At 49.1% G+C, this 121,896-nt stretch overlaps 1 protein-coding gene across 1 annotated transcript; it reads right to left on the reverse strand.

Annotated features, from left to right (window-relative positions):
• Nucleotides 1–8,713: 8,713 nt before the first annotated feature.
• On the reverse strand, nucleotides 8,714–121,079 carry CORO2A (coronin 2A). The gene is made up of 12 exons (XM_050948268.1): nucleotides 120,944–121,079; nucleotides 64,701–64,901; nucleotides 61,067–61,183; nucleotides 44,644–44,793; nucleotides 41,111–41,290; nucleotides 26,165–26,281; nucleotides 25,505–25,609; nucleotides 23,600–23,696; nucleotides 15,069–15,181; nucleotides 11,769–11,859; nucleotides 11,204–11,475; nucleotides 8,714–9,567 (listed from the first exon to the last, which is right to left on the reverse strand). Exons 1-12 carry the CDS (start codon nucleotides 120,956–120,958, stop codon nucleotides 9,436–9,438), a joined length of 1,590 nt encoding a protein of 529 aa, XP_050804225.1. The 5' UTR covers nucleotides 120,959–121,079; the 3' UTR covers nucleotides 8,714–9,435.
• Between the last annotated feature and the right edge of the window lie 817 nt (nucleotides 121,080–121,896).

Raw genomic sequence — 121,896 nt, forward strand, 5'->3', positions numbered from 1 at the left:
TATTTTTAAAATCCAGCAGATAACCCAAGATGACCAAGAGCAGCCAAGATTCAGGCACAAGGAGGTGATGTTGACATTGGTGGTTGAACTTTTTCCATTTCTGAAGATATGTAATTTGAGTGACTCCCTTCTATTTTAGTAATACTGGGTGCACTCCTGTTGAGCAGATGGATTCTAATCCCGTGAACCATCTAGGAGCCATGCTTGGAGACAGAGGGCCCCCAGGTTGAAGTGAAGCACTCAACTTGCATCCTGGGAGAGGAGATGAGGGGACAGCAGTAAGATTGAATGCCGGCTGCACACAGGTGAAGAAGATATGGATACCAAGCTTGACTTGGCCAAGCTGGTACTATGAGGACATCCCTGGCCTTGTCCTGTCTGACTTTATTCATCTGCCAGAATTAGAATTAGTGGTGTCAGAGGAATGCGTAAAACAGGCCCTTCAACCAGGGAAAGAGAAAAGCGTGTCCCAAAGAGAGGCAACCTAAGCCTCCTCTTGAGCAGAAAAGGGAACTCTTCTTGCTGCTGAATGTGGCAAATAGGTCCACCTTGGGAAGTCCCCACCTCTGGAGTATCCTGTGAAGAAGTTGAGTCCAACTCCCATTTGTAGCCCTTGGAGAAGCACCTGCTGAATCAGCTGTGACATTCTGGGCTCCAGGAAGGGAGAGGACAGAGGTCTGAATCTGATGGGCTATACACCAGTTCCACAATTTTATAACTTTGGCGCACAGGGAGGGGATCTTGCCATTATCTATCATGATCCTGATGGATTTGCCCTTGATCAGAGATATGAATGGAAGGCAGGCATTCCTGACTGCGCTGAGTTCCAACAAGAGACTGGCTTCCTGAGATGACAATCTGCTCCGAGTTGTGAGGATATTGAGATATGCTCCCCACCCTAACAGGGATGTATCGATTGTCACAGTTATTGTCAGAGTTAGGTGGATGAAAGGGACATCTGCGCAGACAATGTGTTGATTCTTTCACCAGTCCAGGGAGTTATTTACCTGGACAGGACCTGTCTGTCCAAGCTGTCTTGGTTGAGGAATAGTTCCTCCTGAACTGGCCTTGAAAGCAGCAGGGGACATAATCTTGTGTACTCAGTCACAAAGATGCAAGGTGCCATACAACCCAGGAGCTGCAAACAGTTCCTTACTTTAGTACAGGGGCTTCCTTGAATCATACTGAACAGATTCAACAGAATTATGAATCTGTACTTGGGAAGAAAGACTGCCAAAGAATGTAAATGTGCCCCTATGAATTGTGTTCTCTGTATAGGGGCTATCTTGGACTGCTTCACATTTAGCTGGAGACCCAACTCCTGGAAAAGAGGGAGAGCTATCTGGGTGGAAGGTAGTACTGCTTTGTAAGACTGACCCTTGAGGAGCCAGTCGTTCAGATACAGGAAGACTAAAATTGCTTCTTGTCAAAGGTAAACAGCCACTACTGGCTAGAATTTTTGAGAACACCCTTGGGGCCAAAGACAAGCCAAAGGGAAATACACCTGTCCCATGGCGAAAACACAGTGTATCTCTTGTGTGCAGGATGTATTGCTATATGGAAATAGGCATCCTTGTAGTCAAGGGTTGAAAACCAATCTCCTGGTTCTAGAGAGGGAATTATAGCTGTCAGAATCACCATCCTGAACTTTTGAGGCTTTCCAAATTTGTTCGGTTGTTTTAGATCTGAGGTCAGACCCCAACCTCCATCCTTCTTTGGCACAATACTTGAAATAAAACCCTTTTCCTGTGTGAGGGGATAGGATGTGTTCTATTGCTCAGTGTGCCTCTTGGCTCAGTATAGTCTCGTGAGAGAGGTCCCTGAAGATGGACAGGGTGGAAGGAAGTGAAGTGGGTGGTGCTGACCCACCTGTTTGTTGCAATACATCACCAGGCCTGTTTGAAATGGGAATTTGGCCTCCAAAAGAGGAGAGGTGAGTAAAAGTTTGCTAGCTTGCAAACTGGAGCGGAGAAGGTCAAACCTGTCAAAATTGCTGTTTTAATGATGACTGGGCACTCACTAAAGGATGAGAAGCTCATTTCCTTGTCTTTTTCTAGTAGGTTTGGTGGTTCTGTGAAAACTGGAGCATTGAGCTGGGTGTGATCTCTGGGCAGCTTGAGACCTGCTAAATCTCGTTTGTAGGGGTGTATATACCCAGAGACCTCAGCATGGCCCTGGAGTCCTTTGACTGTCAGATGGGAAGTCTTCAACATATTCTGAACCTCTCTCAGAAACCCTGACTGGAGTCATGACACCCTGTACATGACAAACACCTTACAAATGAATCTAGCAGCAACATCCAACACCATCTAAAGACACTTGAAGAGAATTTCTGGCTAATAACTGACCCTATTTAATGATGGCCTGGAAGTGGTCACTGTGCTCCTGTGGAAGATGTTAATAAATAATAATAATAATTAGAGACATACCTATCTCCTAGATCTGGAACGGACCTTGAAAGGTCATTGAGTCCAGCCCCCTGCCTTCACTAGCAGGACCAAGTACTGATTTTTGCCCCAGATCCCTAAGTGGCCCCCTCAAGGATTTAACTCATAACCCTGGGTTTAGCAGGCCAACGCTCAAACCACTGAGCTATCCCTCCCTCTGTTGTTCAATATAGAATGCAAACATGTTGTAATTTGTGTAATCATATTCAGCCACAATTGCCTGATAGTTTGCGGTCCAAAACTGGAGGGTTGCAGATGTGAATGCTTTTCATCCAAAAGGGTCTAACTTTTCCTGGTTCTTATAATAAGGAGTAGACCTGGAGTAATGCTGTTTACCCCTCTCTTTTACAACATCCATCACAAGGGAATTGGGGTGGGAGGGAGTAGGAAAACAAATATTCTGAGTCCCTGGGATAAACATAATTGCCTGTTTACACATTGGCAGGATGGTGGCAGAAGTTTGACACACAGTCTTTGCTGGATCCAGGAATGCTTCATTAATGGGTAGTGCAACCTGGGTGGGTGTACCTGATTGCAGAATATACAAGAGCTTGCATTGAGAGTCTTTAACCTTCTCAGGGGATATCCAGAGGGTGTTCGCCACCTTCTTCACAAGGACCTATCGATGCTGTTGAGAGCATGACTGTCTCATCTGGCAACAAAAACAAAATAGGGTTGAAGAGTAGCCTCCTTCCCCCCACAGCCTCCTGTTTCTCGAAGGTCTTTTCGTGTTGGGGGTTTGGTGTAGGGGACTGTGTGACCCTAATCTCCCAGTGGAATAGAGCTGGAGGTCTGGCAAATTGCTGCCAATATGTTGCCCAAGGATCCCAGTAGGACCAGTGGGTAGGACCATATGTGAGAGGGGACAATACCCATCATCCCTGACATGGACAAGGAATCTTATCCAAGTATGGGTTTCTGGAATGATTTGGAAAGGAACTTCACACTGATAAGGACGAGACCGATTGAATGTCTCTTTCATCCCCCTCAGTGTCCTGCAATGGGGAGTGGGTTTGTGTCCAATAGAAAAGGGTGAAGAATCCTGTGGTACTGGGAAGCAATGGTAAGCCGGAGACTGAGGATCATTCAGCACCCATAAGCATTGGGGACTCTGGCTTGTCTAACACTGACAAGTCCCTGGAGTAGTGGAATTCCTCGGTACTGAGTGGGTCAGTACTGATGCAACAGTTGACGTGGACAGTAGTGTTGGTTTGGAGCGCGTAGGCACCGGTGCTGAAGACTTCGATTTTTGTCAGTACCAACAGAGGCAAGTGGGAAGTTACTGCCGGTAAATATGACGTAGATGGTGCTGTTCTGGAGCACTGTATGTCCCGTACCTCTCTGTCTTTCACAGATGGTACTGGGGCCCTGCTGGAGCTGTTTCTCTGAAGTGCTCCAAGATCTCTCAGCTCCACCAGTACTAGAGGAAGGGTCTTTTGCCTCCACAGTTCTGAGTCAAGAAGATGAGCCCACTGACCCTGTAGATCTAGTGGGAGCTCAGAACTTCTTGGGGGCTTGAGGTGGCAGACTGAGCTCCTCTTCCTGGAGCCTTCCCTGAGTCCTCTGAGGTCTTCCCCTTCCTAGAGATACCTTGGCCAAGACTGAGGGAGCACTGGATCTGCCCAGAGACAGATGTATGGGCTGGGGCATCTCCTGACCTGACTCAGAAGTGGTCGAAGGGAGTGCTCAATCAGCATCAGCTTCAGTTTGGTCTGCCGATTCTTCTGTGCTCTAGACTTGAGAGCCAAGAAAAAATTACACTCTTGGGAGATAAAAGACTCTCCCAAGCAACAGGTACACTTAGAGTGGCCGTTGCTGATCAGGCTAGCTCCTGACAAGGCCAGCAGCATTTGAAACCTGCCAAGCCAGGCCTGCCCAGCCAGGTCAGAGAAATTACACAGGAAAAATGGGGAGAGGAAAAGCTGAAACTCTCACAGTTATCCAACTAATCCTAAAGCAATAAAAACTAATTAAGGCCTAGTCTGTTGTGTTACTTACATCACCTGTTGGCTTTCAGTCCTGCATGGAGCTCACAGCTGGAGCCTCCACCCCGCCCCAGGGCTGACAGCCCAAACTGTGAATCCTGCCCAGGGCTCAATTTCACAGCAGGAAACCTACCAACAGTGAAATTGACATTCTTATCAGTTTCACGGCTGCTATGATTTCACATTTCATCTCTGGCTCCTCCAGCTGTCAGCCCTGGGGTGGCGGGGAGGGGAGGCTCCAGCTGTCAGCCCTAGGGTGGCGGGGCTCCAGCTGTCAGCTCTGCAGAGCTGTCAGTGCCCCACTTCAGTTGGTAAAAGCTCTCCTGGTGAGCATGCACAGCACCGCCAGGAAAGTAGCGTGGACTCCAACAGCCAATTCAATGACTGCGGTGGCTGTAGGCCAACCTGACTTCAGTTGACCTAAACCTGTAGTGTGGACATGCCCTCAGTAACAAGGACTGTAAACACGCTGCGGTGTGCACGAGGCAGAGACGCTGGAGCTCGGTCTCAGCGACGCGGCGGCGAAGGAACTGAGGACCGTTCACCTGCACAGCCCTATAAAACCATGGAGGGTGCCGCAAGGTTGTTTAGATCACATGAGTAGTTGGACAGACACTGCTAATGGAAAATCTCCGATCAAGGGCTCAAGAGGCGCGTATGCACGTGCAGTGGAGCACACACAGGGACACTATTAAAAGGAGAACATAGTTTCCCCCCAGCCAATAGAGGGGACCAGTTTACAGCGAAGCAAGGAAGTGTGTGACTGCTTTTAGCACCTACGTTTATTGGTTCTTATTCAGAGCTACATGGGGCTGCGTGAACTCTCGCTGCAGCACAGCTAAAGGAGAGGCATGTTGCCGTTCTTCTCTGACTCCTACCTACCAGAGTTTAAGTATGTGTCGGCCCAACCCGGCAAACATGTCTCTTCCGGGCATTCTCCTTGGAGTCAAGGCGAGCAGGTTCTGGGCCCATGGGAGTGTTTGCAGGACAGAGTCCTCAATTCTCTCTTGCAGATGAATCCTCGTTGTTGCAGTGACTTTTAGTTACAGCAATTCTTCCTTCTGTCCCTTGGAAAATGGCTGAGTTTAGAGAATGGGCCTGGCATGCAGCCCTGCTCCCACCCATCCCCAACAGACAGACTCCCCTTACCGAAGTGCAGGTGAAAGCTGGCTCCCGCCTACCCCCTTGTTTTCTGTTCACATAGCGTGAGAAGTGGGAGTGGTCAGGGCCAGGCCTGTAACTGACGCACACTGCTCTGCAGTGCACAGTGTTGGGGTAACAAGGCAGGGGCGGTGGCTGGCTGGGAAGCTGTTGCAGACACGGGGGGTGGGACAGTGGGGCAGGCGCTGCAATGGGGCATGACTGAAGGAGGCAGAGGAGTGGGTGGACATGCGCTTTGGATGGTGCAGAGAGGAGCAGATGAGGCAGCAGAGGCTGAGCCAAAAATGCCTGGAAGCAAAGGGGCATCCAGGCAGGTAGGAAAGTCAGGTCAGGGAAATGATGTCGGTGCCCATGTGGTGAGGGGGGTGGGGTGAGATGGGATGGAGGGACAGGATGGAACTAGGGGAGGTCAGGGAAGGGGAAGTTGCAGGCATTAAGGCAGGAGATGACATGGGACAAAGCTGAGATGGTGGCAATTGACTGCATGTACAAGCCTGTTTAATGGGAAGGTTGGAAAGTGTTAAGCTGCTTGGGGCAAGCAATGGGCCCAAGTCTCCAGCTGGGCCCAAGAGATTTATGCCAGAGTTAACATGACTCCAGGATGTCACTCCCTGTGTGCATTGCAGTGCAAGCCAATGATGCCCAGTGCAGTGCAGCCCTACAGTGCCCTGTGCAGTGTAGCCTGGGCCTATAGCATCCAGTATAGTGCAGTGCAGCCCCTATAATGCCCTGTGCAACAGTGCAGCCTTAGAGCACCATGTGCAGTGCAGTGTGGACCTATGGCATCCAGTGTAGTGCAGTGCAGGCCTACAGAGCTCTATGCAAAGCAGTTAGGTGTTAATAATAAGCCAGAGGAAGGGAAACATCAGGGGAGATATTAACCTCAGCTTTAGAGATGTGGAGCTTGAAGTGACACCAAGAACATTGCAGCGTTAGACAGAGCCTGTCCAGGTCTTTGGTACTGGCCTTATGACAGGGCCACTCACTGACCCAGCCCTTGTGCAGGGGCAGAGATGTTCTCACACAGCAGCCACATGGATTTTCAGCACCCACTTGCCTCCAGTGATCTCTCACTCTTCTGGGAAACTAAGGCCTAAAAGAGTGCAGCTGGCCGTCTCGTTGCCTATGCGCCCTGGGAGGCATGTCCTGGGCAGAGCTCCCCTGCATTGCCCTCCTCCAGGAAGCACCAAGAGCATCGTGTGACATAATCCCATCCCTTGTTAATGCAGTGTGCTGTCCTTTGACATCACCCCCTGTGCTCACAGGCCTTTATGTCAGCATGCAGCTTGATCTCCCTGGGGCAGGATCAGGAGCACCAGAAACTCGCTAGAAGTGGAGGGGCCACTGGTGCCTGAACTGCGGCTCCACCCCTACTCCTTCCCCTGAGGCCCCACCTCTTCCCCCAGGGCCCCACCCTCACTCCACCTCTTCCCTCGAAGGCCCTGCCTACCGCTTGCTCTTCTCCACCTCCCTTAAGACAGGAAGGAAGTGGCTATGTCCTCCCACTTTTAAAAGTGATGGGGGCCATGGCCTCTGGCTGGCCCGGGCTGGATTAGTGCCTGAAGGGACAGGGGCTGCTATCCAGCCTGCCCTGGGGGCTTTCTGCTGCACCAGAACAAGGGGAGGCACTGTCCAGCCTCCAGCAGGAGTTCATTGCTCTCATGACCCTCTCCACCAAATACCCTTTTTATGGGGGCCAGGGGAAGAGCAGCAGCAGAGACCAGTTCCAGTCTGGGTGTCGTGATGGTTCCTCTGAGATAGGGGCTACCTCCGAGGGCTCCACTCCATACAGCACCTGTCTGGCACTGGCAGCCTTCCCGCTTCCCCACCTGCCATGGAGGGCAGGGCCACTGCAGCTGCAGTCCAAGCACAGGCTGGCAGCAGGCCCCATGCTTAAAGCCACATACCTGTAGCACACAGAGGAGTCACATGGAAACTGCAGGCCGGAGCCCGGCCAGCCCTGCTCCAGCGCCCTCATAGCACACAATGGAGTCACACAGAGGTTGCAGACCAGAGCCCAGCCGGCCCTGCTCCAGCACCTTTGTGGTGCACTGGGGAGTCACACGGACGTTGCAGACCAGAGCCTGGCCAGCCCTGCTCCAGCGCCCTTGTGGTGCACAAGGGAGTCAGACGGAGGCTGCAGACCAGAGCCGACCAGCCTTGCTCCAGCACCTTTGTGGTGCGCAGGGGAGTCAGACGGAGGCTGCAGACCAGAGCCCGGCCAGCCCTGCTCCAGCGCCCTTGTGGTGCACAAGGGAGTCAGATGGAGGCTGCAGACTAGAGCCGACCAGCCTTGCTCCAGCACCTTTGTGGTGCACAGGGGAGTCACACGGACGCTGCAGACTAGAGCCAACCAGCCCTACTCCAGCGCCCTTGTGGTGCACAAGGGAGTCACACGGACGCTGCAGACCAGAGCCTGGCCAGCCTTGCTCCAGCACCCTTGTGGTGCACAGGGGAGTCACATGGACGCTGCAGACCAGAGCCAACCAGCCCTGCTCCAGCGCCCTTGTGGTGCACAGGGGAGTCAGACAGAGGCTGCAGACCAGAGCCCTGCCAGCCCTGCTCCAGCGCCTTTGTGGTGCACAGGGGAGTCACACGGACGCTGCAGACTAGAGCCAACCAGCCCTGCTCCAGCGCCCTTGTGGTGCACAAGGGAGTCACACGGACGCTGCAGACCAGAGCCTGGCCAGCCTTGCTCCAGCACCCTTGTGGTGCACAGGGGAGTCAGACGGAGGCCGCACACCTGAGCTGACCAGCCCTGCTCCAGCGCCTTGTGGTGCACAGGGGAGTCATATGGAGGCCGCAGACCAGAGTCTGGCCAGCCCTGCTCCAGCGCATTTGTGGTGCACAGGGGAGTCACATGGACCCTGCAGACCAGAGCCGACCAGCCCTGCTCCAGCGCCCTTGTGGTACGCAGGGGAGTCACACGGATGCTACAGACCAGAGCCAACCAGCCCTGCTCCAGTGCCCTTGTGGTGCACAGGGGAGTCACATGGAGGCCGCAGATCAGAGCCCGGCCAGCCCTGCTCCAGCGCCCTTGTGGTGCACAGGGGAGTCAGACAGAGGCTGCAGACCAGAGCCCTGCCAGCCCTGCTCCAGCGCCTTTGTGGTGCGCAGGGGAGTCACACGGACGCTGCAGACCAGAGCCCGGCCAGCCCTGCTCCAGCGCCTTTGTGGTGCACAGGGGAGTGACACGGAGGCCGCAGACCAGAGCCTGGCCAGCCCTGCTCCAGCGCGCTTGTGGTGCACAAGGGAGTCAGACGGAGGCTGCAGACTAGAGCCGACCAGCCCTGCTCCAGCACCTTTGTGGTGCACAGGGAGTCACATGGACGCTGCAGACCAGAGCCGACCAGTCCTGCTCCAGCGCTCTTGTGGTACGCAGGGGAGTCACACGGACGCTACAGTCCAGAGCCGACCAGCCCTGCTCCAGTGCCCTTGTGGTGCACAGGAGAGTCACATGGAGGCCGCAGATCAGAGCCCGGCCAGCCCTGCTCCAGCGCCCTTGTGATGCACTGGGGAGTCACACAGAGGCCGCAGACCAGAGCCTTTCCTGCACTATTCCAGCTTCAGTCTCCTCAGATTTGGTGCAGCTCTGGAAGTTCCTTTAACATGGGATCCCCTGCAGCGAGAGAACTGGCTGGCAGCACATTGTAGAGCAGCCAAGCAGATCCACACGCAGCACCCAGGACAGCAGGCAGATGGCCATCAGGGCCAAGGGAAGTGTGCACTGCATTCACCTCCTTTTTCCCAATTCAAAACATAGAACAAGTCATTCTACTGAGGCACCTGGGTGTCTGCTGCAGGCACAGTGCCATCCATGGCTGCAGAGTGGTCCTGTCACCTTAGTACCTGCCCGAGTCCATGCGGATGTTTTTAATCTCCAGTTCTAGCTGTTTGACTTGAATGTCCCTCTGGTTAACCAGCTCTCGTAGTTTCCGGATTTCTTCCTGCTGTCGATAAAACATCTGCAACAGCTGTAAAACAAACAGCATTCTGTTTTTTTCTGTTGTGTCCCAGCTGGGTCTAGACATAATGCACAAGAACCTCTGTGCTCCACTGCAGCTCTACAGCATCACAGCATAAACCAGGGTGCCCAGACCCTCCCAAAGCAGCTAGGTACTACCTGACAGCTTAAACTAGGCACCTTGCCCATGCCAGGCACCACCTGTTGTCCCGGCAAAGCTCTACATCCTTAACACACAGGAAAGGAAAGAGACAGAAGAATATGCATTTCTTTCCATCCCAGTCTCACCCCCAGGCAAGATGACTCCAATCCACCAATGGGCTGGTTGCTAAAACACTGCCCTGGCACTCAGGAAACCTGAGTCCAATTCCTGGCTCTGCCACTGACTCCCTGTGTTCCCTCAGGGCAAGTCTACACTACAGTATTAAGTCAACCTAAGTTATATCGATGTACAGCCACCAAAGTAATTACATCGCTTTTACACATGCACACTGTGCTCCTGGTGTTGGTGGTGCACATCCTCACCAGGATCGCTTGCACTGATTTAACTGTCAGTGTGGGGCATTGTGGGACGGCTTCTGAAAGGCAGCTGCACACAATGCAAGCAACACAGTGTCTACACTGATGCTGCACTGACCTAACTACATCGACCTCAGCACTACACCTCTCGCGGAGGTGGAGTATTAAACCAGCATAGCAGGGGAGTACACTAAAATGTATCTCCCACCGATGTAAGACTCTGAGGCCATGTCTACACTACAAAATTAGGTCAACTTACATTAGGTCCACCTACAGCCACGGCAGTAATTCAATTGGCTATTGGTGTTCACACACTGCCGGCGGAAGGAGGGTGGTATGTCCTCACCAGAAGAGCTTGCACTGACTGATGTGGGTCACTGTGGGGCACTGACAGTTGTGCAGAGCTCACCTGCTACAGGCCTCCCACCCCGGGGTCTGACAGTCAGAGACCAAACCTGAAATCATAGGAGCCATGAAACTGACAAGAATGTCAATTTCACCTCTAGTAGGCTCCCTGTTGTGAAACTGAGTCCTGGGCCCCGCTGACAGTTTCTGCTGTTGGCCCAGCAGTGGAGGGTGGGTTCCAGCTGTGGGCCCTGCACTTGGCTGACAGCCAACAGGCAATGGAAATAATGCAGTGTCTACACTGACACTGCCAACTACACCAACCTAAGTGCTATGCCTTTCACAGAGGTGGAGTTACTAAGTCAGTGTAGTGGGCGACTTACATCGCTGGGGGCTACATTTTAGTGTGGACGCTTAGAGAGTTAGGTCGATGTAAGCTGCCTTATGTTGACCTAACTCTGCCGTGTAGGGCTCAGTCTCTCTGGGGCTCAGTTCCCATCTGTCCAACGGCGATGGTAACCATTCCTTTGTTGTTTACATCGTGAACTCCCGGGGGACAGGGGCATGGGCAGGTCTGGGCCAGCGCTAGTTGTGTGCCCAGCATGCTGGCACTGAAGTGGAAGGTTTCTTTAGCTCTGCTTATGCACCCAAGTCCCACACTGCAGACCCTTGGCATTGTTTTTCAGTTCAATCTATGCCCACACAAAACATCTGAAGTTTGCACACTTTGCCAGCTGTATGTAATTCTCCTCCCACGCCCACATGCTTTCCCACAGCCAGACCTCATTCTCGGTTTTGGGTGGAGGACACTCGAATAAGTCAAAGCCATTTGAAAGCTGCATTTGTCGGTCTCCCTGTGATCTTTCCTCCACTTTTTTCTGGCCTCTCTTTTCTTGGATCCCACTTTGCTTCTGAATTTCCTTCATTGCCGTTCTTTCTGTGCTGCCCTGGTACCAGTTTGATTCTGTGGACAGCGGTGATGGTTCTTTCTCAGGAAATTGTGGCAGAGAATTCAGGATTTCAGAGCCTGGTCTCAAAGATACAAGGACAGGACCTACAATGTAAGTAGGTGAATGGTTAGCACACATATAGAGCACACAAATCAGCCCTGAACAAAACACAGGAGATCTGTAGGTTCAAATAATCAGGCTCAAGTTTGGAGTTATTTCCAAAGGTATCACACAACAGAGACAGCTCTGAGTCACTCAGTACAGATTTTTTATTGATACAATTTTTCCTCTGCCAAGATTTTCCAGTAGCTAAAGTGTAAAATAGCTAATGACATTCTGTGAATACACCAGACAATCCAATCAATGTTTGACTCTGTCCTCTTTGTGCAAGCCTGACCTTTATTAATTCCATTCAGCCATTCCTGCGCCGTGAGTGCTGGCTGGGCTCCAGCTGTCATCGGGTAGATGTCTTCCTGGTACGACTCTGACTGCAAATACACAGACAGCACAGTCACAGCTGCCGCTGCCAGCTACTGACAGCTTCAACACGTTACCGAGAAGAATTTTCGGCATGAGAGACTAGCCATGGGAGCATTTCACAATGACTGATCCCGGACAGCCCTGTTTTGTTTATGACTTTCACATTTGCCATGAAAATGTACTAGCCCTGACACCAAATCCACTTGGCTCCCCAATAGTAGGAGAATGACAACAAAACTTCCAGAGACATTCCTCTCCTTTGCTCAACACTTACTTGCATTGGAAAAGGGGAATTTTGCAAGACATTTTTTAGTTCATGTCAGTAAGGCTGTTATTTATGCAAGCACCATATGAAGGGGGAATCCAGCCACCACTGGCGTTAGTGACAAAGCTCCCATTAACTTCACTAGGGTCAGGATTTCAGCCAAAGTGAATATTAAAGACAAATCACAAGCAGGAACGAGTTGGATGGTTTGAAAGTGCTGGTGCAGTCTGATAACTGTCCCTCAGAATGGCACCCTGTAACCCCCATATTCATTATTCACATAGGGTTGTGATATTTCATACAACACATGCCATGTAAGGTATCATATGAAAGGGTCACGATCTGCTGAAACCCGTTCTTCTGTCCAAATATGTATATCATTCTTGTGTATAAAGTTATGAGATTTTGCTGTATGGTTGTTACTGAAATATGCTGTAAGTTTGCTAGTGACATACAAAGAAGGCAAACCATGCCCACGAGGGTGCTCAATGACTATTAATCATCAGGTATAATCAAGGGATCTACAATTCAATGACAGCTGCCCAAGCACCACACAATGGGGACTGCTCAACTTTATGGCTCAGTTGCACAAGACCACACCAATAGATTGCTCAACCCCAGTGACTCAGCAAAGCCCACCAAGACACCTCTGGGCAAGTCTCTTCTCGGCACAGGGACTAAGGGTATAAAATAGGAAACAGTTGTAGTATGCCTCTGCCTTTCTCCTCCCCCACCTACGCTGAAAGCAACAGCAATGCCGAGAAGCTGATGGTCATCTGAAGAGATTGGTCCAGGCTTAAGGGAAGCCTGTTCATCCACTGGGATGAGAAAACTGCTGATCTAAATACTGCTTAATGTAATAAGGTTTAAGATTTAGATTGCGTGTTTATCTTTTATTTTCTTTGGTAACTTTCTCTGATCTTTCATGCCTACCACTTGTAATCAATTAACATTTATAATTCTGTACTTAATAAATCTGTTTTATACTTTACCTAAAACAGTGTATTTTGTGCGAAGTGCTTGGGAAACCTAGCTCAGTTTACAAAGCCTGGTGCATGTCCTCTCCACATTGAGGGAAGAGCTGACTGGGTAATAAACTTACACTGGTCAGGCTTCTAACCAGGCAGGGAAAGATGGTACAGCTCTGGGGTGCAAGGCTAAGGAGGTGGGGGGAACTGGTTGGTGCCTTTCTCTGTTCGATTCATGAGTGGCTCAGGGAGCATTCATGCAATCTAGCTGGGTGTGGGGCTCCACATATGGCTGCGCTGAGTGATAACAGCACCTGGAGGGGTTTGCTTCTTGTCACTGGCAAAGCACTGTGAGAGACAGTCCAGGCTGGAGAGTTAAGGAAGCACAGCAGTACCCTATTTCCAGGTTGCACCCCAGGGATCCCGTCACATGTAGCTGTTAGACAGAGCAGCATCTGAGGAACATGCACTTTTGGGTGCTTAGCATGAAAGGTGGACAGGGACTCACTGGCGCTACCACAGTACCACAATGGAGTTTGTGCATTCACCCACGGCAATACCCCTGCACAATGCTGCCATAGGTTTACAAACTGTGCTGCAGCTTCCACTGACAGACTCAGTAGCTCAAGGAGCTATGACACGAGCAGATCAGAGAGTAAGTGACAGGAGGTCCTGGTTCCAGTTTCACCTGCACTGTCATTGCACCAGAGCTGAGGCTGGACACATTTATAAGCTTCTTCTACACCAGAGCATGACTGTGTTGCACATGCAGGGTAGACAGCCTGGTACCCGTGAGTGGCACTTGATCAGGTCATGCCACCACACCCCTCCGAGTCCCCCTTCTTATCAATGGCTCTCCTTGGGGAGGCTGTGTCTGAGGAAGTTCACAGCCAGGCATTTCGCAAGCCATTCACACTTGTTTCAGTGAATCCATCCCACATACAGTGACACAGGTGACCACCAGGCAGGAGAAGAACAGTTCCTGCATTCTGAAGCACTGGCCCATAAGGATGTGGCCTTGGCAGCAATCAAGGGCTGGGGATGTACTTTTTAAAGGCTTTTCCACTAAAACTGAAATAACGTCACTTCGAGCCCCAAACCAGTAACCTGGGAGCCTGTATGTAGATCCAAAGCACTTCGGTGCCTTTGATAGGCAATTTATTCCCCACTTGCAGAGGGTTTTAAACAGGAAAACTTTCCTGAAGAAAGGGAAGCGAAACGACAGGGTGAACTTGTATAAACTTATCACTTACCAGTTTCTCTCACTGCTACCCTAATATGCAGGAGTCTCAGTCCCAAACTAAACCCATCCTCAGAGCGAGCCATCTCCTCCTAATAGCTGCTCTCCATCAGCTCAGCTCTTTGTAATGCTGCTCGTCACACGGTGCCGTTAGCTGGCCAAACTGCTGCACTGCTCCATCCTTTGGGTGTGATCCTTAGCTCTCAGCTGGAACAGCTACTCCGCTCCACCTGTAAACACTAGCTCTCCGCAGGGGACCAGATCCTCACAGCTGCTCTGTTCCCTCCACAGAACACAGCTGCTTTTTTCAGGTCCGCTCTTTTAGAAAAGAAGCAGTGGTAGCAGTGACCCTCCCCAGACTCCCTACCCCCCAGAGAAGTACAGCAGCCCAGAAGCATGCACTCTCCTTCCCTACTCCTAGCTTTTATCTCACCCGACCTTGGCAACCATCACTCTCCATCAGGGTGACCCCGAGCCCAGTCACTGTCCAGGCCTTTTCCAGGGGGTTCCCAACAGGAGCCACAGGTACAAACTGTACCCCAACTATACCTCAATGTCCCCAAATGATGCACAGTTCCTATATAAATGAGGTACTGCCTAGCCCGATCAGCTCCTTTCTCTGGTCAGTTCTACACCACAGAGCTTACAAAGGAAACCCGCTCAGCCCCTGCCTCCCCCTCTCGCTCAGCAGGGCACTATCAGCCACAGTGGCTGTGAGTGAGAGGGCTGCTGACGCACACCTACCCGGCGAGGAACAATCATAGAGACGGGCTCAATCAGGCTTTTGCCTGGGATCAGTTTGTAGAACCGGAAGATTTCACAGGCTGACACGTCAAGGCCCCTCTTCGGCATGATTCCTGAGCGGAGAGCAGAGGAAATGGCAGGTGGGGGTTGTAACAGCGCCCTTCCACCAGCAAACACCCCATGCGGGCGTACTGACCCTCCCGCCAGATGCATGCCTCAGAGGGCAGGTACAGCCCCTTCTCTTTCCAAGTGACATTACAAGAGCCAGGTGGCTTGTACTGGACAAACGGCTGTGGGACTCTGGGGGGAATTCCCATCTCCCTAAGGGATACAGCATGCTTCGTTGAGAGCTGGACTCCTTCTGAAGCAGACAGGCTTCAAGCACCTGATGATGGGCTGCCTTGGCTGCCAGTGACCCCTCTGCATAGACATGGAGAGGGGCAGTGGGGTCTGCTACCCTGACTGCCAGAGACCCCGCTACAGGGACCAATCTTATTGATCATTTTCATTAATGACCTTGGTGTGAGATAATAAAAACTGTTATGGCCTCCACTCCGGGTCTGGTTGGGAAGCCACAACCCTGGACTGCAAAGGGGAGTATGGGGAGGGGAGTCTGGGCCCTTGGGCTACCAATAACCTGACAACCAAGACTACTTAAGGCTGTTTTCCCTGGGCCTCTTCCCACCTGGGGTCACCTCAGTCCAAGGCCTTCACCTGGTGGGAAAATCCAAATCACAAGAAAGCAGGAGGAAGTCGCCACTGTCCACGACCACAGGATACTTCCCTCTCTGCTTGCCTCTGCAGAGGATCCTCCTTCCCTCACAGGACAGCTGTATTTTGTTTTGTTGTGCTCTCCTCTGCTGGAGCTGTGGGCTGCAGGTCTGCTCACCTTCAGCACCACTCCCCAACTGAGCTAATTCGCTGCCTTTTCATTCCTCCAACAGATGGAGCATTTGCTGCAGGTGTGGGGGGTGGGGCTGGCTGAGCCCAAAATGGGCCCGTAAGCCCTTGTTGCTCAGTGGGGTGTTTGTACACCCCATCACAATGACACAAAGTTGGGAGGTACTCCCTGTATGGAGGAGGATCAGAATATCATTAAAGAAGATCTGGAGGACCCTGAAAACTAGAGTAATAGAAAAAGGATGAAATTTAATAGTGCATATTGCAAGGTCATGCACTTAGGGACTAACAACAAGAATTTTTGCTATAAGCTGGGGACATATCAGTTGGAAGTGACAGAGGAGTAGGAAGACCTGCATTTATTGGTTGATCACAGCATGACTATGAGCTGCCAATGTGATGTGGCTGTGAAAGAGGCCAATGCACTCCTAGGTTGCATCAAACAAAGTATTTCCAGTAGAGACAGGAAAGTGTTAGCATCATTATATACTCCTGGGGGATTTCTGTGCTACTGCGCATGCAGAATTTGCACAGAAATTAATGTTGTGCATGCAGAATTTCCTTTTTCTCTCCACAGAAATATGGGTGAATGGAAACATTCCCCTATGAGGAGCGACTGAACAGACTGGGTTCGTTAACTTGGAGAGGGACATGATAGAAATCTATAAAATAGTGACTGCCTAGAGACGTGCGATTGGGAGCGCCTGTTTTTTCTGTCTCAGAACACAAGGACAAGGGGACATTCAGTGGCACTGAAAAGTAGGAAATTCAAACCAATAAAAAGGATACACTTCTTCATACAACTTGTTACTAGCCTGTGGAACTCTGATGGGGCGTTCACCCCACAACAGCCCTGAAAGGCTTACGGAAGCTGAGAAAGACCAATTGTGATAGACCCCACATGAGGGGATTAGCCTAGAGAAGCAACCCCTGACTGCAGCATGAAGCTCAGCTGAGCAGGTGTGTGCTGGGCTAGTATAAAGCCAGGAAGCTGCCAACAGAGATGGCTACAGTGAGGAGGCTACAGCCACCCTCTGTGCATCAGAGAGGGAAGGAGAGAATCCAGGTACGACAAGGTAGACTAGGCCCAGAGGCCCCCATTGGAGGCCTGAGGGTCCTGCTACACCCCATCCCAGAGAGGAGCAGAAGAAAATCTTCCAAGCAGCCAATCAGAGGGGCGGAAGAGACAGGGTCCGTCAGTTGCTGTTTGGATCTGGAAGAGAGAGTACTGGGTTCCTGGCCTGGCTGGAAGAGCAGCAGGACCACAGACAGCTCAGTGCATGCAGGGACCAAGGAGCTAAGAAGGAGCTCCTGGCTGGCTACTGGGGGCGTGGCCCCATACCAGGACCGGGAGAAAGTAAAGACTGCATACCCTGGAAGGGGTTTGTTCTGTTCCTCCAACAGACAGTGTGTGTGACTTGGCTGGAGGGCTGAGTCACTGAAGACCCACTGAACAAACCATTGACTGAGGGATGCAGGCAAGAGGTGAGTGACCCCGTTACAACAGGGAAAGAGTAAGACCCCGGGAGCCTAACCTAGTGGGAAGGGCATTCCCAGAAGAGAGGTGGGTGGAGAAAAAAAAGCCTGTGGGAGGCAAGTAGGAAGCAGCCAGGGAGAGAGCAGCAAGGTTGGGGACTGAGCAGGTCTTGGCTGAGCGCTGTAGGGTCCCTGGCTTGGAACCTGGATTTGTGGGTGGGCCCCGGGTTCTCCTACTAGCCACTGACAGAGTGGCATTGCCTGGACAGCAGGTTCAGTGAGCCTCTGTGCCCCAGGATGGGAAAGCACACAGCGACCTGGCTGGAGTGCCAACTCACGAAGGGGAGACTGCAGCTCCTGGCATGAGAAAGGGGCTGCAGAGTGAAAGAGGGGACAACCGGTCAGGGCCTTGCACCTGGAAGAGAGCTAATCCCCAAAGCAGCCCCAAGCAGTGAGGGCTCCATGACAGGAACTCATTGCCAAAGGAAGTCACTGAGGCCCACCAGAATTTAGCAAGAGGGACTATTTTATATGGCCAATAAGAAACTCCTAAGTTTTAATGGTAACACACATTCTGGCAGGGCTCCTAAACCTCCTGTTCCAGGGTTGAAGCCAGTCTCTGAGCACTAGAGACCATGAGTACTAGAGACTGTGTATGGGCAAGCTATCCCACATGGTCCTGTGGGGTACTTATACACACTCTGGAGGGTGGAGTGAAGGCTTTGACCACTTCCTGCCCCTCTCCATTCACTTGTTCCTGGGGGCACAGCAGCTGCATGAAGTCTGCTTTGATCAAGCAGGGGAGCTCTGTGTATGAGCCGGGGACGGTTATTATACCTCCCTGCATGGGCTAGTCAAAATCTAGCTCTCAGTAAGAAGAGTCTAATCCAGGGGTCAGCAGCCTTTCAGCAGCGCTGTGCCCACTCTTCATGCAGACACTCTAGTTTAAGGCTTCGCGTGCCTGTAATGCATTTGAACGGTTTTTGGAAGGTCTCTCTGTAAGTCTATAATATATAACCAAACTACTGTTATATGTAAAGTAAACAAGGTTTTCAAAATGTTTCAGAAGCTTTATTTAAAATTAAATTAAAATGCAGATGTGATTAGTTTAGTGTGATTTTTGCCCTTGCTTTTCCTTGCTGAGTTTTCCAATGTCTGGTGGCACCTATTTAGACACTTTACGCTGCACATGGGCTTCTGAGTTATAAGTTGTTAACTGGCTGGCAGGAAGTCAGCAGCTGGAACCCCTGATCCGCAGCTGAGGTGAGTGGAGCTGGCGGCTGGTAGGGCTGAGCCCGGCCGGAAGCCTGGACCCTGTCTGGCAGGGGGCCTGCGCTGGAACTCCAACGGGAAGCAAGGTGAGTGGGGCTGTGGGGACCCCGGCTGGCAAGGGGCCAGCAGCCAGAACCCCAGAGTGGTGGCGGGCCGAGCGGCTCAGCCCACCCAGCTCTGAGGTTTCGGCGGTGGGCTGAGCATCTCCGTTCGCCCCTGCTCTGGGATTTCAGCCACTGGCTCCTGCCAGCCGGGGTCTCAGTCCACTGCCAGCCTGGGGTTCCTTCACCCAGGCCAGCAGCTGTTGCTGAGTGGGACCGGCGGCGGGACCGCGGCTGGCAGGAGCAGGAGGTGGAAAGCACAGAGCAGCAGTGGGCTGAGCAGCTTAGCCCGCCACCGCTCTGCGGTTTCGGCTGCTGGCTCCTTGCCAGCTGGGGTCTCAGCCCACTGCCAGCCTGGGGTTCCTTCCCCCAGGCCACCAGCGAGTGCTGAGTGGGACCCCGGCTGGCAAGGGGCCAGCAGCCAGAACCCCAGAGCAGCAGCAGGCTGAGCAGCTCAGCCCGCCGCCACTCTGGGGTTTCCACCACAGGTTCCTGCCAGCTGGGGTCTCAGCCCACTGTCAGCCTAGGATTCCATCCCCCAGGCCAGCAACTGGCACTGAGTGGGACCAGCGGCGGGACCACGGCTGGCAGGAGCCGGCGGTGGAAACCCCAGAGCAGTGGCGGGCTGAGCTGCTCAGCCTGCCTCGCGTGCCATCAAAAATCAGCTTGCATGCCACCTTTGGCACACATGCCATAGGTTGTTGACCCTTGGTCTAATCTCCCAGGCTTCACGTGCTATTACTGAGCATAACGTTGCAGCGATGAATTTGTGGGCATGGTCCTTGCCCCATCTCTGCCTGACTTTGAAAGATGTCTGAGCTACGCACTATATAAACCAGCAACCTTCTGCTGCTGCCACGGATGGCCTGTTCCCCTGCAATGCTGACTAGACACTCCCAGGAGCGGCGCCAGGGTTTTTGGCGCCCTAGGCGGGGGGTCCTTCCACACTCCCGGTCGTTGGCGGCAATTCTGCTGCGGGGGGGGGGGGGTCCTTCTGCACTCCTGGTCTTCAGGGCACTTCAACAGCGGGTCCCGGAGCGAGTGAAGGACCCGCCGCAGAAGACCTGGAGCGTGGAAGGACCCCTCCGCCGCCGAGGGCGGCAAAATGCCGCCCCCCCAAATCCTGGCACCCTAGGCGACCGCCTAAGTTGCCTAAATGGCAGCGCTGGCCCTGGACACTCCAGAAACCAGTGCGTGGGGGAGATGAATGTGCACTCCATGATGAGACACTGGCTTCCTCAAGGGTTGATCCAGTGTAGCATGGAACAGCTGCCCTGGCTGCAGCATCTAACGAGCAATTCAAAGTAGGTGGCAGGAGCAGAAGCCATAAACCTGTCTGTAGAGACCTGAGGTGTTATTTTCCTTGTGGAGATTATCTGCAGACAGCACAAATCTGGAGGTAGTTCTGTAATTTTACTAAGAATAATTGCCTTGAACTGTAACCACAGTGTGCTACGATTTTAGGCATTGCCCTTTCTTGCACAAAGATCAGTTTATGAGCTAAGAGTCCAATGGGAGACAAGTATATTTTAATTGGCGTAACTGGGACTGGCCCAGCTTTCAGCCACTCCAGATTTTCACCAAGTGCCTCGGTGCAAACTTACCCCACTAACTGCTGGGTTGACTCTCCTCTCTCTCTCGTCAGTTTTATACAGGTGTAACTGCACTGATCTTAATGGAGTTACACTCTGATTTGCACCCTGCATGTGAGAGCACAATTAGACCAATGACCTTAACATCCATGCACAGCAGCCAGTGCCTGGCACTGCACATTCCTGCACTGCAGGAGGCTCATCAGTCTGCATCAGAAAGATGAAGGACTGAGCTGGCTGTGCCAGAGATGTGGGGATTGCAGAGCTGACGCTCAGAGCACTGCATCATCTGCTGCAGGGGACAAAGTCTCCAGCAGCAGATCCTGCACCGTGCCCAAGGGAAGCAGAGGGGTTTGGGCAATGCAGCAGGTGAGCAAAGGAAGCCATTGGAACAGCCCTATCAGTCTGCATCCTGCAACAAATACACAGTCCTGACTACCCAGTCTGCAAGGTGCTGCACAGTGCTGGGCTGTACGGAGCACCCACAGCCCCACTCACCTCCATGGCAGTGCAGAAGAAGCAACAGCCCACACAACAAGTCCCCAAATTTGTTTCAGAGCACATCAAAGGGAGAGGTGACTGGGGTGGGCAGAACCCTGCGAGCAGATTCCTGAGTGCAACAGCCAGGCCAGGCAAAAGCAGCTATTAGCCAGTTGCAGTAGTAACTGGAAAAACATACCCAAGCAAACAGCAAGAAGCAGGGTGGGGCAGCTTGCTACCTGCTCAGCAGCATGGCTCTGCCTTTGTCCAGGTGGAGCAACCCATGTGTTTGGCTGGGGCTGGATGTGGCCCTAAGTCCTCCACTGACGAGCCTCCTTTAGTCCTGAACTACTGCTGAATCTTTACAGCAGCTTCATTTACTTTTAATGTTAATAAATCCTCCTGTCTAATGCGCATTTGATCTGATTTCAAAGGTGGCTGCTCCTTGTCTTGACCCCAAAGTCAGCTCAGTGTATATTCCCCCACTGCATTCAGTGGACTAGATTTTGATAACACTGGAAAGAAGGTCTTCTTGACAAATACATTTGACAGCATTTCTTGATGAGGTTACAAGTTAGGCTGATAAAGGTAATTGTGTTGATGTACTGAAAGTTGTGTGAGGTGTCTGACTTAATATCACATGCTATTCTGATTAAAAACTGGCTAACTGATAAATCTCAAAAGCAATTGAAAATTGCCATCCAGTGGGGTGCTTCCAGGAGGGTTCCACAGGGATGAGTTCTCAGCCCAATTCTATTCACTGTTTTAAACAATGATCTGGAAGAAGTTATAAAATCCTTGCAGGTAAAATTTACAGATGACACAATTGGTGGAATGGTAAATAACGATAAGGAGGGCAGTTCTACAAACCAACCTGGCTTGCAGTAAACTGTGTCTTAATATAACCAAAAGCAAGTTCTTACACCTAGGAACAAAGTCAGATGGACGGGGTATCATAAACAGATAGCTAAGGGTTAATGTCTCTTTCACCTATAAAGGGTTAACAAACAGTGACCTGCAAACACCTGACCAGAGGACCAATCAGGAGACAAGATACTTTCAAATCTCATGGAGGGAAGCCTTTGTTTGTGGGTTTTGGGTTTGGCTTTGTTCTCTCTGGGTCCTGGACGGGACTAGAGGTGCAACCAGGTTTCTGCCAATCTCCCTGCCACAGTCTCTTATCTATTCAGAATTGTGAGTAAGAAAAGGCGGTCATAGTCTTTTAAGTTGTTTTTTTTTTTCCATTTACGTATGTGTACTTGCTGGAAGTAGCTTAAATTGTGTTTCTGCTGGAGAAAGTTTCTTTCTATTGTTAAGCTAAAAGACCCTGTAACTTTTTACCATCTAAAGTGCAGAGATAAACCTTTTACTTTTTTCTTTCTTTTTATTAAAAGTTTTGCTTTTAAGACCTGTGTGATTTTTTTCTCCTAGTTAAGGTTCAAGGGAATTGGTGGGGAGAAGGGAAGGATAAATTTTCTCTTTGTGTTAGATTCACGCAGCTTGTATTGCCTCTGGGTGAGGGGGAAGGTAACACTCCTCTCGGTGTGGTGATTCAAAAAGTTGAATCAGGCGATCTCCTAGTGTTCCCAGGGCGGGAAGGAGCTGGGAGGAAGAAGAGAGGGGGAAGGGAATGGTTTATTCCCCTTTGTTGTGAGACTCAGGGAATCTGGGTCTTGGGGTCCCCAGGCATGGTTTTGGGGGGACCAGAGGGTATCAGGCCCTGGAAAATTCCTGATTGGTGGCAGCATATCAGATCTAAGCTGGTAATTAAGCTTAGGGGAATTCATGCTAGTACCCATATTTTGGACGCTAAGGTCCAGATTTGGGAATTATACTTGACACGGGGAAGCAGTGATGCTGAAAAGAATTTAGGAGTCATGCTGGAAACCAACTGAACACGTGCTCCAAGTGCCAGATGTGGCCTAAAAAGTGAATGTAGTCCTGGGACATGGTAACAGGGGAATATCACGGAGCAGTAGACACATCCCTGGGGATACTATTGCCCCAGATTTAAAATTGAGGAAGATTTAGGGAAGAGCCACAGGAATAATCTGAGGACTGGAAACCAAGCTTTCCATTAGAGGCATCAGGAGTTCAATCCAATAAGCCTATCGAAAAGAGGGTTAAAAGCCTATTTAAACACAGTCTGTAAGTCCCTGCTTGAGGAGAAGATGGCTGATACTGGAGAGCTCTTTAGTGTAGCAGGCAAAGGCACAAGGAGATCTCAGATTGGAAGCAAAGTCAGCAGAGTTCAAACTAGGAATAAGATGCACGTTTTAACAGCAGAGTAAATAGCCACTGAAGCAGTTTCGGAACAATGTGGGGGGGTTTCCACGATTTGCAGTCTTGCAGACACCAATATCAAGACTGGGTGTCTCTTTCTAAAAGGTCCACTCTAGCTCAGCTGGGAGCTCTGGGGGAGGGTGGGAGGGGAGGAGAGGGACAGGGAGGACTGCAGGGCTCACTGGGCAAGGTTTTCTGGCTGGGTTCTGGAGGGGGTCAGATTAGATGGTCATAACAATCCCTCTAGTTTAGGAGTCTATGGATCTGTGATTTACAGCAGTGTAACACTGAGTGAGAGCAGAACCGAGCCCCCTGGCTTTTCATCAAAACCAATGGAATTGTGGGCCAGTCCTGTACTCCCACTGGATTCCCTCAAGGTGTGGAACTGGGCCCCTAGTGAGATGAGAAATACATGATACAAACTCACCGATTCCTTTCTGTGGTAGATGGGAGCGGTATTCCATCAGGTAGTTCAGGTACGGCTTCTCAGCGCTTATCTCATAGTATCGTATGTTCCCATCTCCCTACAGATGGCAAGAGAGAACACAGGCATTGCTTAGCCCCTGCTGCAGGAGAGGGGGAGCCCAAGGTGGTCACCTGGTTTACCTTCTCTAGAACTTCCATTGTTCTTTTAAAGCTCTATCATATCACCTTGTATTTGTTTCCTCTCTAAACTACACCGTCCCAATCTTTCCAGTCTCCTTCCATATAAAAGTCTTTTCCTGGCCTCCAATATTTTTCCTCCACTTGTCTCTGAACCTCTTTTATTTCTGTTATGGCCTTTTAGTCAGAGAGTGATCAGAATGGACCCCAGTATTCCAGGTGCAGGTGTATCACTGATTTATAGAACTACACTTAGGAAGGGAAATCAAATGCACAACTGCAAAATGGGGAATAACTGGCTAGACGGTGAAAAGGATCAGGGGGTTTAGTAGATCACAAACTGAATGAGTCAACAATGTGATGCAGTTGTGAAAAAGGCTGATTTTCCAGGGTATCTTAACAGGAGTGTCATATGTAAGACACCAGGAGGTAACGGTCCCCCTCTAGGCGGCACTGGTGAGGCCTCAGCTAGAGTAACATGTGAGTTGCCAGAGTCCAGAGGAGAGAAAAAAAAATGCTCAAAGATTTAGAAAACCTGACCTATAAGGAAAGGTTAAAGAAACTGGACATGTTTGGTCTTGCAAAAGACTGAGGCAGGACCCGATAACAGTCTTCAAACATGTGAAGGGCTGTTATAAAGAAGACTGATCAATTGTTTCCCATGTCCCCTGAAGGTAGGACAAGAAGTAATGGGCTTAATCTGCAGAAAGGGAGATTTTGGTTAGATATTAGGAAAAACTTTCTAACTCTAAGGTTAGTTAAGCTCTGGAATAGGCTTCCAAGGGAGGTTGTGGAATCCCCACCATTGGAGGCTGTAAGAACACATTGGAAAAAACACCTGTCAGGGATGGCCTAGGTATATTTGGTCCTGCCTCAGCACAGGGGCTGGACTCGATGACTTCTTGAGGTGCCTTTCAGCACTATATGTCTGTGATTCTAAGTGTTCAGCGGCGCCTCTGCCCTGGGCTGCCCACTGCATGGGAGTGCAGCTCAGTTTGGGGCTAGACATCTCTCTATTATTGGATTCCCAGTCCCTGCAAAGAGGAGGGGACAGGCACTGACAGACCTTTGCTCACCCGGGCCCTGACCCTGCAAGTACTCCTGTGCGTGCTGAGCTTCACTCCCACAAAGGCAGTGCTTCTAGCTCATGTGTCTAGTGTTAGTGTCAGGCTTGTTTGCACAGGATCAGGGCCATGGGGTAAGGAGTAAAGAGCTAGACACATCAGGACTTTGGGAACTTTCAGATCAACACATGAAAGTACTTTTTTCTGCCTGTCATATAATGAGCCAAACAGGAGGACATGTGGATCCCCAAATGCATACCACATCAGGCAATGCACAGCAATTTGTGATCCGAACTTGGACAAGTGAGCCCCAAAGGCTTTTAAGAGCGGAGTGAAATCCCATCTTTTCAGCCTCACTTCTAGCGAGTGCAAGTGAAGTCTTTTCCTACAACTTTTTTGCTCATCTTTGGCTAAGACTGTGGAATGTCCTGGGAATACATGATTTTGCAGTTAATACTGAAGACCCGATTCAGTTAGTATCTATTAACCAATAAGTGTCTTATTGTTTCATCGGGGACCTTCAGTTAAAGCATAATGGCATGATTCTCATCTCACTCGAGCTAGTGTAAATCAGGAGTAACTCCACTGAAGCCAATGGCATAAAAGCAGCGTAGTTGGGAACAGAATCTGTGGCGTCAATGTTAATTCAAAGAAAAAGCACTTACCTTGCTCACCACATACAGCATGTGAGTGTCAGAGTCATAGAACGGGAACAGCAGCCCCGAGGAGCCATCCAGATCCTCCTCAACTAAAGGCACAGAAAGATCACCCTGGGCATGTCAAAGGAGAGAGAAACAGCCGCTCTCAGAACCTTAGTGCCTTGCTTGAAAATTTCCTAGAGCATCTGATCCTGAGTCCCACTGTTGCTCCCACTGGATTTGTGGGAGGGGGGCAGTTCTGAGAAGGCCCATGGCTATGGAGGGAGGGACACACAGAAGGCTCTTTACACTTCTTATTGCAGGTCTGCAGTATGGACATGCTGCTTCCGTCTGCCTGCAACCAGCCTTTAGCTCCTTTGAAACTGCTCCCTCCCATACCCAGCACCCCTTCCAATGCTAGAAAATTGCTTCCATTTCTGTCTGCATTATTGCCATGCTGTCAGCCTGCCTTGCTTCTTCACCAATTCATTTCTATGTCATAACATATTATAAACAAAAGCCAAGATCCACCTATGAGTTTTTAGCTTGACAGACCACCTTGGAACTTAGCTACAAATGAATTCTTGGGTATTTGGCAGGCACAAGGGTTAAAGTGAAAGTAATGAGGAATCCTAATTGGTGAGGAAAACTGAAGCATCTATGGCTGGATTGCTGGCTCTGACTCACCTGCTCCCATAGTGCAATTTGCCTGTTATTCCAGCGGGATGTTCCAGTAGAGAGCAGCTTTTTCATGTTTCCTAGAAACAAAACTTTATTCACTCTGTGATTCTTGTAGCTGGCTTCCTGTAAGGAGACACATAGAACATTACTATCATGGTCACATGGGAAATCCAGGCACGGGGAGACATTTTTTTTTCATTGCTGTCCAAAGCTTATTTGAGTTTGCTGAGCAGAAAAAGCACTAACTGCACCTTTCTCCTGAAGCCCCACCCAAATGAGGATCTCACTGCACATCCGCCTCTCCTCACATGGCCCTCTGCATGCAGTGGGGCTGGGTTGCTTGCCCTGCTGCAGCAGTGACAGCACTGGTCCTGATGGGGCTGGGCCGCTCGCCCTGCTACAGCAACGGCAGTGCAGGTCGCACGTAGGGTTGCCAGGCATCCAGTTTTCGACCGAAGTCCCAGTCGAAAAGGGATTCTGGCAGCTTCGGTCAGCACAGCTGATTGGGACGCTAAAAGTCCGGTTGGCCGCAATGCCAATAGGGCAGGCAGGCTCTGTACCCAGCTCCCAGAATGCAGCCAGCATGTGTGATACTGTTGCAAAAAAAGCAAACGTGATTCTGGGATGCATTAACAGGTGTGTTGTAAACAAGACATGAAAAGTCATTCTTCCGCTCTACTCTGCACTGGTTAGGCCTCAACTGGAGTATTGTGTCCAGTTCTGGGCACCACACTTCAAGAAAGAGGTGGAGAAATTGGAGCGGGTCCAGAGAAGAGCAACAAGAATGATTAAAGGTCTTGAGAATATGACCTATGAAGGAAGGCTGAAAGAATTGGGTTTATTTAGTTTGGAAAAGAGAAGACTGAGAGGGGACATGATAGCAGTTTTCAGGTATCTAAAAGGGTGTCATCAGGAGGAGGGAGAAAACTTGTTCACCTTAGCCTCTAAGGATAGAACAAGAAGCAATGGGCTTAAACTGCAGCAAGGGAGATTTAGGTTGGACATTAGGAAAAAGTTCCTAACTGTCAGGGTAGTTAAACACTGGAATAAATTGCCTAGGGAGGTTGTGGAATCTCCATCTCTGGAGATATTTAAGAGTAGGTTAGATAAATGTCTATCAGGGATGGTCTAGACAGTATTTGGTCCTGCCATGAGGGCAGGGGACTGGACTCGATGACCTCTCGAGGTCCCTTCCAGTCCTAGAGTCTATGAATCTATGAATCTATGTCTCTCTGGCTCCTAGGCAGAGGTGTTGCCAGGGGGGCTCTGCATGCTGCCCCCACACGCAGGCGCCAACCCGAGTGCTGGCTCCAGAGCTCCCATTGGCCACGATCTGCAGCCAATGGGAGCCGTGTGGGCAGCGCCAGTAGGGGGAAGGGGTGTATGGGACATGGAGCCCTCTGGCCCTCCACGAGCTGGAGGGACATGTTGCCACTTCCCAGGAGCTGTCTGAGGTCAGCACCACCTGGAGCCTGCACTCTGAACACTCTCTTGCGTCCCAACATCCTGCCCCATCCCAGAGTCCCCTCCCACACTCTGAACCCCTCGGCTCTACTCGGGAGCCCCCTGCTGCACCCCAAGCCCTTCATCCCCAGCCCCACCCCAGAGCCTGAACTCCAGCCACAGCCTTCACCCCCTCCCACACCCCAATCCCCTTCCCCAGCCCAGAGCCCCCTCCTACACTCCGAACCCCTCGGCCCCATCCTCCAAACCCCAAACCCCTACCCCAGCCTGGTGAAAATGAGTGAGTGAGCGAGAATGGGGGAGAGCACACAACAGAGGGAGGGGGGATGGAGTGAGCAGGGGCAGGGCCTTGGAGAAGGGGTAGGGAAGGGGCAAGGCCTCGGGGGAGGCTTGGGACAGGGCAAAGGTGTTCGGTTTTCTGCAATTAGAAAGTTGGCAACCCCAGTCGTATGAGGCTGGGCTACCTAGGCTGCGGCTAGTTATGTGTTTAATGTAGAAGCTTTTGTGTACTAGCACAGTGTGGTCCCGCAATCTCTCCCAGCCAGTCAGAGAGGACTATTCAAACAGGCACTGGCAAGGGGACAACACAGACCTGGATCCCTTGCATCTAGTCCCAGAACACCACTCATCACAGTGTCTAGGTGGGAAACCAACACAAACATGGTGAATTTCAGAGAGGAGGCTGAGAATGAGCTGGGCAAGAAGCAGGAGTTTGGGGTTAGTATAAGAAAGGCAGACAGGCAAGAGTGGCATGAGATGTTCTTGGGACTAGTTAGGTGAGGGGACGAGGCGGCACTGCATAGGACAAGGGAACTCTTTGTGTTTTCCTTTCCGAGACGTGGGATGTGTTAGCTCACAGAAGAGTGCAGCATTCCTCCCCAGTCACTCTGGTTACGTTGCGGTTTCCAGGTTTATTCTGCAGGTGGGGAAGGAGTGTAGCTGTAAAGCAGCACAATGCTTCGTAAAGTGCTAACGACTGTCCTAAAGCAGTGGCCAGACTGCCAAGAAGAGCAAGTCACACCAAGCTGTTGAGAGAGGTTGAGAAATGGCTGCTAGAGATTAGAGCAACAGCATCCAATTGATTTCCTCTTCTGAGCAGGCTCCGTTTCATTCAGGGCTGGCTCAGAGGAACCTATGGAGCTAAGTAGTGCCAATTGGGCTGGAGCAGGACCTCAGAGAGGAAGAGGAGGAGGAGACAGGAGGGCAAGATCTCTGTCTCCTTGCCAACAAAGAAGCCTCAAGGGCCAGGAGACCCTGGGGAGGGTCTATGGGGCTCTAACTGTTGGGGGATCTGGGAACTGCACAAGCACTGGAAATAAAGACACCCGGGGTGATCCAACAAAAAGAGGCATGGAAGACTCTTTATAATACCAGCCTAAACACAGGGTGCAGGCCCAAAAGTGGGAGAGCCTGCCCGGGACCCAGGGCTGGTGCAGCCATTTAGGCGATGCAGGCGGTCGCCTAGGGTGCTGGGATTTGGGGGGCGCCATTTTTTCCGGCAGCGACCGCGGTGGCTGGATCTTAGGCCACCCTGGTCACCGCCAGCATTTAGGTGGAGGGAGCTGGGGCAGGGGAGCATGGGGAGGGCCGCCTGCAGCAAGTAAGGCGGACGTGGCAAGCAGGGGAACTCCCCACCCCAGCTCACGCCTGCTGCGCCTCCTCACCGAGCACGCCGTGGCTGCTTCACTTCTCCCGCCTCCCAGGCTTGCGGTGCCTAAGCTGATTGGTGCCACAAGCCTGGGAAGCAGGAGAAGTGAAGCAGTGATGGGGTGCTCGTGCTTGGAGCAGGGGTGAGCTGGGATGGGGGGGGTGCCCAGGGTGGAGGGTGGGGAGCAGCCGCAACGGGGGGCGCCTCAGGGCAGAGAGGGGTAGCTGCCATGGGGGCGAGGGGGACGCAAGGTAGAAGTTTCACCTAAGGCGCGAAACATCCTTGCACTGGCCCTGCCGGGACCCTGTGACAGCGCTCAATATAGACCCCTGCTGACACGCCACCCCTTCAGTTCCTTCTTGCTGGCTACTCCGACAGAGGTGAAGGAGGGTGGGTATTGGAATGAAGAACACATCTCAAAGAACAACAGTTAAGAAGGTGAGTAACCGTTTTTTCTTCTTCGAGTGCTTGTTCACGTCGATTCCAATCAGGTGACTCTCAAGCCCAAGTTCAGGAGGTGGGGTCGGAGCCTTCCACTGACTGAAGCACTGCTCGTCCAAAGGCCGCAGCGTCTCTGGCCCGCTGGGTAATCACATAGTGCGCGGTGGAAGTGTGGACGGAGGACCACGTCGCCGCTCTCCAGATTTCCTGAGTAGGAACTTGAGTCAGGTACGCTGTTAATGAAGCTTGCACCCTGGTGGAGTGCGCAGTGATTGGATGTGCAGGAACACCTGCCAGGTTGTAGCACTCACAAATACAGGACGCTATCCATGACGAGATTTTCTGAACGGCTTCACTCTCTCGATGTAAAAGGCTAGCGCCCTGTAGACATCCAGAGAGTGGAGTGTCTGCTCCCTGCTGCTGGAGTGTGGCTTAGGGTAGAATACCATGAGAAAGACGTCCTGGTTGATGAGAAACTGTGACACAACCTTCGGGAGGAAAGCAGGGTGAGGTCTGAGCTGCACCTTGTCCTTATAGAACATGGTGTAGGGAGGATCTGATGTCAAGGCCCTGAGCTCAGACACCCTCCTGGCTAAGGTTATCGCTCCCAGGAACCTCACCTTGTAAGAAAGGTAGAGCAGGAAGCATGCTGTTAATGGTTCAAAGGGGGGTCCCACGAGCCTGGAAAAGACCAGCTTGAGGTCCCAGGCAGGGACAGGCTGACACATGTTATGGTATAGCCTGCTGAGCCTTTACAAGAGCCAGTTGACCATAGGATTAGGAAACACAGAGCAGCCCTTCGTGCCTGGGTGGAAGGCTGACATGGCAGATAAGTGCACCCTTACTGATGACAACATAAGACTCTGCTGCTTCAGATGGAGGAGGTAGTCCAGAATGAGTGGCACTAAGGCTAGCGTCGGGGACGAATGGCACTGACCAGGGTGAAATTCTCTTCCACTTGGCAAGGTATGTGGCTCTCGTAGAGGGTTTTCTGCTGCCAAGGAGGACCTGTCTGACCTGGTCTGAACAGGAAAGCTCCATTGGATTCAACCATGGAGCTTCCATGCGTGAGGTGAAGCGACTCGAGGTTCAGATGTTGAAGACGACCATGATCTTGTGTCAGAAGGTCCAGGAAGAGCAACAGGGTGATCGGGGCTCCCATGGACATGGCTAGGGGAGATGTGTACCAGTGCTGACGGGGCCAGGCTGGTGCTATCAATATGACCTGAGCTTGTCCTCTCCGAATCTTGAGGAGCACCTTGTGAACGGGTGGTATGAGTGGAAAGGCGTATAGGAGACAACCTTCCCAGTGGCGGAGGAATGCGTCCGCTCTGAAACCTGGGCTGTGGTTCTGGAAGGAGCAGAACTTCTGGCACTTCCGGTTGTGTCATGTGGCGAATAGGTCTATCTGGAGAAATCCCCACCTCTGGAAGATTGAAATCGTGACATCTGGGCAAAGGGACCACTCGTGTCTGTGAAACAACCTGCTGAGGTGGTCTGCCAGCTTGTTCTGTACCCCAGGGAGGTATGACACTTGTAGGTGTATTGAATGTTAGAAGTCCTGCGGCATGAGGGCTTCCTGGCACAGGGGAGAGGAGTGTGCACCCCCATTTGTTGCGGTAGAACATTGCTGTTGTATTGTCCATCAAAGCGTGGTGTGGGCTTTGCTTAAGCACCCCAGACATCACTTGAGCCTTCCTCTTTTTTGAGGGTGGGGGGAGGATAGCTCAGTGGTTTGAGCATTGGCTTGCTAAACCCAGCATTGTGAGTTCAGTCCTTGAGGGGGCTATTTAGGGAGCTGGGGCAAAAACCTGTCTGGAGGTTGTTCCTGCTTTGAGCAGGGGGTTGGACTAGATGACCTCCTGAGGTCCCTTCCAACCATGGCATTCTATGACTGATACACATTGTCCCGGTAAGCGTGCCTGCCTGGAAGGTCTGGTATGCCAAGCGCACTGCTCTCAGCTCTCTGACACTGATGTGGCGACCTAGTTCCTACTGAGACCAGAGGCCCTGAGTCCTGCAGTCTCTCAGATGTGCTCCCCAGCCCAAGTCTCATGCGTCCTTCACTAGCGATAGAGACGGCTGCGGAGTGGCAAAGGGGACCCTGAGCATATCTCCTGAGGGTTGAGCCTCCACAGAAGGTAGGAGAGGACCAGGTAACGCAGGGTCAAAATCCTGTTCAAGCTGTCCTGGGCTGGGTGATACACTGATGCAAGCTGCAACTGAAGCGGTCGAAGCCCAAGCCTGGCATGCTGCACCACGGTACAGGCAGACATGTGTCCGAGAAGCTTCAGGCAGTTTCTCTCTGTGGTGGTGGTGTCTGAAGCCTGGAATGATATCGGTTAGGGCCTGAAACCTCGCTTCTAGCAGGTATGCCCTGGCTTGGGTCAAGTCCAGCATTGCCCCTATCAACTCTATCCTCTGGATGGGGGAACAGAGTCAATTTTGCTTTGTTTAGAAGGAGATCCAGGTTACCAAAGGTGGTTCTGATGAATCTGACCTGAGCTTCCACTGGGGTCCTGAAGGGCCCCTGATCAGCCAGTCGTCGAAGTATGGAAACACCTATACCTGGTGCCTGCGCAAGAACGTGGCAACAACTGCCATGCATGATAAGACTCAAGGTACTTCTGACAGGCCAAACGGAAGGATAGTAAATTGGTAGCAGGTCCTGTTGACCACAAACCTGAGGTATTTCCTGTGGGGCTGAGCGATTGCGATATGAAAATATGCGTCCTTCAAGTCAAAGGTGACATACCAGTGAGGGGATGATGGAGGCCAAAGAGACTGTGTGGAACTTGAGTTTCTTCACAAACTTGTTGAGTTCACCCAGGTCCAAGATAGGCTTGAGGCCGCCTTTGGCTTTCGGTATTAGGAAATACCTGGAATAAAAGCCCTCATCCCTGTGCTCCTGAGGAACCTCCTCCACTGCCCCTACAGACAGGAGCGACTGTACCTCCTGGATAGGAGCTGCTTGTGAGAAGGGTCCCTGAAGAGGGTCGGGGAAGGAGGGTGGAAGGGCACAGAAGGGTTTTGCGAACAGGGGCTGCTAACAGAGAGTTTTGCAAAAGGAGTTCTCCAGGTGAAGGAGGAGCAAATACAGGACCCTTGGGGTAAGTGACTGTCTGTAGTGTGTGTTTGTTTGTGTTTGGGAGTTACTCGCTGTGTGCTGAGCTTGTGTTTGTCCGTCCGTTTGTTAGGTTCGTTGTGTGAAGGACCCTGTGCTGTGACCTGCAGTTGGAAGCTGTGAGTTTCAAAGGAAAGTTTGAAAGCTAGAAGCCTCTGTTGATTGGCTGAGCCTTAGTCAGTGGGCAGAGCTATCAAGTAGGCCACGGCTTTATAAAGCAGTGTGCAAGCAACCAGGGAGCTTTGCGAACAGAGGCTGCTAACAGAGAGTTTCGCAAGGAGTTTGGAAGGGGAGTGGGAAGGGGGCAAGGGCCCCTTGCTGTTGTTTTCATTTTAAAACCTATAAACTAAATGACAATCAAAACTTCTTGCTGTAAACAACCCCTTCAGTAACTAGGAGACAATGCAGGCAGACGCCCAGCAGCAGATTGGGGGCTATCCAGTTTATTGCGCTGAGTGCTGCATGTATGATTAACTGCCCTCTGGGTGGGTAGCATATGTGTCAATTTGGTGCAAGGAGCTCCTGGCCCTCAGAGACCATGTACGGGCTTTGGAGGCCAGGGCGGCAGAACTGGAGGAGGTATGTTGTAAGAGAGGTAAGAGAGGCGGGGAGGTATGTTGATGAGGCTTTCCGGGACACTGTAGAATTGTCCCACCTCCGCTCAGACAGCCCCTGCGCTGTTGAGGAGGATGAAAGACCCAGAGAAGCAGAGCAGTCAACGGGAGCAGAGGGAAACCTTCCCATAGTTGGGACCCTCCTTCCAGATGGTGCTGGGGTTGCCTCTCGCACTGAGGTTGCCTCTCCGGGGGAGGGAACTCCAGTTACTAGGGAAAGGCAGGTGTTAGTAATGGGAGATTCGATCATTAGAAACATAGATAGCTGGGTTTGTGATGACCAGGAGAACCGTATGGTGACTTGCCTGCCTGGTGCGAAGGTTGCTGATGTCTCGAGGCATCTAGACAGACTTATGTGTAGTGCTGGGGAGGAGCCGGTGGTCGTGGTACATGTAGGTACCAATGACATAGGGAAGGGTAGGAGAGATGTCCTGGAAGCCAAATTTATGCTGCTAGGGAAGAGACTGAAATCCAGGACCTCTGGTGGCATTCTCAGAAATGCTCCCAGTTCCACGCGCAGGGCCAGGTAGGCAGGCAGAGCTTCAGAGTCTCAATGCGTGGATGAGACAATAGTGTAGAGAGGAGGGTTTACATTCATTGGGAACTGGGGAAACCTTTGGGATAGGGGGCGCCTATACAGGAGAGATGGGCTCCACCTAAACCAAAGTGGAACCAGACTGCTGGCACTAAACATTAAAAAGGTTGTAGAGCAGTTTTTAAACTAGGAGATGGGGGAAAGCTGACTGCTGCAGAGGAGCATGTGGATCGGACAGAGACTTCTCTTAGAGGAGAGTCTATTGATAGAGATTCTCTAGGTTATAGTCAGGAACAGAGGATGGAAGAGGATAATGTAAGGGCCAGATCAGACGAGAAACATTCACATAGAAAGGCATCTGGCACATCAGAAAAGGGTAGACAATTAAACAGTGACAAGTTTTTCAAGTGCTTGTACACAAATGCTAGAAGTCTAAATAATAAGATGGGTGAACTAGAGTGCCTCGTGTTAGAGGAGGATATTGATATAATAGGCATCACAGAAACCTGGTGGACTGAGAGCAATCAATGGGACTGTAGCAGAGGGCATCTCTGCTCCTGCCCTGAAGGGGTTAAAAACAGCCTGGGGAAGGGGCTGTGGCTGGAGAAAGCAGCCTTTAAGCTGGGCTGATTGGGGAAGTGGCTACAGCTGGGGCCATGCCCCAAACTGAGCCACAGGGCCTAATAAGAAGGCCCGGGAGCCAGAAGCAGAATGAAGTCTCTCTCTGACTGGAGAGACAGACAGGCCTGGCTGCTCAGGGACTCATCCAGGGGACCTAAAAGAAGGCAGGGCTGGGGGGGGAGAAAGCCTTAGGAGCTGGGAAGCCCTAGGCCAGCAACTCCCCAGGCTGCAGGGCCTAATTCTAGGCCTTCAAGGTACTGGGCTTGCAGAGGGGCAGCCCGAGGGTGGGTAAAGGCAGGCCAAACCCCTTTGCCTATGATGAGTGGCTGATACTGCAGTCTGCCCCAGGGCGTGGGGGCTAGGCAATGACTGGGCAGTAGCCAATACTGAGGCAAAGTTGGGATAGTGGAGTGGGGGTTCCCCTGGCAGGGGGGAGACTCAGTTAAAGGGGCACCGAGGTCCAGGGAGGGGCCCGGGGCCAGCAGAGGACAGGTGGATCACCGGCCTGCAGAAAGCGCTCTGTAGCTGGAATCGAGCTAATTCCCCGAAGCAACCAGCAGGAGGCACCGCGGGGGTGAGTCCACACGGTTACAGGGACACAATCATTCCAGGGTACAAAATATATCGGAAGGACAGAACAGGTCATGCGGGGAGAAGTGGCACTATATGTGAAAGAAAAGGTAGAATCAAATGAAGTAAAAATCTTAAGCAAATCCATATGTTCCATAGAATCTCTATGGATAGTACTTTCATGCTCTAATAAGAATATAACAGTAGCGATCTCTTATCGACCACCTGACCAGGACAGTAATAGAGATGATGAAATGCTAAGGGAAATTAGAGAGGCTATCAAAATTAAGAACCCAATAATAGTGGGGGATTTCAATTATCCCCATATTGACCGGGAACATGTCACCTCAGGACAAAATGCAGACATAAAATTTCTCGATACTTTAAATGACTGCTTCATGGAGCAGCTGGTACGGGAACCCACAAGATGAGAGACAACTCTAGATTTAGTCCTGAGTGGAGTGCAGGACCTGGTCCAAGAGATAATAATAACAGGACCGCTTGGAAATAGTGACCATAATATAATAACATTTAACACACCTGTGGTGGGAAGAACACCTCAACAGCCCAACACTGGGGCATTTAATTTCAAAAAGGGGAACTATGTAAAAATGAGGGGGTTAGTTAAACAGAAATTAAAAGGTACAGTGACTAAGTGAAATCCCTGCAAGCTGCATGGGCCCTTTTTAAAGACACCATAATAGAGGCCCAACTTCAATGTATATCCCAAATTAAGAAACACAGTAAAAGAACTAAAAAAGAGCCACTGTGGCTTAACAACCATGTAAAAGAAGCAGTGAGAGATAAAAAGACTTCCTTTAAAAAGTGGAAGTCAAATCCTAGCGAGGTAAATAGAAAGGAGCACAAACATTGCCAAATTAAGTGCAAGAGTGTAATAAGAAAAGACAAAGAGGAGTTTGAAGAACAGCTAGCCAAAAACTCAAAATGTAATAACAAAATGTTTTTTAAGTACATCAGAAGCAGGAAGCCTGCTAAACCATCAGTGGGGCCCCTCAATGACAGAGATAGAAAAGGAGCGCTTAAAGACGATAAAGTAATTGCAGAGAAACTAAATGGATTCTTTGCTTCAGTCTTCACGGCTGAGGATGTTAGGGAGATTCCCAAACCTGAGCCGGTTTTTGTAGGTGACAAATCTGAGGAACTGTCACAGACTGAAGTATCACTAGAGATGGTTTTGGAATTAATTGATAAACTTAACATTAACAAGTCACCGGGACCAGATGGCATTCACCCAAGAGTTCTGAAAGAACTCAGATGTGAAATTGCGGAACTATTAATTAGGGTTTGTAACCTGTCCTTTAAATCAGCTTCGGTACCCAATGACTGGAAGATAGCTAATGTAACGCCAATATTTTAAAAGGGTTCTAGAGGTGATCCCGGCAATTACAGACCAGTAAGTCTAACGTCGGTACCGGGCAAATTAGTCAAAACAATAGTAAAAAATAAATAGTCAGACACATAGAAGAACATAAATTGTTGGGCAAAAGTCAACATGGTTTCTGTAAAGGGAAATCGTGTCTTACTAATTTATTAGAGTTCTTTGAAGGGGTCAACAAACATGTGGACAAGGGGGATCCAGTGGACATAGTGTACTTAGATTTCCAGAAAGCCTTTGATAAGGTCCCTCACCAAAGGCTCTTATGTAAATTAAGTTGTCATGGGATAAAATGGAAGGTCTTTTCATGGTTTGAGAACTGGTTAAAAGACAGGGAACAAAGGGTAGGAATTAATGGTAAATTCTCAGAATGGAGAGGGGTAACTAGTGGTGTTCCCCAAGGGTCAGTCCTATGACCAATCCTATTCAACTTATTCATAAATGATCTGGAGAAAGGGGTAAACAGTGAGGTGGCAAAGTTTGCAGATGATACTAAACTGCTCAAGATAGTTAAGACCAAAGCTGACTGCGAAGAACTTCAAAAAGATCTCACAAAACTAAGTGATTGGGCAACAAAATGGCAAATGAAATATAATGTGGATAAATGTAAAGTAATGCACACTGGAAAAAATAACCCCAACTATACATACAATACGATGGGGGCTAATTTAGCTACAACAAAACAGGAAAAAGATCTTGGAGTCATCGTGGATAGTTCTCTGAAGCTGTCCACACAGTGTGCAGAGGCGGTTAAAAAAGCAAACAGGATGTTAGGAATCATTAAAAAGGGGATAAAGAATAAGACAGAGAATATATTATTTCCCTTATATAAATCGATGGTACGCCCACGTACTGAATACTGCGTATAGATGTGGTCACCTCATCTCAAAAAAGATATACTGGCATTAGAAAAGGTTCAGAGAAGGGCAACTAAAATGATTAGGGGTTTCGAGAGGGTCCCATATGAGGAAAGATTAAAGAGGCTAGGACTCTTCAGCTTGGAAAAGAGAAGACTAAGGGGGGATATGATAGAGGTATATAAAATCATGAATGATGTAGAGAAAGTGGATAAGGAAAAGTTATTTACTTATTCCCATAATACAAGAACTAGGGGTCACCAAATGAAATTAATAGGCAGCAGGTTTAAAACAAATAAAACGAAGTTCTTCTTCACGCAGTGCACAGTCCACATATGGAACTCCTTGCCTGAGGAGGTTGTGAAGGCTGGGACTACAATAGCCTTTAAAAGAGAACTGGATAAATTCATGGAGGTTAAGTCCACTAGTGGCTATCAGCCACGACAGGTAAGGAATGGTGTCCCTAGACTCTGTTTGTCAGAGGGTGGAGATGGATGGCAAGAGAGATCACTTGATCATTACCTGTTAGGTTCAATCCCGCTGGGGCACCCGGCATTGGCCACTGTTGGTAGACAGGATACTGGGCTAGATGGACCTTTGGTCTGCCCAGAGGATTCAGGGGGCCTGGGGCAAAGCAATTTCGGAGGACCTTTCCATAAAAAAAAAGTTGCAATACTATAAAATACTATATTCTCTTGGGGGCCCCTGTGGGACCCAGGGCAAATTGCCCCACTTGCCCCCTCCCTGCCCCGGGAGGCCCTGGGTCTGACCCCATACAGCCGTTCTTATGATGAAGTATCCCCTCTCTACTGTGCAGAGCACCCAGCGGTCCGAGATGATACAGGACCATGCACAGTAGAAAGGGGACAGTCGGGATAAGAAGGGGCAGGGTGGATCCAGTTGGAGATCTGGTGCACCGTCCTTGACCGCACCTTAAAAAGGCTGGTTTCAGGCCAGAAGATGGTTTGGATTGGCCACAGCCCCGGTCTGAAGACGGGTGTTGTCTTTTCCTGCCACTCCTGTTCCTCCTCTGAGAACCGTCCTGGCGGTTCTGCTGATAGAACCTCGGAGGAGGTTGCGACCTAAAGTGTGGCGGGAGTGTGCACGCCCAGAGACCTGAGGGTGGCTCGTGAGTCTTTCAGGCTATGCATCACACCCTCAAATGGGAAGTCCTGAATGGTCTGTTGGACCTCATAAGGGAGACCCGAGACTTGGAGCCAGGAGCCCCTTCTCATGGCCACCCCAGTAGCCATGGCCCTAGTGGCGGCATCAGCACTATCCAACGCGGCCTGGAGGGAACCCAGGAGACTAGCTTTCCCTCCTCCACCAAGGCTGAGAACTCGACTCAGGAGTCTGAAGGGAGAAGTTCCTCAAATTTGTTCATCGCTGCACAGCTGTTATAAGAGTACCTGCTGATGATGGCCTGTTGGTTCAAGATACAGAGCTTCAGACCCCCTGGAGAGTAGACCTTTCTGCCGAAAAGGTCGAGTTGCTTAGCCTCCTTGTTTTTAGGGGAGAGTGCCTGGAAACCCTGCCACTCATGCTGATTAGCAGCAGCCACAACAAGAGAGTCAGGAGGTGAGTGGGAGTACAAATGTTCATACCCCTTGGAGGGCACGGAATAACACCTCTCGTGCTTGGCAGTGGGCGGCAAGGAAGCTGGGGTCTGCCACAGGGTCCTGGTTTTAATAAGGGGTAGGGCAATAGGAAAAGGACCCGAGGGAGCGAGGATATCCACCATGGGATCAGCCTCCTCGACCACCTCTTTAGCCTTAATGCCCAGACCCCGAGCAGCCTTCGCAGCAGCTGTTGTAGTGCCCTGTTTTCCTCAAGCACTGGGGCTATGGTTCTGCCTGCCAATGCCTCGTCCGAAGACGATGAAGAGGACGCCCCTATAAGCAACAGAAGCTCCCTGCCATCAGCTCCCAAGGGGTCCCGCGACTCTCAGGGGAATGTCGGTGCAGTCAACACTGAACTCAGCATTGGTACAGGAACTGGAGACACTGATGGTGCCGCTGGTGAAGCCAGTGCTGAACCAGCTGCTGCCTGAGCCAATGAAGGTGGCGGGGCCGTTGTCTGTGCTGCTGTTAGTGCCGAGGTCATCACTGATGCTGAAAACGCTGTCATCGTTGGAGTAGCAGTCGTCGCCAAGGTCCAAAGAGTTGCTGGTGCCGAGGCTGGTGATGATGCTGCAGCCGAAGGCTCAACATGTGGGCAGGCACTGAGGCGAGCTACACGGTTGATAGCAGGACGAATGTGGCTGAGGCCACCGAAGACGCTGCGGAGCGGTGCCCTTAGATCCCTCCCTGGCTCTGGTGAAAGGCCTAGGGGGTCCAGAATGGCCCAATGGATTCTGCCACTGAGGTGGCCACGGCTGAAGCTCTCCACTCTCTCGCCTTGACCTCACTCGTTGGCTCCTGCTCCTCTGAGAGCAGTAGGAGTCAGACACTGACTCCGAGGTCTCCAAGACTGAAGACCACAGAGGAGCTGAGCTTTGGTGCATCGAGTGTTGAGCGCTTTGGGTGCGACTAGGCTTTCTGTCCAAGTGGACTGATGTTGAAGGACATGGAGATGGGGAATGCCTGAACATCATTGCCGGCTTCCTTCTTGACTGCACCTGGAGGTGGGGTGGGACCGCCAGCACAGTAGGTTCCTCCTTCCTAGGGGGTGAGGACGGCGCCGTAAGGTGCAGCAGATCCCAAGCAGCTTTGAAAGCTTCCGCCACTGAAGGAAGTGGCAGCTGCTGGCCTGTAGGGACCGGTGAACGTAGGGGGCCTGGACTCAACTGCCTCAGCTGGGCAGGAGATGATGCAGCCCTAACAGGGGATCTTGAGCTGTGGCCCGCCTGTGGTCTCATTTCCTTAGATTTAGCAGGGGGTGACCGACTATCTGGCTTCTTTTTCTTCTGAGACACTGGCAAGTGAGACCGGTGCCTGCTCTCTGCTGGGCCTCGGGAAGTGCCATGTTGGTGCCAAGCGTCCCGGGACAAGTCCTTTCTCAGCATTGAGCTCGATGGCACCGTAGCACTTCGCATCGACAAGGAAGTGGTAGGAGCTGGGTCACCTGAGTCCGGGCCTGAATGGGGGTGTAGAGCTGCTTCCATGAGGTTGACTTTTAGCCGCTGCTCCCTTTCTTTAAGAGTTCTAGGGTGGAACTCGCGGCAGACCATACAGCGATCCTTTTGGTGACCCTCCCTAGGCACCACAAACATGAGGAGTGTGGATCGCTCTTTGGCATGAGCTTCACGCAGACCGCACAGTTTTTAAACCCCAAGGACCGTGGTATACCACAGCTGAAGGGAGTCAGAAGCGGCATGGGGACCCCACAATAACTCGAATCACTAACTACTAATTACTAAGATAAACTAACTATGTACAAACAACTGGAGCTGAACACGCTTGCTAAAGCCAGGGCTACAGAAAGTTCCAGCATGCCATCACTGGTGGTAAGAAGGAACTGAAGAGGTGGTGGGTCAGCAGCACTCTACACTGAGTGCCATGAAGGCGCGACTCCACAGGGCGCCAGGACTGACCCAACCAATGGTACTATGGGAAAAATCTTCCAGCTACCATGCACGTGTGCGCGCACACACCTGATTGGAATCGACATGAACAAGCACTCGAAGAAGAAGGAGCTCTTACAGTCAGACGCATTGTGGATCAAGTTATTTAACCCTGTATACCTGTAGGATGGCTCCTGATCGTGGGTCAACGAGCCGTATTTTCCTGTCCCGGCAGGCAGTGGCTAGCAGGCTGCCGTCTGTGTTGAATGACATGGAGAGGATCACGTCCCTGTGACAGCTGATTGTCTTCACCGGATTTTGAATTACAGGCTCCTTTGTGTCGAGATTCCAGATCATTATCTGAGGCAAAGAAACAAATTTTCAGCACCTTTCCCTCAAACCAGTCTATTTGACAGTCAGCAAGTACAACACTGCACGACAAATGGCTTCTCCCCTGGAGAGATGGGAGTGACATGCTGGAACAATGTGCCCCAGTGAACTCGCACCCTTCTTCATCCATATAATTATTAGGATCACCAATCGTTTGTCTATGGCCTGCTTAGTGCCTTACAGCAGTCTGTCAGGGGCATGCGCCCTGCCCCAAAGAGCTGACAGTCTCATTTCCAGGGGACTTTTATTGCATGGGGAAATTGTTGCAGGGGAAAACAGGTGGAATGAACAGCAGCCAGTTACATTAACATTAACTAAACTAACCCTACAACTAGACAATGAGGAAGTGAATGTTATGCGGGTTGTGACTCCTTTAGGGTCTTCTGCTCTGCAATCAGAGGGGCGACTGCAGCTCCTGTCGACATACCCCCCGTTCGTTTTGATGGAGCTGGCGTGAGTGCCTACAGCTGCAATGCCGTATCAATGCAGGCTGGACAAGCCCACCCAGGACTTGTACTTGAGCGGCTAGCCTGTGCTGAAGTCCATGCTGCTGTGGCTTCACACCTACTGGTACTCACGTTCCCTAGACCAATGCTAGCCTGGGTATGCCTAGTGGCAGGTATAATAGGCTGGGGGAGGGTAAGCCTCCCCTGCAGCGCAGCTGCCAATCTGCTGCCTTTGAGTGCGCGGATGCCTGGGCTGTGGTGGCCCCCCCGTTTTCCCCCTGTGCCCCTCCACACCCCACCTCTTCCTGTCACTGCTCCATCCCTCTCCCGAGGCCCTTGCTGCTTGCAGCTTCTCGCTGAGTCCCTCCTCTCCTCCCCCAAGAGGCCCCTGCCACTCGCCGTTTGCTGTCTCTCCCCTCCTTCACCCCCCCCCGGGCACCCCACTTGCTGAGTCCCGACTCCCTCCTCTCCTCCACCCTCCCTCCCCTGCCCACTGCTTGCTGAGTCCCTCCTCTCCTACCCCAAGTGGCTTACGGTGGAGTCTCAGGGGGCTGGGGGTGGAGGGACTAGGCGAGCAGTGGAGCCATGGCGGAGAGGGTGGAGGGACTAGGCGAGCAGTGGGGCCATGGCGGAGGGGGGTGGAAAGATGGTAGGTGGTGGGGTTTTGGAGGAGAGGGGTGGAGGGAGTCAATGGGCAGCAGATGGCGGTGGGGTCTCTGGGGGAAGAGGGGGACTGAGCGGGCAGTGGGGTCTCGGGGGGTGGATGGAATTGGTGGGCAGTGGAGGTCTCAGGTGACGGGGGGTGGAGAAGAGAAGGAACTAGGCGAGTGGCAGACGAGGAGGCCGTGGGGGGTGGGTGGAGGGACTCGACAGGTGGTGGGGTGGAGTGAGTGAGGGAGTGGAGGGACTCAGCAAGCAGTGGGGTCTCGGGGGAATAGACTTGATGGGGGTGGAATCTCGGGGGGGTGGATGGACTTGGCAGGGGCCTCAGGGAACGGGGGTGAAGAAGAGGGACTAGGCGAGCAGCAGAAGAGGAGAGCCTTGGAGGTGGGTGGAGGGACTCGGCAGGTGGTGGGGTGGAGCGAGTGGGGGAGTGGAGGGACTCAGCAAGCAGTGGGGTCTCGGGGGATGGACTTGATGGGGGGTGGATGGACTTGGCAGGGGCCTCTCAGGGAACAGGGGATGAAGAAGAGGGACTAGGCGAGTGGCAGATGAGGAGGGCCTTCGGGGGGGGACTGAGTGGGAGAAGGGCTTGGGGTGGAGCAGAGCCTCAGGGAAGGAGGCTGAGTGGGGGAGGGACCTCAAGTGGAGCAAGCTGGGGGCCACAGTCCAGGCACAGGTGAGCTTCTGGTGCTCAGACCAGCCTCCCCAAATGCTGGAGCCACATGCCTGTTGCCCATGGGGACATGTCTATCGGAGCATCAGTCAACTCTCTGACTGCAGTGTGGACAGACCCTTAGAGGAAAGGAGAGGGTCACTGAAAGTCGGGAAAGTTCAAAAGGCTCCTTTTTGGAGTTTATACCCATGTCCCTTTGCCCAGGGTAGCTAATTAAACCCCATCCAAAGCCTGCAGTCCCACAGGCTAAACAAATCATGTCAAAGCCACCTCTACTCAAAGGCACACAGAGCAGCAGCCAAAACACAAAAAGTGGGTTCACTTTAGGGCTGCCAGAGAAACTCGGACAGGACTATGCTCTGTCAATATCAAAACACTGCAAAACCGGGTTGATTTAGCCAAAAGTTTTGGTTTGGAGAAAAAAAGAGGAAAAAAGTTCAGATGACATTGCAATGTCCTGTTTTGACATCTTCAGAATGAAATATTTCCATTTTCCTTTCTCAACAATACAACAGTAAAAACAACGAGGAGTACTTGTGGCATCTTATAGATTAACACATTTATTTGGGCATAAGCTTTTGTGGGCTAAAACCTACTTCATCTTCCTACTGTATTTTCCACTCCATGCATCCAATGAAGTGGGTTTTAGCCCATGAAAGCTTATACCCAAGTTTGTCTCTAAGGTGCCACAAGGACTCCTCGCTGTTTTTGCTGATACAGATTAACATGGCTACCACTCTGAAATATAACGGCCTTATAATTATATTCTGCTATATTAGAATATAAATTAAAAAGTTAAAATTGACACAAAATGTTCAGATCAATCTGAAAACATTTTTTTCTGAATTTTCTTTTATGAAAAATTTCAAATCTTCCAGGTTTTGTTCTTAATTGAAATGAAAACAAATTTCTTGCAGGTACATAATAATATTGCCACTGTAAGATGTGAAATCTGCCAGGACTTGGAATTTCCATTCTCTGCCCTACACCAGACCTTCTATGCAGTATGCGTGCCTCCCAGTCTCTTCATCTCTTGAAAAGCTAGTGTTTATACACACCCTTTATTTCCCAGCATGCTTTGCCCCAGCTTACAAGTACAACATGGCTGTCCTGGGGAAAACATTTCTCTGCCTGCCCTGCTCTTCTGATAGAGAGGCTGGCTGGAATGCCCAAGAGCCAGACTACTCCCTCACCCCTAGAGGGCTGGGGTGAGCCCAGGCTTTTGCCCCTGCAACCAGGACCAGCAGCACAGATGTCTGTACAAACCCAGTCTCTACGTCCTCTGCCCCAGGTGGGGGTGACCCACACAGTAGGGTAGTGCTGGCTCCAGGAGGGCTCTCCTCATACAACTTCAATGAGCTGTTGTTACAGAAAGCAACTACATGTAGGAGTACAAACAAAACTGATTGCAAAGAAACAAAGCAAGTATGAAAAACCTCTCCCTGCTGATGCACCCTCTGGGTCCCTCCACTGGGCCTGGGCCACACATTCTGCCCTGCAGCATCTGCAGCAGGTTTGAAAGAAGGGCAAAGCTGACTCACCTTATAATCATAGCCGGTACTGAAGATAATGTTGCTGGCCGTAGGATGCCATTCAATGAGTCCCACCCTTCGAGCATGACCCAAAAGCTCCTTCCTTGCGCTGGTGATGTTTCTTGTTAGTAAATGTTTGGGGATGTCCCAGATTTTCACCTAAACAGCAAATAGCAGCAGAGTCTTTATTCTGCAGTGAGACATCCGATCACTAAGATCCAGGCCAAGTAGTGACTGTGCAACCAGCTGTGGATTAGAAATGAGGAGCAGCCTATTGACTTGCAGGCACATAATAATATTGCCACTGTAAGATGTGCAGACATTAAAATATGCCTTGAAAATATGTTAACAGCTTCTCTCACTGTCTGCCCTTTAACTGTCTGGGGAGAACATAAACTAAATTATATGACTCTTCCATGACCTTTATGCATATTCCAAACCTTTGCTTCCTCTCGGAGCTAAAGTCAACGAGAGTCCATAGCTTGATTCCAAAGGTGAAACATTTGTCTGGGGAGCATAATTAAACTAAAGCTTAAGACACACAACTCCCAGGAAAGGAAAGCTCTCCGATGCTTGATAAAGAATTTTCCAACTATTGTTAGTTTCTCAAACCAAAGACTCCTATAATTTACTCATGGATGAGCCTTCCATCTCTCTTAGTTATAGATTCCAAGGCCAAAAGGGACAATTGTGATAATCTAGTCTGACTACAATACAGGCCAGGGAACTTCCCCAAAATAATTCCTAAAGCAGAAAGAAAAACATCCAATCTTGATTTCAAAAATTGTCATTGATGGAGAATCCACCACTGACAATTGTTCCAGTGGTCAATTATTCTCACTGTTAAAAATGTAGCCTTCTTTCTGGTCTGAACTTGTATAGTTTCAACTTCTAGCCATTGGATTATGTTAGACCTTTCTCTGCTAGTTTGAAGGACCTGTTATTAAATAGATGTTCTCCACGTAGGTACTTACAGATGGTAAACAAGTCATCTTTTAACCTTCTCTTTGTTAAGCTAAATAGATTGACCTTCTTGACTCTCTCACTATAAGGCAGTGTTATGGCTCCAGGATATTAGCGAGATAAGGTGAGTCAGGTAATACCTTTTATTGGACTATCTTCTGTTGGTACCAGGGACAAGCTTAAACAGACCTGAAGAAGGGCCCTGTGTAGCTCAAAAGTTCTCTCTCTCACCAACAGAAGATGGTTCAATAAAAAAATATACCTCACCCACCTTGTCTCTTTCTAATCTTTTAATCATTCTTATCACTCTTCTCTGAACCCTCTTCAATTTATCAACATCCTTCTAGAATCTACTCCTACTCTTTTTCTCCTCCCAAGATTGCATTAGCTCTTTTGGCCACAGCACCACGGTGGAGCTCATGTTTGGCTGATTATCAGCCATGACCCCCAAATCTTTTTCGGAGTCACTGCTTCCCAGGATAGAGTCCTCCATCCTGTAAGTATGGCCTGCATTCTTTGTTCCTAGATGCATACATTTACATTTAGCCTTATTAAAATTCATATTATCTGCTTACGCCCCATTACCAAGTGAGCCAGACTGTTTTGTATCAGTGACCTGTCTTCTTCATTATTCACCACACACCCAATTTCTGTGTCACCTGCAAACTTTATCAGTGATGATTTTATTTTTTCCTCCAGGTCATTGACAAAAATCTTAAATAACATAGGGCCAAGAACTGATCCCTGTAGGACCCCACTGGAAACATACCCACTCAATGACAATTCTCCAGTTACATTTTGCGATCTACTAGTTAGCCAATTTGTAATTCACATTTAATGTGGCCTTGTTAGTTGTATATCATACTAGTTTTTTAATCAAAATGCTGTGTGGCAAAAAGCATGCAAGTCAAATCCCTTACAGAAGTCTCAGTAGCCTCGGGGCTCCCCAAGCCCTTTAAATCCCAGCGGGGAGCCTGGAGCCCTTTAAATCCCGCCCGCAGCTTTGGCAGCTGGGCTGGGGCTGGCATTTAAAGGACCCAGAGCTCCACAGTGGCTGGAGCCTCGGGCCCTTTAGTTCGCCCCAGGGGCTACCAGCCACCTCTGCAGCTGGGAACCCTCTATGTGATTTAAAGGCCCTGGGACTCCCAGCCACAGCTATGATTCTACAAGGTCATGTGATGAGACCATGTGTGTCTCTTTTTATATCTTCTTCCAGATGCTAGAAAGATCCTGCTGGTACATGGGGGTCAGGAAATCCCTATTGGTCAAGCAGTCTCCATTGTGTGTGTTCCTTCCCTATGGAGCCTCTGGGATAGTGTATTCTTTTCTTGATGGGCCATCACCACTGTCTGGCCCTCCTTTGTTGCAACTGATTGACTCGCTGTGGGCATTCCCAACCTCGCAGCATATTTCAGTAACACATATAGCAACACTTCATAACAATGATAGTACATACAATCCAACAGAATATTAATAATATTCAACAGATCAAGACTTTTAAAATGATACCTCACAAGGTATACATTATACCAAGCATATCATAATTATTCCACAGTGGTGAATATTGGGGTTCCACAGTGCTACTTTGAGGTACAAAGTGTCACGTCCAGGTCACCCCATTTACCATTTTAACAAACAGGCTGTGGTGGGGCGGTGCCCCATTCCCTGAGAAAAAGGCTGGAACAGGTCTTTGAGGCTGCACAGGCCAACAGCCAATCAACAGAGGCCTGTTAGAAGCCAATCAGGGCAGGGCAGAGGCAACCAATCAGGGCCGTGCTGGGCCCTATATAAAGGCTGCCTAGGGAGGAGGACTGGCTCCTGGGCTGAGCAGTGTTGGAGAAGAGCAGAAGGAGCTGGGGAGCTCCAGCCGAGGAAAACCCCAGGCTGCAGGCCTTGCTACAAAGGGCTGGGCAGGTGCACATGGCCGAAGGGGAAGCAGCCCAGGGACAAAAGCCTGACAAGGAGAGAGTAGGAGGGCAGGGAGGCTGCCGCTATAGAGTCCCTGGTTTGGGACCCAGAGTAGCGGGTGGGCCTGGGTCTCCCCCTTCCCCCTTGTACTACACCTGGCTGAGGAGGAGCATGGCCTGATATAGGCTGTGGCTGGTCCCTGTGACAAAGGGGCTAGACTTTGAGGCTGCAGCCAGCCCCTAGGACAGGTGCAGATGGGGGGACTGCTGATAACACCAGACCCCCGGAAGAGGGTGCAACCAGACAGTGGGCACTGCCCGAGGGCAGTGTCCTAAAGAGGACGATGCTGAGCGGGGAGCAACGTGGGTCCGGACACCAACAGGGGAGCAGATGACAAATGGGACACCACCGGCAGAGGGTGCCCCACAGAGAACAGAGCTAATTTCCAGGTGTGCCAGTGGGAGGCGCTGCAGTGGTGAGTCCCAACTCTGTCACACTGGCAAATATTACCTTTCTTCCAGTCTTCTGGAATTTCCCCAGTGATCCAAGAATTATTGATGATCAACATCAATAGTCCAGCAAGCTCCTCAGCCAGCTTGTTTAAAGCAGTGACTCTGAAAAAATATGGGGGGAGGGGGTGGATGATCAGCTGAACATGAGATCCCAGTGAGATGCTGTGGCCAAGAGTGCTAATACGATCTTTGGATGCATAATCAGAGATTCCCTTATGGACCAATCAATTTCAATAGCAGGTAACCACATTCTTAAGTGTTTTTAAGACAAGTATATCCTCACTGCTTGGAGAAACACTGGAAAGGTGATAAATGTGTTGGGTACACAGTGTGGACACAGACTGGCTAACCTAGTGAGGAGGGCTTTAAACTAGGTTCGACGGCAACAGGTGAGCAAAGCCCACAGGTAAGTGGGGAACATGGAGACCTGGGAGATGGGTCGGAAACAAGAGGGAGCATGGGCTATAATGGCAGAGAGAAAGGAAGGTCAGGGCAAAACTGGGAGGCAAGATCAAACCAGTATCTTAGATGCCTATATACAAATGCGAGAAGTATGGGTAATAAGCAGGAAGAACTGGAAGTGCTAATAAACAAATACAACTATAACATTGTTGGCATCACTGAAACTTGGTGGGATAATACAAATGATTGGAATGTTGGTGTGGATGGGTATAGTTTGCTCAGGAAGGATAGACGGGAAAAAGGGAGGAGGTGTTGCCTTATATATTAAAAATGTACACACTTGGACTGAGGTGGAGATGGACATAGGAGATGGAAGTTTTGAGAGTCTCTGGGTTAGGCTAAAAGAGGTAAAAAACAAGCATGATGTCATGCTTGGGGTCTACTACAGGCCACCTAACCAGGTGGAAGAGGTGGATCAGGCTGTTTTTAAACAACTAACAAAATCATCCAAAGCCCAAGATTTGGTGGTGATGGGGGACTTCAGCTATCCAGATATATGTTGGGAAAATACACAGCAGGGCACAGACCATCCAATAAGTTCTTGGACTGCATTGCAGACAACTTTTTATTTCAGAAGGTTGGAAAAGCTACTGGGCAGAAGCTGTTCTAGACTTGATTTTAACAAATAGGGAGGAACTCATTGAGAAATTGAAAGTAGAAGGCAGCTTGGCTGTAAGTGATCATGAAATCATAGAGTTCACAATTCTAAGGAAAGGTAGAAGGGAGTATAGCAAAATAGAGACAATGGATTTCAGGAAGGCAGATTTTGGTAAGCTCAGAGAGCTGATAGGTAAGGTCCCATGGGAATCAAGACAGAGGAAAAACAACTGAGGAGAGTTGGCAGTTTTTCAAAAGGACACTATTAAGGGCCCAAAAGCAAGCTATTCCCTTGGGTAGGAAAGATAGAAAATGTGGCAAAAGACCACCTTGGCTTAACCACGAGATCTTGCATGATCTAAAAAATAAAAAGGAGTCATATAAAAAATGGAAACTAGGACAGATTACAAAGGATGAATATAGGCAAACAACACTGGAATGCAGGGGCAAGATTAGAAAGGCAAAGACACAAAATGAGCTCAAACTAGCTATGGGAAAAAAAGGGAAACAAGAAGACTTACAGTAACAGGAAACTTGGAATCGGCAAAGATGCTTAATGACTTTTGTTTTGGTCACTGCTTTCCAGCGGACTATCCCCCATTCTGTAGGGTGCTGCCTGACTCCTTTATGACTGGAAGTATGGGTTTGCATGTGGCTCTCTTAAAACCTAATTATTCAGTAAGTATTTTAGAAGAACTAGCCCATTAGAGAGAGAATCATGAATTGCTCAAAGACAATGAATGGAGAAAAGCAGCAAGAGCAATCAAATAAATGTTTGGTTCTGGCTTATTTCCTTGGTCTTAAAAGAGAGTAACAAGGACCTGAGTCTCCTCCCTCACAATAGCCCCATGCTCACCCAATCAGCATTGAGACTCTGAGAATCAGAAAGATGAGCGTTCTCACCAGATGTCCCAGGTCACCACCGGAGGGAGTCACCCTTAGAGCACTATTCCAGCCACATGTCTTTGGGAGGGCCTCCCACAATGAGAGTTGGAGTGCAACCCGCACCATCCCCCACTCCACAAGCACAGACAGGTCCTGGTGGTGAAAGGAGAGCAGGAGAACAAAGACGCAAGAGAAGAAGAGAAAAGAGGGAGAGACTTTGAGGGGTGGGAGGCTAAGGGTTCTCATCAAATAGCCCAAAGAATGGCGCAGATCACCACCAAGGGGATCATTCTCGGAGCACTATTCCAGTCTCACCTCTCTGTGAGGGCCTCCCATAACCCCCCCTCTCCCGTCCCCCCGCTGCACAGCTAGAGCTCCTTGGGGAGAGCAGAGGAAAAGGACAAAGGAAGCAAGAAGAGAAAGGTAGGAGGGACAGAGGAAAAGGGAAAACAAAAAGGAGAAACCCCAATGTCCCCAGTGATTCTAAGGGACAAGTCCTAGGTGGGAAATAAAAGGCTGCCCCCACAAGCTAGTGTTTTCCTTTCCTAAAAATCAGCTGGCACCTGATGGATCAGACCAAACAGGTTCCAAACCTCTCGGAGGCTCTTACCTTCTATACAGGGATGTCTGTGTTCTAGCAAAATCGATAAAAGAAAAGGAGAAAACTCCAAAGAGGGTCCTCCTGGTGCTCACATACATGAAAGTGAATTCTCTCTCAGTCCTCAAGGAGAGACCTCGAGAAGGAGATGCGCTGAAGCAAAGCCACAGGGATCTCCAAGGTTGCCCCTGTCCTGCCTGGCTGATGTCAAGATCTCTCTGTGAGATCATCGCCTCCCCACCACCTCTGTCCAATAGGCTGAGGTCCTGCCAAAGGCCCTTGTGATGTCACTGCCACACCCACCCCTCTCCTGCAGTGCTGATGTCCTGCCCCTGTCCAGCCACACTGGATGTTTGAGCTGCTTCCCTTGGATCACCCCACTCAATGGCTCTTCATTGTGGGGATGACACTGACTACACAGTAGAACACGAGATGCTCTTCCCCATGCTATGCTCAGTTGTTCATAAATTAGCAGACTTTATGGATAGAATAGACAATTAGAGCATGTAATCTGACACCTTGCATATTGCATGCTTTCTGTAGAGCATAGTAGCTAGTTTTTGACCAAACACATTCCAGAAAGGCATCTAGTCTTCATTAGAAGACATCAAGAAATGGGGAATTCTCACCACGTCCCTTTCTAGTTTGTTCCTTTGATGATTCATCCTCACTGTTGAATATTTGTGCCCTATTTCTAATATGAATTGGTCTCTTTTGAGTTTCCAGCCACTGGGTCGTGTTCTGCTTTTCGTTGCTAGATTAATGATCCCTTTAATACCCGATATTTTCTCTCCATGAAGTCACTTCCACACTTCAATGACATCACCTCTCGATCTTTTTGGTTATCTAAACGGGCTGAGCTCTTTCAATCGCTCAGTAGCAGGCATTTTTCTCCAGCCCTCAAAACCTTTCATTGCTTTTTGCCGCCCCATCTCCAATATTCCAAAATCTTTTTCAAAAGCGGATACTAAAACTGGATGCAGTATTCCATAACCAGTCTTACTGATGGTGTGTCAGCTCCCTATGCTACTCACTGCTCTTTTCATACATCCAATGATGGCGTTAGCCCTGTTCACCACAGCATCACACTGGGTGCTCATGTTGAATGGCTTGTCCAACATGGCCCCTAAATCCTCTTCACAGTTACTGCTTTCCTGGACACACTTCCCCATTCTGTAGGCGTGGCCTGCATGCTTTGCTGCTAGGTACAGGACCTTTCATTTGGTTCTTTTCAAACTCGTTTTCTTTGAATAGGTCCAGCTTATCAAGGGATCCGATTGCTCATCATTAATTTCCACTCTGTTAGTATTTTATCACCCACCAATGTTAGCGGCAGTGATTTTATATTGCATTGCAGTCAGGGCCGCCCAGAGGGGGAGGAAAGTGGGGCAATTTGCCCCAGGCCCTGGGCTCTGCAGGGGTCCCTACGAGAATGGCTGAGGCTCCCTCTCCGGCCCTGGTCCAACCCCACCTCTGCTCCTCTCCTGGAGCCTCAGTGCATCCAGGAGCGTCCCTGGATAGCGCTGCAGCATGGCTACGGCGAGGCCTGAGCTTCTCACCGCTCAAAGCTGCATGGTAAGGAGGCCGGGCTGCAAGCTCCAGCAGGGCCTGAACTCCCACCGCTCGGCCTGGACGGTCTGTCAGGACTCAGCGGGGGGGTGGATAGGGGTCAGGGCAGCCAGGGGACAGGGAGCAGGGGTGGGGTCCCAGGGTGGTTGGGAGGGGACTCTGGGGGACAGTGAAGGGACAAGGAGCAGGATGGGTCGGGGATTCTGAGGGAGGGTGGGCAGTCGGGGGGCAGAAGTGGGTGGGGGTCGGATAGGGGGCAAGGCCAGGCCATTTGGGAGGCACAGTCTTCCCTACCCTAAAGCTCATTCAGCAGTTTGAGGCTTGCAAAAGAGCCAAGCTGTTAGCTTTTCCATTAGGGCTACCACCCCTTTCACTTCTCAAATGCCAAGTTATAGTCTATATTTAATTTCAGTGCCACAGGGAGAGTCATGTCAGGGGAGGGTAGCTTAATTTAAAATTAGCCACTGGGGGAGGGATCACATGAGAAGAGCAATATCCTACACCACCTCCCTCCTTCCCAACCCTACCAAGGGAGACCCCCCTCCCCTGCATTCCCTGAGGCTTCAGAGGGGTCAATTCAGTGGTTCTCAAACTTTTGTACTGGTGACCCCTTTCACACAGCAAACTTCTGAGTGCGACCCCCCCCTTATAAATTAAAAATACTTTTTAATATATTTTATATATTATAAATGCTGGAGGCAAAGCGGGGTTTGAGGTGGAGGCTGACAGCTCGTGACCCCCAGTAATAACCTCATGACCCCTTGAGGGGTCCCGACCCCTAGTTTGAGAACCCCTGGGTTAATTTAATTTTAGCACCCTGTGTCCATTCACATCCATGTGCTATTTTGAGCATTTCAGTTTTCACAACATAGGCTCATCCCAGATTCTGGAACAAGCTCAAATGCCCAGCTCATGGAGTATGTACATAAGCTGTACTAAAGAGAAACCCACAGTAACCATCTCCAGTTTGTGAGGGACCCCATGGAGCCAGTCTCTAGGAAACAGATAAATGCATGGAGGTTAAGTCCATTAATGGCTATTATCCAGGATGGGTAAGGAATGGTGTCCCTAGCCTCCGTTTGTCAAAGGGCAGAGATGGACGGCAGGAGAGAGATCACTTGATCATTGCCTGTTAAGTTCACTCCCTCTGGGACACTTGGCATTGGCCATTGTTGGTAGACAGATACTGGGCTGGATGGACCTTTGGTTTGACCCAGTATGGCTGTTCTTATGGTCTAACCTAAATGAACCAAAAGTTATGGAGACAGATATGAGTCAAGGAAGCCAGCAGAGTAACAGAAACCTGGAAAAATCTCTGACTGGATGGGCTCAGGTGTTTGGTCACAAGTTGAGGTGGTTCAAAAGTTTTGGATTTTTTTAAAGCAGAATTTTTTTATTGTTTCTTTAAACAATCAAACACAGCAAGCAGCAAATATTTGGCCACACACTTTTGAGTGAGGAGGAAGAAACAGTAACAGGAAACTTGGAAATGGCAAAGATGCTTAATGACTTCTTTGTTTCGGTCTTCACCGAGAAGTCTGAAGGAATGCCTAATATTGTGAATGCTAATGGGAAGGGGGTAGGTTTAGAAGATAAAATAAAAAAAGAACAAGTTAAAAATCACTTAGAATAGTTAGATGCCTGCAAGTCACCAGGGTCTGATGAAATGCATCCTAGAATACTCAAGGAGTTAATAGAGGAGGTATCAGAGCCTCTAGCTATTATCTTTGGAAAATCATGGAAGACGGGAGAGATTCCAGAAGACTGGAAAAGGGCAAATATAGTGCCCATCTATAAAAAGGGAAATAAAAACAACCAAGGAAACTACAGACCAGTTAGTTTAACTTCTGTGCCAGAGAAGATAATGGAGCAAGAAATTAAGGAAATCATCTGCAAGCACTTGGAAGGTGGTAAGGTGATAGGGAATAGCCAGCATGGATTTGTAAAGAACAAATCATGTCAGACCAATCTGATAGCTTTCTTTGATAGGATAACGAGTCTTGTGGATAAGGGAGAAGTGGTGGATGTGGTATATCTACACTTTAGTAAGGCATTTGATATGGTCTCGCATGATATTCTTATCGATAAACTAGGCAAATACAATTTAGATGGGGCTACTATAAGGTGGCTGCATAACTGGCTGGATAACCATACTCAGAGAGTAGTTATTAATGGTTCCCAATCCTGCTGTAAAGGTATATCAAGTGGGGTTCCGCAGGGGTCTGTTTTGGGACCGGCTCTGTTCAGTCTCTTCATCCACGACTTAGATATTGGCATAGAAAGTACGCTTATTAAGTTTGCAGATGATACCAAACTGGGAGGGATTGCAACTGCTTTGGAGGACAGGGTCAAAATTCAAAATGATCTGGACAAATTGGAGAAATGGTCTGAGGTAAAGAGGATGAAGTTCAATAAAGACAAATGCAGAGTGCTCCACTTAGGAAGGAACAATCAGTTCACACATACAGAATGGGAAGAGACTGTCTAGGAAGGAGTATGGCAGAAAGGGATCTAGGGGTTATAGTGGACCACAAGCTAAATATGAGTCAACAGGGTGATGCTGTTGCAAAAAAAGCAAACGTGATTCTGGGATGCAGTAACAAGTGTGTTGTGAGCAAGACACGAGAAGTCATTCTTCCGCTCTACTCTGCGCTGGCTAGGCCTCAACTGGAGTATTGTGTCCAGTTCTGGGCACCGCATTTCAAGAAAGATGTGGAGAAATTGTAGAGGGTCCAGAGAAGAGCAACAAGAATGACTAAAGGTCTAGAGAACATGACCTATGAAGGAAGGCTGAAAGAATTGGATGGGTTTAGTTTGGAAAAGAGAAGACTGAGAGGGGACATGATAGCAGTTTTCAGGTATCTAAAAGGGTGTCATCAGGAGGAGGGAGAAAACTTGTTCATCTTAGCCTCTAAGGATAGAACAAGAAGCAATGGACTTAAACTGCAGCAAGGGAGGTTTAGGTTGGACATTAGGAAAAAGTTCCTGTCAGGGTGGTTAAACACTGGAATTAATTGCTTAGGGAGGTTGTGGAATCTCCATCTCTGGAGATATTTAAGAGTAGGTTAGATAGATGTCTGTCAGGGATGGTCTAGACAGTATTTGGCCCTGCCATGAGGGCAGGGACTGGACTCGATGACCTCCTGAGGTCCCTTCCAGTCCTAAAATCTATAAAGAACTGATACATAAGTAAACATAATAAGAAAACTTGGTGATTTTCACTGTTCCTTGATGTAACCACTGAGCCTCAACTTCAGTCTTTGACAGCTGCTTGTTAGACCAGTGGTTTTCAAACTGCAGGTCGCGACCTTGTACTGGGTCGTGGCGGCTCTGGTCAGCGCCGCCGACTGGGATGTTAAAAGTCCCGTCGACGGTGCTGCCTGGCTAAGGCAGGCTAGTCCCTACCTTCTTCTACCTACCCCGGAAGCGGCCAGCAGCAGGTCAGGTTCCTAGGTGTGGGGGCGCCACAGGGCTCCATTTGCTGCCCCCTCCCCAAGCACTGGCTCCACACTGGGGAGCGGGCAGTGCCTGCAGGCGAGAGCCGCACAGAGCTGCTTGTGCACCGCCTAAAATCTGGACCTGCTGCTGGCCGCTTCTGGGGCGCAGTGCGGTGTCAGAATACATAGGGACTAGCCTGCCTTAGCAGCCCTGCTGCACCATTGACCGGGAGCCACCCGAGGTAAGCCCGTGCCCCAACCCTGCAGCTATTCCCTGCCCCAACCCTGAGCCCCCCCAAACCTGGAGCCCCTTCCTGCACCCCAAACCCCTCATCCCTGGCACCACCCCAGAGCCTGCACCTCCAGCCCAGAGTCCTGACCCCCTCCTATACCCCAACCTCCTGCCCCACCCCTGAGCCCCCCCACCCTGTCATCCTGTCCCCACCCCGCAGCCCTCGCATGAAAACCCTCTGCCCCAGCCCTGAGTCCCTCCCACACCCAAAACTCCTCATCCCAAGCTCCATTGGGTCGCAGGGCATCAATAATTTTCTTCAACTGTGTCGCCAGAAAAAAAGTTTGAAAACCATTGTGTTAGACTGTATTGCTTCAAGCAGTATATAACTAGAATATTGGTTTTGATTGGTGACCTGTTGATTGTATATTGATGTGGTTCTGGTTGAATTATAAATTGCTGATTAGTTAAGAATAAGCAAGTGTCCTGATTTAAAAAATTATTCAAGTTAAAAGTTGACCTGAAAAGAACTCAGCATTAAATCGGTAAGCTAATGATCCCGGGACTCAATAAAACGGCATTATGTTAGGTTCCAGTCTAATATTGGCTCTGACATTTATCCAACTGGCAAATCTAGCTTATTAGATTTCAGCTTTAAAGTCTAACTAGCACCTCAGCAAATCTGTAAAATTGACCCCCTTTCATGACCACAAACTCTTATGGTTCTCCTCTTCACACTCAGTACAGAGGCAGGTCGCACTGACAGAAATTGCCTATTCATTGTAGAGATGATCCAATAACCAATTAATTCCATTTATTTCAGTGGGCATTGAATTTATTCCTGGGGGGATTCTGTGCCATTGCACAATGCAGAATTTGTGCAGAAATTCATGTTATGGGCGCGGAATTTCCATTTCCTCCCACAGAAATAGGCTACAGAGCTGCTGGCTGCCACTATGGAGCTGCAGGACCCACAGAGCCCAACTTGCAAACAGAAGACACTGCTAGGGGAGAGCAGGGGACGGAGCTGGAGGGTGCCTGGCAGCTGCAGTACTCAGCATGCCGTGAAGGAAGGAGGGGGTGTGCAGGAAACTCTGTACAAGCCTGTGACCCAACATCACACTGCTTCTCCTTCTGGATCCTGGGCTCTGGTGGGGAGCAGGTGTGAGTGTCTGGGCGGGGTGGGGAGTAGGGATGAGGGTGTCTGGGCTTGGGGGGCTTGTGGTTGGGCTCTGATAGGGAGGAGACATGAGTGTCTGGGCTGAGGGGGCCCACAGTTGGGCTCTGGGGGGCAGGGGTTTGGGTGTCTGAGCTGGGGAGACCTGCAGTTGGGCTCTGGGGGGAGGGAGCGCGGGTGTCTGGGCTGGGGAGGTGCGGCTGGGCTCTGGTGGGGAATGCTAGTGTCTGGGCTGGGGGACGTCCTGCAGCTGGGCCCTGGGGTGCAGGGGGTTTGGGTGTCTGGGCTGAGGGGGGCACAGCTAGGCTCTGGTGGGTAGGGGTGCAGGTGTCTGGGCTGAGGGGGCCTGCAGTTGGGCTCTGGGGAAGAGGGTGTGGGTGTCTGGCCCCCCTGCTGGGCTCTGGTGGGGAGGGGGCAGAGAAATAAGAACTGGGTTGTCATAGGGGTTTCCCTAACACTCTACTCCTGGGAGATTTTTTTGTGTCTGTATTGTTACACACAGAGTTGCTGATCAGTATTTTGAAATAAATACAAAATAATTGAAACTGGCGTGATTATACAGTGTTATTTTGGCAAATAAAATATGAAGAATTTTAAAATGTTGTGCGCATAATTTTTAATATTTTGGCACAGAATTCCCCCAGGAATATGAATTGGAGTTATATGCATTTGAATTGGCCTCCCAGACAGCTTTTAGAAAAACCATGAAATAGAAGATCTGGCGTAAGCTGAAATGTCTGAGGAGGCATTTAACATTCCCTGGTTATCCATTCAGGCTCAGATCTGGCTTTGGGCTTTAGTACAAAGCTGCCATCCGTGGCAGTGGAAGCTGAGCACTTGGAATGTTGGCAGGGAGAGACCCATCCACACGTGGACTGGGTAGTGCGGGATAGGAAGGAAAACACTGTGGAATCCTGAACTTCAACGTGAGAGAGAGAGACCATTCAAATGCATTTCTAATTACTTCACACACCTTTGTAATGTGGCAGAGCTGGATATCTGAACATTGTCACCGCTGAAACTCTCAGTAAAAAACAACCAGGCACAAACACACCACAACCAAGGGCATTGCCCCGAGCACTGTATCTCAACGGAACACCTTACACCTCCATGTTAATCTTAATAAAATTATTGCCTGGTATCCAATGCAAAGTTTGCCATGTTGGGTGTCTTCAGAAGGCTCATGATGCACTGAGCATTGTTATAGTAATTGTTGTTACAGTACTGTTACAGGTTATAATTTCATGTATATCATTATGAGGCTGAAAATGTATCCTCATGGCTTAAAATAAACCCAGGCAAAAACTCTCCAAGAGCAGAGAGGCAGTTCACACCTCATCAGGGCAGGTATGGGACAAACCCAGCCCAGCCTCACAGGAACAATGGATGCTGGCCTAGGCAGCAACAAAAGGATCTGTTAGACTCTTGAGTGAAACACACCCCTTCTTTTGGGTAATGCTCACCTGACTCTTTGGGGCGGGAGGGGGCAAAGCCAAGAGGGTGGAAAGAACATGATAAAAGGGAGAGACGTTTGCCATGCTCGTGCTCTGGCTCTCTCTCTTCCACCTCCATCTACAGACACCACCACACCAAGCGACTGAAGAGCTGACCAAAGGGGAGAGCCTGGCTGAAGAGCAGCCAGCCAGACTGTGGTGAGAAGAATCTTAAGTTTGTAAGGGCACTGAAAGGGTTAAGATCAGCTTAGAATGCGTTTTCCTTTTATTTTATTTGACAAAATCCAACTTGTTACGCTTTGACTTATAATCACTTAAAATCTCTTTATAGTTAATAAATCTGTTTGTTCATTCTACCTGAAGCAGTGTGTTTGGTTTGAAGCATGTCAGAGACTCCCCTTGGGATAACAGGCCTGGTACATATCAATTTCTTTGTTAAATTGACAAACTCATATAAGCTTGTAGCGTTCAGTGGCCATAACTGGACACTGCAAGACGGAGGTTCCTAGGGTTGTGTCTGGGACCGGAGATACTGGCTGGTGTCATTCGGTTGCACAATCCAAGGAGCAGCTTCCATGCCAGAGATTGTGCATGACCAGCCCAGGAGTGGGGTGCTCACAGCAGAACAGGGTCAGGCTGGCTCCCAGAGTCAAGGATTGAAGTGACCTAGCAGATCACTGGTCCAGATAACATCAGAGGGGAACATCACAACCTGCAACATTGGCTCTGTGTTTCGGGGGTGGTATCTGGCAGGACAAATGAGGTTCATGGGTCTTTCTTTCACACCTCTCTTCTCCGCAGTCCTTCAGTCAATTTCAGCTAGACTGAGAAAAAATATTTTCATTTCCACAGACCTGTAGTGCATGCAGCAATGCAGCTCTTATGTCTTGGTTGTGTGTGTAAAACACATAGAATCATAGAAATGTTGGGCTGATGAGACCTCGAGACATCATCTAATCCCACCCTCTGTGCTGCGGCAGGACCTAGTAAAGCTAGACTATCCCTGTCCAAATTGTTTTTAAATGCTTCCAACGATGGGGACTATCACCTCCATTGGACGTTTGTTCCAAAGCTTAACTGCCCTTAGAATTACCAAGTTTTTCCTAATAGCTAACCTAAAGCTCCATTTGCTGCAGATTAAGCCTCTTATTTCTTGTCCTGTCTCCAGTGGACATGGAGAACAATTATCACAGTCTTCTTTATAACAGCCCTTAACATGTTGGAAGATTATCAGGTCCCAACTCAGTCTTCTCTTCTCAAGACTACATATACGTTTTTCAACCTTTCCTCGTCTGCCAGTTTTAAAAACATTTTATCATTTTTGTTGCTCTCCTCTTGCCGGGGCCTCACCAGCGCTGAGCAGAGCAGGACAAATATTTCTGCATCGCTGAGAGCTCTGCCCATGCGCAGAGGCGGGGGCACTAGTGTGTCAAGGCATCTGCTGCCTGTTCCATCCCCATGCGAAATCTTGTGGAAACTTTACTTTTGTTCCTTCCTGTTTTGTTTTTCCTCCTAAAATAAGTCATTTGTATTGAAAGTGCAGGATTGTTCACTGGATATGGAAAACCTTAATGAGTGTGTTATGTTAACTGCTCAAAGAAACTCAACACATCAATTTGGAAACATGGACCAAATTAATTTCTGAAAGGGGGTTAGTTTAAGAAGCACAGGAATTGCCCAGGTAAATCCGGCCCAAGGCCCACCTAACCTAGTATCCTGTCTCAGTCAGTCCCAGATACTTCAGAGAGAAGTGCCACCACCCCACATCACCACCTGCACCCCCACCATGAAGGAGTCCTCCTAATCCCTAATGGTTAGAGTGTGGTTTAATCCCCGAAGCAGCAGGTTTAATATCTCTTCCAAAATATGCGTTAGCATTAACTCTTGTAACTTTGACTATTCTTGTTCTTCATATAAGCATCCAGTCCCTTTTGAATCTTGCTAAATTCTTCGCCTCAACATCTTCCTGACAGTGTGTTCCACAGGCTAATTACGTGTTGTGTGAAAAAGTACTGCCTTTTATTGAATTTGCCAAACCCCCTTTTAATTTCGTTGAATGTCCCTAGTAGTACCTTACTCCTTGAGTGGTTCCATTTGTTTCAGTGAGTCTCCTCGTGGAATACTGTGCAAATCAATGGGAATAAGCAGAGGACAGACTCAAGCCTTGTGTGTTTGCTTGGGCCAGATTCTGACCTCCCTTCTACTTGTATTAATCCAGAGTGATTCCACAGAGTAGCCGAGAGAAGAAACAATCCTCAAGAGTTGACCACACCACAAAAGCATCTACAGCAGAGCATCCTTCTGCCACAGATTTTGCAATGTGCGCGGCCACATCTGTGTGGAAACACAGGGTTCTGAGCTCTGCACAGACATGGAGCTGATTTCGCCCCTTGCTTGGTTGCAAATGTAAATGTTCAATGTCTCGCAATTGGATCATTAGTGCTTGCTCAGGTGAAACCCCCACTGAACCCTACGGGCTTGAGTGTAATGAGGAGTGACTTTGTGGAAGAACACCACTTGTTAGCCCTGTTCAGTTAGAGGAGACCCTCTCACGGAGGCTCTTGCATGGTACTTTATATTTCTATCCCAACCAGGAGCATTAGCGAATTAGTGACATAGAGCGAGCCGGGAAACTTACAGTGGCATCTTCAGAACAGGAAGCAATTACAAAGTCATCAAAGGGGCTCCACTTGATGTCCAAGACATTTCCTCTGTGCCCGCACACCCTGGGGTAGTGAGGATCAAGCTTGCCTGTCTGAAAAGAACAGCAAGTCTCTGTTAGCTCAGAAAGGCTACATTTGGTCACAGAACAGCAGGAGGTCTCCATGCAGGCTGGCCCCACAAGACCGGAGCTAAGCTCTTTGGCACCTCACATAGCAAGATCCACAGTGCTCAGTTTACTGGAAATGGGTCCATGCTCACCCTTAAGGCCATGTCCTCCTTAGCTCAGGCCAGGCCTACAATACATACTTACTTAAGTAGAACTACTTCGCTCAGCGATGTGAAAATCCATACCCGAGTGATGCAGTTATACCAACCTTAACCCCCCCATGTAGACAGCGCTGTGTTGACGGGAAAGCTTTTCCTGCCGACATAGCTACCGCCTCTCACGGCGGTGGAGTTATTAAACTGACAGGAGAACTTAGAGCATCTTCACCAGAAGCATTACAGCGGCACAGCTGCATCAGTACAGACCTGCTGTTCGTCTTTGCCTTGCCATACTCCCCCTGAGCACCTTCAGGAGAAAAGCCTTGTGATGACTGAGCCCTGCCAAGGAATAGGGCACCATCCTGAAGCCACTGACCACGCCCCAAATGGTAAGAATGAGTAAAGAGCAGCTCGATTCCTAGCTCTCATCACAAGGGGGCTGTAATTGACTGGAATGCGTTTGACTGCAGACAAAGGGCATCAGGAAGACTCTACAGCTCAGTGCCAACCCTTGCTAATGGAAAACAGGAAAGTGAGTCAGTAGAGAATAGAAGAACGGCCCTCCTGGGTCAGATCACTGGTCCATCTAGCCCAGTATCTTGTCTTCCTACAGTGGCCAGTGCCAGAATCTTGAGAGCATGACTGAACGCACTCCTGTATGCACACCAGACACACCCCTGTAAAAAGCTTTGTATAAAAGAAGCCTCGCGAGGTGTCATTTGAAAAAAACTTGGGTCAATTATTGGATGGTAAATTTATGTAGCAACATTTATGTAAAGTTATGAATTCCCTCTGTATGATGATGTTAGCACATGTTGAAGCCCACACAGCCCTGATTAGATAAAAGCACAGGTCTATCCTAAACAAAGGAGTGTGTATTTACCTCACTTTACATATAAGTAGTAAGCAGAGTCCTTGAGACAACAAGAGGGGGAAGTGGCAGGATCCAAGGCAAATTTGCTTTTCACCTTATGCAGGGAAGAAGAGCGAGCCAGGAGCCCCCTTCACTCCCAGACTCCACATTGCCTTCCTGACTTCTCAAATAAACTTGGCTTTGAGGGTAATCTTCCAGAGAATCCACTTCAAAGGAGGACTGGACTGTAAAAGTGAGGGGCAAGAACACCACAACGTATCCCTCTCTACCCCTCTCTCTCTTTCACCTAACACGACAAAGGAACCAGCCCTTGGACTTCGGGAGTGAGCCTGGCCTGAAAATTTGGTCAGCAATGATACTGGGAACCCGTTGTAAGGCTTTTACCTTGAACCAAGTCTAGTTTGTTAAGCTTTAGTAACTAGGAAGCATTTTATCTTTATTTCTCTTGTAACCTTTTCTGACTTTAATGCCTTGTACTTGTATTCACTTAAGATCTAGTTCTTTGTAGTTAAATAAACTTGTTTTATTTTTTTAATCTAAACTAATCCAGAGCTGTTTGGGTAACTCCAGTTAAAGTCGCAAACTCTGGCCCTCTAATATCTGAACTGTCCAGCAAAGGGCACGTTTTGGGGAAAATCAGGGACTAGGAGTGTGGTGGAGTCACCCTGCAAGTGGGTAACCAAGGCTGCTGGAAGCCAGAGTATGGCTGGGGTGTTGCTGACAGGCTACTCAGGTCAGAATTGCTGGACCAGGGACTGCAGCTCTACACTGAGACTCAGGGTGACCTGCATGCTGTCTGGCAGTTTGTGCATTTCCCAGGTTGGGAACTACAGCAGCAAAGCATTGTGAGGCATCCAAGGTTGCAGGGCAGGTGGTGACAACCCCTCGCTGGTCTGTATTGCACCCTGGCATATGGCAGAGGGAATGAACAGAACAGGGCACTTATGTCATTTATCCCCAGTTGTCCTGTCCCAGCTTCTGGCAGTCAGAGGTTTTGGGACACCTAGAGCATGGTTTTGCATCCCAGACCATCTTGGCTAATAGCCATTGATGGACCTGTCCTCCATGAACTTATCTAGTTCTTTTCTGAACACAGCTATAGTTTTGGCCTTCACAACACCCCTGGCAATGAGTTCCACAGCTTGACTGTGCGTTGTGTGACGAAGTGCTTCCTTATATTTATTTTAAAACTGCTGTCCAGGATGGGGGGGGCCCGAGAGCAGTCCCTGCCCTATGTCCCCGCCCCTTAGGCTCCCCGCCCTGGGCAGGTGGAGGGTCTACAGCTGCCCAACCAGCGCTTACCATGGCCCGGCTGCGGCTCTTCGACACCCAAGACCCCACCCCCTAGCCAGGCTGGAACCCAGAGCTGGGTCAGGGTAAAAGGCCAGCAGCCAGCCGTGGGGAGCCATGGATCCCCCACCTGCCCTGGGCAGAGTGGGGACATGGGCAGGGGGCTATTCATGGGCCCCCCACCCCACCCCAGGCAGGTGGAGTGTGTGTGGCTCCCCAAGCTGCCCTGGCTTCCTGGGCCGCTCTTACCTGGACTGGGCTCCAGCTTCCAGCCTGGCTGGCGGGTGGGGCCTCGAGGGGAAGAGGAGGGGCAGGGGGCTGTGACTGTGGTGAAAAGTGGACAATCTAGGCCCATCCACTTTCAAAAGTGGGAGAGCCATGGCCCCTTGGCCCCCTCTGTTCCGGCCCCTGCACAGGCGCTGTGATGTGCTGTCCAGGCACCATGAGCCCTCTCTTCCCATGCTAAAGTCTAAAGCAAGTTGAATACAGGAATGCAGGACAGCTCTTAGCCATGTGCTTAACTCTCCTGAAGTGGGATCTAAATAAACAAATGTCAAATAATCCTCTGCTGTCATGCTCCAGACCGACTCAGCAAACTCGGAAGCAAGAATTTAGCTTTAACAACATGAATAATCCTACTAAAACCACGTGCTTAAAGCTAAGTGTGTGCTTCAGTGCTTTGGAGGATCAGGGGCCTATAGTGCTCTGCATGACCACGGAGTCTCCTCTATTCTTTAATCAGCAATTAGTTCAGAGGCCAAAAAGGCTCCTAGTCTGTGAACAAAAGCTAGAACCATGTAAATACAGAGCTATTTGCTCTCTCCCGTTCTACGACTGATGGTTATTTATTATTGCTTTGCAGTTGCTCCCAGAGGCATGGAAGACACCCAGACACTGTGGTGATGAGCATCAGGATAAAAAACATTGGGATGGATGGACAGACATGCAGACCCTTCCTGTGATAGGTGCTGTACCTCTACAAACATGTAACAGATGGTCCCTGTCCCAAAGAGCCTCTGGCGCTACCATGTATTTTGAAAAACAGGCAGCTGCAATAACCAAACCTTCTCATTGCCATCACGACCATCTGGGATCCCTGCTGCTCCACCTTCCCACTCCAGCATTGGCTATCAGGAAACGGGGCAGCCCATGCCCCCTGGGCCCAGCTGGCCTTGCTCACCTGATGGATGGGTATCACGAGGAAAGCCCCGCCCCCTGCACACTCCGTCACAACAGCAATGAAGTGGGGGTTGACAGCGCAGAAGTGGTTGTCGTGCACACTGCAGGTGATGGGGACGCAGTCGTAGCACTTCTCCTTGCTAGCAGGCTTGCCGTACACATGGCGGAACTTGGAACTCCGGTACTGAGGGTGCCATGACATCTGCAGCAGTCAAAACACAGGACAGATGGTGAGGCAGGGACCATCCCCTTGCGATCAGACATTGGTGTGGGTTTGAAATTCAGCCCAGCGCCTCCCATTGACTGATGCCTGCTTACACCTGCATTGCAATCAGCCCCAGTACACATCTGTCTCCAGAACACCGGGTCCTGAACTGCGGGCAGCAAATGCACACCCCTGGAGCTATTTCCCTCTCTTCTATATTGTGACACCACCACCACTACCACCTCCATTTCCCTTTTCAGACCACTCATGGCCCCGTCTCCCTTTATCTTATCTCGCCCCACCCCCAAGCTCTTCCCCAGGCCACCAGCGCAGTCAGCCAAGCCCAGCCCTGCAGCCACACCCGAAATCAAACTGCCAGCAGCTCAGCAGACACAGCATTGTGCTCTCCTGGAAAGAAGCCAAATCACTCCAGTACTCACTTGCAATGGGACTGGCCACCTGAGAGCCTTTGCAGTGGCCAAGAATGTCAGGCGTTGTGTTCCTCCTATAACACACACACACACACACACACACACTCCCCGCATGCACACACACATTCTAAACCGCTTGGTCCTGCTTTGAGCAGGGAGTTGGATTAGATGACTCCTGAGGTCCCTTCCAACCCTGATAGTCTATGATTAGGAGTGACTTGCCTGCTGCCTCTCTCCCTGCTGCCAGCCATACATGAGGCCTGCAATGGGTGGATCTAAATGGCACCCAGCCAGGCCACTGGATGTTCTCAGGTTGACCTCAGCACGACCTGGCACTACACAGCACATCTCTCCTGCTGTAGTGCTGGGAAAGCAATTGTGATGGGTTGGGTCACAGAGACCCCCTTGGGACTGCCACCTGATGTGCTGAGACTACCTCTGGGCTCATTTTCCCTGCCAGCCTGGGACTCCGGAACCCTGCCTTGTTGAGCCAGACACGCTAGCCTGCTGCAAACACAGACTCAAAGTCTGAACCACGTCCCCCAAAAGCTGCAGATTTAACAGAAAATGGCTTAAAAAGTGCTCCTGTCTCTAGCACCCAGATACCCAGTTCCCAATGAGTTCAAACCCGAAATAAATCAGTTTTACTCTATATAAAGCTTATACAGGGTAAACTCATAAATTGTCTGCCCTCTATAACACGGATAGAGAGATATGCACAGCTGTTTGCTCCCCCAGGTATTAGTCACTAACTCTGGGTTCTGTAATAAGCAAAAAGTGATTTTATTAAATATAAAAAGTAGGATTTAAGTGGTTCTAAGTAATAACAGACAGAACAAAGCAAGTTGCCAAGCAAAATAAAATAAAACACGCACACCTAAGCCTAATACAGTAAGAAATTGATTACAGATGAAATCTCACCCTCAGAGATGTTCCAATAAGCTTCTTTCACAGACTGGATTCCTTTCTAGTCTGGGCCCAATCCTTTCCCCTGTTACAGTCCTTGTTCCAGCTCAGGTGGTAACTAGGGGATTTCTCATGACTGCACCCCGCTTTGTTCTGTTCCACCCCCTTTTATAGCTTTGCCACAAGGCGGGAATCTTTTGTCTCTCTGGGTCGCCATCCCTGCTTCTAAATGGAAAAGCACCAGGTTTAAGATGGATTCCAGTACCAGTGTCCTGTGAGACCCCAAGCCTTCACTATTCCCAGCCTGAGTCACAGGAAGGCTTGCAAGTAAACAGAGCCATCTAGAGTTAGTTGTCCTGGCTAATGGGAGCCATCAAGATTCCAAACCACCATTAATGGCCCACACTTTGCATAATTACAATAGAACTTCAGAGTTATATTTCATATTTCTAGTTTCAGATACAAGAATGATACATTCATACAAATAGGATGATCACACTCAGTAGATAATAAGCTTTGTAATGATACCTTACAAGAGACCTTTTGCATGAAGCATATTCCAGTTACATTATATTCACGCTCATTAGCATATTTTCATAAAATCATATGGAGTGCAATGTCACAGCAATGTCTCCCTCTCTCATTAGATTTCACTGTATTGCCAAAGGGAATGTCCCTCCCTCTGATCCCAAGCACATAGATCAAAGGCTGGGGAACTCTCCATTCACTGAGGCCTGGAAGTTGGGTTTTACCACTAAAAGGGAAAAGAGAGATTAATAAACCCAGTAGGAACAGAGACATTCATTCCTTTATCAGAGGGGTAGCCGTGTTAGTCTGGATCTGTAAAAGCAGCAAAGATTCATTCCTTTCTAAGGCCAGCAGCTATTTTGCACCCGTCTGTTAGAGGATTGCACAGTACTTTAAATAGTGACCACGAAAGATGAATAAGAGTCCATAGCACATTGATATTGGCCCAATTCTGTGCATGGATAGTGAGACACCATGGGACTGACCTGTCCAACTGAAAATAGGCAATCAAGTAAATCTCAGGCAGTGAATACAATCCACGAATGGTAACACCCAACCCTGCTCAAAGGCACTAGACACCCCCATCAAAGCTATTCTTCCCATGGAAGTGTGACAATTGTACAAACTATGTCCCGTGTGAAGATCCTCCTGCTGCACAAAAGCATTTTCCCATGCATGAGGCCATAGGGTGAAAGTGGCACAAAACACACAGCAAGTGAAAGTTGCACTCTAGCTTTCCTGCACAGGGTGTGTGCAGTGCAATCAGCATAAGTGTACAAGTAAATTCAGGGTGAATCCTGGCCCCCGGAAGTCCAGTGGAGTTCTGCCATTGGCTTCAGTAGGGCTGGTTTTTAAGGTGCATTCAGTTTTAAACAACCAGAATGTTATTAGTAACCCAGGACTCAAGCCACCATCTCCTTGCTCCAGTTTGACACCAGCCCCCAGGACTTTCACCAGGAATTATCCCTCGCTAGACAATATTCCACATAAATACCTGGCTAAGCAAACCCGTGTGCCAGGCTAGGCAGCGAGTCCCTCAGCCTCTCTCCCATCATATATCATGAACCAATGGTTGGAAATTGAAGCTAGACCAATTCAGACTGGAAATAAGGAATACACTTCTGACAGTGAAGGTAATTAACCACTGGAACAATCTACCAAGAGTCATGGGAGATTCTCTATCACTGGCAATGTTTAAATCAAGTCTGGCTATTTTTCCTAACAGCTCTGCTCTAGGAATTACTTGGGGGAAGGTCTCCGGCCTGTGTGCTACAGAGGTCAGACTAGATGATCACAGTAGTTCTTCTGGTCTTGGAATTGACCATCCCAGCCCTGGCTCCTTCACAGACTTTCCTAGTAGCCCGTCTCAGAAGCCCCCATCACAGGAAACCTGCTGCATCAGCACTAGCGCTTTTACTCCTGCCACACAGCAACCAGCAGGAAAGTGCTTCTAAAGCTACAGTCGACTACAACAGGCCTTTCAGGAAGGTACCCAATGGCCAGGCTCTCCAGTGTCTTCAGAGCTGTCGACCCCTTTCACCTGCAGTGCCACATGATAGTGGGAGATGAATGTTGAGAGAGGAAGGTGTAACAGCACAGAAGTTCGCAGCCAACGTTTGAAGGGAGGTGTCTACAAATCTTCTGAAACCTCATCTGTGTGCCCAGTGCCACCTGGGGAGCCCTCCTCAGCCTCTAAGCTTCGTGACACTTACTACTGACATGTCAAACAGCAGGCCAAGCACTCCAACAATCACACATGCTCATGTGCCCACAGCACATGTGATGGACAATAACAAGACAGACATCTCTGTGACGGGTTGGGTCACAGAAACGCCCTCAAGACTGTCAGTAGATGTGCTGGGATACCACTGAGAACAAACTCCCCTGCCAGAGAAGGCTTCCCTCCACTCCCGCCTCGCTGAGCTAGACACATCAGTTGGCTACAGCACAGACCAAGAGGTTGGGACACACCCCCTGCAGTGCACAGAAACAAAGATTCACTTAGCCCAGGAGCTTCTGAGTTAACAGAGATTTCCCAGCACCCAGAATTCAGTCTTTCTGAGAGCCTAAACCCCAAATGAATAACAGACAGGACAAAGTAAGTTACCAAGCAAAATAAAACAAAAACACGCACACCTAAGCCTAATACAGTAAGAAATTGATTACAGATGAAATCTCACCCTCAGAGATGTTCCAATTAGCTTCTTTCACAGACTAGACTCCTTCCTAGTCTGGGCCCAATCCTTTTCAGACCAATGTTGTGGTTTTATGGCCTGGGTCCAGCAATCACTCACCTCCCCGTAGTTATAGTCCTTTGTTCCAGTTTCTTTCAGGCATCTCTTTGGGGTAGAGAGGCCATCTCTTGAGCCAGCTGAAGATAAAATGGAGAGGCTTCCGGGGCCTTTTATACTCTCTCTCTTGTGGGCAGAAACCCCTTTGGTTCTTCTGTGCAAAAATCATGTTCCCAGGAAAGCTCAGATGTGGATTTGTGTCTCTGAAAGTCCATTGTTAGTTAAGTGTTTCTTGATTGGGCACTTACTCAGAATAGTCCTTTCTCAAGAAGCTGACCAAATGCTTCACTGATGCTACTTAAAATCAAACACATTGAGATACAAGTACACAGCCAATATTCGTAACTTCAAATACAAAAATGATAGATGCATACGCTCACAGTTAAAGCCAATATCATCACAATATCCATCCGCTGCTGTCCATCAGCAAGGCTCCCCGGGCATCCCAAGCACTCAGCACAGGAAGCATTCATTTGAAAGGTTGTCCAGTCAGAAACATGGCAATTATCTTTTAAAAATTGCTTTGATTGGGTTTTAAACTGTATAGTCTACGAGAGTTAGCAGTGAGGCGTGCCTCCTACTGGGCAAGCCACGGTGTTCAGACCCTACCCCAGAGAACTGCACAGCTCTCTCTCCTCGATCATTGTACAGTGTCCGCTCGTTACCCTTGCTGCTGCTAACTCTCACAATTATACCATCAGTCTCACAATACTGAGTGTTTTTCTTCAAGTTGCAGCTCCTGAAGCAAAGTGACTCCGTGAGAATGTTGGCTGTCATCAAAACAGAAAGTCCGTTTTTAGCCCTTGTGGCTGCAGGAACACACAACTTGATAGCATCGAAAAGGCTCAGAAACAGGAAGGCAAATGAGCCGATCTAAGCATGAAGCTTCTGGAGTGGCTCAAGAGCATGAGTACCAACCTCAGGGCAAACTGTTAGGAAGCAGGGCACAAACTCCAAACTGGCTGTGAGTTCTACACTTCGATTTCACCAACCAAATACCAAGGGTTAACTCCTCAAGCACTACAGCAGCCTTAAGAGGGGTCACAGACGGTCCCCTGGGTACTCGGACCTGTCTTGCCACCACAAGCTTACCTTTGTGATAGATGGTCCCTTTAAACCAGAGGTTCTCAGGGCATGGAATGTATTCGGGGTGGGGGGGGCAGAGTGTGGTCAGCTTTAGGAGAGCAGCAGCTACTGGTCAGGCACCCAGCTCTGAAGGCAGTGCCACTGCCAGCAGCAGTGAAGTAAGGACAACAATGCCATACTCCACCACCCTTACTTCTGGTGGCAGCACTGCCTTCAGAGCTGGTTGCCCGGAGTCAGCAGGTACTGAGGCTGAAGGAGCCAGCTGCTGCAGTGCCGGGGAGGGAAAGATGTCCGAGTCAGGTCTCACTCAATTCCGGTCCTCTTGCAAGCTTGACTTTGGCACCAACAATTGACTTTTCTCCTGGTGCTTTCAGTGCTTCTTTTTAGGCACTGGAGAAGATCATCAGTGCCAGGACTCCTGACTGGCAGGAGGAGCAATCAACACCAAAGCTGAAGTGCTTGGTGCTGAGTCTGAGTGCAGCTCCAATGCTGGTCTTAGGGCAGTCCCATGAGGAGGATTTTCAACCTCCCTGCCCAGTCTTTCTTGGTGCAGGGTTTGAAGTCCCTGCAGATCTGGAAGTGGTCTTTCCTGTGAGCTTCCCCATAGCAGTTGAGACAGCTCCTTTGCAGGCCGCTCAATGGCATCGACCTGCAGCAGGAAGCACAGGGCTCGAAGCCCAATGACCGAGGCATGCCCCAGCACTGGGGAGCAGACAAGCCTCTCCAACCAAGCACGAAGGTTTCCAAACACACTAACTACTGTGATAGACCCAGGCCAGTTGGGAACAGCAGAGTAGCAGAAGGTAGATATACTGGCCACTGGATTAACAGTTTTCTGTTCCCTGACTGACCAGAGCAGGGACTGCTCCAGCCCAATGAGAACACCTGACTCCAATTAACCTGCAAAGAGTCAGGTGAGGCTATTAAGCTAATGTGACCACCTGACTCTAATTAAGGCCCTGCTGATACTATAAAAGGGCTCACACCAGTCAGGCTGGGGAGAGCCAGGAAGCCAGAGGATAGGAAGTGCAGCCGAAGGGCTGGTTAATGAAAACACCCTCAAACCATCGTTAAAGGAGCCCTAAAGTAAGGGTGAAGCAGGAGAGCTGTGGGAAAGTGGCCCAGGGAAATGTAGCAACTCTGGCAGTGAAAGGTTGGCTGCCAACAGCTGCTATCATTAGGGTCCCTGGGCTGGAACCCAGAGTAGAGGGCAGGCCCGGGTTCCCCGCAACCAACCACTACAGGAACATCTCCTGAGAGGGGAAGCCAGGCCCCTGTCAGGACAGGAGGCTAAACTGTTTTGGTACCAGGACATAGGAGCAACAGAGACTGTGGGAGTTCTTTCACCAACTTCCTTGCTGACTTATGATGAAAAGGGTTCAGTAGACTGTAACCCTGGCCCTAGAGAGAGAAGGGCTACGTGGGGGGTTGCAGTGAGCCTCTGAAGCTAGCAATAAACACCTGGAAGCGTGGGACCCATAGGGACAAGGTCGGAGCTCTGCGACACTACTAACTATCAAGCTAACGACACTACAATAACTATGTGAACTAAGAAAGAGAAGGAAACCACTGGAAAGAACTGCCTGAGCAATGAGGGGAGGTCCAGCAACCATCATGAGCGGTAAGAAGGAACTAAAGGGGCGTGGGGTCAGCGGGGCCCCCTATACTGGTGCTATGGGCATGTGGCACTAAAGGGTGCTGGAGCCAACCCACTGGATACCCCTAAGGGAAAAAAATCCAGTAACTGTGGTTGGGGCGTGCACACACCTACATTGGAATGGACATGTGCAAGCATGTGAAACAGCAGCAGCAGCCTATCTCTCTACAGTTATTCAGATTGACAGGATCTCCTTTCTTCAGAATTGATACAACTGTTGTCTTTAGCCAGTCATCCAGTACCTTCTCTTGCACCCATACCATCTTATTTATTTTTCCTAACGCTTTGAGAGCACTTGTCCCACCAGCTGTTATATTGTCTGTTCCTGCAGCTCTCCCATTTTTAACTGTTTCACTGCTCTTTCTATTTCTTCTTCTGAGGATGGTTCAGTGCTGATATCCATTCTGTCTTGCAAGCTGCCCTGTTCATCTAGCATGTCTCGAATGCTTGCATCTGGATGAACTACAGGAGTCAGCACTTCGTCAAAATGCTCCTTCCATACTTCCAGCACCTCGTCAACATTTGTAGTCAGTTCGCTGGTATCTTTCTTGCTGCTTGCATCGTTGGCCTGATGGTGTTTCCATATTTAACCCTTCTGCCCCTCTGAGTTGGCAGCAACAAGAGCCGGGTTCAGTATCCATGGGTTTCATTTCAATAACACAATGCAAAACCGGCTCGAGCCCCCAGCCAGTGACCTGGGACAATTACATACCACCACCCCCCCCCGGGCGCCTCTAGGAGGCAATACTTCCCCACTCGCAAGCACAGAGTCTGAGTGTAGTAAAATCCTTTTAATAAAGGAGGGAAACAATGCGGCATCCCATTGGAGAAACACCACAAACAGGATAATAACACAAATCATAAGCAAAAAACCCACCTCCAAGTATGTTTGACAATGTCCTTTTCCCCTTAGGGTCTTAAGTCCACTCACCCCAAAGTCCAACAACCCAAAAGTCTCTGGTCAGTGCTACCTCAGAGTTCAAAAGTTTATCTGCAGAGTTTTACCCCCTCAGCCTGAGTGGAAATGGGGGGGGGCACACACACACACAGGGTGTTAAGGGGCACCTTACGTGGGCCAGGGCCAACTGCTCCGCCTCTCCGTGGAGTTCTGCTGCAGCCTTCACCACGACCAGCTCCACTACACCAGCTGTGCCGCTCCAGCTGTCCCTGCAAACCGCTCCACGGGCTGATCCAACATGCTGCAAACTGCTCCGCTCTGCCAGCCACTTAGCAATAGATCTTCAGGCTCCCATATTAGTTAACACAGCACTCAGTGATCTCAGTTCAGCTCTTTTAGTTATTTCAGCTTGTAGTAGGGGAGCCCCAGTGCTGGTGCACCATTGGCCCAACGTGAATTCAGCTCAGCAGCCTCTAGATGGACTCCTAATGGAATCAAAATTAGCTCTACTCTTTAATAGTGGAGAGAGGAGGATGTGCAGTTGGTGTTCCAGGCCCTCAAAAGGGGCCCATACCATCAGGTACACACACCAGTCCCCAACCTCTCTCAATTCACAGGGTTTTGGCACTCATGTCTCTTGCCTAGCAAGTGCTACTTAATTTATATTGAGACATCTCTGTCATAAAGCAGTCTCATAGTTCCTCATTCACATAATCAGGGTGACAACACTTTATTCCTCCTGCCCCAACAACAAAGAAATTGGGGATCCCAGAGCTGTCAAAATAACCATCCCAGGCTGCAGTGGGCTATGCTAGATGGGGTGGGTGTGCCAATGCAAATACCTGAAATTCCTTTCCACACTCCCCATAATTCACCACCAGATGTCAGGGTAGAGCTCATCCTGACTCTGCTTACACATACAACTTAATATTTTGGTGTATTGTTTTCAGATCATGTTTTCTTGACACCTCCTGGAGTTGTTGAGCCTCTTCTTTTCAGAGCCTTGGCTCGTCCTATCTTTGGAATTTCTTCACTGCTTTGTGCAATGTATTTACTTCCTCTGCTTTCCCAGAAGTCTTGGCTTGTTTTCATGTTTCCTGGAACATTCTCTTTTCAATGCTTGTCAAGGTTTTCCTGACAATAAACTGAGCTTGTTAAGTTATTGGAAGGCATAAGCAAACAAGGAAAAGCTGGACAAGCAATGTTGGGTGTAATGAGATATTAATGTGATTATACAGTGTTGACTTCCATGGAGTTATGACAATTTACATCAGCTGAGCATCTGCCCCTTTCATTTCAAGTATCTCAGAAGAAGGACTATAAGCTACATCCTGAGAATACTGGTCAGTTTTTTGCTGAGTCCTTATTCAGGCAAACGCTAGCTCACTGGGAGTTTTGCTGATTAAAAATGTAGTCAGGCCTGAATTTTCCTGCACCTTGCTCAGTGCTGCATATACTGCCAGAGCATCACCAATAATCCCAATAATTCACTGAGGGGTCTTCAGCTCAATAAAACTGAATCCAGCTTCCAAAGGGTCAGTGCATGAGGCAGGCTGCCCTTCTGCTCCCCTGGCAATGCAACTGCCCTAAGGCCAGAGATTACCCGGTTTTAGTCTAGAATGACCAGGTATCTGGTTTCCGACTAGAATACCCAGTCGAAAAGGGACCCTGGCACATAGGCGCCGACTCCATGTGTGCTCCGGGGCTGGAGCACCTACAGGGAAAAATTAATGAGTGCGCCACACCCACTGGAAGCCAAGCTCTCCCCTCCTCACCTCCTTCTCCCCCCTTGAGCGTGCCATGTCCCTGCTCCTCCCCCTCCCTCCCAGCGCTTCCCTCCCCGCAGCCCCTTAACAGCTGTTTGACGGCACTTAGCACTTTTTGGGAGGCAGGAGGAGAGACAGGGATGCAGTGTGCTCAAGGGAGGAGGCGGAGAAGAGGTGAGGCAGGAGTGAGGACTTGGGGGAAGGGATGGAATGGGGGCAGTGCAGGGGTGGGGCCGGGGGGGTCGAGCACCCACCGGGCAGAGGGGAAGTGGATGCCTATGCCCTGGTGGTTCCAGTCAGCACCGCCAACCAGGCCATTAGAGGTCCAGTCAGAGGTGCTGCGGCACTTAAGGCAGGCTATTCTCTACCTGTCCTGGCACTGCGCTGTGCCCCGAAAACAGCCAGCAGGTCTGGCTCCTAGATGGGGGAGGGGACGCTACGGGTCTCCATGCACTGTCCCCATTGACTGGGAGCCACCCAAGGTAAGCCTGCACCCCAACCCCCTGCCTCAGCCCTGAGTCCCCTCCTGTACCCCAAACCCCTCATTCCCAGCCCCACCCCAGAGCCCACAGCCCCAGCCTAGAACCTACACCCCCTCCCACACCCCAACCTCCTGCCTCAACCTGCAGCCCCCTCCCATAATCCAAATCCCTTGGCCCCACCCCCCAGCCTGGAGCCCCCTCCTGCACCCCAACCCCTTGCCCGAGCCCTGTGGAAGTGAGGGAGGGTGGGAAAGAGCGAGCCATGGGGGGAGGGGGAATGTAGTGAGCAGGGGCGGGGCCTCGGGGAAGGGGCAGGGCTAGAGCGTTCAGTTTTGTGCAATTAGAAAGTTGACATGCACGCAGCAAGCCATGGGTGAGTGAGCCCTGCATGTGGGCTGAGTTCACTGACAGCGGCTGGCAGGCAGAGCAAGGACACAAAACCAGCAGCAATGACCATGCCTGGGGCTAGGCTCCATGCAGAAGTGGCACCGGTATCACTTAAAACAGGTTTTAAAGCAACTCATTAAATGGCGCAGAGTTCTGTGAGGACATGTGAATATATTACACTCTGCTTACTGGGTTTAGCGTCATGTGTTCACCAGTGTGACTGGGAAGGAATCTGTAACAGTGACCCTGTAATTAGCCAGGGTTAAACCCATGTGAGAGAATCCACAGGGGGTTCACACCAGTTTAACAAAATGTCTGTAAAAACACACCTGTAGATAAACTAGGGTATGAATCAGCAAGGATCCGCTGTGGAGGGGATTTCTGAAATGGGTGTAATCAGATTCTGGCAGCAAGTCCTTTCCAAGATAGTGAGGCAACCAAGAAATCAATCCCTCTTAGTTGTGATGCCAACTGAAACTCAGTGTCCCGGAAAGAGAGAAACTGAAACCGCACCACAAAGGTCTCCAGTGCTGCCAATTTAAGAGCTACACAGCTGCTCCCCCTCCTGCAATAAGCCCTGAGATAAGAGAATCAATTGCTCCAGGCCAGGCACAATCAGGACCAGTACCTCAGTCCTCAGCACATCTGCCAGCGCAGTCCCAGAACTTCAAACCCACTACTGCCTTCGAGAGTGGGCTGCCAGGGTTTGTCGCACACAGCCCAGGCACAGCTCTCCCCAGATGGGTGCGTGCAGCAGTCCTTCCCTACTGGTTTGCTTCTACTTGGGAATGGAAACCATTCCCTGCAGGCTGCTCTCACATGCTTCCGGCAAAAACCAATCAGCCAAGGGCTGCACTGTACATGTTACAACACAGCCTGTTAGGCATGCAACCACTTACCATCTCCCTTGAGGTGGGACCGGCTGGAAGGACAAGGAGGAAGTGTTTATAGATCTTACTGGCTTTTACCTCCTGTCCATCTCTGGAAGGCACCAGTATCATAGGCTAAAATAAAAAGCACAGTCTGAAAGCAAGGAGCTTAGTGAGCCATCCTGAGAGTGCACTGCTTGCGTGTCTGTGGTGTGTACCAGCCTGCGTGTGTGTGTGTGTCTGTGTGCAAGCAAAGAGTGAAAGGGGAACCTGACAGGCTGGCTGGGAGGGCGTGGCCGAGCGCCTTCCCTCCCTGCCAGTCAGGTAACCAGGTTGTGCTGTCTGTTTCCCTCTGGCCTCAGGGATCAGCTGCCTGCTCCTTCTGTGACTAACCAGCCTCTCAGCAGCTGGGATCACGTACAGTGTCGGGGGCTGCTACTCCCACAGACTGCTGCTAAAGATTTACATAGAGCAGAATAAGCCTGTTTCCTTTGCAGTGCATGGCACACGAGTAATACAACTGAAGCTTCAAGAGAGGCTATTTCCCCCACACATCCCTTTCATTTGCATGCGGGCATGGAAAAGCCCTGTCTGTTGGAGGGGGGACCCATGGCGGATTATGGCGAAAGGAGTCAGACACAAGCCTGGGAAGTGTTGCTGCTGCACAAACTGCACCCTGCTGTCCTGTCTCAAGGGCCCCAGGCACCTTTGGGGCCAGCCATCTTAGCACCTGGTTATTAAACATCTGATTATTCAACCAGGACTTGCCCAAAGCATCAGCAGGAATAGCAGTGCCTATATTTCAATGGAAGCTAGGTAAATGCCTGTTACTGAGGAAGTCTCTCCTTGTTTGTCCTTATTAAATAAGGGTTGGCACACAGACTGTGCTTCTCATCCACAAAGCACTTTACTAATCCCAGCATCATTCAGGGCAACATCCCTGTGATTGACTCAGTAGTCCCGCAGAATACAGCAACATCATCAGAAAGAAATAGGGTGGGAGGGTGCTACTTTTTACGGCTTCAAAGCAACTCTGTCCAGTGGGAGCTTGGAACATTTTACACAACATGGTCCCCTCTTTAGTGGGTTGTAAAGCAAGTCACCTAAGAGAAGCTGTAACATGGCTTTCCAGTCAGTCTGTGAAATGGGGCTCTCAAGGGAAGGGGCACTGAAACAATACATTGGAACTAGTCAGGAGAACTAGGATACAAAAAAATGGGGTAAGTAAAAAGTACAGCATAGCAAAACCCAGTGTTGCCAGCTCTTGAGATATTTGGTATTTCCCTTAAAGCCTCAGCTCATGGAGTCAAGTGATATGATGAGACTCTAGGCTTCCATTAAAGAAAAGTCCATTCCTAGCCACTGTGTTTGCGGTGAAAACTTGAAAGGATGATGTAAGTGCAACCTAATGGCTTAGAAATCAAAAGAGAAAAAAAAACTCCAAATCCAATCTTTCTTAAAAAAATCTTGGCAGATTCACTGTCCCAGGCCAATGGGGAATGCGGAAAGCGGCGCGGGTCGAGGGATGTGCTGGCCGCGGGTTCCCGCAGCCCCCATTGGCCTGGAGCACCGAACTGCGGCCAGTGGGAACCGTGATCGGCCGAATCTGCCAACACAGCAGATAAACAAACTGGCCCAGCCCGCCAGGGTGCTTACTCTGGCGAGCCGCGTGCCAGAGGTTGTCAAGCCCTGGACTAAAGCATTCAAAAGTCATGAGTCAGGCCACCAAAATCACGAGATTGGCCTAAAAACTATAAGATTTTTTTAAGAAAGATTGGATTTGGAGTTCTTTTTTTTCTCTTTTGATTTCTAAGCCATTAGGTTGCAGTTACCCTGGCAAGCCGTGTCTCAGAGGTTGCTGATCCCTGCTTTAGTCCAAATCCAAAGTTTCAGCTACATCCCACATATAATAAAGTACCCTGCCAGGAGATCCATGAGTAAAACAGCAGCAGGGCAGTTCTGCAGAGCAAGGGAATGGATCACCTTAGTCACATACTGGTAAAATACTTTTTATCCTTCAAAGCTATTGGTAGGGACCCCGTTGCCCTCAGGTAAAGCAGGAAAGCACATTCCTCCTGCCCTGGTTGGGGAGAAGAGGCAGGCCCCCAAAATCAATACAGTAAGCTACAGCTGGAAAGGTGCTTTTTGTGGAGAGAACACCTCTCTGCTACCAGCTGGGCTGAGACCATCCACAAAACTCACTCATTTCACAACTCCCCGACCAGAGGGCAAGACTTTTAACGTGAACTGAAGTTAAACTGGTGACCTGGGAGTCCAAAGCTTTATAAACTATTCCTCTGGGGGTCCTAACCTTCCCTTCCCCTCCCCAAGGGTATTTACTTAGCTGAGATATGCAGGCTCCAGTCCCACTCAGACCTGCACAGCTGAGATTTACTTTCCAGGTAGAGTGAGCCAGACAATGACCCTGACAGTGTCCTGGAATGAGCACAGAGCAGCTAGAAGGCACGTATTCCATGCAAACAGAACTCTCACTGGGCATTAGCAGCTCGAGGGCAAGAGTGATTTTCCCTGGTCCCTAGGGCTCTCAGGAGAAAATAAATCAGAATGGCTGGTAGGATCCTATCCCCAGCCTTGCAGATTTTCCGTAAAGGTTTTTTATAGTGAAAACTAGCTGACAGCCTGTATGTGGCCCTGGGCTCAGAGAGATCCATCCAGCATGTGGGAGCTGCCTGTTCAAGGACTCGGGAAGGATTCGTGGCAGGGAAGCCAGCAATGTACTGGCTCCAGCAGTAATAATGAGATCTTTCTTCCCCTCCATGTTCAGTGAGTTAAAGGGCTGCATTAGTTGCCCCAGGAGTGGAATTGGGGCAGCGTGCTGAGTAGGTGCGCTACAGAAACAGGAGCGCCAAAATGCCAGGAAGAAACGCTTTCTCATTTTATTTCCAGCTAAATCAAGAAGGAGCTGTCTTCAAGCTCTCCTGCGAATTCCAACCCCACTCTGCAGACTCCGCAGATGGAGCTAGAACCCACTGTTGAAGAGGCTTGTCAGGACCCAAACTGCACCTCTGCAAGTTTACCTGCTAGAAGAATGTTACAAACCCAGTGGGAGAATAGGAAGCAAAGGGTCCAATTCCTCCCTAGGATAACTTAATTGGCTGCCACGGAGCTACACCAGGGAGGCCCTCACACTACACGGGCATTCAGCTAGACGGGTGTGTAACCTGACCATGATTGGAAGAGAGCTCAGACTTCCCCAGGATCACTATTACACATGCTGCTTAAAGCAGCAGTCCCCTACTATTTACCCATCCAGTAAATTGACAAACCCTTGCCATCTGCTCCCCCTCCATGCATATCATGTCACATTGCATAGGATGACAGCTCTGATAGCAGAAGCCTATTGTGAAGAGAACAGCTGCAATAGCAGTAGGGTACGTGGGTCAACAGCCTTGGTGCAAACAGTTGGTGGCCTCGTGAGGAAAGTATGAGAGTTTCCCTTTCACGTCTCCTCCTGTAAACTGGATAATGCAGCATAAACTCATAGACTTTCCGGCCAGAAGGGACCACCATGATCATCTCGTCTGACCTTTGCACGCTGCAGCCATATCCAACTTACTAGGTTAAGGCCCTGACCAAGCAAACACTGCTGCAAACAGGTAACTCACCACCTGCAGGTGAGTAGTTCCAGTGACTCACATGCGTTAGCAGTAGTGGGACAAAGCACTTCCTCTTCAGTCAAATCAGGTCAGCACTACAGGGCGTTCCTTGGAACAGCACCTGTCAGAATGGCCTAGCGGATTAACTGGAAAGAAAAAGGTGGGAGGGTTCGTCAGTTTCATCTGAGTAATTTTACATACACTTCCTGCTCGCTGCTGTGCCTTCAGGAGAAAGCACAAGGCTGGAAAAAGGCAGATGGTGGCAATCTTTTAAAAATGTTACATCCTAGAGAGCTGCAGAGTGGATCTGAAGGAAGGAAGGAAGGAAGGAAGACAGACAGACAGAAAACTATATTTAATTTTCCAAAGGAAAAGACACACGCAACTCCATACGTTTTGTAAACTGAGTGTACCAGACTGGAACCACTGTTAACGGCCACGAGACAGCATTTCCTGGTAGGACTCTGTTAACAGAGACTTATCTGCTGAAATATAACTAGGCAGTCAAGAGAAAATGGGACAATGGATCATATAGGAGCTGTAGTGGAGTAAACTTCCACTTCCCCTCTTCAGCCAGGAAAGTCTGGGACTTGTCTACGTGATGGACACCAGAATCACTCTGTTGTGACTCACCCTCTCCACTATTTTGGTTTAGGTCTGAATGTGGATGCTCTTATTTGGGACAACAGTGACTTTATACTGAATTACTTAAGTCAGTGAGAAGTTGATTTTATTTATATTACAATGGAGTAGACATAAGAGAGTCCACATATCGACCTAAACTGAAATAACTGAGGGGGTGAATTGCAACTGTAATTCCAGTGCCGTTCCCCATGTAGACAAACCCTAAGACCTATTAACTAGGATTACAAGCCAAAGTTTTCAATAGTGCCTGTTAATACTGCTAATCACAGATACATGCAGCATATGCTGGACAATCTATCTTACGTCTAATTGATCATGTCTAGAAGAACAATTCGGAATTAAAAAAAAAATTCATTGGAAAATACCAAGTTGTCAGGAAGATTTCTCAGGTCCAGGATGGAATTTCTGGTCAAAACAAAGGAGAGAGACCCACCTGAGAATACCCTGGTGGTTAGGACACTCAGCTGGAATGTGCAAGACCCAGATTCAAGTCCCTGCTCTGATCAGACAGTCTTGAATCTGGTTGGCCCGTATCTCGGGTGAGTGCCCTACTCCCAAGCTAGAGTCAGTCTCTCTGGCTCAATAACTATTTATACAGCAGGAGAACTTGAGGACCACTGCCATGATAGCCCAGTGGCTCTTGGTTTTGTTCCAATGCAAAACAAAATGTCAAACCTTCAAAAATTGTCACACACTAGAATTCTTGTTTTCCAGTCGCCTCCTAGGCTCCCTGTAAGGGCTGAACAAGGGCTGCTGAGAGGTGGGGAGAAGTTCAGGGCTTGTCTATGTGGAGACTTAGTCTGTGGCAAGCAGGGCTGTGACTCTCCTGGGACCCATCCTCTTGGACACTAAGGCTCTGTATACACTGGACGTCCATCAGTAAAACTTCTGTTGTTCAGGGCATGAAAAACACACCCACGCACACCTGGAATGACAAAAGTTTTGCCGACGAAAAGCACCGGTATGAACAGTGCTTTGTCGACGGGAGAGCTCTCCTACCAGCAAAGCTACCGCCGCTCGCTGGGGGTGGGAGAGCTCTCTCCTGGCTGGAACAGGCTCTCATGCATTAAAAGTTCTCTTGTGCACTTTGACCTCTTGCTGTTTAGCAGCCTGTCAAAGTGCACTAGGGACCGTCTAGTACAAGGCAGCAGGGTTCACACAGCCATGTAGTGCTCAGCCGGCTGGGGCGCTCTAGATTCACGTCCTGCCTTGACACACATAAGTCTCCACATAGACAAGCCCTGCGAAGTCCACAGCTCACATCCAGGATTTGCTGTTGACTAAAAGATTATGGAATAATCAGACCTTTTGAAGCTACCGGCCTCTGCAGCCAGATAGAAATAAAGGTTCCAGAGTGTGAGAGATACAAAACAACAGCAAAAGAAAGAAACCTGTATCTTCATTAGCCTGTATCTCACACATTGCCTTCAAACCTTGCTTCTCTGCTCAGGAACGCTGTCTGATAGCTCTTCAAGTGCAAAAAGGGTGGTTTTTTTAATTGACAAACAAACCTCACAGGCATTTCCAATTGTGCATCCATCAGTCCCAGGACAGTCAGAACCCCTGTCCTCACCTCCCCACATGCCCAGAGAGTCTTCTCAGCCCACATTATAACCTGGCTGACTGAAAGGAAAGGACAGCACGGCAACCCACCAGTGGCTGACGCAGTGAAAGGCACTGCCTGTGGGAGCCTGTTCTCAGTGGTGTAGTGCGTCCTTTTGCTGGCAGAGGGTCTTGCACAGGAAATAGGCAGCTCTTGGCCAGGGGAATGAGTGCTTTGTGTAACTCCCCACGTCGCGTTGGGACTCTGAAGTGAGCCATCTGCCTCTTTGCTTTTCTGTGACGACAAGCACTGGAGCACGGGTCAGCAACCTTTCAGAAGTGCTGTGCTGAGTCATGATTTATTCACTCTGATGTAAGGTTTCAAGTGCCGGTCACTCATTTTAATGTTTTTAGAAGGTCTCTTTCTATACGTCTATAATATATAAGTAAACTACTCTTATGTGTAAAGTAAATAAGGTTTTTTAAATGTTTAAAGAAGCTTCACTTAAAATTAAATTAAAATGCAGAGCCCCCCGGACTGGTGGCCAGGACCCAGGCAGTGTGCGTGCCACTGAAAATCAGCCCGCGTGCCGCCTTCAGCACCCGTGCCATAGGTTGCCTACCCCGGACTAGAGCCTCACTGAGCTGAACCTGCAGCAGCTTGTGTGCTCGCACCGGTGCTACAAACCAAGAGGAATCTGCATGATCCCTGTTTCAAGGACTATTCGACCTCAATCATTTCAAGCCTTTCCTACATGCTTCATTCAAAGCCAGGTTCCGCCCAAGGGGAAAGATCACCATGTGCAGAACAAGGGTCTGAGCTCAGGGCAGGATTTGCTTTCCATTACAGGAAATGGCAGAGTGAGGTGCTCCCCTGCTAATGGAATCAGCTGAGCAGAGAACCAGGAACTGCAGAAGCAGCACTTGACCCAGCCTTTTTCCCCAGAGTCTGAAGAAATCAGATGTAGTTTTTATGCATTAGATGCCAAGAGCAAACGATTTAGCCCAGCTGTTCACAATGCCCTGTATTCCCTCTGTGCCAAGCAGGCTTCTGCTTGAATCTTTCCCATCCTACAAACCTACCAGAGGAGGTTGAAGCACCAGTACAACTAACACATCTACCGGAATTAGCAGAAGGGGAAGATTTCACTAATTCTCTAATGCCCAGAACGGACCATTGCAGTCTTTTCAGGCTTATCAGCTTTTCTGTGAACGGGGGATGTCATCTTTCTGGGCCTCAGCTCCCCAACTCTGAACTGGGGCCAACGATCCAATGCTGTGTCTGTGTAACGTGTGAGCTCTTTGGGACGGGGACTGTCTCTTTCTGTGTGTGTGCAAGGCCCAGGTGCTCCAGTGATACAACCCTCCAGAATAACGCACAGTTCTCCTTGCCAAACAAATGCTTCTGCATAGGTTCTCTTTTTAAAAAACTATCACCGGACTCTCAAGCCGCAGCCAGCCACTCCCCACCAACATGCCGGCTTGAGCACAGGCTGCAGAGAAAGGGATAAGGGAGTGGATTGCTGTGCCAAACACTACCGGAGATGCAGGAAAACAGAAAGGACTTCTCTTTAAACAATTAAAATATCATTAAAAGTCCCTGGTGGATGGTTTTCTGCCTGCGAGCTAGCCACACATGCCAGAAGTCTCATGACATGTGTGAATCTGTGAGGAGTCACCCTCCCGGCCTGAAACACTCCTCTCAAACTGTTCTCTCTCCACTATTTCTCTTCTGTTCCCTACAGTCAGTTTCCTTCTGGAGCAAGAAGGAGCATGTCCGGGGAGTCTGACAGCTGCCTGTTGGCACAGAGTGTTGATTCTTTGTGCATGTCCCAACTCCTGATTTCAGTGTCTCCATTGTAAAGAAGCTGTGGATGGAGACTCCTGCCTGTCAAGGAGAACTGCATGTGGCTAGCTCACTGCAGCACTGAACAGTGTGCCTGCTGAAACGGCCAGAGGGATTGATACAAAGCAGTGTGGGGCTCTGCTCTCTGTCCTGCTGAACTAGGATCAAAGCATGGCTTTAGCTCTTCGTGGTCCCATGTCGCACTGACAACAGGTCACTGGGCAAACCCTTCTCTGTACTGGTAGAGAAAGCGTGTTAGCATTTTGCTAGTAAAAATCACATTCAAGCAAACTTCACCTGAAAGGCCCTACTATAAGCATATGGCTGACACTAGCATCACTTCCCGGGCCCATGCAGACTTGGCCAGAAAGATCCCAGCATGAGAAAAATCTCTGCAGCTCTAGTTCACGCATAATAGTTACCCAACAAAAGGACAGGAGGCAAAGAGTGGGCAAGATCTGCACTTCACGACACCAACACAGCCCACTGATAAGATGGGAGTGAGGGCACAACTTGGCCAGGATGTTAACAAACATGAGCACAGCCTTCCTGATTGTACTGACTTTGATTTAAAGTCTTACTCCGTTGAAGCAGGAAATTTCTGCAATAAAAATAACTTCTAAAAATCTTTTACAATTTCTTCTGAAATGTCTCTCTTTTCTCCCATGAGGGCAAAGCTTAAGGGCCAGCCCCTTAGGGCCACAGATTCCCAAAGATACCTGGCAATGTGTGGTACACAGTGGGGTAAGTATGGACCCTGGGATTAAGAGAGGGGTTTTCAGGGCAGTTTAGAGGAGACAGACATGCATCTTTCATAGAAATGCATGGAAGAGCTATATCTTACTCTCCACACTCGTTTGTAAATCTCAAACCTAGACTATTTAATGAACTTTTCATCCCAGATTCTGGTCCATATAACACAGAAACGAGGCTCAGATGTATGCAGAGCACATCATTCACTCAATCAGGACAACCATATAAACATGGCAGTAGTACAGTAAGCAGTGACAGAGGGTTATCTTGTTATGCTGGCAGCAGCTGTCTTGCAATGCCTTCTAGTTAAAAGTAATCAATGCCGGTTTTTTATTTGTCTATCCCATCTGCCCTCGCTTGGCATCAGTTCTCATGAAAATGAACAGCACTCAGCTAGCAAAGCCAATTTACCTTGGGCAAATACTTTCCAATACATAAACCAAATACACAGTCAATCAATAGGGAATATATACCCTCTCTCCTGTCCAGTCCTTTCCTTTGGGCTTTCCGAAGATAGCACAGAGAGGGCTCATGCAGGCCATGGAACAAATTCAGTTCTGCCCCTGAAGTCAATGGTGTGGCATGTGCTTAATGGAGCAGAATTGGACGCAGTGTGGCATCCTTACTAAGCCCTCTTCAAATATTATCATTAGAGCGTTTTACAATCAGAATTACAGTGCAGAAATGTCTTCAGCCTTGTCATTCCCCACACCCTGTGCACCCTCCCAACGCCCCTACAGCTACCCCCATCATAAGAGGAATCATATGCGAGAGATAAATTTACCTTCTCCAGCTAAATTCTGCACTTGGGCCCCGATTCAGGAAAGCACCTGGGCACATGTCATTGCAGTCAATTAGGCTTAAGCACGTGCTTAAAGTTAAGCAGGTGTTTCAGTGCCTTGCTGAATTAACACTTGTGGCAGCCCCTTCCCTACTTTCCCTCATATCCTCCCCCACTACGCATTCCCCCATGTGTAAGACACTGGCTAGCAGGCTGGAGTGCCCCAGCCCATCCCCACCTGGCTCACAGAGGAGAAAAGCCCTTCTAGTACTAGCAGCTAATGGAGATCTCAAGCTGTAAAGCTGACCTGGAGTGACTCCCCTGAATCCACAGAGTGGAACTGGTGCAAGAGCAGCATAAAGCCTTCCAGGAGGTAGCCCCTGGCTCCTCTCACTCAGTGCTGTCTGTGTCCTTGTCACATGCACACAGAGCCCTTGCCTCCCACTAGCTAAACCTTGCTGACCGCAGAGGCTGCTGCTGCCTCTCCCCAGTTAGAAAGCCCTTCCAGCAGGAGTCTGATCCAGCTCTTCCTCAGGGTAGTTTATCTTTCACCAGCAGCACTGTCTTGCTCTCAGGTGGGTGAACACAGTCAACTGTTCTGGCTCCCAGTGCAAAATGAGCAGGGCTGATACAAAGCCGGTACAAATTACCGGGGCCCAGCAGTCCGGAAGGGGGCCCGGGCCCGGCTTTGTTGGCCCTGTTTAGCCAGTCCGCTCTTGCTGGAGGGCCCAAAAATGTTTACAGTGGCCCGTACTCACTCTCGGCAGCCCTGAAAATGAGGATGTCATCAGGCAGACAGCAGAGATAGGGATCATCAAGGCAAATTCTCCCCCTCTCTCCTGCTTAACGGCCTCCGGTTTGTAATGAACTCCTTCCAGAAAGGCGTACACCATTAAATGAAAGCAAAACTCTTGTTCTTGAGCTCATCTGGGCAAGCTGCCCAGTTCTGATTAATTTTATTAGAAGCAGCCTATTTGAAGCAAGGGAGGGTGGGCCTTTGGGCAGAGCAGCCTGAAGTATTCCACAAAATATTAGGGAGATTGAATTATTATTTTATTAAAGCCACAGAGCGCGTCTTTAGGCAATAGCAGGGTATGCTCTGCAGTGCCTTCTACAGGGGTCTGGTTAGAAGGACCTACTATCATTCCAGGCATTCTGGACCCACTAGACTGCAGAGCAGGAAACAGGGTCCCTGCCATACAGAGCTTCTCTTGGAACTACTCATCTGGAGTACTTCTGTCCTCACAGCGCCCACTTTCTTTTCAACCCTGCGGCTGTGCTTGAGACTACAAGGCCAGGGCTGCCTGTAGAGCGATAGTGGAAAAGAGGTGACCAGATCTTAGACAGAAAAACTGCCCAAGACATTTTAACAGCCTGCTAAAAATACAAATGGACTCCTACCCAAAGTAGGTCAGGCACCATGAGTGTGGCCAGGCTGCCAGAAAAGGGGAATAGTCAGTTATTGTGAGCCCAGACAGGCAGAGGACTGTGTATTCCATGGCTGAGCATAGGGCCTAAATGGCTTTGCAAACATCGACATGGAGACTTAACATCTCTGCAATAAACATATTCTACAAAAATGGTTCTGATAATAATACAACCCAAGTCCTGTGTGTATTCAGCACATGATGACATCATGGGCCTGATCCAGATCTCATTGCCTTCAGTAGGAGCTGGGGCAGACCCTGTGCGCAAGAGCTTACGTGTAATAAAAGTGACGTGACATACGTATGTGCATGGTACTGGCCAAACGCTGGGCCAGAGGCACCACTGCCTGGCTCCAATCCTATGCCAGAGTAACCACTTCAACAATTAGACTGGTGTAAAACCAGAACAATGCTTTGGTCAGTCAAGACCAATGTAGTCAGAGACACAGTAGAACCTCAGAGTTATGAACACCAGAATTACGAACTGATCGGTCAGCCACACATCTCATTTGGAACCGGAAGTAAGCAATCAGGCAGTAGCAGAGACCAAAAAATCAAATCCAGTACAGTACCGTGTTAAACAAACTACTAAAAACATAATGGGAAAGATTAAAAAGAGATTTGACAAGGTAAGAGAACTGTTTGTTTCATTTAAATTAAGATGGTTAAAAGCAGCATTTTTCTTCTACATAGGAAAGTTTCAAAGTTGTATTAAGCCAATGTTCATTGTAAAATTTTGAAAGAATAACCATAGCATTTTGTTCAGAGTTACAAACATTTCAGAGTTATGAACAACCTCCATTCTCGAGGTGTTTGTAACTCTGAGGTTCTACTATACTGGGCCAAATTCTCCTCTTACTGGCATCAGTGTAATCCCATTGATTCAACTGGGGTTGCATCTGTCCAAATAAGAGTAGAATTTGGCCCACTTCCTGGCAAGTGTTCCCATCATTCCTGCTGGCAGCTCTGCAGAATCGGGGTGCCAGTGTGCTATGGGACAATAAAACAAAGCAGCTATTTCAACAAGGAAGCTGCTGACAAGCTGAGTTCTGATTGGTTTCCTGTCAAACAGTCTGAATCCAATCCAGGTAGCGAGTTGGATAGGTTGCAGGGCCTGATCCAGTGCCCAGTGAAATCAATGGAAAGACTCACAGTAGGTTTTGGATCAGGAGCTGCGCAAATGAAGTTAGCAAAGCCTCCCTTAGTGCTGGGCCAGTCTACACCCCACAAATTAGATGCAGGGACAGGCCGGGTTGAACTGGAGTTCACTCTGGCTTGGAAAGGGCACTGTATTTGCCTGTGTATATCACTCACATCACTCTGAAAAGAGACCCTTGTCATCAGCCCTGCTATTCTGCACTAGCTGGTTGGTAAACTCATGGAATGTACGGCAGTTGTGAGGGAATCCTAGGCCCCAGGGTTGACTGCGTACATTACAGTGGCCTGGCTTGTTGTTCACCATTATGTATCTGAGGTGCACATTTTCCTCTCTCTCTCACTAGCGAATAGATTGCTTTTCCTTAGGATTCAATGTTAACAAAGCTTTAAGAAAATATATTTTCCCATAGCCATCACATCAGGCACTGAGCCAAGCCCAGTTACCTTTATCCTGAGCACTTTCAAGAGACTAGAATCACACATTACTTACACCAACACAGTGGTCGAAGTCCTGGAGTGGAACTCAATTGGAATAACCCCACTGAAGTCAGATGGTCACCAATGTAACTGAGAACAGAATCTGACCCCAGGCCAATAATCTTAGTATTTTATGTCTGCTTCCTTGTTCTTTTTTAGTTCATTGTCAGATTTTTGTATTTAATTTAAGGTGGATATTTTATCCTCTATAATTCAGATTAGTCTGGCAACCAGTCTGGTCAATCTTTCTTTAAGGCGCTTACAAGGTTTTTTGTGGATTCTGTATCTCAATACCATACGTTTTAACAATCTGTCTTAAAATACTTGATCTCTGTTGAGCATTTTGAAATATCGACAACTCATCCCAGCTTTGCCTTCTCCCCACCCACAATCAGGAAGAGTCTGCATGAGTTGGGGCATTCAAAAAAAGGCAGAAGAATGCTAATCTATGAACTGCATGTATTTAATATTTGCAATATGAATCAATAACAATGGGGCTGTGAGGAGGGGATGGGGGGGGCATAGCACAGACCTCAATTTTCTTTTGATACAGTGACCTCTCTTTTTAATGTGAAAAATATTCAAATTATAAATAATGTATTCAATAAAATTATAGCGATAGAGTCTGTGGCACCTTATAGACTAACAGACATATTGCAGCATAAGCTTTCGTGAGTGAATACCCCACGTGTCTCACAAAGTGGGTATTCACCCACGAAAGCTTATGCTCCAATATGTCTGTTAGTCTACAAGGTGCCACAGGACTCAGTCGCTTTTTACAGATCCAGACTAACACAGCTACCCCTCTGATAATAAAATTATAGTTATAATTTTAATCATATACTTCATTTTAGACTCATTATAAATGACTACTAGTGATCTCTCTCATCCAAACGGTAGTTGAGTGTCCAGATATGAGTGACACAGGTCACCACTTGTCATGACTATTTTTCTCTGCAAATACTAAAGCTGACTTTGCCAGGTCATTGCAACACAATACAATACACCTCCTCAAAAAGAACAGGAGTACTTGTGGCACCTTAGAAACTAACAAATTTATTTGAGCATAAGCTTTCGTGGGCTACAGCTCACTTCTTCAGATGCATAGAATGGAACATATAACAAGAGTATATATATATACACATATAAAGAAGATGCCATACCAGCTCTAAGAGGCTAATTAACTAAGATGACCTGTTATCAGCAGAAAAAAAACTTCTGTAGTGATAATCAAAATGGTCAATTACAGACAGTTGACAAGAGGTGTAATGATAGTCATCATAAGGAAATAGATTAAAGTCTCTATTCACACCTCCTTGGCATGCACAGGATATGGTACATGGCAGTTTGGCACTGTTACATACATATCTCATAGATTTACAGGGTGCACGACTCTCACAAGAGCACTTGATTAACTTCAGAATATTTGGAGAAGAAACACGGTTGCACAGTTTTTGGAAACAGCCTTCCATCATCTGTCATCACATATCCATCCGTACTTCAGAGGATCAAGTGGTGGTATGTCTGGATCCAAAGCACTTCTTCCACACACATGCTTGGAGATGTGCTTATTTTTACATTTTCTGTATATCCTTCAGTGGTAAAAAGCAGAGGTTTGGTGGTGATGTGGTACCTTTGCCAATTTTCTCTGCCCTGATTTCTGCCACGCTTCCATCATGGCGGCACAATTTGACTGTCCATAGCATGCAGCCATAAATTTGGTTGCCTGTTCAATGACATCAGGCATTACTACATTGCTGTCACCCAGCCGACAGAGGGAATATCCAGCTCATAGACTGTTCACCACCACGCCTTTGCTGGGGTCAAGATAAACAGTTACTGTATCACAGCCTGAGAGTGCATGGTCAGCTGACAATCCTGTTACAATGCTCTGATGTTTCTCTGCAGCAGCACAGATGTCTATTACAGTCCTCTTTTGGACTGGGGGTTTCATAACCACTAAAGATGTTCCGCTCTGTTCAAGGTAATGGCGCAAGAGTAAGATGAATATGTCACTGCCATCTAACAATGCTGATATTCCCACCAATTCCTTCTTTGCAGCCATCACCATTTGTTGTACAAGGATGTTGTCAGCTTCCTCGTGCAAGGTGGCCATATCTTCGCTGTTGATCACCACACCTCCCTCATTTATTTCAAGTACAGTGTTGTCTCTGCCAGTGGTGACTACCTTGTGCTTTCATGTCTGTTGCTGGAGCAACTTCTTGCCTCGAATGAGTTCTGTCTCAATGATGTCAATCGTTTCTTATTTTCAGTAACCATCAAGTCAACTTTCTGCGAAAGGAGCTGTGTACTTGTACTCCACTGATGGACTCTGCTTGCTTCTATAGCTCCGTTATATCTTGGACACTCTTTGTGCTGAAGTCTTTTTATCTGTCAAAGACAAAAGTTTACATCACCTGCTGCTAGTCTGAGTTCAGTGTAGACCCTAAAACTGGTCACAAAGTCCTTGATGATATCACCAGTATGCTACCCAAAGAACTGTGGAACTGTCAGTGACTGTGCAGGTGACCTACTGTGAGGTATGTCTAGTTGATACCTCCACCTGGAGCTGCTTCTTTGGATTAGACTCAGCACTGGGAATCCTCAAGTCACCGGAGTCAGTGAACACTGACATTGGTATAGGAGCCAACTTGCACGACAAAATATTCTTGATGTCAACCTCTCCTCTCTTGCTTGTAGGCCTAAGACTCTTGAATAGATAAAACCAATAGATGCCTTTGAACCATGTGGACCAGCCAGGTTAAAATTCTTGCATTTGACTAATTCCATTGAGAGTGTGTTGTCTACTGAGACGGTTCTTGGGCTATCCTAGACTGCGAGTCACTTTGTTACTCACTGCCTCAGAATGAGGGAACCTAATACCAGCAGATCAAGGGATGTGATCATTCCCCTCTATTCGGCTTTGGTGAGGCTTCATATGGAGCACTGTGTCCAATTTTGGGCCCCACACTACAAGAAGGATGTGGAAAAATTGGAAAGAGTCCAGAGGAGGGCAACAAAAATGATTAGGGGGCTGGAGGACATAACTTATGAGAAGAGGCTGAGGGAACTGGGATTGTTTAGTTTGCAGAAGAGAAGAATGAGGGGGGATTTGATAGCTGCTTTCAACTACCTGAAAGGGGGTTCCAAAGAGGATGGATCTAGACTGTTCTCAGTGGTAGCAGATGACAGAACAAGGAGTAATGGTCTCAAGTTGCAGTGGGGGAGGTTAGACTGGATATTAGGAAAAACTTTTTCACTAGGAGGGTGGTAAAGCACTGGAATGGGTTACCGAGGGAGGTGGTGGAATCTCTTTCCTTAGAGGTTTTTATGGTCAGGCTTGACAAAGCCCTGGCTAGGATGATTTAGTTGGAAATTGGTCCTGCTTTGAGCAGGGAGTTGGACTAGATGACTTCCTGAGGTCCCTTCCAACCCTGATATTCTATGATTCTAACAGCAGGGGTTCTCAAACTGGGGGCCGTGACTCCTCAGGGAGTGGCGAGGTTATTTCTTGGGAGTCGCGAGCTGTCAGCCTCCAACCCAAACACCACTTCACCTCCAGCATTTATGATAGGGTTAAATATAAAAAAAGTGTTTTTAATTTATAAGGGGGGACACACTCAGAGGTTTGCTGTGTGAAAGGGGTCACCAATGCAAAAGTTTGAGAATCACAACAGCCTGTTAGCCATTCATGCACTCTCCTCTGGGCTACGCCTGCCCTATCTTTGCCTAGCAGGTTAACAAGAGGTGCCCTCTAATCACCAAGCACCCCAAGGCAATATTCTGTGATACATAGCCTCTGACGCTCGCTGCTCACAGAAATTCCAGATCCTCTACCCCCAAGGACCAGTGTGCCCCCGTTTACCAGTTTTACCTTAAAACACCACTCCTTTATAACACATGGTGCTTGTAATCAAATAAGAGATGGTTTATTTAAGAGAGGACAGAATTTCATTTAGAAACAAGTGAAAGTGGTGGAAATAAATGGTTACAATACAAAGCAAAATCATAAAAGGTGACCTAAGGCCTAAACTTAGTAAGAGTTATCTTTCCTAACTAATAAAGTTGGCTTTCCCCCAAAAATTTAGTCAGTTGCAGAGCTGGCTGGCTTCATTAGGAACCAGGATCCAAAGTTTTCGTGAAAAACATCCCCTCTCCACGTGATGTTTCTGCAGTGACTGGACCCAGAGTGAACCCACTCTGTCTTGTACCAAAATACTCTTTTGTCTCTCTTCCTAGACAGGGTGATTCCCTGTCTCTTGTAATGTTTCTTTTTCACCTCCAAGTGGTTTTGTTTGTTTGCAGTTGTCTCAGGTGGTTTTCCATTGATAGTCTTGGGATGGAGCAAGACTGGACAACTGAGCCTTGCATTACATTACCAGCTAACCACTGAGGTGAGACACCTCCCTCCTGCTTGAATGGGTCATTACCAAGACATATTATGTTATGAGCTTTCTGTAGATATTTTACATGATATCCTTTGTAATGAGTTCCCTCCGGGGTGCCACCTGGAGCTGGGGTACCACTGAGCCCTTTGACCCACCACCCTGGGCTCCCTTTACACTGTACTGCTGTGACAAGCTGCAAAGCCCTCCAAGCATGACAGTCACCAGCATTCACACAGGTAGGGACACATCCAGCTGTAGTTACATGCAGGCTCTCTAACCACCAGCCTCCCAGCCTAACACCCCACAGCAGTACCATCTAGCCTTGGTGAAATCGGGCCAGTATATGGGTTTAATACCTGTTCCATCTCTCCCTCAGCGTGAAGAGGACCATGCACACTTGTGGTAACCAAGCTGAGATTTTCCCCAGACACCTTAGTCAAACACACACTGGTTTGGATTAAAACAAAAAATAAGTTTATTAACCACAAAAGGATAGATTTTAAGTGATTATAAGTGAGAGCAAACAGATCAAAGCAGATTACCTCGTAAATAAACAAAAATGCAAACTAAGCTTAATATACTAGATAGATTAGATATGAATTAGCAAATTCTCACTCTGAGTGATAAACAGGTTGGCAGATTCTTAAGGCACAAGCTGCCTTTGTTTTGCAGCCTGGGTTTCCCAGGTTTTCATACACAGGTTAGAAATCCCTTTAGCTTGGGACCATCACTTTCCCCAGTCCAGTCTTTGTTCCTTAGGTGTTTCCAGGTGTGGTGTTGTAGGGAGAGTGAGGGTCCCCCATTGTCCCCCTTTTATATCTTCTTCCCACTTGCTGGAAAACTCTTTTGCAGTGACCTGAATCAAACAGTTCCCATTGTGTAGTGCTATCTCTGAGAGATTTCTGTTGTACACAGTTCCTGGGGTAATCCTGGTGCTTGTGTGCATTTCCTCAATAAGCCATTGACATGGCTTGGCCTTTTTACTGTGGTACCTGAAAAGCTGCTTGTGGGTGTTTTTAACCTCACATGTTTCAGTAACAAATGTAGCCAAACTTCATAACTTCACATACAACGGTAGCACATACAATCCAACGAGATACTAATGTCTAGAAGACCAAGAATTTTAGAATGATGCCCCACAAGGCGTACTTTGTATGAAAGATATCCTAATTACATGAGAGTGGTGAATATTGGGGTGCCAGGATGTGATGCCCCTTACAGATACAAACCCTGCCACATGTGTTTGGTGTAGTGAGTTTGTCAGGTTTGAGATGAGAGTTGTTTGCCAAGAGGGGACCCTTTGCCAAGGGGTCTCCGTGTCACATCTACATTGACTGATGGTGGTGCCACTATACCAGGGACAATGTTTACTATTGACTCCAGAAGACACCCACCTCGTCATTGAACAACTTCTGCTCTCTAGAGGGCAGCAGGCACTGCCTTGGACTGGTTCTGGTGCCTGAGACATAGATCATAGACTGTCAGGGTTGGAAGGGACCTCAGAAGGTCATCTAGTCCAACTCCCTGCTCAACGCAGGACCGATCCCCAACTAAATCCCCAAATGGCCCCTCAAAGGTTGAACTCACAACCCTGGCTTTTGCAGGTCAATGCTCAAACCACTGAGCTATCCCTCACCCCTATTTTTAAAGGGGGGGGGGAAGAGGAGGGGGCAAAAGATTTATACCATCTGAAGAGAAAGACATCCTGTCCTTCTCTGCTGCCTCCATGCACACCCCTCCTCCCTTGGTCACAACTTCATGACCCTTCGTACTGGGGTGCATTTAGAAACACATACAAAGAGGTGAGTGGCTGCGTGAGCCATCTTTGCTGCTGATCCTGCTGCAGTGCTGACATCCGACCACGAGCTCACTTCAGAGCCAGGCCCTGGTGACAATGTCATTGGTGTCAGAGGACAGTGTGTCATCCAGGAGCCAGACTGACCCCAGGGAAGATGCCATAAGTGCCAGGGGAGAACAGGGCCAATCAGATGCCAGCGTGTCCTGGTTTGGTCAGGAGAAGCTCACTGGCAGCTCTCCAGAGACACATGCCTGTCAGCCTGCTCACACGCCACACTGCACTTGCCTGAGGGCTCTTTCTTGCCTGGATGTGCACTGAGACAATGCCCACGTTTACATTCTCCCACCCAGCTAAGAGCACAGGCACGGACTATGTGGGTGATCCAGGGCTGGAGCACCCACAGAAAAGAAATAGTGGGTGCTCAGCACCCACTAGCTCGAGCAAGCCCAGGCACTAAAAAGAGACGTGCAGTTGCCACGGGAGGGGCTAGCCATCCTGAGTACGATCCCGTTTGAGACCAGAGGCAAATACTCAGGGGAGAGAGCCCCTCCCACTTCTCGTGCTGCCACGACTACACTTCTATTTTTAGTACGCTAGCTTGATCAGAGCTATCACGGCAGGTCTCCTTACAATGGAAACGACACCTTCCAGCTCCAGGGTAGACACACCCTAAATGACAGCTGGGAGGCTCTGGGATGGCATTTGGCATCAGTGAAGGATATTCAGGCCCTTCGAAGAATAAGAGCAGGTGCATAAGGTCCAGAAGCAGGGCAATGACATGAAAGAGGCCAGGTTCTGTGTACAGTGGATTGGGGACATGCCAGCAATGTGGCTGTGTGACAGGAGCTGTACAAATGGGATCATCATCCCAGTGCTGTGACTGTGAGCAACAAGGTAAGGAAATGAGTTGAGCACAAGAGTTTCATTGCATTGGACGATGCTGCGAGCTCTGTTAGCCAGTGCTACCCATTGTCACTCTCAGCGCCAGCACTGCTGCTGCCTCAGTGGCCTGTAATCTCAGTTTCATAGATACCAAGGCCAGAAGGGAGCACTCTGGGGGTTACAGCCACTCCAAAATTTGCCCTAGCCCCCTGTAGCCACCTGCCCCAGCACTGCTGGAGGCCGGGCAGCAAGGGAGGGTGGGAGAGCATTCCCTAGAGACCCTGCTGCAGCTCCCTCCCTGCACTCCCCTCCCAAGTCTGCCAGCCCAGGACCTACAACGAGGAGCGGAAGTGGCTTGCCCGTGCCTTTGCCTTGTGCGGGCACCTCGGCCCCAGCAGCTCCAGCCCCGCGAGGCACCAGCACAGGGTTTAAAGTGGGGCCAGGCTGCTCACAGACACTGACCAGTGTGGCAGGAGTCCAAAGGGAGGAAGCCCCCAGCTCACCCACTGCCCCTCTCTGAGGGCACCTTCCCTCTGGGCAATCCAACTCCCAGCTCTGCAAACATGACCCCTCCGGTAGCAGTGCCCTGCCAGCAAGGTAAGAGGTGGCTAAGGGAGGTGTCACCGGGTGCCTCCTGGGGGTGGTGCCCATTGGAGCAGCCTTGGAGCAATCCCTGAAGCAGAGACCCCAAAGGCAAGGCCAGACTGGGACCAGCTAAAGAGGGGGGGGCCAAACCCACTCTGAAGCCCCCCAGTCCCATGCCACTCAGGTGGGAACCCTCCAACCCCACTGCTTCTGCAGTTCCCTCAAGTCCCTTCTTGTGTCACTTGTTATTTCCCCTTCCCTTTACTTAACACTTTGTCCAGAAGTTTTAAACATCTCCCCTCCCGCCATGACTCCTGCCAAGTCTCTGAAAGCCAGGCTTCGCCAGGAACAACCGGTTTCTACTTTGCTCAGCAGGTTCGGGAGAGGCAGGAACTTGCCCCTATTCTTTGTTAGGGAAGGGGTGTTATGTCTCCAATGCTGGGGAATGAATGGCTCTGCTAGGGTCGGGTGGGCTTGTGTGTAATGGGAGAGGACACGTCTCCTTCTGCACTGCAGTGGCTCCAGATAGTGGGGTCACACTTGGGCTTTGGTGAAATTAACACAGTCAGTATATTTAGCGGAGTGTACCTTTATCTGCACCTTCATATGACTCAATCCAGCCAGCCCAGAAGCACCAAAGTTAGCTCCCCCAAATGATTTTAGCTCTGTGCATTGTCCTAAACTAGTGACTATTTATGAGGAATAGCCACATATTCCTTTTACTTAAAGGGTAACACGCGTGACAGACATTATCCTTCTTTGCCCATGGCAGCATAACTGACTATTGCAGTAAAGCTGACTGTGACAGGGTGCTAAGCAGAAAGCTGCTTAGCCAACCCTCTGTCACTCCAGCTCCAATGAAGGGAGGTGAATTGGAACTGGGTATATCACCTGGCCCTGACTGGGGAAGCTGGAACAGCTGCTGCCTCATCAGGCTGGGGCTGGATAAAAGCCCCAGGGGAAGAGGGGGAAGCTGCATTAAGGGAAAGCAGGGAGGAGCCGCTTGTCTCCGCTCTCCTGCTAGTAGACGAGCAGAAAGGGATTGTGTGTATTGTGGCGGGAATGCTACTGGTAATATAAAGCACCAAGTGAGCACTGCAACAAAGGACTCAGTGACTCTCTCAGCCCAGCGGGGGCAGGAGCCGGGGGGCCCAGCAGGGACCCCGCTACGCTGACCAAGATTAATGTGGAAAATACTGTTTAACTCAAGTAGATTTTCAGATGACAACAGTGTCTAATGGACCCATTAGCCGTAGTTTGTTCAAGCACATACATACATTAAGGGTCTGATTCAATGCCAATTGACTTCAGTATAAAGCCTCCCATTAACTTCAGCGGGCTTTAAATCTGTCCATTGGCAAAAATACTGTTTTACCAGTTGCCAGCGAGAACAAGGCACTCCAAATCACAGACTCCGGTCAGTGTCCTCCCACACCTTCTCCTTTGTTTCCACTTAAATTTGTATTTGCTTTCAAGTCTGATCATTACATATAACTAAGGGCTTGTCTACATCACAAAGTTGCAGCGCTGGTGAGGGGGTTACAGCGCTGCAACTTAGGAGGTGTACACATCTGCAGGGCATCACCAGCGCTGCAACTCCCTGTTTGCAGCGCTGGCCGTACTCCCGTTTTGTCTCGGGTGTAGAGGATCCAGCGCTGGTGATCCAGCGCTGGTAATCAAGTGTAGACACTTACCAGCGCTTTTCTTGACCTCCGTGGAATAAGCAGGTATCCCAGCATACCTGAGGAAGCCTCTCTGGTAATCAAGCAGGTCTCCTTCCCCGGTTTGCTCTCGCGTTCCCCGAACCCCCGAGCAAGCAGGTCTCCTTCCCTGCGGTTTGCAGGGGGGTTCGGGGAATGCGAGAGCAAACCGCGGGGAAGCAGGTCTCCTTCCCCGGTTTGCTCTCGTGTTCCCCGAACCCCTGTGCAAGCAGGTCTCCTTCCCTGCGGTTTGCTCTCGCGTTCCCTGAACCCCCGAGCAAGCAGGTCTCCTTCCCTGTGGTTTGCAGGGGGGTTCGGGGAACGCGAGAGCAAACCGCAGGGAAGCTGGTCTCCTTTCCCGGTTTGCTCTCGCGTTCCCCGAACCCCCCTTGAAGCCGCCCAACAGCGCTGCAGTGTGGCCACATCTAACACCACTTGCAGCGCTGGTTGCTGTAAGTGTGGCCACTCTGCAGCGCTGGCCCTATACAGCTGTACTAATACAGCTGTAACAACCAGCGCTGCAAAATTGTAGATGTAGACATACCCTAACTTTAATGGAAGAGGGTACTTTAATGAACAGAAATGTGTTTTTTTCTTTTTCAGTATTACCTTGCTGTTACAATCAGCATCTAGCAAGGAAATGCACAATTTAAAATAAACATTCACTTTTTTCAAACTTGCACTATTATTTGTAACTATTGTAACCCATACGATAGAGATCATCACTCGCTGACCTGAGAACTCTGCAAAACCAAAAGTTAAGAATTGTTGTGAGTTTTAAGATGTCTAAAACATTTGTTATTTTCACTTTAATTTTTTTAGGGAATAAATCTACACAAAGAATTGATAGAACAGAATATCAGATCGAATATGCTGAACTATTACACTGAATTATGTGAACACATTTACACATTTTGAAAGTATGTCTTATGTAAATGTTTAAGAACTTTAAACAGTCAGCTTGTTAACATTTTAGGCTGCAAGAGTTCCAACATCTGTAACCATTTAATTCATAATTAAAACTAATGCAATAGCTATTTTTACTTTTTTGACAAAGCCCTGGCTGGGATGATTTAGTTGGGGTTGGTCTCGCTTTGAGCAGGGGGTTGAACTAGATACCTCCTGAGGTCCCTTCCAACCCTGATATTCTATGATTCTATAGACGTATCTCTCTCCTCGTATTTTGAAAGAGGGAATTCACGGAACTATGTATTATTTCAGCTTCACTGCATAAGTGCTGCTATGGTTAAAGGCTCTGTAACAGTTGTATTTATATATCTCAGCCATTAGGATCTTATCTTTTAGGCATAGATATTTGCTCCAGGCTGAGTTTTTGGATTAAAGAATTTTAGCCCAGATGATATTTTTTGTAGTTTCTAACAAACAAACAAAAAAAGGGCTTAATATCTGGTTTTAGAGTTTTGTAAATGCGAAAAGAAAAGAATACATAAGATAATTTCCTATGTAAAAAGCAACTTTTTTTTTTTTTTAAAGTACAGAGCCTGATTCTCATTTACCTCACTAAGTCCTTGTTACACAACTCAATCAGCATACAGGAGCCTAGACTTGGAAGGGAATTATGTCTATGCCCACTGTAAGGGCCCATGTTACACAGTCAGAGCAGTGCCAAAGGCCCTTAGTGGAAGTGAGATTCAGTGCCTAAATGCTTTCATGTCATTTGACCATTATGTGGACACAGGAGTAATTACATTTTAAAACAGTATCTTAGTATCAATTTCTGCCCTTGACTGCTGATGTGCTCCTCCCTTTGAGCTCAATAGGTGAAATAAGAATACACCCATGGTCAGACTTTGACCCCTAATAACAGGCCCTTAGATACCCATAGTTATTTGCCAAATCCTGTCCCTTTAATAGAAGATGTAAACTGATCAGTTTTCCACGCCTCAGGTACTTAGGTGACTGTTGGTCTGTCCAGAATGGGCACTGAGGTTCCAAATGGACCAGCTCATGCGTAGTTCCCAGAACCAAGAGGAAACTGGAGGACTGGGCCAAAAGAAATCTGATGAGGTTCAACAATGACAAGTGCAGAGTCCTGCACCTAGGAAGGAAGAATCCCATGTACCACTACAGGCTGGGGACCGACTGGCTAAGCAACAGTTCTGCAGAAAAGGACCTGGAGATTACAGTGGACGAGAAGCTGGATATTAGTCAGCAGTGTGCCTTGTTGCCAAGAAGGCCAATGGCATATTGGGCTGTATTAGTAGGAGCATTGCCAGCAGATCGAGGGAAGTGATTATTCATTCCCCTCTATTCGACATTGGCGAGGCCTCATCTGGAGTACTGTGTCCAGTTTTGGTCCCCCTACTACAGAAGGGATGTGGACAAATTGGAAAGAGTCAACGGAGGGCAACAAAAGTGAATCTGGATCTGCGGCACATGACTTACAGGAGAGGCTGAGGGAACTGGGTTTATTTAGTCTGCGGAAGAGAAGAGTGAGGGGGGATTTGATAGCAGCCTTCAACTACCTGAAGGGGGGTTTCAAAGAGGATGAAGCTCGACTGTTCTCAGTAGTAGCAGATGACAGAACAAGGAGCAATGGTCTCAAGTGGCAGTGGGGAAGGTCTAGGTCGTATATTAGGAAAAACTATTTCACTAGGAGGGTGGTGAAGCACTGGAATGGGTTACCTAGGGAGGTGGTGGAATCTCCATCTTTAGAGGTTTTTAAGGCCCAGCTTGACAAAGCCCTGGCTGGGATGATTTAGTTGGCGTTGGTCCTGCTTTGAGCAGGGGGTTGGACTAGACACCTCCTGAGGTCCCTTCCAACCCTGATATTCTATGATTCTAAGGCTCTCACTTGTGGAACTCATTCCCTGAGCCTCCACCTGTGTCCCAGGAATTAGTGCAACAACGTTCTCTTTGGGTCACTCATCATGGACTATCTTCATTTCAACAACTCTTTATTTGGTTTTATTTTAAATCAGGCTGGCTATTAGCTGGCCCAGTTTCTGCCAGTTTTATTAGTTCACAGTTTAACGACAGACGTTATAGGACTCAGTCCTACAAGACACTGAGCACTCCAGCCCTCCTCCATGAAAGCACTTCATGTGCTTAAAGCTAAGCACATGCTGGATAGTCAATGGGATGACTTGTTCTTAAATCTCAGCACAGTTTTGAGTCCTTTCCTGGGTCAGTGCCAGAGTGCTCAGCATGTTAAAAATTATATGAATTTTCAGAGTGTATACTTGATTGGTGTTTGATTTGATTGTAATGGAAATACAGGCTTGACTGACTAAGGAAAAAGGTGTAATTAGTTTTGGTCGGTAGCTTTAAAAAGTAGTTTGTGTGTGTGTGTGTGTGTGGGGTGGTTGTTTCATTTTCTTTGCATGTGAAAATGGCTAATTTTAAAATACAATACAGCACAATCTAAGATTTAAAGTACCGGTAATTAGTTATTAGTATTGATTTAACTAGTAATTTTCCCCAGAAGTTTGCATTTATTATTATTGTTAATATTATTAGTATAATTAGTTAATGTCTTTATTTATTGGCTTAGGGTTTTTTCCTATTGATTTTCTGTGAATAAATGTTGCACCAGTGAGCTGCCATAGATGAAGTTTAAAACTGATCTGTCTGTATATACATTTTTATCCTCCTTCTGAGGATAAACACAGATAAAACACCCATTTAAGCGCACATTGTTAAAAAAATAATGTGTGCCCACAAGATGTATAGCGCCCCAACCTCCCACTTTTCTGTCTAGCCTACCGCAGGGGAAGAGGCTGACACTGCCCATTAATTAGCCTCACTATTAAAAATTGATACCTCATTTCCAGTCTGGATTTGTCTAGCTTCAACTGCCAGCTGTTGGATCTTGCTATGCCTTTGTCCGCTAGAATTAAGAAACATTATCAGAATTTCTGTTCCCCATGTAAATACTTACAGACTGTGGTCAAGTTATCCCTTCACCTTCTCTTTGTGAGACTCATGGAGCTTAATCTAGTTAGTTTATCACAACAAAGCATATTCTCTAATCCTTTAAATCACTCGTGCCTCTTCTCTGAATCCTCTCCAATTTATCAACATGCTTCTTGAATTGTGGACACCAGAACTGGACACAATATTCTAGTAATGGTCAGAGTTAAAATAACCTTGGTACTCTTTAGCAAGATTCCTCTGTTTATACATCCAAGGATTGCATTAATCCTTTTGGATACACCACAGTGTTGCACTGAGACCTCATGTTCAGCTGATTATCCACCACAACCCCCAAGCTTTTTTCAGAGTCACTGCTTCCCAGGATAGAATCCCTCCCTCACCCTGTAAATGTAGCTGACATTCTTTGTTCCTAGAAGCATACATTTACAATTAGCCATGCTAAAACCCATAATTTTGCTTGCACCTAGTTTACCAAAAGTTCTAGATCACTCTGTATCAATAACCTATCCCCTTTATTATTTACCACTCCCCAAAACTTTTTGTCATCTGCAGACTTTATCAGTGATGATTCTATGTTTTCTTCCAGGTTATTGATAAACATGTTAGATAGCATAGGGCCAAAACCCAATTCATGCAGGACCCTTTCAGAAATACACCCGTTTGGTGATAATTCACTGTTTACAATTACATCTTGAGACCTTTCAGTTAGACAGTTTTTAATCCAGTGTGCCAGTTGATTTTGTGTCCTTCTAGTTTTGTAATCAAAATGTCATCTGGTACCAAGTCAAATGGCTTACAGAAATCTCAGTATCAACCAAACAGCAATCAAACTTGTAATCACATAGAAAAAGATATCAAGTCAGTTTGACAAGATCTCTTTTCTGTAAATCCCTGTTGACTGGAATTGATTACATTATTTTGAATTACTCTCCTTTATTCATTCTTTATCAGACACTCCAATATCTTGCCTGGGATTAATGTCAGACTGACTAGCTTACAATTACCCAGGTCATCCTGCTTACTTTTTTTAAAATATGGGCACAACATTAGCTTTCTACCAGTCTTCTGAAATTTCTCCAGTGTTCCAAGACTTATTGAAAAAAAATCAGTATTAATGGTCCAGGGAGCTTCTCCGACAGCTCTTTTTAAACTCCTGGATACAAATTATCCAGACCTACCCATTTTAAAATGTCTAACTTTAGCAGCTGCTGTTTAACATCCTTCTGAGATACTAGTGGAATAGAAAGGATGTAGTAGGACTACATCTGGCTTTTTCCCAAATGCATAACAGAAATAATGTATTGAACACTTCTGCCTTTTCTGATTGACGGTGCTATCATTTCCATCTAGTAATGGACCAGTACCAGTCAGCTGGGGACACTGGTGCAATAGGAAGAACAGACGTCGGGTTCCCCTGTTCCCATCTGTTCAGTTTGCAAAGGGGAAGCTCTAACCGGGCCAGATGCCAATTGCGCTGTGCTGTGCAAAGTAGCGAAATGCATCACCTGCCATGTTGTGTGCCTTATAAAGCAACAAAGAATCTGAATGAAGTGCTAACTACACCAACCTACTTCTGGTGGCTCTGGCTTCTCCAGAACATGAGCCAATTTTCCTGCGATACATCCCTGTTAACATGGCAATCGCATGGACCTGCCAGTTCAAGTATCTGTTCACGCCGCTCTCTGTCTGGCCCCACTCACTCCAGCAGAGCTACAGCCCTTTCACACCAGCTGGGATCCGGCCCCACTCACTCCAGCGGAGCTACGGCCCTTTCACGCCAGCTGAGAGTCTGGCCCCACTCACTCCAGCGGAGCTACGGCCCTTTCATGCCAGCTGGGATCCGGCCCCACTCACTCCAGCGGAGCTACGGCCCTTTCACGCCAGCTGGGATCCGGCCCCACTCACTCCAGCGGAGCTACGGCCCTTTCACGCCAGCTGGGATCCGGCCCCACTCACTCCAGCGGAGCTACGGCCCTTTCACGCCAGCTGGGATCTGGCCCCACTCACTCCAGCAGAGTACTACTGATTTACACAAGCTGGGGATGCGGCCCATCCTGTTTCAGTTCCCAGGCCCATGGCAGGTACAGCTGCTGTAGGGGATAACGGAGGGAATCTTAGGACCAAATCTGGCTATCCCTTGGATCAGTGGAGTCACTGGTGTGACTGAGGTCAGAGTCTGGACCCCAGCAGGAATCACTGATCTTTAACAAGGAAAAATGCACATTGTGAAGGAGCAGCCAGAACTGGCTGGGGCGCTTTGCCTTCTGGGCACTGAAATGGGAAGCCAATGGAGGCGATATTTAAATATGGCAACAGCAGACAAAGCTAGGGCCCCTGGCACCTACTAGTACAGCCGAGCCGAGAATCTGCTCGGAGCTTCCCTCCTGCAAGCCACGAGCTGTGAAAAAGAGCCTGCAAACCAGCACCAACGGATGCAAAATCAAGCCCTTCATATGCGTCTGCTCTGCCTCAGGCCTGCTCTTTGAAGCCTGTAGCATTGCTTTAGAGCAGAATCTGAACACAGGTATTTATGGGCCTACACAAACTACAGGCGTGCTGCCAGAGCACTTGCCCTCTCTCCTGTGGATCTGCACTGCCAGTGGGATTGATTTGAAATTCCACTGGATGCTTTGCCAATAAAATCAAAAATCAGCACTGACCTAGAGTAGTCTCTGGAAAAACCCAGTCCATCCCAGTTGCAGATGCTGATAAGAGAGTTTAATAGCACTTTAAAAGCAGGGGATTTTGCTATCTGATCTATTACAAGTCTGAAAATCAATTTGATATTTAACATGGAGACAGGAGGCCTGATCTCCTCTCACTTACCACAGACTCCCGTGGAGCTACTCTTTTGACACCAGTCTAAGGGCTTGTCTACATCACAAAGTTGCAGCGCTGGTGAGGGGGTTACAGCGCTGCAACTTAGGAGGTGTACACATCTGCAGGGCATCACCAGCGCTGCAACTCCCTGTTTGCAGCGCTGGCCGTACTCCCGTTTTGTCTCGGGTATAGAGGATCCAGCGCTGGTGATCCAGCGCTGGTAATCAAGTATAGACACTTACCAGCGCTTTTCTTGACCTCCGTGGAATAAGCAGGTATCCCAGCATACCTGAGGAAGCCTCTGGTAATCAAGCTGGTCTCCTTCCCCGGTTTGCTCTCGCGTTCCCCGAACCCCGAGCAAACAGGTCTCCTTCCCTGCGGTTTGCAGGGTGGTTCGGGGAACGCGAGAGCAAACCGCAGGGAAGCAGGTCTCCTTCCCTGCGGTTTGCTCTCGCGTTCCCCGAACCCCCGTGCAAGCAGGTCTCCTTTCCTGCGGTTTGCAGGGGGGTTCGGGAAACTCGAGAGCAAACCGCGGCGAAGCTGGTCTCCTTCCCCGGTTTGCTCTCGCGTTCCCCGAACCCCCCTGCAAACCGCAGGGAAGGAGACCTGCTTGCTCGGGGGTTCGGGGAACGCGAGAGCAAACCGTGGGCAAGCTGGTCTCCTTCCCCGGTTTGCTCTCGCGTTCCCCGAACCCCCCTTGAAGCCGCCCAACAGCGCTGCAGTGTGGCCACATCTAACACCACTTGCAGCGCTGGTTGCTGTAAGTGTGGCCACTCTGCAGCGCTGGCCCTATACAGCTGTACTAATACAGCTGTAACAACCAGCGCTGCAAAATTGTAGATGTAGACATACCCTAAGTGAGGGGAGAATCACACCCAATGTTTCTTCCTTACAAGAAGAAAAAAAAAATCATTCTTCTGTTGGGCTCAATCATCCATTCACAACAATGTGAATCAAGAGACATCCCACCGAAATCAACAATTACTCTGGCTTTAACCTGTGTAACGGAGCGTAGCATCTAGCCCAATGCAGTTGCAGCCGGGGTGAAACTGGCCCACGGTTCCATGTGCTTTCAGTAAAGCCTGGACTTGATCGGCTGTGCTGTCCTGTTCAGATGTCTGTGGTTAGGGGTCAGTGATGATTTCAGCGTTCATAGCAATCTTTGTGCTCACAACACAGATCACAAGGCCTTTTGTTATTCCAGTTGAATTGTCTCTGCTTTTGATATGACAGAATAGCAGGGAGAATATTGATAGTTTAGCTGTTTTCAGTCCACATTTTGCTATCTGGAGTTCTAGTGGCCAATAGATTGGAATTGCTGATTGTCTGTATGGTGATCTCACAGCTAAAACACAACCTCATGAATGAGCCTCTGAGAGCACTCCTAAAGGATCTAATCAGAAACAGCCTAGCTAACCGCACACATCTTTATGCTGTAAATTACCATCATAATCCTTAGGGACATCAACAAAAGCTCCACTGCTACTGTGACTAGGAAGCAGATCTCTAGAATGACATCAGTGCATTTACCACCACAGAAACATCCTGTCTCTTTGCATGGAGGGATGTGCCTAGACACAGATTACTGGATTGCGTTTTCACTTCCTTACATTAGTTTACATTTCACCCACCTCCACCTCCTACAGAAACCCCTCTTGGTTGGACTCAAGATTTGCTTAACTCTGCGAATCAGGTTTGGGTGGGGTGACCCATGTGACCCCAAGTCTGCTCCAAGAGGGAAGCAGCCCGGACTTTGGCCCTGTATGTTCTTTGCACTGACACCATCCTAGACCAAAATCAGGCTTTTATCAGGCTGTAACTGGCATTGCACTTTGCACATTACATCGGACTAAAGTCGTGCAGGACTCGTTCTACTGCTTCAGTACAGAGACTCCCTGTGGATCTGATCCTGCTCTCACTGAAGTCAGTGTTTCTGATGTGCTTTGCTATTATACACAGTTCATAAGAACATAAAACCGGCCACACTGAGTCAGACCAAAGGTCCAATCTTATTTTCCAACAGTGGCCAATGGCAGGTGCCCCAGAGGGAATGACCAGAACAGGGAATCATCAAGTGCTCCATCTCCTGTCTCCTATTCCCAGCTTCTGGCAGACAGAGGCTAGGGACACCATCCCTGCCCAGCCTGGCTAGTAGCCATTGATGGATCTATCCTCCATGAACTTCTCTGGTTCTTTTTTGAACCCTGTTATAGACTTGGCCTTCACAACATCCTCTGGCAAGGAGTTCCACAGGCTGACTGTGCGTTGTGTGCAAGGCCGTCCCTAGCCATTTTGGTGCCATACGCAGCCCACCCGTTGGGGGCGGGGCAGGAGTCAACCGGAGGAGGGGCTGGCCCCAGGCCTCTGTTGGGGGGGGTCGGTAGGAGCAGGCTTGGCGGACAGGGGGGAACCATCCCGCAGCATGAGTCGCCGGAGTGGAGCAGGGTGGGGCTGGGTCGCTCCACTTCCTGCCGCCCGGTGAGTGTGCTCAGGGGAAGGGGCTGGGGCAGAGCAGGGGGGCAGTGGTAAGTGGAGTGACTCAGCCCCAGCCCGCTCTGCTCTGCTTCCCTGGCTCCCAGCTTTGAGGCTTGGGGGACAGGAGGAACTGCCCCCCACCACTCACCGGCAAAGCACTCCACTTACCACTGCCCGGTGAGTGTGCTCAGGGGAAGGGTTGGAGTGGGGGTGGGACTGGGGCATAGAAGGGGTAGGAAGGGGGGGGAGGAGCAGGGGCAGGGGCTTTGGGGAAGGGGTGGAGAGGGAGCACAGCTGGGGCAGAAAGAGGCGGGGCTAGGGCAGAACAGGGGCTGGAGCAGCAAGCAGCTGTGTACTTTGCGTATGGGTAGGGACAGCCTTGGTTGTGTGAAGTAGAACTTCCTTTCATTTGCTTTAAACCTGCTGCCTATTAGTTTCATTGGGTGACCCCTAGTTCTTGCATTATGAGAAGGAGTAAAATAAAATTCCTTATTTCCTTTCTCCACACCAGTCATGATTTCATAGAGCTCAATCATATCCCCCCTTAGTTGTCTCTCTTCCAAGCTGAAAAGTCCTATTACTCTCTCCTGATACAGAACCTGTTCCATACACCTAATCATTTTTGTTGCCCTTCTCTGAACCTTTTCCAATTCCAATATATCTTTTTTGAGATGGGGCAACCAGATCTGCACGCAGTATTCAAGATGTGGGCGTACCATGTATTTATATAAAGGCAATACAATATTTTATATCTTTGCATTTATCAACACTGAATTTCATCTGCCACTTTAGTGCCCAGTCACCCAGTTTTGAGAGAGCCCTTTGTAACTCTTAGGAGTTTGCTTTGGACTTAACTATCTTGAGCAGTTTTGTATCATCTGCAAATGTTGCCACCTCACTGTTTACCTCTTTTTCCAGATCATTTATGAATATGTTGAATAGGACTGGTGCCAATACAGACCCCTGGGGGACACCACTATTTACCTCTCTCCATTCTGAAAACTGACCATTTATTCCTACCTTTTGTTTTCTATCTTTTAACCAGTTACTGATCCGTGAGAGGACCTTCCTTCTTATCCCATGAGAGCTTACTTTGCTTAAGAGCCTTTGGGAAGGGACCTTGTCAAAGGATTTCTGAAAATCTAAGTACATTATATCCGTTGGATCAACCTTGTCCACATGCTTGTCAACACCCTCAAAAAATTCTAGTAGATTGGTGAGGCATGATTTCCCTTTACAAAAACCATGTTGACTCTTCCCCCAACAAATCATGTTCATCTATGTGTCTGATTATTCTGTTCTTTACAATAGTTTCAACTAATTGGCTTCATAGTACAGTTAGGCTTACCTAATTATTAGCTGTTAATTAATGTGAAAATGCAGAATATTGCTAGGTCGGTGCTGCAGAAGCAACAGAAGCATACCATAGTATTATCCAGAGTTACTCACATGATCGTGACAGCAAATTAAATAGTGTTTTTTCCCAAGAATCACCCATAGCTAATATTGATACATCTTGCTAGGACAGAAACTTCATGTACTGCAAACAATATATTAGCTCCTCTTTCAACTGAGAAAACAATTAAAGACTTGGCTGAAAAGGGCATATTTTCTCTGTGGCCATTGATGCCTCAAACCATAGGTGCTGACTCCATGAGTGCTCCAGGGCTGGAGCACCCATGGAAAAAATAGTGGGTGCTCAGCACTCACCACTCACCTGCCAATCAGCTGTTTGGCAGGCCCCACTGATCAGCTCTTCCCCCTCCCCCCAGTGCCTCCCGCCGCCGACCAGCTGTTTGGTGGCGAGTGGGAGGTGCTGGGGGAGGGGGAGGAGCAGGGGTGGGAAGAGGTAGAATGCACTCGGAGGATGGGGTAGAGGAAGAAGAGGTAGAGCAAGGGAGGGGCCTCAGGGCCGAGTGAGGTTGGAGCACCTCCAGGGAAAGCTGAAAGTGCAATGATTAGGGGTTTGGAGAGGGTCCCATATGAGGAAAGATTAAAGAGGCTAGGCCTCTTCAGCTTGGAAAAGAGGAGACTAAGGGGGGATATGATAGAGGTATATAAAATCATGAATGATGTGGAGAAAGTGGATAAGGAAAAGTTATTTACTTATTCCCATAATACAAGAACTAGGGGTCACCAAATGAAATTAATAGGTAGCAGGTTTAAAACAAATAAAAGGAAGTTCTTCTGCACGCAGTGCACAGTCAACTTGTGGAACTCCTTGCCTGCGGAGGTTGTGAAGGCTAGGACTATAACAGTGTTTAAAAGGGAACTGGATAAATTCATGGTGGCTAAGTCTATAAATGGCTATTAGCCAGGAAGGGTAAAGAATGGTGTCCCTAGCCTCTGTTCATCAGAGGGTGGAGATGGATGGCAGGAGAGAGATCACTTGATCATTGCCTGTTAGGTTCACTCCCTCTGGGGCACCTGGCATTGGCCACTGTTGGTAGACAGATACTGGGCTAGATGGACCTTTGGTCTGACCCGGTACGGCCGTTCTTATGGTGTCTGTGCCTCAAACCATGGGAATATCAAACATGTTTCTGATAGCTGTCCTTTACCACACAGGAAGGACATTGTCTACTTGATTATTTTCAAGACAGCAATGAAACTGCATGAGGACTATTTGAAAATGTGAACAGCATACAAAAATGGTTTGACCTTTGACAACGGATCATCATTTGCAGCTGATAATGATAATGTTAACTTTGAGAGATACCACTCAGTCTACAAATGAATGAAAAACAAAAATGACTATTGCTTCCAGCTAATTGCCCAGCCCATATATTGCAATAATACAGCAAACTACGCTATAGGTAAGTCAACATTTGATCTTCAAGGTCTTGTAATAAAAGTTCTCAATCACTTTTCTCATCTGCCAATTGAGTTTCAGAGTTATAGGAGGTATTTCATTTGGTTAACCTTGAATACATGGAAATGTTGAGGCACATCCCCCAGGATGATTCTCTCTACACCCTGCAGTTGAAAGGATCTTAAAATGTTTTCCAGCTATTCAAAGTTATTTGTGTGCAGCTGCAATTCTTACTTTTTTAAGGATGACAAAGATGGAGATAATGGACAAAAACTTTCAGTACTGAAAACTACTTATATTTCTTCCACAATGTGCTAAAAGTTATTTTTACAATACAGTTTTAAAATTAAAAATCTGATCTTGTATGTGCTGAAGTTTATAACATAATGGATTCATTAAAGAGGAAGTAACAACAAAGAAGTGGTGACAGATTCTTTGGTCATAACTGTAACTTTTACCTAAAAACACATCATCGCAAAGCAAAATGGGAAGGGTTTTCATTCAGTGGTGTGCAACAGCTCTCACATACCTGATGTCACGTTTTTATTCAATGAAGAAAACAACCTTAATCTGATTCAGCCACTTCCGCTGAAAAAAATGCTGACTTTTCAGGAACTTGTGGGCATTACTGAAGGGTTGAAGCTAACAAAAGGCTGGCTATGGATTGTGTGTGTAAGGAATAGCATGCACTGAGAGATTCTGCAGAGTGCCTGTGCATGCCGCAGGAGTCTGGTTGTGCGAGGAAATGGTCTAATGCTCGATCTTCAAATTCCTTAAAACTTGTAACTTATTATGTCTTTCCCATTTCAAAGGCAGCCATGGAAGGTATATTTTCCTTGCATAAACAGACTGGGACAGATTGCAGAAGCCTGCAGCATATTGAGTTTTTTAAGGATGAGCATCAAATTAAAGTTAATTTCAGTTGTACTCAAAGAGTTTTATGAACGGATTTCAAACAATAAAGATGTTGTGAAATGTATTAAAACTATTAAGTACCATTTTAAACATTAAATTGAAGCTTCTGATAATTGCACTGTATGCTTGACAGCAGGAGAAATGTACACTTCAGAGAAAAATACAAGATACGCTAAGAGAAATGGTGTTTCCCCAAAATGTCCCCTAAAATAAAGTGTTTATTTTTCATGTGGTTTTCCATTACTTCCATCCAACAGAGATAATCACCCTAGACACTACATGGTGGTGATCATGAGCGTTGCACTTCAGAGCGAAGGCTGTGACCTGACCTGCAAACTCTTGCACAGGGGAGTAGCCCCGCTGAAGCCAGGGTGTAAATCAAAACCCACATGTGAGGGTGTAGAGGACCAGGGACCCGGAGCAAGGGGTTTGGTTACTTGCGTTCTTCTTTGATTACATGTCTAGTTTGTATTAAAATCAAATTGGATGAAACCTCAGTGACAGAATGACATGGGCTGATTAAGTTTCAAGAGAAAGCAGTAAGATAAGCACTGATTCGTTATATTTCGCTAATGTAGTTACAGAGGTGGCTGGCCTTTGGTTAGATTGCCTTGAATTCTCATTTCCAATGTAAACCTTTTTTTTTTTTTTTTCCCCCCCCCCCGGTATTTGAATCATTAATGAAATCTACAAAATGTGCTTTGACCAGGCCTGTGATGTCACTGACAATTACCTAGGAGAACTCTGTTCACACTCATGTGGGTGTATTTCAGAGTTCCTGATTGCTATTCTGATTCAGGTCCTAAGTAAGCTGGACCAAAGTTTCAACTAATGAAGAAATCTGTGCTTTAGAAAATGATCTGTAGCCTGGCTCAGGGTAAGCTCTATGAAACGCTGGTTTGAATAAGTGATCATCTTCCTTTCAATAATATATGCACCATGTACGGCCCAGCAAATAATTCAGCACGAGCCCGTGTGTGGGGCTGCTGCTCTAGAAGCTCAACACTGCCTGCAGAGATAGGACATTGTGTGACATGAAGGACAGGACCAATTTCCCAGCTGTGAGATCTGTCAGACCAGGAAATACCCTGCCCAGGACAGTAGGAGAAAGCCCAGCACTGGGTCCATTCCAGAGAGGACTGGGAGGGCACTTGGGAACTGATAGTGCAGGCTGCAATTTGTGCCTTGGCAGAGAGGCAGACACTAGTAGGTCTTTCCCAGGTAATGTCGGTAAGAGTCATCAGTGAGTTGAAGAAGTAGGGGGAAGGGAAGGAGTCCACTTGTTTCGACAAGTGGTTACTCCAGTTTCCATCCCCATTCAGTCCTTGGTCTCTTTGCTTTGCCTGCCCCCGTGGCGACGGGGGGAGGATGGGTGTGTGTGTCAAAGGGATGCTTGTCGGCCAGGAACTAAAGGCTGATGCTCTTTACTTGCAGCCACGTGCTCGTTGCTAGGCTAGACTGGAGCCAGGCCAGGGTGCTAAGAGGCTCCATAACCTCACCAAGCTCTTCAGCAACCCAGTCTAGAAGCAATGGGCTGGATTCTTCCATCCACACTCCCTCTGGATTTAAGAGAGCTCCACCCTGTGACTATTAACAGCAGCACTGGACCCAGAGATTCAACCCGCTCCGTGTGTTGCTGGGGTTGAGGTACCCCTTCTTTTCCCAACCCCCTCCCAGCTCTGCGTCTGTTCTAGTCTCTGGCTGTGTCATGTCTAACATAGACTATCAGGACCTGGTGCAGCAGCCTGTCTTTGAATCTGTACCCAGCCAGGCACAGCAACGGTGCTGTGTAAACGATAACTGTGGCAGAAGGATGGTAATCTCTGCTTCCAGCCCATTTCCAGCACCCTGGCCCTGCAATCCACCCCACTGATTCCGCACGAGTGGGGGTGGCAGGGCTGGCCTGTTGTTTGCGTTTCAGTGATATTAATGTTATCTGGCCCGCCTTGCTTTGCATGTCATAAAACCTAGTAAGAAGCTCCCCCCTAGTTAAATCCTGCCCTCACTGATCCCTCAAAGTTCAGTGGGGCTGTTTGGGCACAGATGAGGGCAGCATGCAGCCCCTAGTGCCTTCCCAGCAGTTATCTAATCAGTTTCCATGGACTTTGCATGTGAGTTCACTGATACAATGTAATAAAGATTGGAAGTTTCGGTTCATTTTTCTTGCTTATTTTCTCTGTCACTTTGTCCCAGCCAGGTACACAAGAAACTTTCAGATGTGTTCTCTGAAAATCCCTGTCCTTGGGAAGACTCTGCTCGTCTTTCAGGGAAGGGTGAAGTGTAAGCCCAGATCCAAGCTCGTTTATTGCAATGCAAAGATTCCCAGGCACAATAAAATCGACACATGGCCATTTCTGTCCCGTTGACCCAAACACCACCACTGCCCTGGGAGAAGTGTTTCCACATGAAGGGAGGCAGTGTCTCAGAGTAAATGAGCCCAGAGCTGCTGGGTGCCACTGGCTTGCTGTGTGACAACAGGCAGCTCACTGCAGCTCTGTGTCTGCAGGTGAACACCCCATGCAAGGCAGCTGGCAGGGGGAATTAGTTAATGCTGTGAATGGCTGTGGAGATGGTACATGTGATTATCGTACATCCTCTGGCCCTGCAGGGATATGTCCAGTGCAGAGAATCAGCTGGGCACTTTCTGCTGTTGTCATGGGAATTCCCTATGCAGACCAGGCTGCTTTTCTTCTATTTGCAAAACTGACTTAACCTTTTCAGTGCCGTGCAACCCAAGCGTACACAGCCTCCCAGGCATCTCTAGCATATTCTGCAGACAGTCAAGATACACATCACTGGCTGTGGTGCTTGCCTAACCTGACCCTGTGAAGCCAAAGGCACTGTAGCAGGTGGGTGCTCCACTCACTAGCTCGAGCAAGGTAGGAAGCACAAAACCACTGTAAACAGAGGGTCCAGTCATCTCATTATCACCACACAGTTTTCTTCTTGTCGTGGGAGCAAAAGGAGCTGCCATAATGAGTCAGACCATTTCCTGTGCTATCCTGCCTGACACAGCACCCGAGAGCAGATGTTTTAAAGAGGAGTTGTTGACCAGCCCCAGTAGTAAGCCTATTTGCCTATGAATTTTTATGTAGGTAGATGTGTGAAATTCCTTCCTGATCCAGCTATAGTGACCAGTTTACACCCTGAAGCATGAAAATTGATTGATCGTACCATCATCTCAACTTGCAGAATTACACATTACAGATGTTCATCAAGGGCTTGATCCTGCATTCAATGGGTCAATCTTGAAAGAACATCCTGCCAAGTATTCACCTCACTGACTTCCTGCTCCAGTGATTGGCAAGTGGCACTTTGGCCTGAGCTTACCAAGGGGTTCAGCACTCACTGTTGGGGACAGAGACTCACAAGAGCTCAGCATGTCAGGGCCACCCATGAGACTCACAATAGGTGCTGCTTGACTCTTTCGGAAAGATGGGCAAGACATCTCCCAGCATGCAATGAGCCCACTTTTACTGGTCCATATGGGAGGTACGCTATCTTGAGAACCTGGCCCCAATTGTGGATGCTGTGCTCTTGGGAATCTGGCCCTGAGCTCTGGAGAACCTGGCCTTAGGTGAGGAAAGTTTCCATGGGTTGGCTTGGAACTAACTGCCCTTTAACTTCACTGAGTACCAGCTCGACCTCCTAGCCTTGAGATGGTCACCGCAGTTGACTATGCCCAAGAACACACAGTCTCCAGTGTGCAGTGCTGCACCTTAGCTGGTTGGAGGATGCCTGGTGTGAAGAGAACACAAAGAAACTCCTCCCCACCAACTCTCTCTTTATTTTGTTCTCAATATAGTGGCCCTGAAAGATGCTAGACTCACACAGCTGTGGGGACTGAAATTGGCTGTTTAGGAGTGAGTTCCACTACACCTTTCACACAGCTTTGAGCAGATCCTGTTTTTTCTCTGCATCCCAGGGCTTCGCAGCCCCACCTTGCTCTGTTTGCTCAAGAAGGAGGTTGTGTCGCACTCGGCAAAGCCAGTGATTGTTGTGTATATTTGGCACAAAAACAACTGGATTACATTGCTTGAAAACAAGCCAGTCTTTGCTCGAAGATACGCCAGAACTCATCACAAAAGCACCAAGGTGCAGGAGACGTTTCTATGCGTTATGAATTCTTCATACACCATTAGGGACAGCAGGACAATTCCTGCCCTCTCCACCTCACTCCGTGGCTGAGCATCAGCCCCTTCACCACCTCCACTGGCAGGAGGAAATAGAAATCTGCCTGGCCTCTGCTAAGACTGCCAAATTCCTGCCACTTGTGGGAGTGACTTCTGTGACTGAGAGCTCTGTGAAGGCAGTTCCATTGCACTATCACTGTACCAGCGAGACACTAGCCTGATATGGAGGCTAGGCCCAGGATTTCATTGCACACAGGCCACTGACCAGCCATGATTCACTGATGATTGTATGTCACAACCAGCCTTTGCTGGAGGCAAGTTTCACCGCTGTCCCCACTATTAGCAACCTCCATCAGCATTCCCCACATCCACCTCCCAGCCCAACAGCTGCTGAGTTGGTTACAACAATATTCATTCATCTGTATCATAACAGCACCTACAGACCCCACGCAAGCTCAGTGCCATATTGTGCCAGGCACTCAACCTACCATAGTGAGAGAAAGTCCAGGTCCCAGAGACCTCATCATGTAAGCAGGCAGCCCAGACATAAGAAGGGTACCCATAGCACAAAGGTCCTTTACCCCCCAGCCAGCCCTTCCGGTACGCGAGAGCAGGTCTCTCCAGACTCACCTTTCCTCTGAGCCCTCCAGTTGTACAGACTGTGAATCCTGACCAGTGTTTGATGGCAATCTTCTTCCTCCTGCTCAGTCTAGCAAACCCAGTCAGTGCCCTCAATCCCTTTTCCCCTGTGTCACCAACACCTGCAGGCTCTGGCACTGCAAGAACTTTGCTTTCGAATGAAGATGATCACGCTGCCGTGGTGGCTCTCTCCTATGCCAGTTCCGCAGCTCAGGCCAACTGAAAGCCCAAGCTGACTGCTCAGCGCTACAGTTAGTCAAAAATATCAAATTCCTACAGTTTTGGACATGAACATGCTGTGAAAAGCATATCCCTGTTTCTGACCAGCTGTGCTCGGTGCCAGACTTCGCACGTCTCCGTTAAGGCTGCCCTCTGCACAGTGACAGATAAACTGCTGTGAAGTTCTTGGGGTTCTTCAAATGCACATCAACTGGGGGGGGGGAGCAGTATCTCAGAGTTTGCAGTGAGCAGTGGGCAGCTCATTGCAGCTCCAGGGGGCAGTTCTCCCAATGCACACCCTGCACCTCTCACAAGCACAGCACTTGCAAGCCCAGTTTTTCGGATGAAATGGACCTGATTGCTATGCTTCTGCCGGGAAACTAGGGAGTGGGATCCAGGCTGGGATCACAGTGTAGACGGACAAGCTAGTTGGAGCAGAGGCTTTGTGCATACAGATGGATGGGGGCTTGGGCTTTTCCAGGGTATTTCTGTCCAGGTTCCATGGCAGCTCTTTGGACATGCAGGATGACATGGATTGCTTTGCTGGCACATCCTAGTGGACTGAATGAATTTGAAATTACTTTGATAGATGGAGCTGGAGCCTGGGCTCAGGCTGAAACGTCTCCAGTTGCCAGGTTATTGCCTAATGGTCCATTATGGGGATACCTGCACCTTCCTCCGAAGCAGTTGGTGCTGGCGTAAGAGCCGGGATTCAGGGCGGGATGGAGTGCTGGTCTGATAGAGAATGGCCATGTGCCTGGGTTCCATGGACTGGACCGTGGTCCTGGCACAGGCTAGGGGAGCATGTCATGCTGGCAGAGTGTGCAGCGGATTGAGCTCTGCGGTAACCTTCACTGATGGACTGCTACACAGAGTGCCCTGGAGAACAGCAGTCATTATTATACTCCAGAGCACTAGCTCTCAACCTTTCCAAACTACTAGACCCCTTTCAGGAGTCTGATTTGCCTTGTGCCCCCACAAGTTTCACCTCACTTAAAAACTACTTGCTTACAAAATCAGACATAAAATACAGAACTTTCACAGTACACTAGTACTGAAAAATGGCTGACTCATTTTGACTTTATAATTATAAAATAAATCAAATTTGAATATAAAATATTGTACTTACTTTTCAGTGTAGTACACAGAGCAATACAAACAAGTCATTTCTCTGTATGAAATGTTAGTTAGTACTGACTTTTCTAGTGCTTTTTACATAGCCTGTTGTAGAACTAGGTAAATATCTAGACAAGTTGATGTACCCCCTGGAAGAATCTGCATACCTCCAGAGCTGTGTGCGCCCCTGGTTGAAAACTCCTGCACCACATGATTCACAAGTCAGTGGCACACGTGTGCTCCACATACAGCCTCAAGGGTGCTGATGCGAGAGCTCTCATAGACTGGGCTGGACCTGGCCCAGGCCCACAAAAAGCTGCAATGCTCTGAATTCAGAAGATCCCAGTGCATTTGAAAGAGCCTTTGAGCTAGCCGGTAGAGTTTGTCTCTCCTGGAGGGGTGGGCAAGAAGGAGAGAGATTAGGTCCTTGTGACTGTAATCTGAGCATAGCAGCAGGTCTGATTTCCTTAGGGATTTTTTTAAAATTATGGATGAAAACCTGGCTCCACTGAAGTCAGTCGCAAAACTCCCATTAACTTCAGTGCAGTGGAGACAGCACAAAGATACAACAGCCCAAAGCTGTGAGTGCCACTGCTGCTCATCAATAGAAAGGCACGCTGTGGGTGAGGAGGGTCTCCAGTACTATGTGTGACGGAGGTGGAGAATGGAGCAAGGCACATGCTGCACAGTGCTGGTCAGAACTATTTTGTCAGGCCAGTTGCACTTTTCTTGAGGGTTTTCACAGTAGTTATTGCCTTTGGCTGATGGAGCAGCAGCTCTGCCTTATGTTACAAAGGCATCTGCAGCAGGGAGCCCTTTGCATGTCTGCTATGAAATCCATGGGCCGTATTCTGCCCACAGTTATGCTCCGGCAGCTCCAGTGAAGTCAATGGGATCACACCGATGTAACCATATTTGGGCCTGTAATGGCTACAATACAAGGTTACTTGGAATTAACCGGAGGAAGAATCCCAAAAGAGTATCACATGGTAAAACAGACAGAGCGACAAACCTGCCTCAGCACTTTGCAGGCACAGAGTGACACCTGCCTCAGCACTTTGCAGGCACAGGGAATGCAGAAGGAGCTGCTTCATTCTTACTACACAATCCTGCTTCCCCTGCTCACACCTCCATTGACACCAGTGCTGAGAGTGTCCCACAGGTATCTAGAGTCTTCCAGGAGCAAATATCACCTGGGGAATTTAACATATAGCAGACCCCTGTCCACACTGTGCATCCCTGATCCCACATGGCCTCAAGAGCTTCATTCTGCACATGCTGAGCACCCTCGAAAAGCTGCTCAGCAGCACTTTGCAAGGTCAAGCTCTGAGTGATCTCCTCACATCCCAGGGTACTTAGCAAGCATACTCATGTCTCCGCTGTTATGCCAGAGGGGACTGCTTAGTGTTCAAAAGCCTTGGGGATACGCAGAGATTCCCCGGAGTCATAGGTTCAAATCCTGGCAGGGTCAACTCATTCCTTTATCCTTCTCAAGGCAGTACATTGAGCTGCATGTGGCCTGCTGCATAGGGATCAGGGGGTTCAGTAAATCCTCCATCCTTCTCATACCACCGAGCTGTGCTTCAGGCAGGAATGCCCTGGCACTGACTACAGAGAGCAGGAAGGGGCACTAGTGAAACCCCTGTGCTCTGCACTCACCCATCTCTGCTAGTCATTTCCCTCGTGCCTGGCACTGGTGGTAACAAGGCAGCACTAGCTGCCACTGCACTGGACCCCTTGGAACAGGTGGATGGGTGGCATGACTGCCCTTACCCAGAGAGCTGACTGTTGATTAGACAGTAAAATTCCCTGGTTTTCATTAGGCAGCGTCTGAGTTGGATTTAAAATAACCATTAAGTTGTGTCCTATGAGAAATAGCAACAAGCAGAGCCCAACAAGCAGCATCTGGGGGCTCTGGGACCAAGCTACACACAGTATGGGACCCGGGCTTGTGAAGCTGTTCACAGCCAGCTTTGCATGCTTCTAATCGTGGGGGATTCCCTGCCCACATAGCTGCTGCACAACCTAGGGCCAGCCAGTTTCTCTGCCTCCGGCTCACGCACTGCGCCCAACCTTCCTCTGGGGCTTCTGGAAGGTAACGTTCCCATGTCTGTAAAGACCCTTGGAAAAGTGACCAACAGAGCGCGAAGGACATTACAATAAACCTAGGCCAGGAATCCAAATGAAGAGCAGTAACGGCTGACCTGTCACCGTGGACAGGTAACGGCCGACCCACCAGCTTGAACTGGTGTCTGCAGCTCATGGCTCTGCTTCCTAAGAGACCCACCTAAAGATCCTAGAGAAACTGATATTGGAGTCCCACCCAGATGACCAACTAAAAGCAGGGTAGGATCCAGAAGCAGCAGCCTCCGGGGCAAAGGGCCGGCTACACTATTGGAACAGGGACTCTGCTGTGCAGAAATATTGTACCCAGCCCCTACATGGTTAAGGGCCTGCTGCCGGGGTCACAGAAGAGAAATGAAGAGTGGCTGTCCACCTCCTCACTCAGGTGCACCATTCACCTCCCTAGAGGAGCAGAGAGCAGACAGCGTTTGTCTCTGGGAGATTAATTCAGAAAAGAGAAAGCCCAGAGTCTAGAAGAAGGTGAAACACTGGTACTGAATTTAGCATGTGGAGAGTCCATTGCGTCACAGAGAATTCAGGCCACTCACCCTATCCCCATACACCAGATGAGACACTGTCTTCTGTTCCTACTTGCGTGTGTACATGTAGTGTGTGTGAGTGAGAGAGCAAATCTGCGTGTCTATATCTATGTCCAGTTTGCGTGTGCACATACATACGCCTGTACGCTCACACGTGCTCCGCAAACACAGTTCTCCATTAACACATTGGCCCAGATCTTCAGCTGTGTAAATGTGTGCAGCCCCATCAAGCCCTGCATTTGATACGACAAAGATAACAAGGAAATGGCACTGGTCTGAGAGATCCACAAAGTCCCCCAGAGCTGCTGGCTTCCAAGGTCTTTTGGAATCGGTCTCTGGCCTTGCACTGGTCACTGAGCCTTTCCTAGGCCCTTTACTTGCAGCATTGTCAACAAAGGACCACGGCTCTAGCCCTCCGGAATAATTAGCAAATGGTAGGCAGGACAAGTGACATTAGGCAAGATCCCCCAGTCAGTTCCCTCTTCTGAGGGGCAGCAAAGACCCTTGTCCCAGTGCAGGGACTCAGCACTGGCCTGTTCCCATTTCACGAGAGCTGACAGACTCCTTGCGTTGCCCAAGTTGATGCAGAGCACAAAGATACAAGGCAGGGCTATTCTCCAAGGCAGTACAGAACACAAATGTATTATTGCACTCAGCACCTCACAGTTAACGCACATCATTTCCCTATGGCGTGACCAGATGTCCCGATTTTATAGGAGCAGCAAAGAGTCCTATGGCACCTTATAGACTAACAGACGTTTTGGAGCATGAGTTTTCGTGAGTGAATACCCACTTTGTCAGATGCATGTAGTGGAAATTTCCAGGGGCAGGTATATAGGGACAGTCCCAATCCTTGGGTCTTTTTCTTATATAGGCTCCTATTACCCCCCACCCCAGCCCGATTTTTTTACATTTGCTGTCTGCTCACCCTATTTCCATAGCCAGCATTCGCAGTTTCCCCTCCGTCTGATGGGAGCCCAAGTGACAAACCACTCAAATCTTCCTGAACCCCAGCCCACAGCAAAACAGCAGCAGGTTTTACCCCTTCTCTGTAACCGTATTCAACAGGGCTGGCTGCTGCAAAGGGCTCACCCCATCTCCAGAGCAGCCTCGGAGTTCTTGAAGGGGAAAGTGCATGGAACCAAATTCATCCACACAGCTGCGAAAGGAAATGCCAGGTCCATTTCCAGGGAACGCAGATTGACTGCTGGATACAACAACAGAGTACCAGGAAGGCAGCATATGAATGCCAACTTTTCCGATTACTCCAAAGGTTTGAATGTCACAGGTAGATTAAGATTTACAGAGGTCACCGGCTGCAGCAGATCTGTGGATCTATTGCCGTGCAGAGATTTGCGGCTTGTGCATACAGGGCGGCTCACACAACCCACGGCAGCCTATCTGCGCATCAGCAGGTGCACTGCCCTTCTCCCTGCGGCAGGTCTCCTACCTTGGCAACGCTCATGCGGAATCCCTCCCGGGCAGCGTGAAGCCAGCTCGTCTCTCTCCGCAGCAAGGCTCCCAAATCCTGCCCCCGCGGCGCCGTCTGCCCGTGCCTGCCGCTGGGCGAGCCCTGAGTCACGTTCGTCCGGGAGCTATGAGCCAGGCTCCCCGGGGGAGGCTCCAGAGCAGCCGGCCCGCCTTAGCGCAGGGAGCGGGCGCCGCAGTGCTCCGGGGGCGGGGGCCCTGCGGGCAGGCCCGGGGAGCTCTGCGGGGAAGCCCGTTGCCTGGCAAGGAGGCGGGAGGAGCCAGGCAGACACCTGGCCAAGGTCTCCTCCCGCCTCGGGGCGGCGGTGTCTGGGGGAGGTTCCAGCGCCGATCCCCCCCCAGCAAGCGGGAAAGGAGCCGGGCGGGGCTGAGACAAACTCGGCTCACTGGGGCGCTGCACCTGCGAGAGCGGGAGCCCGTACCCGGCCCGCTGCGCTGCCCTGCCCCGCCCCGCCGGGATCGCTCCCCCGGGTGTCCGACCCGCTCCCCCGCCGGGCTAGCCTCCCCGGCTGTGTGACCCACTCCCCCGCCCCGGCCCGCCCGGGCGTCCAGCCCGCTCCCCCGCCCGGCCCCGCTCTCCCGGGTGTCCGCCCCGCCCCGCCCGGTGCAGCGGAGGCTGCTGCTCTGCTCGAAACGCGCTATTAGGGTGCGCGGAGCAGGCTCAGGTCACCTGCTGCAGCCGCCGCCCTTCTACCCCCCGGCTCCTGCTGACTGCTATTGACAGGGGCTGAAAGGGGGCGGATCGGAGCAGGGGGCGGAAATTGACTGGTCTGGGGGGGTCAGGCAGCATTAGGCGAGGGGCTAAGGGGAAAATCAGGAATGGGGGGAGGAGGTGGAGTCAAGCCCAGGAGGGAGGCGCTGGCAGAGGGCAAAACCCGGCAGAGGCAGGGGCAGAGGGGTTGCAGATACCCCAGA

This window comes from Gopherus flavomarginatus, chromosome 3 (assembly GCF_025201925.1).
Source record: "Gopherus flavomarginatus isolate rGopFla2 chromosome 3, rGopFla2.mat.asm, whole genome shotgun sequence".
Taxonomy (NCBI): Eukaryota; Metazoa; Chordata; order Testudines; family Testudinidae; genus Gopherus; species Gopherus flavomarginatus.

Coding starts and splice junctions, on each gene's coding strand:
- CORO2A (XM_050948268.1), bottom strand. Junction 26,282..41,110: donor GATCAGGAGCCATCCTACAG/GTATACAGGGTT, acceptor GTCTCCTTACAG/GAAGCCAGCTACAAGAATCA. Junction 23,697..25,504: donor TGCTGTATGTGGTGAGCAAG/GTAAGTGCTTTT, acceptor TGCCATCTGTAG/GGAGATGGGAACATACGATA.